The sequence below is a fragment of the Tachypleus tridentatus genome, chromosome 13, assembly GCF_004210375.1.
Source record: "Tachypleus tridentatus isolate NWPU-2018 chromosome 13, ASM421037v1, whole genome shotgun sequence".
In the NCBI taxonomy this organism is placed as follows: Eukaryota; Metazoa; Arthropoda; class Merostomata; order Xiphosura; family Limulidae; genus Tachypleus; species Tachypleus tridentatus.
The window spans coordinates 26,264,095-26,379,110 of record NC_134837.1 but is presented as its reverse complement, the minus strand read 5'-3'; the positions used below and the strand labels follow the sequence as shown (position 1 = coordinate 26,379,110).

Sequence of the window (115,016 nt, the reverse complement as noted above, 5' to 3'; positions counted from 1 at the left end):
AACATAAAAACTAAAAGTTGACGAAGAATAAACTATGCCAGGAGTCCAACTGGTAAAAATTATGGAACACCACCTGAAAATATCCTTAAAATATACAAAAAAAAAACATTTATAAGACCTGTAGTAGACTATGCAACTACTGCATGGATTAAAGTGAGTGAAAAACAACTGCAAACCAAACTACAATCATAACAAAACAAAATACATTAATTACGACAGCATATAGAGTACCCAAAACCATTTTCTCAAAGTTTATGCATAAATACTCTAATATACAAACAATACCAAATAGACTTCTACATAGTCTAATATAATAAAATAATAGTCTAGTATAAAATATTTCGAAGAAAATGGATAAAAAATGAGCCGTTATGCGAGCTAGACAGGTATTGCATATATGATGAAGAGAGTCCTAAACACCTCTCCCCAATTAATTTATACATTGCATCATTAGGTTAAAATTAAGTTTAAAAAAATCAATAAAAATAGAAATAACAAAATAATAATGAATAATATATATATATATACCAGTGCTAAAATAAAGCAGGTTACCTATGATCTAGACTTAGATATATGAAAGTATAATATACGTGGACATTGCCCTGAAAATGGCCTGAGTAATGTTCATCACTCTAACCCTCATGTATTAACTTTAAATATACTAACAAGTCCACTCTAACAATGAAAAGGAAGAGGTCTAGTGTTCCTGACCCTCCCAGGTATACAAAATTTGTATACCCAAACAACTAGAAAGAAAGAGAGAGAGAGATTGTGTATGGTTGTACAGTGTATTATTAAACTGAACCAGATTCCCCTAGCAGTACTGCATAGACATTAATGTTGTAAAATATTATGCAACTTAGCTATTCACATTACACCCTTGTGCAAATTAATTGAAACAAATGGTCATTTTACAATATTTTCAACATGGCGGCCGGTGTAGGCTCGCTGGACCCGCTGATTTTCTTTAACAGTCATTTTTCACACAGACGACGTCATTAGTTGCATGTTTGAAGATCTCCAGATGAGAAACTTCGAGAATCTCACGTCAATCAGCTCGTAAAACATCCCTTGAATATGTTTTGGGGCTTTTTCAGCTACTATGGCGTCGGAGGCTTACATATCGTAGAAGGTATGATGCGAGGACCACAGTACATCGAGATTTTGCAAGGAAGAGTCGTTCCAGAATTGAAAAAGGGATTTCCAGATGGATCTGGCATTTTTCAGCAAGATCTGGCTCCGTGCCACACATCAAAACTTGTGAAAAATTTTATGACCACAATGCGAATAAAGGTGCTGGACTGGCTTGGAAACTCTCCGGACTTAAATCCTATTGAAAATCTTTGGGCTATTTGTAAAGAAAGACTTCGGGGAAAAGACTGTACCACGAAAGATAAGCTAATTGAGGTGTGGTACCACGATCCAAAAATTAAGAAAGATTGCAGTCAACTCGTGGACTCGATACCAAAGCGGATTGATAATCTTCTGAAAAATAAAGGCAGTCAAATCATGTATTAATTTGTGAGTAATTTTTGGATTCTCAAAAATAAAATGCAAAAAAATTGAAAAAATCGTAATTTTCCGTCTTGTTTCAATTAATTTGCACAAGGATATAGATCTAATTTCGAGAGTTAACCCTTCCTTGATCTGGAAAAGTTAGTTCACAAAACATGTTTAGAACAAATTGTGGCTCGATATTTTTGCTGACCTTGAAGTGATTTAATTTTGAAATATTGTAATTATTATTCTTAATTTATTTATTTTAGTGAAATTACTAACATTATTATTTATATTACATTGCTTATTCACGTTTGTATCAAGTTCTGACCAGGCACGAATTTCGTAACTGTTTTTTTGTTTTGTTGAATTCAAATTATTTGAAAGTTTCGTTTTGGGTTTCTAAATTATTTTTAGTTCAACCCTAATTGTAGAAGTGTTCTGTTTAAGTCTTTTGCAATTGTTCAATGCGGCCATTCTTTTTAAAATACACAAATATTAATTTGATGTAGGTGAAGTAAGCCAATTATATGGGATTTGACATAAACAAAACTATTAAATAAATAAATAAGCTTTGTTTGGGTAATTTTTAACAGCTGAATGTGGAGATTTCCTTTGAATCTAATCTCCACTTCCAATAAATAAATAAATAAATAAGTTCCTGATCTTTCTTTACAAACACCCAAATTAAGAAGATCCTCGTTACAGCTTCGTTAGGAGAAAGGAGTTACTATATTTCAGCAAAACTGAAGTAAAAGCATATGTAATTATTCAAATATTTTGAATGCATTTTATGGATTATGACACCCAAATATAAAAAAAATTAACTTGTAATTTAACAGTATTAACATCCACTGATGAATTATTCTTCAAAATGATCATAATAAATGATGTTAAAGTATAAAAAAGATTAGCTATTTATAATATTTCAAATGATGGTAAAAGTGGCATGATATAACTTACAAGTATGGATTATTTTTCAATAATTGAGTAATTTTGAACAGTAACAGACTAGCTATAACAGTAGTTGATATAATCAGACGCCTTAACTAAGAGCCGACTTTTGAAATCATCTTTCAAATAATATATGTATAATAACAAATATTATGCACAAAAATAAGTTTTCTTTTATCATGCGTTTTGCTCTTGTTCACGAAAAGTAGTATAAAGTTCTGATTTTTCAAGCTCTGCTTACAAATCTGATTGAGCTTTCAGTCCCTAAGTTGCTAGGCATAGTCCAAAACTCAAATTACGGGGGGTCCTCTGATCCCTCTCAAGTCTCTTCCTGGTTTGGAATAACAAACTTGAATTGGTAATGCCCACTACTGGCACAGCGTGCCTATTCTACTGATACCCACTACTGGCACAGCGTGCCTATTCTACTGAAGAAGTTCCACTTTAAAATATACACGAAAAACAGGTGTTATTTTTAAAAAATTTAAATGTCTAATTCAGAACACGATGAATTCGTTAGAGATCGTGTAATAATTCACCTATAACTTGCTGTTACTCTCTGTGGTATATAAATATATTGTTTGTTTCCATCTTATTATGTCAGTGTAGTATTATTGTGAAACTATAATTTTTTATTATATGTTGCATGCTTCACATAACACATGGTTAAAGTAATCAATAACTTAATTTAAATCTAGCTGTCTTGGTTTCTTTATCATTATCCAACGACAATACTTGTTCAATCCACAAGTAACAAGACTGTGATGCTGCATACTGTACACGAACAACGACACCGGGATTGTTCACCGTAAACAAAAACAATATTTGGAAGTTAGAGCTTTACCTGTGTTTGAATAATGATGGATAATTACGTGTATAGTGTTTGAAACTGCGACATTGTCTACAAAGTAAGTAATGGTGAGTTTTAACAGTATAAAATAGATTTTTTGTTGATTAAGCAGCCTGGTGGAAGATACAGAGAGCCAATAAAAGCAAAAATCTGTCATTTCATAAAAGCAAGTGCATACACCATGTTTGTGTTGAGGCTGCTGTAATAAAGATAGTTTATTTTGTATTTTACCTTGTATTCAGTTTCGTCATTTCATTTTCATCAGTACAGAGGGCTCCTGAGTGGCACAGCTGTATGTCTGCAGACTCACACCGCTAAGATTCGGGTTTCGATACCCGTGGTGAGCAGAGCACAGAGAAACCATTGTATAGATCTGTGCTTATTTACAAACAAACAAATAAAACAGTATAGAGATTCAGCAATAATTCACACACATTTGAATTAAACTCCCTGTTAAACATATCTGTCACATTGATTTAAAATATTTCGGCTCCACCTGAAGACACTACAGGAAGATTCAATTGAGGAAACCATTACTTATTCGCGAAATAGTGGCACAGTGATATGTCTGCAGACATATACTGCTAGAAACGTGGGTCGATACCCGTAGCAGGCAGAACAGAGATATCTATTTTTCCAGCTTTGTGCTTAATAACAAATGAACAAAAAAAAATTACTCATAAGTTAACCGTATTGTGTCTTACTATTCTTTGCAATATAATTTTTCCTGAATTAAATGTTTCTTTTTCTGAGCTACATAAGAAGTAGAGTATGTAATTAATTGATCTACATCTCTGTGTGTGATTGTTTCTTAAGGCCAAGCAACACTGGGCTATCTAATGTGTTAAGCGAGAGGAATCAAACCACTGATATTAGTAAATCCGTAGACTTACTGCTGTCTGAGCGTAGGACATCTCTTTGTGAATGAGCTACGAAATATGTCTCTAAAGGTTGGTTTCAGTGTGATACACTGCGCGACGTCTTCCGATGTTTATGTTGAATACTTATTGGAAAAGTATAAAGATAGTGGCACCAAAATAAATCTCTGCATTTATACAGAATGTAATGATTGCACAACATTCTCTACCATTCCTTAAATCATTCAGACAGTTGCCAGGTATTCCATTCTTTCATGCTACATTCACCAATTTGTAATTGTTTTATTTCATCTTGCAACATAGCAAACAGCAAACTAGTTAGAAATGAGTACTTTGGTTAATATTTGCCAAACGTTTATGCCATCATATTTTCTATCCATTCAGCAGTGAAAATGCTCACAATCTTTGTGGTTTATCATCATGATATATACTTTATCTTTGACAAAAGCATTTTAGTTCCGATCTAGACACTTTATAAATGAATTAACCCGCACACGTCGACAAAATGTTCATATAAATTTCTATGCCATCAGCATAATTAGCATTGTACAGAGAACTAGTGTTCTTATAATGCTGTATTTCAACATGCAGACATATTCTGTGTCTTTAAAACGTTCACGAGCCATTTGTGTAATGCACGATCTATTTTGGAGTTAAATTCTATATTTTCCTTATAATAAATATTGCAGCTCTCGAAAGTGCCAGTTTTCAAATATAGGAATTTCATTTGTCATTCATTTTCACCACTCGATTCCATCAAGGAACATAGGGCCGCAATCACTTGCGGTTTCATGAACAGGTATTTAAGTGAGTAGGTTGTTAGCCCACTGCACCGAGTTGTCCCTAATTTAGTAGTGTAAGACTAGGTGGGAAGGCAGTTAGTCATCACCACCCACCACCAACTCTTGGGCTACTCTTTTAACAACGAAAAGTGGGATTGACCGTAACATTATAACGCCCCCACGGCTGGGAGGGCGAGCATGTTTGGCGCGACTTGGGCGCGAACCCGCGACCCTCAGATTACGAAGCGCACACCTTAACGCGCTAGGCCATGCCAGACCTAAATACAGGAATAGTGTTTAGTAAATGTTAGAATTTGGCTTGTATATACTATAAAATGTCTAATATCATCTTGCACTTGACTCAGTATTCCTTTTCATTGGCATTAGTATGCAGCATGGATGAAATAGAACATTTCATGTCAGAAAAGACATATTTTCTCTGTTTCAGTTTAAGATCTGCTAGTCGTAAACATTGAAATATCTTAAATGTTTTAGTTTTCAACTACAGCCTGAAAGATGTGACCAAACATGAAAATGATGGATATAAAACAGCATTTCTATTGATAACTACATACTACAATTTCTATCAGCCACTTAAAAGTAATTGACACATTACTCAGGACGATAGCATGATAAAATTTCATAAGACCCAGGCCCGGCATGGCCAAGCGCGTTAAGGCGTGCGACTCGTAATGTGAGGGTCGCGGGTTCGCATCCGCGTCGCGCCAAACATGCTCGCCCTCCCAGCCGTGGGGGCGTTATAATGTGACGGTCAATCCCACTATTCGTTGGTAAAAGAGTATCCCAAGAGTTGGCGGTGGGTGGTGATGGCTAGCTGCCTTCCCTCTAGTCTTACACTGCTAAATTAGGGACAGCTAGCACAGATAGCCCTCGAGTAGCTTTGTGCGAAATTCCAAAACAAACAAACATGAGACCCATCAAGTGCTAAGGGAAGTTTTAGTTCTGCTTTTAACATCTAATGAGCTAAGCTGATGAGAAACTTCCACTGCATTCATCTGTATGTATGTTGCTTTTTTTGCCCACTTGAAATCCACACAGAACCTTGGCATGCCCTTTACTTCTTTTAACAATAAAAACAACTAGAGATTTTCTAAAGGTTGAATACTTTTACCACTTGTTAACAAATTTGCCTCAGTGCTGGCTAAATTCTTAGTGGTCCAAAAGAGATTGTGTGATGGAAGTTTTATGAGGCACACATCTCTAAATTCTATATGTCACTGAATGATATTGTTCTCCTCAACTAAATACCTGATACGCCAAATATATCAACATGTTTTATTTATAACCTTATTACTTTTTTATCTTTGGTTTATATCCAGATTAAATGTAAAATATTCAATTTTTTCCCAACGTCAGATGTACTGACAAACCATTATATATTTCATGTTAACACAATGTAACCTAAGTTTCATTATCCATACAACTAGTTTCAGTTAATATCATTATTGCATCATAGCACCAACCATTATGTCTAGTAGTACTGTGATTTTTACATATGGAGCTGATTTTCACGCTAGTATTAGATAAATCTACTTTATCTACTTTATGATAAGGATTCATGCGGAATAATCACAAAATAAATTCGAGTGTAGGGAAATAAATGAATTATAACATGCAAATAAATAGGCTTGGTATTTAGTGTAAATGTGTGTATTTTCTTATAGCAAAGCCACCGAGGGGTACCGAACCCCTGATTTTAGCGTTGCAAATCTGAAGACTTACCGATGACCCAGCGGAAGACTTTAGTGTAAAATGAAATACAATATTAATTTACATGCAAAAATAAGATGAAAAACAGCGTGTTTGCTTGCATAGCTGTTGGAATGTTGCTTTAAACCAGGCTTGTAAATAGATCAACTGCTTTCTTCTTACAAAATGTTTTTCTTTTGGTTTATTTACTTTAGACATTAAGCAAAATTGGTGTAAATGTATTCTTCGTATTAGTAAGAAATGTTGAATTTAGTTAATGAGAAGTGCTACCTACGTGACTGGTTTCTCGTACAAATTAGTGAATATTGTAACTTCTATATATCATCCATTTCCCAGTGAAATACATTGCTGTCGTTCATCTATACGAAACTGTAGCAATATCTTGGCAGGTAAGGTAAGTACTATAGCTAGAGAACAACAAACGAACAAACGTAACTAGAACTGTTACCACAGTAACGAACCATATCTATAATTTTTCATTTCTCTTGAAGAGTTAACAATTTGGATAGGTGTACAGGCCACGTGAGGGCAACAGTATTCCCAGACAAAAACAAAATCGGAGGAAATTGTTTCCTCAGATTAAGGCAAAATAAGAAAATAGTCATTTCAGTTTTCAGAGGACAAAACATTTGCACACTTACGTAACAGCAAAATGGAAAAATTAAACTTAATAATATAACTGGTAGAAATATTTGATCTTGAACTTATAATTTATTCCTTTTTCAAAACTGTTAAGTTTTATATTTTGCACAGAAATTATGTTTTAAGCCTGTCATTATCATTAGGTAACTAATTAATTAGTAAAATTCATAAAATCAGTCTAGTGATAATTAGCAATATGGATATTGATGATTAGTATGAATATCGCCCATGAGTCTTTAAAATATCACCCTGCACGAATTCACTATCAGCATACTAACAGCTGCATTTTCAACTTTCAGGTATCGGGATTCACGGTTTTTCACAAATTTCGTCGTTTTCTGATCCTAAAAAAGTCGCGTAAACGACGCTAACGCCAATATGTCATGTGCAAAGAGTGCAAGAGGAAACTGACACAGACTATGAAGACAATCAATGAGAAAAAATTCACAAATACAAGAAAGTCAGATTCAATGCAACGATTGATGCAAATCAATCACAACTCATGATGAAGAGAAACTCACTTGAAATAAAAATATATCTCAGAACGGGTATTAACAGTTTTACTAATAAGGCAGAGAACAGCGTTTTGACCTTCCTAGGTCATCTTCAAATTAATCTTAATCTTTGTTAACTTGAAGACGAGCTTGGCTCCTTTAATGGGAGTGATAAGCGTTAAAATCTGGAAGCAACCGCATCGTTGTCCAACGGAAGAAATGGTTCAATGAGAAAAGATGATTCATCCAGAAACAGGGTTAAAGGATATCACCGATGCTGATAGAAGTTTGAGTGATTCAGACTTTCTTTGAAAGATACTGCCCACGAATCACAGCTTGTTGTGTCTGAGACTGACATCGACTTTGTATTATATCAGTCTCAACCACAGATCAGATCGTCTCCGATATTTTTCATGTGTTGGATGACATTGTAAATTATTCGTTTATTGTAATGTCCGGTGCTGCTTCGAGTTCTAATGATGATTACGAAAGTCTTGAACTTTTCTAAGCTGAATCACAGGAATCAAGAGAAGAATTTGTTTCCAGCCAGTCGTTGACCACCTCCTCGAAAATACAGAAGTAACCAGTTCTAAAGGAGTATAATCCAAAGAAGTTCAAGAGAGAAAAGTCTTATAGAAATTTCAATTCTCAGTGGTATAAAGTATTCCACTGGATTAGCTTTGTCGTAGGGAAATATCATTGTGTGTACGTTCCCTGCAAGAAATTAATGAAGGATAGCTCATTCACGGGCAAAAAGGTTGTAGACTTAAAAAGCATTCAAGAAGTGTTAGTCATAAGAAGGCAATGGTAAAGTTGATCAGTTTGTAGATCAATGCAAAACGTTAAAATTCTGTGTTGCATCAGTTGAGTGCAACTCATAAACAGCAGGTTCTCTGCAATCGTAAGTATTCATGCATAATCATTTAGTGTCTGATCTTTACTGTGCAATAAAAGCATTGCAATAAAGAGACAGAAAAAGGCAAAGAAATGTACGATATGAATGGAAGAAATGTCCTGAAATATTGCACTTTGGGTGCAAAAGGTTCCTGTAACTCAAGAAGAAATCACAAAGTCAACTTGAGGTAAATGCTCAATGGACATCTCAATCTACTCAGAACGAGAAATTAGAATTTTATCAAATCGTACTGTGCAACAGATCATCCACAATGTGCTAAAGAGCAAAGTGTTCAGAATAACCATGGATGAAATCTCAAAGTTCAGCCAAATAGAATAAGTGACACTCTGCCTGAGAGTTTGAATAGTTTGAAGGGTGAAGCTAAAGAGACATTCCTCGAATTATTCTCGACGGCATCAATCGAGAGTGAAGCATAATATGGACTTGTCAAAACGGTTATCAATGGATTTAGCCTGCTGTTGGAAAACAATGTTGGCGAGTGTTTGATGGTCTGTCTGACATGAGTAGCATTCGTAAAGGAGTAGCAAGGAATATATGTGCATTGTTGCAGTAATGTTCTCAATCTCGCGCTGCAGGATACTATGAGTGAGATAAAGCCATTTATAAACGTGCTCGGAAATATCCAAAACCTTTATAATTTCTTGGAAGCGAATTCAAAACACCACAATTCTTACTCTAAAATCCTTGAGTGCAACGAGATAGTCATGCCAATCAGAGGTAATGAAAGCCGTCACTGAACAGATGTTAAAAATTAGACAGGCCTGCGAATTGAAACTTCATCAAAGTATTTTTGGTTTTAATAACGGATTTTCCATTTAAAAGAACAGCATTTTCCCCTTCAGTCGGGAGTATCACATGAATAAAAATGTAACCAATTTTAATGGAAATTGTTCACTTATGTGAACAGCGTTTTGTGAAAAATCTTTAACTGATGAAAAAGAATAAATATCATATTCGAATTCATCATACAGGAATTACAGTAGAACGTCTAAAACTTTTAATACAATAAAGCCATTACATGCCTGTGTATTTAACAATATCACCTTCGAAAGTAAAAACCCAAACACGAATTCAAAATCACAAAGAACATTCACAAATGCAGTGCTGTCAGCATACGTCTTAAGGTTGTTATTACCTGTTAATATGAGGATAGCTTTAATAACACAGGCCTGCGATGGTTTTATTGTTTTGAAATATTTTTTTCCAAGAGAATTTTGGCCCGTACGCCTATCATAATGCAAGTGCAATTTCTTTTTTGTTTCTTTTGACACAAGAAACAGTGCATCCCTGGCACCACTATTACAACAGAATGAGCTGAAAATGAAACCAGTGACTAGATTTGAAGAACACTGTGAAGTATCGTTTCTACTGTCTTTGTCTATATGCACATGTGTAGTCCAATGTTTTTGTACCTCGGCCAGCATTTTACAATTTCACTACAGTGTTGTAGTTCACCTTGTAAACAACAATGCATGTTACACCATTCACACACCTGAGTCTTATCATACCTCTTTGCTTTATCAGCATTATTATTGTTGAAAACAATTTATGTTCTGGATGTTATTTGATTGATTTAATCCTTTTCGTTGGTATACTTATGAAATTTCTGTGGTTGCTGTTTTATATGACATACTGTGTGAGGCATCAATTTATTATTTGTAATAAAACTGCCTAAGAAAATAAATATAATGATGTGTCCCAATTTTAATTTCTCGATAACTTTAGACAGGTCGATCTGTGAAAACTACGTTATTTTACTTATTGAGGTAGTGATACCACATTGCTAATTTTGTTCGGTAATTTGAACGAAAATATTGCCTGGACAACAAATCTCACAATAGTAAACGTAGAAGCAATCTCTTCATAAAGCCGTTAGGCAAAGAAGGATATTTAACGAAGGTAGCATATGTAGTTAAAAACACAGTTGTGGAAGGTTAAGAAGCCGTTGTAGTTTATATGGAAGTTATTGACACATAATTTTAGCTTTACTCACACCAAATAATTTAAGATGAATGTCGTATCTACAATAAAACTCTACATCAGTAAAATGATTGAAGAAAGTGGTCCTGGAATGAAAGTTCTTTTGATGGACAAAGAAACGGTATGTTGACTTCATTGTAAGATGACCGTAGTGACGTTCAACTTGAAAGATCACGTCATAAGTGAATCATAATATAGTAAAATGCTATTACTAGTGTTAATATAGTAATTAACGTAATAGTACTGTACAAAAACATAGTTTGTACTTTGTAATTGTGTAATTGCTACTACTGCTACCACTAAAAATCATAGTGTATTACGTTATTAGTAGTATTAGCAATAAATAGTTCTTTAATTTTTAAATCTATATTAATTTTTTAATTTATGCAGCAATGATACTTAAATGTTAATAGTAGGGCTAATAACAAGTGTTTCTCTAAAGACAGTAAGTAATCCAATCTTGTGCAGTTATAGTGTAATAATTTTATTTATAGTTACTAAGTTATACAGACTTGGCCAACTAGTAGTATTAGTGGTAGTAATAAAAGTTCTGTATGCCTTACTGTTCTGAGTAAACTGTAGTGTAAATCACAATATTCCTCTCAGATTAATAAAACCACTTACAGTTTATGCAATGGCTAGACACACCTGGCAGCCAGGAACAATCTCTTAAATACTAAACATTTAGCAGTCTAAAAATTTGAATATTGGTGAGCTATGATAACCTGTTGCATAACATGAGTAATAGTAAACTATGAGGTTGATGTGTCTTTAAACTCACTGAAAAGATCTGAATAAAACTTTTGCACTAGAAGAATAAATATTGATCATAATTCTTGTTTGGTGTTGTTTTGCATGTATATTTGCAACAAGCTGCTGAGAAGAATCCTTGAAATATTAGATGTTCAGCTGTATGTAATTTCATGATCGTGAATATTCATAAAATTCAAATATGATGTATTATTTAACATATATAATTTATGATAATAAAATTATTTTAGATTTTTCATTTATATTAATACCATTCTTGTCTTTGTTCTTGTTGTATGTAGCTCACTACTCTTCAAATTTTGTATTTGAAAGACTGTTTCTAACTGATGGGTATTTAATCATAGCATAAAATTTACCCATCCATTTCAAGCTTAGAAGATACCCAAAGATTTTCAACAAAATATTTCTGAATCAGATCTTTTGTATTTCCCCAAATTATACCCTATGTATTCTTTCTGTATAATAATTATTAGACCTGTATTATTCTATTCTCAAATAAAGTTATCTCAAACTAGTATTTAAGTGTAAAAATGTGCTAGAGTGATTTTTTTTATAATTTTGTGTGCAGAAGGGATATGATACAAGCAACCTTTTGAAAGTATGTGGGTATTTTTTGAAATATAAGAAAAACTCAATTCAGTTTCACTTTTCAGTGTAAAAGTTTTAATATGTTATTTCAAAATCTGCATTCCTTTCAAAGCAACCAATGGTAAAAATGACTTGTAGTGTTGAAATATAACTAGAATTTAGCTTCTTGAGGTTTGTTTCTTAATATTCAAACCCTTTCTTGTTGATATTGGTGTTTTTTTTAGTATTTTTTATATTTGGACTCTTTCATATAGGTTTAAGTCTTTGGCTGAAGTATATATGTAAATATGGAATTTTAAGAATGTTATAGTGGAATACACAATTTACAATAAAATGCCTTGTGTAGAGTAGTACTTTAGATAATAAAGACCACAATTTGCTTCTTTAATACAAAGGTGCAAAATCTAACTAACTGATAGTTAGTTGCCACATATAAGTGTGGTTTTGTGGTACATTTGGCATGTTAAATGCTAAACTGGCCCAGCATGGCCAGGTGGTTAAGGACATCAACTTGTTATTTGAGGTTCGTAGGTTTGAATCCCTGTTACACCAAACATGCTTGCCCTTTCAGACTTGGGGGTGTTATAATGTGACAGTCAAGCCCACAACTCGTTGATAAATAGTAGCCAAAGAGTTAGCAGTAGATGGTGATGATTAGCTGACTTCCCTCTAGTCTTACACTGCTAAATTAGGGACGACTAAGCGCAGATAGCCCTCATGTAGCTTTGTGCAAAATTCAGAAACAAACTAAATGCTCAACAGGATAATCAACTTCCAAATTATTTAAAACTTTTAATTCATCATTATCACTTATAGAAATAACATATCATGAACTTTATCTATGCTACCCCATTTGTTTTGTATTTTTAATAGAGATGTAATAAAGTTTGGGTGGAAATTTATAGTTTCCTTCTTTAGCTTATTAGAAACAAGCCAAAATTAATACAACTTTTGTCATATAATGATGTTCGTGGTGCTAGTACTGTTGTACAGCATTGTTGTTATTTTAAATATTAGGAGTTCAAATTATAAAGCTCTAGCAACTGTTCTGAGAAACAGGCATTATTATTTTATTTTTTCAAATATTTTAAATATAATTAGAACTTAAACTATTATTTTACTAACTTTAAAACTATTTGCCATTGTTCAAAGTATAATGTTCTTTAACAATGTTGTATGATGCCAATTTTGAATAAAGTGTTTGATAATCTTTGTGGTATCAAACCTTGTATTCCAATAAAGTTTAGAGTCATTAGAGGAAAGGCATCTCAACTGAAAATGTTGTGATTATTAAAACATATATTTATTGTTAACAGTTTGTTTGTGGTTTAACATTTTTGTGTTTATGATGTCACAGCTTTCTTTAGCTAATTTTACACCTGTGAAAATGTAACAAATAACATGCCTCTGTACTTGTTGTGGTGTGTTTGTTGTTCATTGTTGTCCATTGTTTCAACACCTGTTTTGAATAACAAAAAATGGCAATACTATGATGTTGAAAAAAACTAACTTAAATTATTATATTTTAAAAATTCAAAATCATCTTAATGACTAACACTGAAAACGGAAAGTTTGTTTCATTATCAAGAAACCTGAGATACCATTTTGAGCTATGGAAGATTGTAATGGGTTCATGTATGTAGTTATTGTTTAGAAGATTACTTAGTGATATGTTTCAGTGCACACATATTTGCATACTGTACTGAAGGTATAAAAAATGTTTTCCACTGTTTGCAGTTTTCATTTTGTGTTTCAGACAAGCATTGTGAGCATGGTTTTTGCCCAATCAGAAATTCTTCAGAAGGAGGTATACCTGTTTGAGAGAATGGACATGAATAGTAGGGAACCAATGAAGCATCTCAAGTGTATAACTTTTGTACGTCCAACGAAAGAAAATGTTGAGCTTTTGACACAAGAGCTAAAGAATCCACGATATGGCCAGTATTTCATATGTGAGTATTTAATATTAAGTACATGATATTATTTGGAATAAAAAAGGTAATTCTGATCATATTTTGTTTCTTGAAGGTATAATTTATAGATACAGTGACATGAATATGAGGTATACTTTGTGCTGTGAATGAGTGATGGATTCTGAGCCACACGTGTAGTTTTTCTTTTTATTAATACAGGTACCTTTTGTATATAAAATCTAAAACACTGTTTCTATCTTTTTAACTTATAATGAACTCGTAGTGTGACTTTAGTCTGAAAATTAGATTTGTATGACTAATGAATTACTACAAATTGATTTGATGTTGGACAACTTTGGTTACTGTTTGAGAAAATATACCTTTTCGTGGATATTGGAAGATTAATTAAAATAATTAATTTTGAGTCATGGTACCGTATACTATGAATATAAAGTACTATTTGAGTTTTTGACTGGCACAGAAATGATATTATTGATTAGTTCACTTACTATACATCCATCTGAATTACCAAAAAATTTACATTTATCAAAAAAAAATATGATAAACAAATGAGGAGAGTCATACTGAAATAATTATCACATTAGAATAAGTAATTGTCATATTTATATTTAGAATAATATCATTTTACCCTATAATACATATGTAAATTACTCTGATTCATAACTGACAAGAATTACTTATTGGTAATATGTTTTGACCTACAACTCACACTGTGTGGTACTGTAAAAGTAAACATAATTTGGCAAACACCATGTTCAATAATATATTAAGTGTACTTTAGGACTTTGTTATGTGTATATTTTTTCTATATTCACCTATTAGGAATGAATCTGTGTGCTAACTGAAGATGAATTCATATGTAAATGTTTCTCATTATGGTGAAAAATACATTCTGTCAACTTTTGTCTTATTTTTCATTCTTCTTTACTACTTATATATTTCATAAGGAATTTCTGATAGTTTTATTCATTACTTTGTAACAGTTTGATTGTATTCTTATGAGAAAATATTAAATAATTTGTAATCACATGCTTTACGTTTAGTTTGTGTATCTGTTGTTCAGGAAAAATATATTAAGAGGAACAATTTTAAATATAAATACTGATGTTGAGTGAATGATTTATCAGTAACACTTAATAAGCCTCAAGAAAGGGTTAGCTATGATCTAGCCTCAAAAAAGTTACTTGCTACAGTAACACTTGTCACAGTTTGCCATGCAAACGTGCTAAAAGTAACATGTACTTAAGAATTGCATGAGCTTAATGAAAACACCCAAACATTAATAGTGTGTGTGTGTGTGTGTGTATATATGTATGTCACTCCAAATTCTACGAGATGTGCGTAGAAATATGTATTGACAAAAATGTATTTTTTTAATTCAGATTTTAGTAATGTGATCAGCAAAGCAGACATAAAAACGTTAGCAGAATCTGATGAACAGGAGGTTGTAAGAGAGGTTCAAGTAAGTATTAAAGGATTTCTATGAATATTCTAGAATTTGCTCAAATATTATGTCTTAAAGACAGAGGTTGGCCTTGATTGTAGAGGTTTGGACTTCAGAACTGGCAGTCTGAGTTTGAATTTGAGATTTTTTGCAACACCACAAAATATTTCCTGTATGTAGGTTGTAGATGAATTATCAGAATGAGTAAATCTCTTACTTAGGAATGTGGGTGGTAGGGTACTGCTGACTGGCTGCCTTCTCTCTGGTTGATAGACTAAAATCATTAATGGTGGCAGATATATTTTGTACCTTTGTCATAAATATATATAAAATGAAAATCATAATAGTATTTTTTTATGTACTTGAGGAAATATCTTAATTTGTATTTTTGGTTCTGTGATATATACTCTTCAAAAAAAGAAATGCAAAAGGCAAAATATGAGACAAATTGTTAACAAGTTTATTCCGGGTAGTTCTGTATGACATGTGTGAAACTTTGCACATTCACTACTGAACATCCAAAGTCTGCAAAGGTGAAGTCCACGTTCACTAGTTGAAGTTTAACGTCACTCAACGTCAATAATGAGTATGCCCCCCGTGAGCATCAATAACTGATTGGCATCTCCTGCCCATGGAAGCGATGAGATGACGAATCACATCCTGTGGAATGGCTGTCCACTCAGCCTGCAAAGCTGCTGCAAGCTGAGGTAGAGTCTGCGGTTGAGGTTGTCTCCGTAGCAGACGTCGGTCCAACTCGTCCCAAAGATGTTTGATGGGGTTTAAATCTGGTGATCTGGAGGGCCAGGGATGAACGTTGATGTTGTGGTGTCTCAAGACGACAGTGGTGAGTCAGGCTGTGTGAGGACGGGCGTTGTCATGTTGAAAAACGTCATTGACGTTCACCATGATGGGTTGCACATGGGGCCTAAGAATCTCGTAGACGGTTGTGTACGGTCTGATCGGAAATCCTACGCAGCCCTGGTATGGTTGAGGCAGTAGACATCGATGTGGTGGTCCTATCCCGAAGGTGACGTAACCGGATGTTACGATCTTGTGCGGGCGTGGTCACACGAGGTCTGCCAGATCGTGGATGGTCACGAGTTGATCCATGTTGTTGGTGACGATTCCATAGCCTTGTGATGGTGCTTGGGTGGACATTCACAGCTCTGGCAACATCTGATCGAGATTCGCCTGCTTTAAAGCTACCAATGGCGTTGTTGCGTTGTGCTTCAGTCAGTCTTGGCGTAACTGTATTGCGTGTCGGTGGCTTAACACTGACCTATAGAAACCAAGAACCCATCACTTTTATAGGAATTTTGCACATGTTGCACTTGCAGAACATGCAGATCTCTCAAACAAATTTATTGGACATGAATGCATTTTGGCGAAAAATCCGATGTTTTCTTCCGTTTTCAAAGTGCACAACTTTTATTGTCATTTTGGTGTAACAATCAGTGCCTAACACGTGTAACATCACATACTCTGAGCTTGTAACGTTATTACATGTATTTCTCTTTAAAATAACAAAAATATCCCTTTTGTGTTTCTTTTTTTGAAGAGTATATTTACATCTAATTTATGTAAACAGATTCAAATAGTAAGTTTGAAAACACCTTTACCTTCTTTCACACTTAAGCTTTATCCTGGTGAATGTTTCTTTTCTTTGCCTTTCAGAGCATTGATATAAACCATATCTCACTTGTTCCAACCTTTTTACTCCACAATATTGCCCATAGAAAGTTAAACCTTGTGACTCTACCAATGTCAATATGCCCTCTATACCAAATCCCTATACAAGTTCCCCATTATTATTTTATATGAATGTGACAACAATGGTTTTACGTGCTTGCTGCAGGTTTCTCTTAAATGTTGTATAACTTTTGTTATACCTATGCTTTGGACAATTTTTTTGATCCACATGATTGATTTGTGAGTTTATTGTGTATTTTCTTTTACTTCAATACAATAAATTATGAGATACTTTAGATACAAGTTCTCCCATAAACATCTTTGATACAAAGTCTCCTAGTTTTCCTGCTCTGACACCTTTAGAGTCTAGCATCAGGGAGTTCCTCTTTTTTGTAGAGGACATCCAATCCTTTATATGCAGAGAGGTGGAGACTTACATGAAGTCTGATGTTTTTTCTCCTGTAGGCTCAGAGGCTGACCTTGCAAGGGATTTGGGTTGACTGGTGAGAACTTGGACCCTATCATTTTGGCTTCTTCATTTGCTCAGACAGCTAATCACAAGCCTTAGATTGATATTCCACCACCTGCAACTATTTTGCAACTATTTGTGATGTCTTGAGATTTTTCATATGACTTATGAATCTTTTCTTTCTTTGTAAGGTAAAAGTCATTTGACAGGTTTTCTAGCCTTTCCACCCTTGCCAGACATTGCTGTACGTGCTCAAAGATTTGCAGATCAATTAAGAGAGTCTACTACCATGCTTTGTCTGCCTCATTTTTGGATCAATATGCCTTGTCCTTCCATTGCTAGGGAGGCCCATAGTTAGATTCTCAGAGGCTGAATCATCTTCTTCCTCTTTGGTGATTTTTCATTTTAACCTCACTCAATTTTCAATATTTGACTGTCCCTTACAACAGTTTTGCATTTTCTATCTTCTTTGAAACTGTTGTGTGAGGCTTTTACAGTTCTTGTGCTCATTTATTAGATAATATTAGTCACATATTGACTTTTACTGTTTTTTGTCAGATTATCAGCTTCTGCTTTCTTCTCGGTTGGTTTGTTGCTGGAATATTTTGAATAGAAATGCCTTTTTTGAGAACGTGCAACTTCATTCTTTGGCCCTTAGAAGTCTTGGAGAAGCTCCTTTTCATAAACATTTCATTTTTGCAAGTATTCCAGGTTCTGTAGAATCTCTGGTGGATGTGACCCATTTCCACTTCTTTTTTTAAGACACTGGCCTCCCACCTTTCTAAGTCTAAACTTGATGATTTACTGCATCTCCCATTCAGGTTTTCAGATCTCTTTTGTCAACTCCACATTCTGTCGGAACAGAAGGGAGATTCTGCCGCATTCTACACTTGTGTGGAGCACCAATACTGGCATAAGTAGCGATGCTACAGTCAGTCTTGTGGGGGTTTAATTCAGATGGTTGAGATCTGTATGGGAAATCTTCAACTCTGATTGGTAGGTCATACAGGTTTTTAGTAGAGGGTTCATCCTTCATTTCATGGCTATGGAACAAGTCATTTTTCTAATACCATCACCTGCTTCTTGAAATCAACCATTCTTTTATGTCAGGGCCATGTGTATTTCCTGCAGTTGTCCATAGAGGATCATTGAAACATTTGCAGAGATGTGCTGGATTGTCCAATTATTCTATTGGATTTCAATGTACTTGAGCTTGCCTGGTGATTGTAGAGGGACAATGAAAATTAGGTTCCCTCTCCTGCCCTAATGTCCCGAGATGCATCTTTTATTATGGCTGCTTCTTTCCGAGGGCATGGAGCTTTTATAGACGATATGGAATTCAAAGGCCTCTGAACAGTAGAGAAATTTTCTTGCCACATTAGTCTTTTAGAGCTTCTAGCAGTTTGATGAACTGTGTCTTGAGCTCTCAAATTGTTACAGGAAGGTGTTAATACCTTCACATGGACAATTCCATGGTGGGCTTCTACATTTCCAAGCAAGGGAGCACTCACTTTAAGTCTCTTTATTTTCAGACATCATATCTTCTCTTTTAGGGCCATAATCATAGATTGTTCTCCTCGATTGTCTCATTCCAGGTTGTGAATTTAAGTGTTTAATCAGTTCTTTCCACGGAATAGATGCTTCTTCCACAAGTTTTTCATTGGATCTGCTCTTGTCTCAGGATGCTTCAGTTTGTTGTATTTTTCACTCAGTGGATTGCCAGTAAGAGAGACATTAGAACAGAAAGATCTTGATGGTTGTGTAGCTGTTAAATAAACAACTATTCAATAGAGATATCTAAATCAATAGGATGAAAAAAGCTTCAGTAGAATATTCTCTATGAACAACAATTAGTTGCAGTTTGATAAGTGAAAAACAATATTATGTTCAATGCACGGCATTCCTAGAGCATTATCTTAATTACAATATGAGAGTGGCTTCATCTGAGATAGTGGTGTTGGAAGTATACACAAAATTAACTATTTTTCAATGTGGTCAGTATAAAATATATAAATTTCTCCACACTTTTGTACACATTAAATGTATGTAATGTAACTATTAATGCAGAGTATTACAGTCACAAAATTTGGAAGATTTTTAATAAATATTACAAGTGTTTGTTATGCAAAAATAATATTTTTACCAAAGATTTGTTTGTGAATATATCAGGTCTATTTCATTATTAGTTTGAGTGTGAAGCAATTCTCTTGTTATGATTAAAACCTGTACTTTTTCCCAAATATCTCAAATATCATTTGTGTAATTTTTACAACCTCCTAAATACAATTCAATTTTTTTTCAGTAAAACTATATATTTTATTTGTTATTTTCTCTGCCCTAATTATATATGAGGTTGATCAATGTGGCAGACCTCGTAACTGCTATAAAGAATTAGGAAGTACAATGATTACATATTATGACATGAAAACACAAGTGTTTAGTTTAAATAGTTTAAATCTTGTAACAGTATAAATTTATGTATATAGTTTTTGTTATTAACCTTTTTAGCTGTGTCCAGCTAGCATTACAGAAGCTTTAATGATCCAGCACACTTGTGTTACAGTATTCATGAATATAAAACTGTCCTTTAGCAATAGGTTGCTAAGCTTTGAAACATTTCATGTGTGGATGATATGAAACAAATTATTCATTTTAAGTTTTATATATATACATTTGAAGTAACCAAAAAATCATAAATTACTGTATTGATACTATAGAATTCTACTATAATTTATTAAGCTTAGTAACTAAGCTGTATTTGGGTCTGAAAAAACAATGCAACTTTGAGTAGACTAAAGACTCAGCCTTCCTCCTCCTTGCTACAAAAGAGTGAGTTGATGTCAGAATATTACAAAATGGCTGAAAAAGCTGCTACAGGAACTTTCAATATATTATTCATATGTCATAGAAAATAAGTGTATGTAAGGGAATGTTTCTAAAAATGAAGAGAGGTGAGTAGGACTACTGATTCAGTACATGAGTGATATTTCAACAAATAGAAAAGATAGGAGGTTTTTATTCTATATTCTAGCTTGCTATTATTAGTAATTTGAGTTTCTAATTCATAAGAAAGTATATACTTTGTGTTTGGACAAATGTGTAATTAGAATCTGTGCTACATTCAATATACTGTGCAACTTACAAAATTGATATTTAGGTGTGTTCCTTTAATATATATTTTTAAATTAAAATGGGATTATAATCTGTGATTTAATACCAAACTTATTGATATGGGCTCGTAAAGTAGTAGTTGAAAAAAATTTTGAATATGAGTCAACAAGCAAGAAGACATGGCCTTTGACCCATGTTGATAAATTTAATATCACGTGGTTGCTGACGAGGCCTGTTAGGCAAGGATTTATTTTCCAGTAAGACAGTTATCCTAAGCATGCAGCCAATGCAATGAAATAACACCTGGAAGTTGAAAAAAAGGCAGATGTAACATTCACGGCTATTGTTTTTGATATGTAAGTTATACAGAAACAGAGAAGATCAAATGGCAACCAAGCAACTTAGTTGTATGGTGAGGAATACAAAAGGAAGTTTGGAATACAGTATTAAACTTGTGGTATCATAATTTAAAAAACATATACTGTTATGTGTATAGTACATTGTGTCATCTTTATGTGTTTTTAGATGTCCGTGCGTGTTTATACATATATGATTAAATGTAAATTCATGAGAAAAAATTGCAGCCAGAATAAAAACATCCAACACCAGAGCACAAATCATAAAGTGAGAAATTGTGTAATTTGCCCCTGGTTTTTAGAAATACTGGTGGAAGTAAGACACAAATTATATTGGGGGCACACCCAGTGAGGTGAGTTTAAACTCAACTTTGCCAGTCTCATATAATTAAGAAAAGAAAAAATTTAAGCAGATGTGAGTACTCTAGCCTTTCTCTGGCTTTCACTGTCTGCTCAAAAGAAAAAAAAAGTTAAAAATAAAATAAAATAAAAAACAGGAAGAAATAATAGAATACTTATATCATTGGAGGGGAGACAGTAAAAAAAAAAGGCAGTTTTGCTGTCTTCCCCATGTATGTAATGTATTGTATTATTTCTTCCTGTGAAAGGTGGTAAAGATGTAGGATGTTGTGGGATAGAGCAACTACATCTGTACTTTTTTTAATTCTCTTAATGATGTGAGGCCAGCAAAGTTGAGGTTAAACTGGATATGTGATGTACCCAGAACACAACTTAGATATTGCATCTGCCAATGCTTATAAAAATCAGAGCTCATTACATAATGATCATCTGATGATTTGTGCCCTGGTGTTGGATGTTTATGTTATGGCTGTGAGGTTTTTCTAGCTTTCTCTTTTATGAATTTACTTTTAATTGTATTTCATCTAATGTTTGGATATATTACATAAGATTTTCACTATCTTTCCTTATTATGTATTCTTGTCTTTAATATTTAACTTTTCTAAATATATATATATAGTTATTTATTCATCACTTTTTGTGGAGTTTGTTAAACTTGAAATTATCAACTCTCACATTGTTTTATGTGATGTATGTATGTTATTAAAAGAGAATAGTAGTTATATGACATTTCTGCTGCTTCAAATTTTGGCAACAAAAATACAATGTCAGTAGGTAGGCAACCTACCTTGTTGAAAGATGGCAGGAAAAGCACTAACAATGAATGAACATGTGCAAATGGTAAATTTATTTAATATATAATTATCAGAGCTTAAAACAACTGGGTATTTCTAGTATGGAAATCACTACTTTAAGGCATATACTTTTTCATGCAGTATTTGAAATGCATTTTTATTCCCCAAATGGTTGTGGTAGTGTAAGTTTTTGAAAAGTGCCTTGTTATCTCCTGTGTGCAGATTTTGAACCCAGGATGCTTGCAATTCAAGTGAATACCTCACTGACTGAATTAAAAAACTAATCAGTTAGCAGTTGCAAAAAAGGCACTTTTGACAACTTACATTACAACATATGTTGAGTATTGTCTGTTTGTTTTGAAATTTGCACAAAGCTTCACAAGGGCTATCTGTGCTAGCTGTCCCTAATTTAGCAGTGTTGGACAAGAGGGAAGGCAGCTAGTCATCATCACCCACTGCCAACCCTTGAGCTACTCTTTTTACCAACGAGTAGATTGACAGATTGACTGTCGCATTGTAATGCCCCACAGCTGAAAGGGCGAACATGTTTGGTGCGACAGGGATTCAAACCCACGACTCTCAAATTATGAGTCAAATGCCTAAACCCATCTGGGCATGCTGGACCTTGTGTTTAGTAAAAAAAAAATAAAAATGTGGTGAATAATTATTAACTAATTTCTGTTTCTTCATAAATTAACTTTTGAATCAGTTGAAAGCATCAAGATTCTAACAATATGACTTTAAAACTTTCAGGAATTTTATGCAGATTATATTGCTGTTAGTCCTCATTTATTCTCTGTAAACTGTATTGGCTGCTATCAGGTAAGTATGGCTCTATTTCCTTACTTTTGTTTGAATATCATAATTTTGACCTTTAATGGCAGCTATAATTGTATGTAAAAACAAACAAAATAAGAAAAACAAGTTTATCTGCTCAAAATAAGAGAAATTCAAATAAAATATAGTATTTTAGTAAGATGTCAATATGTAAATGTACTTAACGTTTTTTTTATTAGTTTACGTTTAATGATTCAGGTTGTTCAAATTGTTAGTGATTCTGTTACTCAGAATTTAGTGTTTTTCATCAGTATGTTAAATGTGAATTATCTTTGGTTGTTATGTGTTTATTACAATTTCATAAAAACTGTTATATAATGTCTTTAAAAATGAATGTTCCAAAGATTTTGTAAAAATAAAATTGAATTTTGTCATTGTTTCCAGAAAGGAAGTATGAATATATTTGTTATTAAGAAGTTTGGAAACTTGTATTTTTTTAGAAGAATTATATAATTTTTTTCACTTTGATTGAAAATATTATTTCACACTATTTTAAAAGTTCATTGGTCTCATATTTCACTTAAGAGTAACAGCATTGTGATATATGTTTATTACACTTTGTAATTTATTTAAAAAAATTTTTTGTATTGGGTTGTCCAGTGATAAATGTCAGAATTCTCATGATGACATTTAGAAGCTGAATATTGAGTAACTTATTGTTTAGTCCAATGTTTGTCACTTACAAGATTTCTCAATTGTTTGCTGCTTCAAATCTACTCAGAGTAAGTTTCACAATTCCCAAGGCAGCATGGACGAAGGACTGTCGTCTGATTTTCCTCTATGACTTCAAACTTGGACAGAAAGCTACCAAAACTACACAGAACATCAACCAGGCATTCAGCCATGGATCTGTTACTTAATGTACAGTTCAGCATTGGTTCCAAAGGTTTTGACATGGAGATGAAAGTTTTGAAGACCACGAAGGTTGTGGAAGGAAACAATCCTTAGTTGAAGGCATATTAAGGGAAACAGTTGAGAAAGACAGTACAAGACAGTACATGAGCCTGCAGAAAAGCTAGGCATGAGCAAATGAAGCATTGCTAACCACTTGAGTGTGATTGGAGAGATGAGAAAGTTGGATAATTGGGTTCTGCTTGAGGTGACTGAAGATCAATGAAATTAGCATTATGAGACTGGTCAAGGAAGTTGCTCTAAAAATTGGATGAATTGAGAATCGAGGCTCTGTCTCATTCAACTTGTTCCCCAGACCTTTCCCCTATAGATTTTCATTTTTTCAAGCACTTTGACAACCTTTTGAACAATAAATGCTTTCAAAACCAGGCAGCTGCAGAAGAAGCTTTCAGGAAATTCATTGACTGTGAAAACTATGATTTCTACAGCAGGGGCATAAACATCATCATTACATGTTGGCAAAAGTGTGTTGAAGCAAATGTTGCTTACTTTGATTAAAGCATGTTTTACAACATTGGTTTATAGTTTTCCAAACTTTGCAGTTCAAAAATGACATTTATTTCTGGACAACCTAATATTTCAGTTCCTTTGTGCATTGCAATTTTTTATTCTATTTATTGTCTTTTTCCAAAGAACTTTTTGTATTTCTAGTGAGATATATCAATGTAGGTTTGATGCTGTAGGTTAATAGCAAATGATAGTTTTGTAATTTTTGCAGAGGTCTTATTTGTAATGAACACTAATTTATCCCCTGTACTTAAGTTATGTATGTTTTAATCAGTATTCAGAACTGTTTCATTTTGGTATTTACACAGTGATTTCATAACCTAATTGCAAAGCTATATCTTATAAATTTCAAAATAATTCATTCCTTGTTTTAATTGAAATGTTTTCTTGTGTTCTGTAAGTTATTAACCTGGTAACATGGCAGTTGAATATATCTCGTTTTTTTTTCCTCTGGTTTTTAGTTACTGAGGTTGTTTTGGAATATTTTCAGTTGCTAGCTGCCATTATTGTGGAACATTTTATTTACACTTTTACTTATGTATAAGCTATTGTGTAAAATTGGCTTCACCTTTTCCATATATTTTCTTCACATGCTAATTTGGAGTTTCCCAAGATTTTACCAGATGAAACATGCTTTGTCGGCCTTTGTTTTCTCTTTTCTTCTCTTCCCAAAATGGACGTTTCCTCCTGCTTTCTTTAAGTTGTATTTTTTTCAATAAAAGGAATCTAGCTTTCTCTCCATTGTAAGGACAGTTGTTTCTATTTTGCTGATGAAAATGTTAAAGTAGTTTTGTTACATACAAAATCATTTTGTTAGTGTTAGTAATATGTATACAAACCATTTGAACTGTCAGCAGGTTATTTTTAATTACAATGTGTAAGACTCAGTTTGTTTTAAAGAAAGCAACACAGGCAATAAGACTAATCCATAAAGTAACAAATTTGTGTTATCTCAACCCTTGAAACACCTTGAAAATGTTTTTCAATACAATTGTTTGATCAGTTGAAAATGGCTAAGAACAGTGAACCTTTACTCTCAGCTTAAGAAGATTTTTAAAAGCATGTTTAATCACTTTTTACTAGTTAAAACAGAATTTTTTAAAAGAGTGTTAGTTGCTCATTGAAAAGTATTTTGGTGTTGCTGTGTAAGCTGCTAGCCATTCCATATTGGTTTTCAATACATTGGCATGTAGATTGAAAGTGTATGAATGCAACCAACTTTCATCCCTATTCATTTTTAAACATCTTAGTTCACACTTGTTATAGTCTAAGTTTCTCACACATATTAACCTTAAAGAATTTTGGAATGTGTGCCATTCCTGTTTTTTATTATTTTCTACCAGTTTTTTTTTTATTGAGAATCAATCTTAATCTGATAGTTGACATTAAACCCAAAGATGGAATTTATCAATGTATTAATTATTTAAAACATCTGAATTATAGAAGTAAATAAAACACTTTCATGTACTGTTCAACTGAAACAATAATTATTTACAAGGCTGTGGGTTAACCCTGTGGTAGAACTCTAAATTTTAGATCTGGAACATTTAAGTTGTTGGTACATTATTAGAGTGACAGTCAATCCCTTAACATTGATAATGGGTGGGAGAATGCTGTTGACTGCTGCCTTCTTTCTCATTGGATGCTCAAAATTAGGGATAGCAGCAGAAGGCATTAGTAACTTTGAATAGTTAAAAATACATGTTATTTGAATGTCTTCAAATAAATAAAACTCAAAGTCTTAGGCAATGAAATAAAAGAATATTCAAGGTAGCAGGTTATGTGTAAAGTTAAATTTATGTACTCAGAGTAACATCATTAAATAGAATAACACTAATAATCCAAAATGTATATTCCAAATAACTATTGCAGTGAATAAAGATAAGTTGGAGGAAAAAAACACTGCTTTCAAGCATATCTGTATGTGTGTGTGTGATTGATGGATATGCATAATAGTAAATTTTACTCAACAATAAATATTATTTTGGAATTTGTATTTAAAAATAAAAGGTATTTTGAAAGGAAAATTTTGTTTACTTTGTACAAAAAGTTTTGGGGTTTATTGTTCATTTCACTTTTTTATTGTGTTGATATAAATGTGTGTACATATATTGTAGAATATTTATAATCTCTTTTAACAAATACTGCTACTTCCAATATTATTTAGTGTAAATAATGCTAATATTTTAGGGTTATGAATATTATAACTGTGTGAACTATGCATAAATTTATATATTCTAATTTATTTGTATTTTGGCAGCCTTTGGGATCATGTACATATTTTCTTAATAAATTTTATTTTCTTTAGTTTTGTTTTTTTGCAAACTAAAACTATAATTTTTAAATTTGGTTTATTTGCATTTAGATAACAGTTACAGAAGCTGCTAAGTTTGATTGTTTTTTTGTATCTTTACTCCATGATAGGTTTTTATTTGTATGAGCACAGGAAGATTTTAAGTATCTTGTGTATTTGTAACTTGATGGCCCTTGGAAGTAGATAAACATGCACTTTTTTCCTTATCTTTGTGGTTTATAATATCAGTAAGGTTCATTCAATGTAATGATGATGTTTAAGTTTCATAGTTTATAAACATTTTAATGTATCATTGTTTTAATGACCCATAATGAACATTTTTTCAATATTATTTGTTTTGCACAACTTTGATTTTTGTTTCTCAGAGGGTTTCTGTGTAATGCCATCATAATTTTCAAATACTTCATTGTTTCATGTATCTTTGTTACTTTATAAGTTTTTGTTTCTTTTATTTCCTGATTCATTTTTTATCCCTTGTTGCAGGGGTTGGGCTGGAACCCAGTTCATCTTCAAAGAAGTACTCAAGCTGTAATCTCTGTGCTACTGTCATTAAAGAAGAACCCAGTAATTCGATACCAAGGATCATCAGAGTTGTCTAGGAGGTTAGCTGAAAACGTGAGAGTAAGTTTGAGTTGTTGTGTTTGTTATTGAAGGTAACCGTAATTTAATTTCTATTTACGAGCAAGTTTCACTTGAGTACTTGTTTTTTTTTCTAATATATTTTTGTTGTGCCTCAACATGTTAACAGATGAAAGGTTGATTCCTGACCTTTTCTGCCTTATAAGTGTGAGTGGGAACGTACATGAGAGATATGTTTGTGTGTGCACGTTTGTACCTCCATTTCTTTTCATATATATATATATTTGTGTGTGTATGTCTGTAGAACTGTGCTTGTTAGGTAAACATGAAATAATAATTTCTTTCTAAGAGACTCAAATCTTCTTACTTAATTTAGAAACTTTTCCTCTGTTTTGTTGGTACGTTAACAAAGTTGAGTAATTCAGCTAATAGAAAATTTTATAAAATCAGTTAATTGTTTTTTTTTCATTTTTCAATAATTTAAAAAATGAAAAGTCAAAAATAATTTGAAAAATTTGCTTTTTATTATGATAGATTTATTTATTTTCATGAGTGAGCATTACAACAAGAATTATTTTATAATAAAAAATCATGGAATTGCAATGTTGTGTGTCCCACATTTTTTAAAATTTGAACCAGAACTAAATTGTTGCCTGGGTGATAAGGATAAGAAAAGATTCTCTGAACTGTTATTTACATATTGAACTTAATACATTAAAGGCTGTGGTTTAAAATCCTCAAAACTGCTGAAGCAGTAGAAATTAATAGGCTTAAACTTGTGATAAAAATAACATAAATTGCAGAAGTTTCTTTTTTTCCTACATTTGTTTTTGCCAATTTAAGATTCAAAATCAGAGGTGCATCCAAACAATATGTCAGATCTGTCTTCCTCAAGTCACTAGCCAAGAGTTTTTATTCATTACCAGAAGTTATAAGTTGAGGTATTTTAGGCCTAGTAGTTTCTAATGCTTTACTAGCTTTATGACTTTTAAAATTTAATAATTTTTTGTAATTCATAAGATGTAACACAAAAGTTTAGTCTACTTTGGTTATAATAATAAAAATTGATTTTTCATATGACATTTGAAAGAAGTACTGTTTACTCATCTAGTGACAGGATAATTAAAGAAATGAAGGGTTATTGTTAATATAGAAATCTATTAAATCTCAAAGAGCTAAAAAAAAAGATATTTTCCAACAAAAACAGTAAAACGAATTGTGAAATATAATAGGCCTAATTATACAGTAAATGTCGATGTTTTAGTTTCAATTTTAAATGGGTACTGGTAATGTTTTTAGAAAACAGTGGAAAATACAGCTTAGTTAAAAACCTTTTAATGTTTTAGCGATATGCATGTTTTAAACTGTAACCATAAATAAACCTTCATTTGGAAGTCATTTCTGAAAACATCTTTCAAACTGCTTGCAGTTACACTACTTTAGTGCCTGGATAAAACTGGCATTGTTTCCAAAAGTTTATAAAAATAGATTTTATTGACTTGTAAGACTCAACTTGCAGAATGTATGATGCCTTTCAATAATATGTTGACTTTTACAGTATGTCTGGATTATGAAAGTGATTGTAACATATTTTTTAAATGCAGCATTCAAACATTTTAATTTTCATATACAAGATGCAATAGATGAAAAGGGTTATTTTCTTTTTGTAGCAATCCATCACTAAAGAGGTATCTCTTTTTGATTTCCGAAGAACAGACGTTCCACCGTTGTTGCTAATCATTGATAGGAGAGGGGATGCAGTCACCCCACTCTTGAATCAAGTGAGTAATTACCAGATAAATGAAACCATAAATTGACTTTAGCTAGACAAATATCGCTTAAGGAAGTTTCTTTGGCTTAAAACAGTATGTAGAATTCTTATTTAAGATGTAAAATGTTCTTTCAAATGTATTGAAAACAAAAATATGTATGTTAGAAATTAATTAAATGGAAAGATATTTTATGAAAAGTTTTTTATTTAATAAAGTAATTGTATGGTTAAAACAAATGTTCAGATTTTTAACTAAGTAATCTGATAGTTAGTATGAAATACTTCAAATGAAAAAAAAAGCCAATAATTGAAAAAAGGAGTCCCAGGCTAGAACGTAAACCTGAAACATGTTAACAAGGCCAATGTTCTACTCCAGACCTACTCAAGAGTACAAACATGTTACAAGTAGAAAGACCAAATTATATAAAATCTGTCAGAGACTTGTATATTTACTAAAATGCATGGGGAAATCATGAAGTAGTAATATTGTTATATCATAATAATTAATGTTAGATATTAAGGTAAAAAAGACTCATGGATTGGAATTTGAACATAAGACTTCTGGCTAATACTAGTGTTCTGTCAGAAGTATAGTATTGACTTAAATAACTTCATACCATGAGTATGATCGCTACAGATGTACTACGTACTGATAGGTGCAAAGACTGATAGGTGCAAAGTGTGTTGTAGACTTTTTATTTACCAGCTTACTTAAATATTTAATTTTAAGTAATTTAAAGTACAATGAATTGGAGAAATCTCTTTTTGAAGTAAACCAGTGGTTATACATTCAATGTGGTTTCAAAATGGTTTTTTATTATATGTTTTTCAAATAAAAAAATTACATGTAATCAGACTGACTATAAGAGTTGACTGATTTGTGGGAAACCTTATTAATATTCCCCACGTGGATAGCTGTAAGTGTCCAGATTAATACAGTCAGAGTTATGATTCCCCTCGATGGGCAGAGCAGGTAGCTCAGTGAAACAGTATTTGTAGGTCCATGTAATAACAGACAGGGTTAGTCTTACACGTTTTTTTTTTTTACGTGTTTGACTCGGTGTGCAACATTAAAAACTTTGGAACAAGTGAAAACAAAGGTAAAGAAACTTAGGTTTGATTTTAGATTAGCAATTATTTGATTAAAAAAATTCTTTATATCTGATTTTGCTTAACCTTTCTTACGATATTAGCTATAAAATTTACTATTGCAAAGAAATCAGCACATGGTTATATTATTACTTCAAGTATTTTTTTAAATAATCAAAAATGGTATTGATAATATCAAGACATGCAAGTCTTATCTTATTACAGCAATGACTACTAAAAGATATAACTTGTTAGATCTTCATTAAGTATGATTACCTATAGTGTGCTTTGTTTTCATTATTTTCTATACCATTTTTAAAAACAGGTTAGCTAGCAATGAGCATCTCATTATGCACATTTATTTATGCAAAATTTAAATGGAGGTTGATGTTATAATCTCTGACCTATGAGAATGTGCCTGAGAAATCTAAGTTTAAAACCCTGGAGTGTTTTAGAAAGGTATATTGGAGTCACAGTTTGTTATAAAAGTACATAACTAATTTACGCTTGTATAAGAATAATGGACAGTTGAAAGTTTTATTTTGAAATTGTGGTATTTTTTAAAATTATTTTCTTTGATAAAAAAATTTCACAAAATTACTATACAGTGTATGATTGGCTCAGTATAACTTTTATATTTGTAGAAGTCATTATTTTGACAGTTAAGAGGATTAAATCAGATTCATTTCTAGTTTTCATTGGTTTTACTATATAGAAGACATCCTGTTTATGAAGCCTGAAAATATAGTAATTTGATAGATATCAAAATAGACATAATCTTTACCATTTTTTATTATAAAATATCAATACCTCTTTTAATTATTTTCAGAGGAAATATTCATTATGTTACTTTCATTTAATGAAATTATTATGGTTTTGAAATTTATTCTCCAACATAATTTGAGACATGAAAGATGAAGTGATCTCTGTATAATGCACCAGGTTTATTTATTTACATTAAAAACTCATCTTTTTATAATTGGCGAGAACCTAAATTTTGGCTTGTGTTCTAAAGACAGCTGGAATAAGTATTAAAATTTTTAATTAAAATAACGTACATAACAGTTTTTCTACCTTCTTAGGCCGTCATCAGATTAACAAAGTTAGTAACTGACTGTTGCTTGCGCATCTTGGGGACGAAAGTATGAATGGGTATAAGACTGTAGAGGGTGTTGCAGTTGGAAGTTAAGTTATTAATATAGGTATAAAGAAACATTTTTCTCTATTTTAATTAAAGTTTTAATACCCATACCAACCATCTTTACAATACATTTTTACTTCAGGTGGGTTTCTTGTCATCATGACAGTTTGGCTTGTTTTCCTTTTGATCAGCAGAAAGCAATGAAAATTTGGACTTCAAATTGAGTCTCTTGATTACTTTGACTTCTTACTGGTTTAGAAATGTTATGTTGATATTAAAATTGATTGTACTTATTAAGCCCAAAATTAAAATGGCTAGACGTATTCTGTTTGCGTAATATTGTGCTGTTTTGTGATCATATAATTTTATTTTCCTCTTATGTGTAGTGATCATAAATAACTACACTGTTACAAGAAATTAGATTCATAATGACAAAAATGTTTACTACTTTTTAACTAATTGTAACAGAGAAAAGAAAGATGTTATGAAATATTTGTGCCAATAACCTACAAAATATGGAACAACTAGATTGATTATAGAACCCTTAGTTGCTAAGAAATATCTTCTAAGTAAATGGATATACAATGTGGTTGAATGTGAATGAAATAAATGAATCAGATATATTTTCTTTTGTACACAAAACAACTTAATTAAATGGGTGTGAGGTTTTATATTGAAGTTTATTAGATAGTCTTATTGTCTATTCTTTCAAATATAACTTCTTTATTTCTCAAATTTTAATTCATATTAATTACTAGAAATCATATGCATCAGAGTTTTGTACACATAAACTAGTCTCTATTGATTTGATGAAAAACATAGGTGCGTGTGAACCAAATAACCTTACTTTAGAAAGAATGCCAGGGTAAATATATTTGATTGTATGAGATCATTATCGTTCCCCCTTATTCCAGTGGACATACCAAGCTATGGTACATGAACTGCTAGGAATCAACAATAACAGGGTGAATCTAGGTGATGTTCCAGGGATCAGCAAAGATCTACAGGAAATTGTGATGTCAGCAGAGCACGATGAATTTTATGCTAATGTAAGTAAACTTGTACACTTAGATTCCTTCAGCTTAGCATAGGAAGATTCATTTTTCAGGTTAGAAAGTTATTTTGTTGAATAAATGCCAAATATTGTATTAAGGTTAAACAAGTCTTTGTAGTCAACTTTCTAGCTAAATCTGTATATTATTCAGTATAAAATAAATTTCTGTCAGTACTACCATTTTTATTCATTGGTGGGTCAATGGTAGTCTTAGATCTACAATACTGGAATCTGGGGTTTTGTTTCCCCACATTAGACAGATCTCTGATATCCCATAGTTCAATACTGTGCTAAAATAAGGACAGTTTTTTTTTTCCTAGACAATTTTATTTTATGGTGCTACAAAAATTATTTGGATGTATATTCTTTCAAAAAGGTTTTTTTCTGAAGCAGATATTTAATGTAGTTGATTTTAATTACGCTCCTGTTTTTGTATGCTATGTCAATATGTATAGCGAAAAAATGTAGCCAATAATTCACACTTTAATAGTATTTAAGTTTGAAATTCTTAACATTTAAAAGGTTATATTAAAACAAAATCCCAAATTTCACCTTATAGGAGGATTGTGACATTTTCTCTCTGGGTATCCCCTCTTCTATAATTTATTTAATATAAATTACTTATTGTAGTATTGTCATCCAATAGAAAATCAGGACCATCTTACCATGACAACCTCTCACATCTTCTCTTTTAGAAATTGACAATAATTCACTCTGGCATTCAGCACTATATTATTTATAACCAATAGAATGTCAGGGTTCTAATCTATCAAATGATGTATTATGTTATGTTCTGTAAAGGGAATTGCCAATTTCTCTTTCAGTTCTAGCTTGATTCCCAGAGTAAACTCTTGAACTAGCTTGTAGATGAATTTTTAATGGCTCTTGTTACATAGTTAGAAAGCCAGAAAAATTGTGATAGTTATGAGTAAATGCCTCTTTTTTGCACATTATTATTTTTTTGTTCTGTGGTGGATTATTTAATAAACTAAAAAAATTATACATTGTAGTGCTATTATTAATATAAGAAAGTAGAGTTAAATGTCATTAACAATCAGTACGAAAACAATGGTCTAGGTAAATATTTAAGTTCTTGTTTATCAAGTGTATTTGTTATTTGTTATATTAATAGCAACTAAGGTGTAAAAACAGGAAACTCTTTAGGTAAGTTTAGATTAGGTAAAATAAATAATAATTTAAGAAAAATATTTTCATGAAAAGTGCTTGAAAGCAGTTGAGAGCAACTCATGTTAAATGCAATTCAGTAACTTATTGTTAGCTGCACATTTTTCAAGTGATTTACAACTTGTAATGACATGTGTAGTAGATAAAGGACAGTATAACTAACATTTAAGTGTAAATAGATGTGTACTGTTACGAGTTTGAAACTATTTATGATAAACAAATTTAATTTCTTGTTACAGTTTGATTTTGTTCTAAGAATTAAAAATGGTTAATCTGACTTATTTAGGTTATTTTGGTGGTTGTGAAGTCAGTCAAGTTGACCAAAACCTTGTGCAAAGTTAGGAAAGATAAAATAACAGATAAAATGTTAAGTTTTGCTGAAAAAGTTTGATATTTATTTAAGAGGTTTTAGTGGTTACTCAAATGAAATTATTTTGCACTCAGACTAGTAAAAAAAAAAAAAGCTGTAGATATATTCGTGAACAAATCTTTAGTATAAATCCTTCATTAAAAAATCTGATTTTTTTGTTTACAAAAGTCTTGTAATGTTTACTAAATGTCTGACAAATTTTGTGATGATGTACTTATTGTATTAAAAGTTATAGTATAGAAGCTACAAAACATTCAGTATGGTTTCATGGTTGGTCAGTTTGACCGAGTCTGTTAAAATAAATAAAATATTTATTTTAATGCAGAAGTATGGACACTTTCAAATGATTCTTGTTTAGCTTTGTGTTTGGCTCATATGGATTTAGTTTAGTTTAGTTCACAACATAAAATTTATATCATCAAATATACCTTTCAAAAAAAGAAATGCAAAAGGCAAAATATGAGACAAATTGTTAACAAGTTTATTCTGGGTAGTTCTGTATGACATGTGTGAAACTTTGCACATTCACTGCTGAACATCCAAAGTCTGCAAAGGCGAAGTCCATGCTCACTAGGTGAAGTTTAACGTCACTCAACGTCAATAATGAGTATGCCCCCCGTGTGCATCAATAACTGATTGGCATCTCCTGCCAATGGAAGCAATGAGATGATGAATCACATCTTGTGGAATGGCTGTCCACTCAGCCTGCAAAGCTGCTGCAAGCTGAGGTAGAGTCTGCGGTTGAGGTTGTTGCCGTTGCAGACGTCGGTCCAACTCGTCCCAAAGATGTTCAATGGGGTTTAAATCTGGTGATCTGGAGGGCCAGGGAAGAACGTTGATGTTGTGGTGTCTCAAGAAGACAGTGGTGAGTCGGGCTGTGTGAGGATGGGCGTTGTCATGTTGAAAAACGTTGTTGACGTTCACCATGATGGGTTGCACATGGGGCCTAAGAATCTCGTTGACGGTTGCGTATGGTCTGATCAGAAATCCTACGCAGCCCTGGTATGGTTGAGGCAGTAGACGTCGCAGTGGTGGTCCTATCCCGAAGGTGACGTAACCGGATGTTGTGATCTTGTGCGGGCGTGGTCACATGAGGTCTGCCAGATCGTGGATGGTCACGAGTTGATCCATGTTGTTGGTGACGATTCCATAGCCTTGTGATGGTGCTTGGGTGGACATTCACAGCTTTGGCAACATCTGATCGAGATTTGCTTGCTTTCAAGCGACCAATGGCGTTGTTGCGTTGTGCTTCATTCAGTCTTGGCGTAACTGTATTGCGTGTCGGTGGCTTAACACTGAGCTATGGAAACCAAGAACCCATCACTTTTATAGGGATTTTGCACATGTTGCACTTGCAGAACATGCAGATCTCTCAAACAAATTTATTGGACACGCGTGCATTTTGGCGAAAAATCTAATGTTTTCCTCCGTTTTCAAAGTGCACAACTTTTATTGTCATTTTGGTCTGACAATCAGTGCCTTAAACGTGCAACATCACATACACTGAGTTTGTAACGTTATTACATATATTTCTCTTTAAAGTAATAAAAATATCCCTTTTGCGTTTCTTGTTTTGAAGAGTATAGTTGTGAAATATATAAATGGTACTCAACTAATACTGTGTCTTTCATATTCCACTTGGTCTTATGAGCTCTGGTATTGAGAAAAAGTCCTTTGCTTTCATTCATAAATTCTTTGAATTACCAATAGGGTTTTGCCCAGTTGATGTTGTGGTTGCTTTATCACCTATGGGAATAGGACTAGCTTGCTGATTGGCCATCATAGTAAAGTTAAATCAAGTTAAAAAATAATAAATAATTGTAATAAAGTTAACAAATAATTTCACTTCATTGGTCTATTTCATACCATAATAACTGTTGTTTATGTAATTGATGACAGACTAGCACTATGTCTGTCATATTCCAGCTAGCTGAATGAGCTCTGATACTGAATAAAAGGCTTTGTTTACATTTGTCTCCAAGTGGAATAGTACTAAGTTTAAATACTTAAAATGTTAAACTCCACAGTTTGAATCCTTGTAGTTGACATAGTCATATAGCCTAACTTTAAACAACAAAAACAGACAGTTGGTACTGGAATGGCAAGGTTTGTTTTGTTTGCATTTTCTTTGCTTTTTTCATAATTGTTTTAGAACTCGACATAATTATAGCATAGATAGTTTTCATGTGTGAAGATTGAAATGATGATAGCAAACCACAGTAACTAATTTTACTGGGGGAAAGAAAAGTAAAAGATAGATCAATTTCTTAAATCAGTTATTGCTATGGCATTTATAATCCCTTCCAAATACTGATAAGCACTACAGCATATAAATTTATATACTAATCAGAAACATCAGGCAGATCATTGAAAAATAACAACCTCCTCTGTTGCAGGCAGCTCATGATTTCATCACTCACAATTAACTTTGTGAAATTCAGAACTTTGAAAGGTACCTTATATATCTTAGGCCAATGAAATATATTTTTAGGGCCACTATTTACTTAACTTAGTGTAAACACTAGTTTAACACTCTTAACAAGGGCTTGAACAATTTGACCAACTACTTGACCTTTTTATACAGGGTGTTCAGAAAGTCACTGTGCAGTTTTGTAATCATATGTTATTATATTTCAGATTTTGATCCCAGTATGGTTTTAACAACTGAAGAACGTGTATGGCTCGTCGAACACGTATTCCAACAGGGGTCACTTTCAACATTGTTTATAATTGTCATTCATATTTCCCTCCTGTATTCTATATTGAAACATGTCTGTTAATAAATATATAAGTGCACAGTGACTTTCCAAACACCCTGTACTTGTATTCAGTCTTTATAGATTTATGACTTCTAATTTTCAATATAATTTATATATCTTCACAAAATTTGATGGTCTTTCATTTAACATTATATGTCTTTCACATACAAATATTCTTATTTTTAGTGAAGTATTTTTAATAAACTCAAATAAAGATTTTTCTCTTAATGTATTGAGTAATTGCTTTGAATAGTCAATGTACAGAGTAATTTTCATGTTAAGATTAAAAATACTTTTCCTCATCTCAGAAATTTCAAACTTCTTTTATGTGATTCCTAAAACCTCCTAAATATATTTTAAAACTTTTTTTCACTAAAATTATATATTGTATCTGTTATTTTCTCTAGTGATCAAAGTTAACGTGTGTCATGTTTAGGAGTGAGAGTTGTTCTTGATTTCCCCAGTCTGTTGAATGTACCCTCCTGCTCATTTCTCAGCAGGCCATCACACCTGTTGTACATCCTTTACCAGGTTTTTATCACAGACTCTTTGTTGTTTCCAAGAAAACTGAGGACTGGAGGCCTGTCATCAAGATGTTCTGTCTCAGTCACTTCATTCAAATGTCCCATTTTACCCTGGAGTTGTTTCTCACTCTACAGAGGGTATTTTCTCTAGATTCATGGATGACCAAGATGGATGTCACCAATGCTTATCCCCACATTTGTATATCACTATGGTCTCATTTATATTGTCAGTTTGTCCATCATGAGGTGATTTATAAATTTTTCCCCTTACCCTTTAGGCTTGCTTCTGTCCCTTACATTTTCTTTTGGGTGGTCAGAGTTTTTACTCACCATCTTTGTGCTCTGAGGTTGCAATTTCACCATTATATGAATGAATGGCTTCTTTTGGCCCATTATGAACTGGAGTCAGCCAGCCATATTTTTCAGTTCCTTCTTGTAGCTGCTTGGGAGGGTTGGTTAATCAATTTGGAGAAGTTTTTTCCTCTATCTTGTCTAATATCCTGTCCACTTGAGCGTCATTTTCTACACTAATTTCAGTCAGGCCCAGCCTTTTCCTTTACAGCTTTGTTCCATGGAACCATCATCTTGCCATGCTCTTTCCAATCTCTTTTGGGGATATGGTCTTCAATTATGTCACTGATCCCCATCTTCACTATCAATGGAACCTTGTTTGGGATCCTTTTTAGCTGCTATTACCCTTCCTTCTCCCCTAATGGACAATCTGCAGTGGTGGTTGGGTAAGGTCCGTACTTGCTTCTTCTTTCTTATCTGGACTTGCATATTTTCATGGGTGCATCCCTTTGGGGCTGGGGTGCATGGGTTAATCCCCAGAAGGCTTTGGGTTATTAATCTGTAGATGAGAAGTTTTTGCTTATCACTTTCCACAAGTTTTTAGTGGTCTGTTTGGCTTTGAATTGTTTTCTTCCTCTTTCTGCCATTGTTTGGTGTTGATTCATTTGAACAAATCTACAATGGTTGTACATATCAATCACCAAGGAAGAACTTGGTCAAGATCTTTCTGTTTTTGAATGTTGCAGCTACCTTATTGAGCTCGCATGCACCACATTCATCTCATTGCAAGTTATGTTCCAGGTGCTTTAAATCTCAGAGCACATCATCTTTCCTGCTCTCACCAAATATAACTTATGGAGAGGTCTTTAGATCCTCTCGCTTTCCAGTGGCTTTGCAGTTGGTAGATGCATATGTTACATCCCGCATAACAAGTCACCCCTCTTTTCATGCACAGTACCTTATCCTCAGGTTCTGGCTGTTAATACCTTCAGCCAGGATTTATCCCACATATTCCTTTATGTTTACCCTCCTATCCAATTACTTCATTGGGTGATCTCGTATATATACCAATTTTTGTCGATTCTTTCTGATTGCTCCTTGTTAGCATTCTCAATCATGGTTTCCACAATTACAGCAACTGAAGCTTTTTCCTCCAATACCTCTTCCTTTGTCTCCCTCCCTTCTTTCTCATTCTTGGTTACTAGTTGTACATCCAACCATTCATATCTTTGGTCTTCATGCCTGGCTTTTATTCAGTCCTTGGCAAAGAGATCAAGATTCTCCCTTTGAGTAACATTCTTTATAGCTTATTTCGTGTGTCTTTCTTCAATGGCGGTACATCAGCATAAATGGAAAGTGATCTCCAGTTGGTCTGCAAGTCAGGGATTCCCTGCTGACTGACCTGTTATGGCTCTAGTGGTGGAGTGTCTTGCATGGCTTTTCGACCCTTTATCCCTTGGCAGGTTTCCTGAATTTTGATCTTTCCCTTACTACCCTTACCAATTGAGCTCAATTTTAGATTCAAATGGCTTATTCCTCATTGTCTTCTTTCTCCTGGAAATTATTCCAGGTGTCTTCTCATCAGATATGATACCTCAGCATTTCCCTCATTTTCATTGGTCTTTGAAGGAAATCTTACAGTCAAGCATGTGGAGTACATCTAATATGTTTGTTTCCCATTATTTACAGCATGTTGTGGTTTCTTCTTTATCAAGTTTTCGTCTTCCACCTGTGGTCATTCTTTGGGCTTTACTGTGCCTTTGCCTGGGCAAGTTTATATTCTTTTCTTTTCCTTTCAGGAATGCTTGCTTCATTTATCCATTATATAGATCTAACTCTGCAGCAAGTGGTGTATGACTAGGTATTCATCAACCTGAAATCCACATTGTAAAGCCATGCTGACTCTCACTTTATATTCTATAGCTTTGCAATTCTAACTGTTGATATGGGTACTCCACAATATTACTTGTAGGTGAATAACCTTATGAGGTAATTACTTCACAGAGTTACTCATTCTAGACCATACCAACCATGAACTACATGGGTAAATCAGAAGGGGATAGTTTCTGTACCTGTCATACCTTGTATTGAATAAATCATTGTAATCTGTTTTTTAAAATAGAGTTTTGTGATCACCCATTGCCATGCCTTTGGTGATGATGATCTTTCATACTTCCATTGCATTCTCACCCTGCTTTCTTCTAGTGGAGTATGAGATTCTTTACCACTTTCCAGTTCCAAGCCACTGGGATGGTGACCTTGGAGGCACCGTACTGAATAGGTTCCATACAGAGATGGTTATAACCATCAATATGCAATATACACTCACGAAGGAGTGAGGTATCAAATTTAAGTTCACTCTTTTGATTGGGAGATCTCATTCTACCCCCACATGGATGTTGGTACCCTGTGGCTGAGTTTTGGATTTAGAGTAAAACTATGTTTACTCTTGTCTGTATTCCTACCTCATTCATACTTCTTCCATGTTGTGTGTCATAGTGGAGGTAAAGGGGATTGTTCCAGCTCTGTCCTTTTTGCTATCTCTTGATGCATCTTATTCCAAGAACATTATTACTTTTTGGTTAGTTCTGATAAGTTTCATTGTTGGGGGGGGGGTTATATTAAACAGGCATCCATTTGATATTAAATGTTGGGTCCCTGAATCAATAGATCAAAGTTAACGTGTGTCATGCTCAGGAGTCAAAGTTGTTCTTGATTCCCTCCAGTCTCTTGAACATGAAGTGCAAATGGCATAAATAGTATATGTGGATGTCAGTTCCCAGCAGCATGGTTTTTGGATGTAGTTGACTTTCTGAATATAGTTCATTGTGCTCTTACCACTTTACACTTAGGGGCACATCCAAACTACCCATTTTTATACTTGGTGGGATTAAGTTATTTATATGGTAAGGATCACCATCCTGCTATATTTCTCTCCAATTTGGATGTGTTTCTTTCTTTTTCTACAGCTACCTAGTACTCTTTTCACAGATGAATGAAGAGTATACCTCTTTCAGAAATGGTGTGGTTCCCCTCATGAGACCTTTGGATTTGACTCTCATTTCTAAAGGTATCCTTCAGATGCTTTCAAGACACTTAATCAGTGTGGGTTTCTACCTAATCTTGTGAGCAGAGGAAGTACTGTACAGAAGTTATAATTTTCCTATACTGTTTGTTTGTTTGTTTTTTGAATTTCGCACAAAGCTACTCGAGGGCTATCTGTGCTAGTCGTCTCTAATTTAGCAGTGTAAGACTAGAGAGAAGACAGCTAGTCATCACCACCCACTGCCAACTCTTGGGCTACTCTTTTACCAACGAATAGTGGGATTGATCATCACATTAAAATGCCACCATGGCTAAAGGGCGAGCATGTTTGGCGCGACAGGGATGCAAACCCGCGACCCTCAGATTACAAGTTGCACACCTTAACACGCTTGGCCATGCTGGGCCTCCTATACTGACAATGTATTTATGATAATTCCCTCTTTTCATCCTTTCTCCACACTTTTCTCTGATGCTTATGTCTTCTGCAAATCCTTGAAATGATAATTTTGTAAAGGCATATAGAGAGAGTCATGTGTCATGTGAGTATGTCATGTTCCTATTGGTGAAGAAGTGATTTGTGATGATTTATGTGAGAGATGTTGGAATAATTTGATTGCAGTAATGGGAACAGGAGGCTTATGGCATGCATAAAGAAAAATTTGCATTTAGAGGGCAACATTGAACTATAAAAGCTAATCTTGTGAGTGAAGGGAAGTACCAATTGGAAATAAATTTTCAGGATAAGAAAATTATATCTTTTGTGTAGAAACATAAATAAAAATAAACTTGATATTTAACATTTGCAGAACATGTATTTGAATTTTGGTGAAATTGGATCTAACATTAAGGAACTAATGGAGGACTTCCAGAAAAAAACAAAGAGTCAGCAGAAAGTGGAATCTATTGCAGATATGAAAGTAAGTAACCAAGTTAATGTATTTTAAAGTCCGTTGAAGATAACATTTTTTTTAAATTTATTTTTCTATAAAGTTTGGTTTTTCATCATCTTATCCTGATGTCACCAGTGTTCATCCTTCAGGTATTGAACACATGCTTGTTTATCAAATTCCAAGATGTGAGTAAAAAAAATGTAATTTTGATTATTTTAATTACTTTTCAATAATTTTTCAGAAAAATATTTAATTGTAAACCACATCACACAAACAAGGTAAGATTTCTCAAAAGTCAGTACTTATGTAGTGTAGCCTGGTACTATAATAAAAACAGAAAAATCCAGGTTATAATGTACTGTGTGTATAAATATACATTATAAATTTCAAGTAACCTCTCAAATGATGAAGTTGATTAAACACTTACATCTAATATGTAATAAATAGAGCTTTAGTCCCAAAATGTGTGACTGTCAAATCATACTATTGAATCACATAAGAGTACCCACAAGTTGGAAAAAGGTGCTGTTTGCTAGCTGTCTTACTTTCAGACTATCAGTTCAAAGTATGGGATGGCTACATGCAAGTGACCCTTTGTGTAACTTTGTTCAAAAATTTATTAGATTAATTTGAGTTAATAGATAATATTGCCAAAGGCATCTGCATCTATCCTGAAGATACTGTAATATATTGTGTTAAGATGAATAATAAGTACTAAAGGGCAGAAAAAGAAAATATAGCATTGCAAATTATGTATATGTGAATAGAAAGAGACCTGGAATTATGAATATAACCAACAAAAGATTTTTCAAGATATTCTACAGAAAATTAACAGGTGGTTAAGGCACTCAACTCATAATCCGAGGGTCATGGGTTCGAACCCCTTTCTCACCAAACGTGCTTGTCCTTTCAGCTGTGGTGTATTATAATGTGACAGTCAATCCCACTATTGGTTGGTAAAAGAGTAGCCCAAGAGTTAGCAGTGGGTGAGGTTGACTAGCTGTCTTCCCACCAGTCTTACACTGCTAAATTAGAGATGGCACAAATAATCCTCGTGGTAGCTTTGAGCAAAATTCAAAACAAACTAAACAGAAAATTAAAATGTATTTTTATGAAAGAATTAATAATCTTCCTTTTATAATTTATTTTACTAATTATGGTAATCATTACTAGGTGTATGTCATAAAAAAAGATATCTCATAATATGACAAAGATTTATCTCTGACCTAGCATTTGGTCTTTCAAACTGGAGTCAGTTGTGTAGTGATGTTTGCTATTAATATTCTTCAGTGTGATCAGTTTATATTTAGTAAATATAATTTCTTTTCAATAAATTATAAGTTATTTCATTTGGTTATGTTCCTTGAGTATGATAAACTTTATATTCAGTAAATAACGATTTAAGTCACTGGAGTATTTTGTAAAAGTCTACCTTAATAGATAAATTGAACTAAGTCTCTATGATGTCTTGTCATAGAAGAAATTTTCCATAGCTTTCAAACAAATTAAGGAAAGATAAGAACATGTAAAGAAGCTATTAAAAATTCCCATATTAGTGGTTTGTTCCTAAGTTTGCTAAACGTGTAATTGGATTATATTTTTCTTCTCATTTAATCACAACTGTAAAACCACAAATTACTTCTCACATCATTCTGTTCACTCTGTATTGATGTAAACAGTTTGTAACGTCTCTGTCTAACTTAATTCACACTTTTCCTGTATCTATTTTACATGCTAGCATTGTTAGTAAGTGTATAGATCACATTCTATTAAATTGTAAAAGGATGGGAAAAAAAACAACTAGTAACAAAACCTGTGAAAGAGAAGAAAACTCGCATAACAAACAGCATGGATAATTATGTTTTCAGGGGCTGATAATTTTCTAATAAATAGGTACCTATACATTGGATAAGCCAATAAACAAAACAAAATAACCCAACAAAATTTGTGTTGTTTACAGAGAAACGTTTTGAAGCTATAAAGAAATGAAAGCTTGAACTTTTAATTTTGTTTGAAAATCATCCTAAGTAAATGTTACAAAATGAGAAATAATGATGCTAAAGAATTTTGAATTTATTTTTTTCTAATACAATTTAAATTATTACTTTTACCTTAATTTTAAAATTTGATTATGTACTTGGTACCTAAAGGTTGCCCTGTGGTTCCAGACAGAGTTAAAATAGAGTATAATTTTTACAGGTAAAACTATTCAAAACTTACTTGTGCAAGAAATATTGTTAGAGCTATTCCAACATGATTGGTTTCTATCTTAAAAACATGTTAATATGTAATTAGTATGAGTAATTTTAATCCAAAATTCTAAATGTGGCAGGAGGCTCATGGGTAAAATGTAAATGTATATGTGCACTTTTAAGTATGTTTCGTGTACAACATATTTCATTATCAGTAGATTTAGTTATTTTATGTTCTTCTTTATATAATGTAAATATAAGTTATAAGTGAAATTAATTAGTGTAATTTCTGACAATAAGAAATATCTTCCAGTTAATGATAGTGGTGTTTGCTATTGTTACGGTAAAGTCTACCCTTTTTATCACATAACAATTAAGATGTTAAAAATGCTTTTGGCTACTTTTGTGACATTTAAGCATAACCAACATTATATTGTTAAAATATCTGTTTCAGTAAAAGGTACTCCATGTTCTACAGAGGTGTAATATAATCAAAAATCAGTTTAAATATACAAATTGGTATTAGCATTAACTACGAAAAACAGTGTCACTAAGTTAACATATTTGGAAATATCAAAAATGGTTGTTTTTGTCCCTTGAATAAAGGTGTAAAAAGGAAATCATTTCCATACTAACTCTTGTTAAGAAGTGAATTAACCAACATTAAAATTTCAGGCATTTGTTGAGAACTACCCTCAGTTTAAGAAGATGTCTGGGGCAGTAGCAAAACACGTCACTTTGGTGGGGGAGCTGTCTCGACTTGTTGCTAGCCACAACCTATTAGAAGTATCGGAGACAGAGCAGGAACTTTCTTGTCAGTCAGACCATTCTGAAAACCTGAAGGTAGCTATAATTTTAACATCTTATTTTTTTTTATTATTTAAAAGGAGTTAGATTGAGATAATGTTCAAGGTTTATGTTGGCCATTTTTATGTTTATAATATAAAAATATCATTGTGTTGTAAAAATGAACTTTATTATGTTTTGAATAAAATAAAATGTTTAGAAACAAACATTGGAAATTTATTATAGAAATGGATTGATATGTAAATATTTTTTATCCTGATATATACAGAGATGCCAACCATTACGATTTGAGCGTAATCATTACGATTTTGGTGTATACATTACGACTATATGCTCATACAGACAAATATTATGACTTGTTGGAACTCTCAAATTATTATATATTACATAGGCCTATACAATAAAGTGATAAATTGTTCCCCCTGGGCTTGAGAGGGGTGAAAAGAAAAGTTCTAGTGAGGTACAAATAAATTTTGATAATAAATAAAAGACATAGTCCAAATGGCTACTTGCGATAATCATGTTTGTGCTTGAAATAATAAAAAAATATTTGTATCTCCTACGTCTACCAATAGTTTTAGTGCAGTGATTCTCCATACTGGGTACGTGGGGGAATCCATAGTTACATCATCAGTGCTTGTTAGCTAATTAGCGCTCCCATAGATGGGTATTTCTTGTTTTCTAAGTGGCATAGAAACACCAATGCAATCATTCACAAGATGGAAAAAAGAGGCTTTGTTCACCAAATTGTCTTGTTTCTGGCAAATTTAAAAGGACTAAAACTGTGAATCAAAAATTTAGGAAAGAGTATAGTGAAAATATCTGGTCATTGCATCAAAAGTCAGTGATAGTCATGTGTTTTGTACAGTTTGTCACATTGATTTTTCTTTGGCACATGGCGGGATAAACGATTGTTTCAGACATACAAAATTGGCATCTCACCAACTAAAAGCTAAGGCGAAGACAAAATCGATGCAGATAATGACATTTATGAGTAACAATTCAGAATATGAAAAAGAATTTTTTAAAATTTATTTATTAAATACACAAAACACAGTTATAAATGAGCAATCTATAGCAGTAATAAATACTGATCGTTATAATAATAATAATAATATAATAATAATAAACAGCTTAGAGACATTGGTCAGGCCTAGTAGCTCTGTCTCCAATCATTATGTTTAGTCATTTGAAATAGTTGGCATCTCTGTTGTATGTGTGTGTTTATATATATAAATCCTTAATTTAAGCTATTTGAAATACTTCCAGTGAAAGTTAATATTGAACATTTTAGGTGAAACAAAATGTGTATACTTACATGTGATTCAGTATGTTTGCAATTACAATTTTGTTTTACATGGAAAGCATAACATTGTAAACAAAAATTATGTATGTGATTCAAAAGTTAATTTTAACATCTACACATCTGAACATTCTACAAACTGAGATAAAGGATTCACACATTTATAATTCTTAGTAAAGGACTTTGTAACAGCTAACTCAAACTGTACCTTATTATATTATCAGATAAAGGATTCACACATTAATTGTTCTTAGTGAAGGACTTTGTAACAGCTAACTCAAACTGTACTTTATTATATTATCAGATAAAGGATTCACACATTAATAATTCTTAGTAAAGGACTTTGCAACAGCTAACTGAAACTGTACTTTATTATATTATTACAAACAAGTTTTTCATTTGGTAATTTCAATATTGACATTTCTCTGTGTTGGAATTGAACTTGGAATTAAGCAAGTGTTCTACCAACTGAATTGAAGGACTACTCTCTTTGTACTTGCTATAAAGACGCTTTTTAACAACTCAAACTACCACAGTATCTGTATAAATACTGCTTTTTGTTACATACAACTTATACCAATCTCCTTCTTCTAGCGCATGGCATGGTCCATGGATAAATTTACTATAATTTCTACTATTTTGTATGAATAATAAATATATTGTGGGCTAAAGATGGGTGCTATATAATTCTTGTAATTTGTTTTATGGCAGAGGATTCGTAGGTTGATTGGTAATGAGAAGGTGCGTGACATTGATGCAACAAGATTGGTTATGCTTTATGCTCTTCATTACGAACGTCATAGCAACAATGACATCACAGGGTTAGTTGATGCTCTGAAGAAACGAGGAGTTTCAGAAAAACTAACTAAGGTTAGTGAGAGTCTTTCAACTTTATTACCTGATATCTCCATTTATTAAATAATCAAACCTTTTAGTAACTGTTTTGTTTATAGATACATTAACAGATGTAATTTAATTTCTTATTGTGTTACCATTTTTATGTGTTTTATTATGTTATTGGATTGAATTATGATAGAATACTGTAGACAAAAGTGACAGAAAGTGCTAATATAATTACTAGAATACAGTAGACAAATTTATCTTTATAATGGTGTAAAATTCTTAGTATAAAATGTAGGGTTTAACTGACCAAAAATATTCACAAACATTAGGTTCTCCAATCTTGTTTTTTATTAAACATTACCAAGGGAAAAGGAATATTGACAACATTTGTAATATACAGTTGCTTGTAGCTTCCAGTAAGAAGAGTTATTGGAATTTTTATACTTCATTAATTTTTTTTTATCTTTCTGTGACATTTAATAACTCTATGCAAACTTGTGTACTTTCCATTGGTGCTTGGGTGATCTTTACATATTAATTTGGATGTTTTCCAATAGATAGTTCTCAAAATATTTTATCAAAGTATGTTTGCTGTTTTATCATAGTATGTGAGTCATGGTCTCATAGCATATAAAGCTTTCTTTTTCATGTCTTAAGATATCCATCATGATGTAAATTGTTGTCTTTGTGTTTAGAATATAACATTGTATCTTTATCATGATGCTTATCTTGTATGTTGTGTAATTATTTCTTCAACATGTGTAGTCTCTATGGCAGTATTTTATTTTATTTTTCTTAGCACGTGACATTATGTTTTGAATTTCAGATGATGTAGTTCTGTCATCATTATAATACTAACAACTTGTGCTTTCTTTTTATACACTCTTTATTCCAATATTATACAATGTTATTTATTTAAGGTTTATTACCGAAGAAAGAAATATTTTTAATCGTATATTTGGTCCTATTTGTGATGTATTTCGTGTATTTGTGATGCTTAAGCTGATACAGTGGACAAGGGCAAACTTCAGGTGGTACTCAGTAATGGGATATATTTTATCTCTTTTTTTGTCCAAATTGTGTCTTCCATTGTATTGTCATAAAGCAGGCGTGTCGCAACTCATAGAATCTGAACAGCCATTAAATATCCTTCAAATGGACCAATAAATAAGCTAACAATATTAGTTTATTGGCAACAAGTTCATGAGGAGAAATCGTTTGGCAGCTTTACTGTCAATCATTATTAAATCAATGAAGTTATACAATGTGGTTATGTGTTTTCTATGAGTGGCCAATAACGATACATATATCGAAATAGAATGCTATATTGCTAATGTTCTTTAATAAAGGATGATGTGTTGATTCACTTGTTTAGTGTTCATTACTTCATGAAGGATTTCCTGATGATTCACACATGTCTGTAGTGTACATTACTTCATGAAGGATTTCTTGATGATTCTCACATGTCTGTAGTGTACATTACTTCATGAAGGATTTCTTGATGATTTTCACATGTCTGTAGTGTACATTACTTCATGAAGGATTTCTTGATGATTCACACATGTCTGTAGTGTACATTACTTCATGAAGGATTTCTTGATGATTCTCACATGTCTGTAGTGTACATTACTTCATGAAGGATTTCCTGATGATTCACACATGTCTGTAGTGTACATTACTTCATGAAGGATTTCTTGATGATTCACACATGTCTGTAGTGTACATTACTTCATGAAGGATTTCATGAAACATATACAATTTTTACTTTTAGTTTATTCATGTGAGATTTAATTTGGAAAGTTTTAGAATTTAGTTTTTCACATTCTAGCTGCTAAAGATTTTTATTTTTATTGTTTTTTTTAACAATTCATGGAAAGTTTCTTTAAGAAATTGATTTTATTTAATACATTTGTATCACACTTCACAAGCAGTTATTTCAGCATTAGCTGGCATTAAAGAAGCTATAATCTGAATTCATCTGAATAAAAGTCTTGGATAAGTCCTAAAAGAACTATTGAAAAGTTGTGGAGTATGTTTGTGCCTGTACTGTTTGATAATGTTTAACCATTTTGATAGCAGAAGTCAAATTCAAATTACTGTTGTTTTGTTTATTTCATGTTACTTTTAGAAATAGGCAATAAAAACAGTGATAGGGAATACCATTAAATGTAGGCATCAAACTTCTAATTTTAAAAATATATAATATTTTTTTAGCTAACAATTCCTTCATGATACTGATAGGTCCTCTGTCTTAAATCCATCAACTGGAATGTTTCACGTATCATATAAATATTAGGAGAATAATTTTATCAACTTTTCTATTTCATTAAATTGTTTATTTTATATAATAAAAGGAATTATAATCTAGATTAATTCTATACACACAAAATATACAAGTGATATATGTACAAAATTATGAAAGTTATGTAGTGTCTAGTTCATCTCGCAACATTCATTTCCATTGTGTTAACAAAATTAAAAGAATCTTTGTAAAGTAACCACTGTATGAACTGGCAGTAAGCTTTGAAACATTATCAACTTGTGAACAACATTAAATTAGAGAAAGAATATTTATAATGTAATGTATGCAGAGAAACTAATGTACACGAACAAAGAAACAAACATTTTACCTATGTTTTAGAATGATGTACTGTAGAAAAATTGGTTACATGAAATACATTTTTTATGATATAAAACCAAAAGTTATTTTTAATTTGAATGGTATAGTGGTACTAATGATATATACCTCTATCTACACAACTTGAAGAAAGCTAACATTCAGGATTTTCAGAATGTATTTTCACCTTTCACATCTTTAGGGATTGTAAAAGAAACAAAAATTGAGAGAAAAAGAAATTATTTGAATGTAATTCTCTTGGCTTTTATGAGAACAAGAAATTTTCTGCCATGGTATTAAACAAGCCAAACATTAGTAATAAACAAAAAAAAACTTATTGTTTGTTTTTATTTGTATTCAAGTCATAAGGTTGATGTGTGAACAGACAAGAGGTTGAAATAATTCTATACCCAAAAAACAGCAAGGTGGAATAGGAAATGGAAATTGTATTTAGTATTGTGGGCTTTATATATGTTTTTTTCCACTATTTGAAATAAAATTTCTTATCAGACCAAAATATAACTATATCACTTACATGAACAGTATTTTTGTTTTTCTGGCAGTGTAAGAAAATGAATCAATCAAATGGTTTGAAGCTATAATGTAAATGATGATGAGAAACTGCTGGAAACAAATATTTATTAATGTACCTTTCTCACTTATGTTATTTACTTATTATCAAGGAATAGAATATTAATTATTGTCTCTTAATTTGTTTTTTATTATTATTTAAATAATTTTTAAAGTCTGGAGTACTTACTTCTGTAGTAACAATTGCATCTTTAGATACTTTTTTTATATGTATTTTTTGTGCTTCATTTTTGAGTAAGGATCAGATAAGTGAAAAGAAGTATTACTTGTGGACCTATCTTAATAAAATAATGTATGTCTCTTCCTTGTTCAAAGTGTTCTGACTTATAATAATACAAAGCACAAACAGGCTCAAATTTTAAAGGCAATCCAGCATCTTACAGTATTATTAATTGTCTATCAGAAGTCATCTGCTGATGATTGAATCTGTGTAACATTGTTTGTTGCTTGAGAAACTACATAGATAAATAATGCTGGATTATTGAACATATGGAGTTGATGTTTTATTTCTGAAAGTGTACTACTACTACTGGGAGATCCAGTTTTATGTCTTTTTATTATTGGGTGTTTAGATAGATAAATAATACTGAATTCTTAAATATATAGGGTTGATTTTTTTATCTCTAAAACTATAATACTACTTCTGGGAGTTCCAGTTTTGTCTTTTTTTATTATCAGGTGTTTACATAGATAAATAATACTGGATTCACGAACATATGGAGTTTATTTCTTATCTCTGAAGGTATAATACTACTACTGGGAGATCCAGTTTCATGTCTTTTTATTATTGAGTGTCACAGAAAGCTTATATATATAGCAAATATATAAATGTTATATATATAATATAACATGAATTGCACTTTTGTAGTTGGAAAAAGTGGCTTTTTCCTTACCTCTTATATACACAATGTAGGAAAAGAATTTTAGTTACTTACGTTTTTGTATGACAGGATAAATTTTCATCATTTACAGATGGTGTATTCTGCACTCGAATTTGGAGGAAGCAAATCTCGCAGCTATGACCTTTTTGATGCTGAAAATGTTCGCTCAATCACTCGGAAAGTTATCAAAGGTCTAAAGGTAAAGTACTGTTAAATAACACCTGATGTATTTTGTAAGTTATTACTTTTAATTTTTTGTACAAATTGGACTTATTTAGATCTGTTTATAATGATTCAGATAAAAAGAGTTTGTTGTTTTCAATGTACCACATAAGTTTGTGTTGAATAAACTGACATGTCTGAAATATTTCTATGTCAAATAATAGATATCAGAACTTGCTAATTATACTTTCTTTAATGATAAACGTTTCAGAAGTAATCTTAAAAAAAAAAAAAAAGTCATCACAGTTGCTGGCTTCTGGAAACAGTGCAGTACATATGTAAATGAACATTCATTATTGCTTACATAACTGTATTAATACACTAAAATCACTCCCCAGTGACTCAGCAGTAAGTCTATGGACTTATGATTCTAAAAATTATATTTTGGTATCCATGTTGGACACAGCATAAACAACCCATTACATAGTTTTTTTTTTACTTAGTAACAAACAAACTAATCTGGCTAAGGCAAACACTTTTAGAATACAGTCAAGTTTTGAATATAAATTAATTGTAAATACGAGGTCTGTTCAAAACATACATGGACTGTTTGAATTGTGCGGCTCCAATTGGTTCCAGGGGAATCCGCTTGGTGTCGCTAGGTTCGCACAGATCAGCTGATTACGACGCCATTTCCCGATTGCAGATATCTTCATTTGTGTATTAGCTATGCGGTTTTAAGTGAAGTGCGATTTTTTTGTTTGGCGGATTTCAGAATGAATGACCTGAAGGAGCAACGACTTGCTGTGAAATTTTGTGTTAAACTTGGAAAATCTGCAACTGAAACTTTTGCTATGCTTAACACAGCTTATGGTGATGTTGCTATGAAGCGTACGGCATGTTTCAAGTGGCATGAACGTTTTAAGGATATCAGTTGGATCTTGTTACGAGATTTTGACCGAAAAATTGAAGATGCACCGCGTTGCTGCGAAATTTGTGCCTCAGAACTCGTGAGTTTTTGGCCAAACACTCGATCACTGTTCTTCCCCACTCCCCTACTCACCTGATCTTGCTCCTTGCGATTTTTTCTTGTTCCCCAAACTCAAAAGACTTGAAAGGAAGAAGATTTGAGACGATTCCCGAGATTAAGGCAAATGCGACGAAGGAGCTGGAGGACATTACAAAAGAAGCGTACCAGGACTGTTTCAACAAGTGGAAACACCATTGGGATAAGTGTGTGCGTTGGGGAGGAGAGTACTTTGAAGGGGTCCCAGACCTGTAACTTCTAAATAAAGTACATTTTGTTTTATGACGTCAGTCCGCGTATTTTTTGAACAGCCCTCGTAGAAACAGAATGAACAACACTTATTGATAAGGAGAGAACAATGTTTCGACCTTCCTGTTCTCTCCTTATCAATAAAAGTGTTAATATTCATAGCAGTTGTTCTGAGATACATTTTTATTTCAAGTGGGTTTCTTGTCAACAAGAATGAGCAACAGAGACACAAATTATGAATGATACCAAATGACTGCAAAATAACTGATATCCCTTGTTTGCTCTAAGTTACAGTATTAAATTCTACACACCTAGGTGGGGGCAGTCTACTTATGAGGGCAAAACATCATCAAGTTAAATAGGTTATAGAAACTGAAGGTATAATTATTTTTATTAGATACTTTAGTGTTGACAGTTATTCTTTAAAAATAGTTCTATTTGTTTAATTTTGTACAAAAATCACATTTTAATTTTGAGTTGACTTCAGCAACAGACACATTTTAAGGTTCTAATAGTGAAGAAACAAGTGCTTTCTGTTTGTTTATGCTTTAAAATTTGTTTATGTTTGTTCCCATACACAGCTCTACTTAGCTTAAACTATGTTAAGTCTAAACTATGTGCCTAAATTGGTAAACAACATATTTAGCATTATGTTACACAGCTGCAAATTTTGTTTCTCTTCTTGATATAAAGATAAAAAAAAATATTTGCTAATATTGCAAACATTAACAATATATTTTATTTACTGTAGGTTTAAAATAAAGAATTATTAACAGAAATATATAAGAGAGAACACTTTTATGATGCTGAAAATTTACTGTGGAGAATTGAATAAATATATCTTTAACATTATTTGATTTGTCTAATAAGTTTGCAAGTGTAAAAGTGAATGCTTGAACAAACAAAATCGATTTTGAAAACCACAGTGCATATGGAAGAAATATGAAATAGTGCTTATAATAAATTATGAAGGTATCATGGTATATTTATGCAAGTTAATTTTGATATGGCTTCAGAGAGATTATTGTTGTTTTAGGTTTTAGTAATACTTAGTACGTTTGAATATATAAGCCTACATGACTGTTGTAAATTTGTTTTTGTTATTGCTTGTTGGAAAGTTGAACAATGTAGAATATATTTTTGTTTGACTTATCTCTTTTCTATTTGTGTTCTATGTACAGACAGCTTATATTACTTTCAGTTTTATCATTACTTTCATTGTAGGTTTTGAATTTTCCAAATTTATATATAAAGAATAACAATTCCAGTTTTAAATTGTATTTAAGGGAGTGGAAAACATCTATACCCAACATACTCCCTTACTGAGAGAAACAATGGAGGACTTACTTCGTGGAAAGTTAAAAGAGGCAGCATATCCTTACTTGGGTACAGTGCAGATGCGTGAAAGGTAAAATGTCTAGATTAATTATTTAACGTGAGACATGAATAATTTTTAAGAGACCTTGTTTTACTGAAATCATCGTCATTTACAAGAAATTACAAAATTACCATTTTCTGAATAAATAATATAAACTAACATTTTTAAAATTAGTAAAACTATAACAGATAGATTGGGTTTATTTGCCAGTGTCATAGTTTACTGTTGGCAATTTGCTAGAAAAAATGGCACACAGTGATTTATAAGAGAAAGTATCAATAGTGTATTATATGTCCTTTCCAGCAGAGGATGTGAGAAATTGGTATTTGAAGTTCTTGTATGAAACTCTCTGTCATTGATACATGAGTGAAATTGGGCTAAAATGAAAGAAGTATCGAGATTCAAAGCTCTTAACCCTATTGCAATTGGTCATAGGTCATGTCATTGTATTTGTTGACTTGAATTCAAGATTTTTTGAATTATTATCATAACTTTATGTCAATAAGTTTGGTATCAAATTGTAGATTATAATTCAAATTTTAATATTATACATTAACTAATTTCTTAATTTAAGAATAACTATGAAAATAACACATCTAAATATCTATTTTTGTGAGTTGTGGTATACTGAATGCAGCAGTGTTTAAAATTAGATATTTGTAATGTCAAAATACTAATACATATACATGTACATAGTTTTGTATGAATTAGGGACTCAAATTACCAGTATAGACAAACTAGAATATAAAATGAGAACCTTGTATATTTTCATTTTGCTGATGTACTGATTCAAACACAGTGGCTCCCTTTGAGAAATGAATCCTGTATACACTTACTTCAATATATGACATGTAAATAACTAATTGACAGCTTAGAATATCTACCTAATGATTTTCTCAGTTATTTAAGTATGTTAGAGGCCTCCTTGTTTTTCAAACCAAGATTTTGAGGAAGTAAATTGTGTCTTTAGTCTGCTCAAAAGCTCATATTGTTTTTAGACCTGAGTACAAATACAACTTTGTAACTAAACTTATTAAATTATAGTGAAATTCTATGGTGTTGACATAGTAATTTAGGATTTTGTTTGGTTATTCAACTGTATACATAAATCCTAAAAGAAAAAAGATTGTTTCATACCTTCCATGTACAAATTTTTAAAAGGCTTAGCTACCAACTTCAGAAATTGTAGCTATAAGAGATAATTTTTTTGCTTTAATGTTTTTAGAGAAGTAACTTTAATAACTTGTTTCTAAATAGTAATAACCTATATATATAATAATGTATGATAATTGAAATGTGACTCTGTATTACAAAATGTTACTGGGCTACTAAAACAGCCAAGGAAGCATCAGTTTATAAAGGCTAAAGGTCAGTTTTATATTATTCGATATGGTAACATGAGTGCATGTACAATGTGTCAATGCAAGTTATGTAGCATTAACCAGGCATTACTGGAAGGTCAATATAATAAAAATAATAAATGTATACATACGTATAATGTTATTAGATTATGTTATTTATTCTAAACTATTTGTTTTTGAGTAGTCAGTTATAGCTGTTCTAAAATGAAAAAAAACATAATTTATGTATATTTCATAATTTTTTTTATGGTGGTTAAGAGATCAGTAAAATTAACAGATCCTACACAGAGTAGAGAAAATTACAGATAAAATATGAAATCTAACTGAAAACAAATGTTTGAAATGTGTTTAGGAGGTTTTAGAGATAATAATATTTGAGACTTTTGGGATGAAGAATATTTTTTTTTATCATAACATGAATACGTTTCGCACTTGATCTATTAAAGGAACAAGCTCAGTAGTGGTCATCACTGTGGTTTTAGGCTTATGTGAGACAAATGGAATTCCAAAAGGCAGAGACAGTTTCACACAAACTGTCTCAACTCTTCGACATAAATTGAGCAAACTTTGTGCATATAATTTGTCCCTAAATTTTATTTACAAATATGTATAATGTTTTCTGCAGTGTTTTGCTCTTGTTTCTTTACAATTTACCACAAGTATAATAGAACGTGTTTGGTTATTTACACAACCTCTTATTGCCATAGCAACAAATAAATAATATAGGAAAGAAAAAATATTGCTAAAGTGCACGCACAAACAAATACAGACACTACACGTCATGGTGACCATTTAGATACTAGCAATCTATTTCTCATGGGATATAAAATTATTGATAAGACTCTCATGTCATGATTGATCTAGAGAAATCTATAGGCAGTGGTTGTCAGTATTTTAAACACAACAAAGGGTGACCCAATTTCAGTGGAGTGGTTCACTTATGTACTTATATATGTTAATATTGTGTTAAGGAATTTTGAATCTGTAGCACATTGTGGAAGAACACTTACAGTTTCACACTAATTAATAAGAAATTTTGAAGACAAGCATCAGAATTTGAATGGAAAAATTTATTTTCAGTGTAATGTATGTATGTTTCAAAATAAATAAGTAAATACTTACACAAAATATATTTATACACACAGTCATGACTGAAAGTACATGACTAATTAGTAAATACTTACACAAAATATATTTATACACACAGTCATGACTGAAAGTACATGACTAATTAGTAAATACTTACACAAAATATATTTATACACACAGTCATGACTGAAAGTACATGACTAATTAGTAAATACTTACACAAAATATATTTATACACACAGTCATGACTGAAAGTACATGACTAATTAGTAAATACTTACACAAAATATATTTATACACACAGTCATGACTGAAAGTACATGACTAATTAGTAAATACTTACACAAAATATATTTATACACACAGTCATGACTGAAAGTACATGACTAATTAGTAAATACTTACACAAAATATATTTATACACACAGTCATGACTGAAAGTACATGACTAATTAGTAAATACTTACACAAAATATATTTATACACACAGTCATGACTGAAAGTACATGACTAATTAGTAAATACTTACACAAAATATATTTATACACACAGTCATGACTGAAAGTACATGACTAATTAGTAAATACTTACACAAAATATATTTATACACACAGTCATGACTGAAAGTACATGACTAATTAGTAAATACTTACACAAAATATATTTATACACACAGTCATGACTGAAAGTACATGACTAATTAGTAAATACTTACACAAAATATATTTATACACACAGTCATGACTGAAAGTACATGACTAAATATATTTACCTATATGTAGAAAAAACATTCAGTATTTACGTATTCCTTAACTTGAAACAATGAAGCAAAACATGTTAACCTTTGGATCAAAACAGTTTGTAAAATCTATGAAAATTGTATAAAAGAAACATGAATATGTTGGTGCTTGAAATTATTTAATTTAGGCAGCAGTTAAATAAAATGTTACAGAGACAAGAAGATTTGATTTTTTTTCTCTTTTGCCATTTTATTTTCTTATGCTTTTTATTCAGTGTTAGTGATTCGTAAATTATAGTATTTTAGGGATGAAAACATTTTTCTTTTATCAGAATTTGTATTGAATATTCTGAACAAAAGACTGGTTTGAACTTTTAATACATTTCTTTAACAAACATTTGTTTCTGTACGATATCTAATTGTATATATTAATGAAAAGTGTTAGAAAAATATATGGCTAAAGGTACCTACATGTGTTACTAAATTATTTTTGGTGGTGTTTATTTAGTATACATATATATTCACATATAAAAAAACATGGTAATATAGGTGCTAGTATATGTATATACATATGGCTAAAGATTGAAACGTATTATTAAGAAAAAAGGCATATTTGTAGTTGTATGGTGATATACTCAGTGTTCTTTTTAGTATTTAAATTTCAAATATTTCAAACTTTGGCAATAAAATATGTTTTATGATTATAATTTAAATGTTTTTATTTTCTGTTTTTGTAAATGGTATAACAAATGTTTTGTGCAAAATATGTAAATATTCTCTGTTAATGTACAACTTAGGCCGTAGTGAACTCCAGTAAAGTAGTAATGATGCTAACACTGTTGTGTTACATGTAGTGTCTTTCATTACATGTGCACTGATGATGGTGATGGATACTTTGAACACAGGCCTGGCATGGCCATATAGTGAGTGCACTGGACTCACAATCTGAGGGTCTCAGGATCAAATCCCTGTTGCACCAAAAAAGTTCACTCTTTTAGCCATGGGGACATTATAATGTGACATCAGTCCCTCTTTTTGTTAGTAAAATAGTAACCCAAGAGTTGACACTGAGTGGCAATGAGTAGCTGCCTTCTCTCTGGTCTATCACTGCTAAATTAGGGACAGCTAGCCCTCATGTAACTTGTTGTGAAATTTAAAAACCAAACTTTGAACATGCATAACGTAGACTGATTCAGTTCTTATGTTGATAGTACTTCACATAATTGGTAAACAGATCTTTATAACAAAAGCAGAACATAAAGCCATCACATTACATATAAAGAAACTGAAACCATGACATGTTGTGATAATGATATATATTAATGCAAGCATTAAAAAAAAAACTTTTTTCCATCTCATTAGTTATCTCAAACTTTTTACAAGCTTTCAAAATCCTAATAATAGTAGGATCTATACTTTAAGTAACCATTTAATTCCTAATGTAATATCATACAAGCTTTATATTTCACCTAATTATTTTGGTTTTAAAACATTTTTGATATCTTGACAAAGTAACAAAATTGTTTTAGGCCTATTGTACATTATGAGACATCATGATTGATTGCATTGTTATTTGTTGTTGTTTTTTGTTTTCCTCCTTTTATCACATAATTTAAAATCAAGTTTACGTGTTGCTTAATATGTAGTAGGCCTAGTAGACTAGTCTAGGCATTTTACACCTTAATTCAATTAACTCTGTTATTTCAGCCAATGTTTTGCTACTGCACATTCATAAAGGTTATTAGTATAACTATTTCTTACACAATACTGGTTGAAATAAAAAGTGTTTTATTGTTATCTAGAGAATAAACGTTTTTGTTTTTTTTAACTTTATTGCCAAAACATTTAAATCAGTGTAGAATACATTACAACTTCTGAAAAACAACAAAATTAACTTTGGTGTTCTAACAAGATAAAATGATTTGTCCAGTGTAAAAGTACAAATATCTACATATCTTGTATATGTTTCAAACTTTGGTGTCTGTTTGGTCATTCGTCTTCCGTCTGTTTGAACAGTTGTGCACATGAGCAAAGCTCAACATTCAATTTTGAAATGATGGGAAGGCAGTCGTGAATAATGTTGGTGCCAGATTTTATTTTCCAAGCAGAATACTATATACTAAAGTGTTAAGAATTAATTACATCATCATTTAGATTTCAAAGTGTGATTTAACTTAAAGAATAAAAATGTACATTCACTGTATGTTTTTGTTGAGTGGCTCTTAGCATAACTGAAATGCTCAACGGTTACTTTTTACACTAGTTGGTGTCAATAGGTCAGAGCTTTGGCTCAAAGTAAAACCAAGAATGCAACACAATTACTCTTTTTAAAGTCCATGAACTACTTAAAATTGATGGATTATTTTAAACTTTTCCCTTCACTAGGGTTGGGTACTTTTTCTTGTTACATTGTAAACCAAGGAATAGTGTGGTTTTAATGATAAATAGCCAAGTTTATAGTAAAGTTAGTTTAGGTGTATATTAAAAGTAATTCATAGACATAAGACACTCTTCTTTAGTGTATAAGAAAGCCTCTTTTTAGTACATTTTACTTAATGTTGAGAATAAAATTATGCCAATCTTATGGAGGAGAAAGCTGAGCCTATTATATACCATTATGAAACAGGTGTATTGTCATTGTATAAAAAATAATTTGATTTTTAATAATTTACTAGTATTTTCATATTGCATTGTAAGTTCAATATCTTTGAGTAAACTAGTTGTTTAAATATTTATTTAGTGTTCATTGCAAAGAAATGCAAACTTTCTCTTTCTTAGAAGTTCATTAATAAAAAACTTGTGATTAACTATTAGGTTAAGAATGTAGATCAATGATTTTCACATTTTTAGTGCATTGTGCTTACAGCTGAATTACTCTTTCCAATACTCCTGAGCACTTTCAAGATGTTAAGAAATATGTGAATATATGTTTTGATGAAATTTTAAGAAGAAAAACAAATCAGTATTTTTTTTAGCTAAGATGTCACTTGAAAAAACTTAAAAGATTTCCCATTCTGATATATCTTCAATGTTTTTCAGACCTCAAGATGTCATTGTATTCATGGTTGGTGGCACAACATATGAGGAGTCCAATGTAATTCAAGAACTTAATAGAACAACACCTGGAGTTCGTATTGTGCTTGGAGGAACTACAATTCACAACTTTAAAAGGTATATTTACTTGGGTTATAATTAAATACACAAGAGTAATTAATGTTTTCAATTTTAATCTGTGTTATCATGGAACTTAAGTAATTGATAATATTTATAAGTAGGCACTTTTTTGGCTACACTTTTGTCATATTTAAGAATTACTTTTAAAAAAACAGAACATTGTGCTACAATATATTTTTTTTACTCTGTTAGAATTATCTTCGTAATAATAAAGCTTTTCAAAGGGCAAAAAATTGTTGTTTGATTAGATGGAAGCACATACTATTACTTCAATTTTAAAAGAGTATAGACACATACTATAGACTCAAGGATAAACTAAACTAGATAAAAGCATATGCTATTGAAATGAAATTTCAGTACATGTTCAGTGACTAAATAAGAACCAAATATTCCTTGGACCCTAGATTTCAGATGAATAAATTGAGATATTCCAAGTTTCCCTCCTATTTTAAGCTATTGTAGAAGTATTTTATCTTTCCTCCATTTAGATTTGTTCTATGTAAAAATTTATTTATCTAAATATGCTATACTTGTGTGTTAACATGGCATGCACACATACAGTTAAGAGTTTATTTGTAACTGTTGCAAATGGTTTTGGATTTTGTAGCTGTACTGTATATCATAGAATTGAATCATCTATCTTACGGTAATCTATTCTAGTTCATCCTCATAAAAACTTAATAATACTCTGAAGGCAAATGTTGTGATACTTCAGTGTATCATTGGTAGTTTGAAGAGATGAACTTTATCATGTGGCACTGGAAACTTACTGTAGCTCCACAACATGTTGTATTTTATAATGGGTTGAAATCCACTTTTAAAGTTTCTCCTGCAATTAAAACTGTTTAATTATTATTATTAATTATCTTATGTTAACTGTAAGTTTTATTTTTCTTCCCATGACTGTTAATTGTTGCTACCCAGTTTCTAATGATTAGATAAAAGTGTCTGTTTCATATTTTACATTTATTATCAACAAGGAAATAATAGAAGATACTGTATCATCTGTAACATTAATGTTCTGCTAAAAATATACTTATGAAAATGTTAAAAATAAAAATATTGTAAATAATTATTAAACAGTATTTTATCTGTTTAATAAATATATTTAGTAACACTTTTGTAGTCTTTAATATTACAAAATAAGCAGTATACTGATGTCAGTCCATAAGATGGTTATCTTATTGGTGGTTAGGTTACTTCCTTTTATGCTTTTGGAAGTAAACAATTTAAGCATACTGAATATGAAGATTAATATCACCATTTTACTACAAAAAACAAAAATGTGAATATATCAAAACAGTCACTCAATATTAAACCTTCAGCCTTGCATGTAACATTGGCAGCAAGTCCAGATGCATTTGTTATTTATCTTAGGTTATCATTCTAGAATTATTAGTTAGCCCTGGATATAAGGGTAAAAGTTTTTATTTTAAAGACCTTAGTAAACAGAACCAGTAATTTTGATTTAGTTGTAGTAAAGTTGTGGCAATGAATATCAGTCATTGTCATTGTTAGTAACCTATGTAATCATCAAAATTTAATTATTAATTACTAATGATTTTTCTTACGAGATACTATTTAATAATTTGTTTTGTCTGATATCTTGGCTGCTGCTTTAGTGAGGGTCTGTCTTTGTAATGTTAGTGGTTGGTGTGATATCTCTGATCTACCCCATTAAGTCTTACATCAATCAATTTTGTTTGAGTGCCTTTGAGGAGAATATCTATGTTAGGCTGAGAATGTAATGAGTTAGGTAGATGTACAAGGCTTAACTTTTTCCATTCTGTGTTTTGTATCCCATTATTTTCATCTATTCTCTTCTGCTTTAGCACAATGAGCTGTTGCAGATAGATTGGCAATGCATAGTTATGTTTGTCCATTATGTTTCTGAATTTTAACCTTTGTTAAGCTCTTTGTGTCTCCATTCCAGTGGAATTTGCATTCACATAATGTGTTGTAGTGTTTTTGAAGTCCATTCGGTACTTAGCCAATTTAGTGTAAAATTGCAGTTACATTGTGTCTTGGCTTATGAATACAGTTCTGATCTTATGATGTTTACATATACTCTTTATCGTTTAAGAGACCTTTGAAATAAATGAACATGGCCATGTGGCTGTAGTTGTCTTCCTGGTTATTCTTGATGTTTGTTTCCTTTGTCAAGCTAGATATTAGTGATGTGATTTTCTTCCCCCTTTTCATCTTCTGGGTACTCATGAGTTTATCTTTTATAATAAAGAATAATTATATGTTTACAGTACTTGATTAATAGTGTAAAAAGGTGGTGGTTGTGATAACTAATTACTTTCTTCATTGCTCATGACTGTAACATGAACACATGTTTGTTTATTGTATGTCAACAAATGTTAAGTTTATCTTCAACCATAAAAAATTATTTGTTTATAATACTGATTTGGCAGTTTATCACTTTGGCTTAAAGCTGGCTTACACACAAACGTTAATAAAAAGTTTGCTCATACTGCTCAGTCTGTTCTAGTTTACATTGGTTTGTTTACCCCTAATGAAGTGCTTAAAGAGATGTTTAAAAGCTGCACAATGATCAACAAATAATAGATGTAAGGTGATCAATGTAGAACAAAATTAGTGCTTCTTTTAGCTTCCAAATTGAAAAAAATTGATTCCACTTGTTATCTTGGCATTAAATATATTTTAAGAAGTCTCTCGAGAGATGTGCAGTTAAGTGTAGAGTTGCTTTGAATAAATTTATCAAACTAAGCTAATTATAATTACATAAACATTTTTCAAACTTCATAACAAAAAGTAGCTGAATTATATCTTTTATATTTGGCCATCAACCAAAATTATTTTGTGTGAGATATTGGTAGGCGTACACTGTGCATTATCTGTTACCCCAACACTGTCTTGGTTAATAATAATAATTTATTTTATAATGTTTGATGTAAATAAATTGTAGTAGAACTTAGTTGTTCACATTTAATGAATATAAAATTTAAAGCAGTATGAATATTTGACATGAAACAAATTTTCTGTAAATGTAACAAAATTCTTGAATAGTAACTAGTGCAGAGGGTCCTGTTATAACTGTGTGAAGATTTGAAACAAATTTAAGTCTTTTTTCCAAACCTTTATTGAATAAAACTTGAGATGTTAAATGCACTCTGCTGAAATACAGTTCACTTTGGTTAAATAGGGGTTTTAAGATAAAGAAAACACCACATTCAAAATTATTCTATGATAAACTTGTAACACACGATTTTCTAGTGTTCTTAACATATAATTTGAGTATGTTTTTTTTCTATTTTCACTGTTTTTTTAATATAATGTCTAATGTAGACTGGTCAAATATAACCACATTTTTGTGCTTGTCTTATTTATATATGTTGTTAAATATTTCAGGATAAAATCATTTATTTGATATATCCAATTTCAATCAAAATGTCATGCAAGAAGTTTAATTTGTTTCTTTTCAGTTTCTTGGAGGAAATGAAGTCTGCTACAGTAGGAATGATTATGAAGCCTGGTAGTTCAAAACGAGTAATTCGATAGAAATGTAGTTTAGTCTGCAAAACTTTTTCTTTAATAAGGTGGTTATCGTGGAAGATGAACTCACTCTGTACATGTTTTATTATGTTACCATGTATCTGTAATTTTCAATATTCCAATTACTGTGCTAATGTGGATGAAAGCTGTTCAAATTGCATGCAGAAACCAAAACATGACCAATAAAAATTTGCAGAAATATTTAGGAACATGTTTTAAAGGACATTGGCATTTTGTATATTTAAAGTATATTTGCCATTGTATTAATTTATGTAGGACAGTTGTTCATTCAAGTACTATTTAAGGTAGCATATTTATTATTCGTGTGCTAGCAAAATGACATTAATATATAAAGAAAAAAGCTGAAAGAACAATTTTCCTGTTAGTATTGTTTAAAATAAGAATTTGAGTATTCTCTTCCATTTTAAAGAAATTGCTATTTTTTATTGTTTTTTTTTGTGGAAACAAATTTTGTAAATACATCAGTTAATTGTTTATGCTCACATGAAATAAATAAACAATAGTTCCAGATTTAACAGTTTATATATTCGTTTCCTTTAGCTTCAGGTATTGCTGTTGACCTCACACAATTCCCAATGTTCATTCACTGAAATGGCTTATTGATTTTGTAGGTCATCATTGTAACTCTCTGCCATTCTATCAAAAAAAATGATGAGTTATCGTTCCATTCTGTTAGATTTCAAAGTTCCTGCATATCTGCAAACAAATATGATTCCAAGTTTCATCTCTGACCATTGGCACACCAAACCATGAAATGTATTCATTTAAAAGCTTTCTTACTAGTTTCTGCTTACTGAGGCACTTATGATCAATGTTGCTCTATGGCAAAGGACCAAACAAATTCATAGCGACATCCTCAAGTATCCACTGAACTCCGTACTGCTGCTGTTGCACAAGTTTCCTGTGGACTTTTTCATTCACAGCATAGGAAAGTTGGCATAAATCATAACACTTTTGGTATCCACTCTAGTAGAAGCTCTCTTATACGTTCCAATGCTTATTTCAAATACAATTTCCTAACAGTATGAGAGTGCTTTTAATTAGTGACTATGGAATTACGAATTTCATTACATAAAACACGTGGAAATAAAATTTGCCACAACCCATTTCTTGCAGTGCAAGTTGTATTTTCTTTACTGACTTGTAACTCTTACTACACTGTGTAACACAAATTTTGTTCCTGGATTGTATGCATTATTATATAATTGCTTATGTTGTAAAAGTACAGAAAATGGCCATTATTCCCTTCAAACTTTGCTTTTGCGACCTGGATAATGAAATTTAGAAATTGACCTATTTTCAATGTAAAAATGAGCAAATTTGCACATTTTCATTTACATAAGGTCTGAATAGAACAACATATGAATCAAGATATACATTTATTTATACTAAAGCTACACAAAAATGTTTAGAAGTGAGTAATTTTTTGAGACTTGCAATTGTAACGTAAATCACTTTCACGTATCAGCCCCCAGATATAGTCTTGGCATTTGACTTTGTTAGACCAAGATCTCTGATCAAGTCATTGTGGTCTCTGGTTGGGGTAGTATGGGTTTCTCTCACCAGCTGCACCTCTGATGAAATTATAATCTGAATCTTCAACATCTACCTTCTCTTCTAATCTGCTGCATTCTTCTGAGGATGGCTGCTTTCTATTTGGCAGAGTGGATACAGGGAGCTCAGGACAGTGTGTCACTGGGGTGATGGATGATGGAAGGTCCGGATACATGATAGCAGATGCATTCTTGCCAGCCCAACGTTCGGAAGGGTCCACCATGCAGAAGTAGCAATTGCTTGAGTGGTCAGTGGATTCATGCCAAATTCTTGGACTAGCAAACTTCATGGCTCTCTTTTCCCCTCTGTACCATCCTGCAAAAGAACAAAATAAAATTATTATGAAGAATAAATTTATTTCATCCACAACTAATTTGTAAGAGGTTCATGCAAAATATTTTATATGTAATATATTGGAAATAAAAAAAATAATTAAATTTTAAAAGGTCTAAAATTTATATACTATAAAATCCTACTATTCAAGCATGCAAAAATTGTCCGTCCTACCTTCTAGGTTTTTTGCAGGGCTCACAGGTAAAATGAGGTGCCCAGGGTTTGTCTTGATCCCCGATAGGCATGCCGAAATATGCGTTGTAGGATTCACACATTTTAGAAGATGCTGTCACAGAGTACTTTTTCGCTCTTATCTTGATAAATTGGCCACACACATAGGAGAATGCTTGATGCCATCTCTTACATTAGGCAGCAAGAACTAAACTGAAGTGGTGAGCCCCTGTATATATATCTCTAATGGAAAGTTCTAGAAAATTCTAAAAGGTTCTTGAAAATCTCGTAAGTTACACAACATTATAGAAAATTCTTTTAAGTTCGAGAAAATTCTCTATCAGCTACACAGCACTAAATCTACCTAGAATGTTCTGGAAAATGGGCAAATTTGAAAATTTTATTACCCAGGTCACAAAAGCAAAGTTTGAAGAGAAAAATATGTCTTTTTCCATTTACTTTAGGCATAAGCAATTGAGAAATAACACTGTCTAGCCAGGAAGAAAAAAAAGTAAAAATTTTCTTACATAGTGCTATCAAACTTCAGATAAAATATCCAAACTAAACTAAGTCTTTGGCAGTGTGCAGGCATTCTTTATTCATCCTCTGGTAGTCAACATACAACTTTTTGCAGGGTTTAAATAGATCATGAAAATTGTGGAAAGTCATGGAAGTTTGTACACAAATTTTTCAGTACTTGAAATTCTGGAAAATCAAAACTGGACAAAGTCCTTTAAAATATAACCCAATCTTTTCCATGTCTCCCATTTTTAATGGCAAGCTGTACCATTGTGTTTATCCTAATTTGACAAATAATATGTGTAAAACGTAACTTTTAAAATGGGAAATACTTTGACTTGGCAACTTGAATTATGCCCTCCATTTGCAAACAAAAGGTTTTTTTTCCTTTTTTAATGGAACGGTACAACTGTTTTGATTTTACCTTTAAACAATATACAAAAAATTAAGACTATTACAGGGTGTCCAAAAATTTTGGAAACTTAAAATATTACAATGGGAAAGCTGTTTGACATAAGAGACATGGTTGTTGCATGTGCAAAAATGATTGTTTTTAATTTTTTTACAATCCTCCTACTTGTTATCAGACAGGTAATAGCACTGCCTGTATGGGATGGCTCATTGTTTTATCAAAATAGTATTTTAAATATCTATTCAGAAGTTTACAAACAATACTATACAGTGTTTCCTTTTATAACAATATCTGTGTAATGGCTGAGTCACAAGTTCTGTAAATAGCAAATACCATAGCAAAAAGTTTCAATTTCTTATTCTTTGTTTTAATTACACAATAACTCAAAAACCAAAACTGTGTCCCTTTGTAAAGCTTATATACAAGATTATGCAGGAATTACTAGTCAATAATATTACAGTTTGAACCTCACCGCACTTATAACTTAGTCGTAAATACAACATATCTATGTCTATTGAAATACTATTAAAAACAAGTAAAGAGAAACTACAAAAATGGAAGTAAACTTAGGGATGGCTCTTATTAGTACTTCAAAAACAATGCAAACAAGATAGTAGGACTGACATTTGCATTATGTAGAGATGATACAAATGCCATCACCACTATCTTATTACATTGTTGTTTGAAGGATTGATAATAGCCATCCCTGTACTTACTTCCCCCATTGAAAAGTCTATTTGTTTATACGTTATTTCAGTAGGAGTGTACATCCTTCAAACTGCAGCCTTAATGTTTGCAATGCAAGTAATGAAACATTTGTCGGTAAATGGATTGGGCAGAGGCCTGATTATCTGATCTCCACATCCTCCATATTTTATCTGTGGAGTTTTATAAAAGATACACTGCATCACTATGCCTAAGAAGACTTCAAAAAGAAAGGTTATTTGTGCAAAACGCTTAATACGGACTGGACATATCTCATGCCATAAAAAACAAACAAACTTTTAGTTTACTGGAGATTGTAATATTTTAAAAAACTGACAAAGCTTAGTTTAAGTTTTTAATATAATAAGTATCTTTCAGTAGACCATACACCTAGTTGTTTTTAATCAGAACAAGTTTATTTGGTGTATTCTGCACACAGATACTTGAGGGCTATCTTAGCTAATCAACACTATCTACCACTACTTGAATAGTAGGACTGACATCAAATAATTAGCTTCTCATGATTGAAAAAACAAAAAATGTTCTGTAATGGGATCTGAACTTCCATTCTACAGATTGAAAGTCAAATGCTCTAAGCACTAGGTCATGGATATAAGGAAGAACAATTTTATGTTACAAATGTGCACATACCAAGTCTTTGGGCATTTAGTAACATATTTTTGATAGGCTAGAACCTATTTAACTTTATGAAGAGAGCAACAAAAATTCCAGATGATCAGAATTTTTAATATATAATTTAACAGAACAAAACCTACTTAATATTTATTGACAGAGAAAAAAAATATTTTCAATATTTCATAAAAATGCTTCCGAGTTAAATGAGGTAGTAAATTTCTTTATAAACTAGAAAAAAAAATCATACTTTGAACATGAGATTGTTTTGTTTGTTCAGAATTTCCCACAAAGCTACTTGAGAGCTATCTGCGCTGGCCGTCCCTAATTTAGCAGTGTAAGACTTGAGGGAAAGCAGCTAGTCATCACCACCAACTCTTGGGCTACTCTCTTACTAACAAATAGTAGGATTGACCGTAACATTATAACACCCTTATGGCCAAAAGCACGAGCATGTTTGGTGCAACAGGGATTCAAACCCGCGAGCCTCAGATTACAAGTCGAACGCCTTAACCCACCTGGCTTCAACACGAGAAACAAATTTAATGGTGATCTAATGTGTCTTTTAATGAATCACCAAAAATTAACTTCTGATAAGATAAGGAATTTTCTTTTAGCTAGAACCTAATTATATTTATTGACACAAGAAACCAAGTCTGCATGTAGTCAAATTTTGAATAAACATGAAGCTTAAGGTGATAAAATTGTTTATGACAATGGAAACAAGTCAAATCATTAATGCTCTGTAGCTGACTTAAATTACGTTTGAAGAAGCAAATGAAGTTTAAGTGACCAAACGTTCCATTAAAAGAATCAAGCCTAAATACTTTGTAATTTGAATCAAACAGTAGTTTGTTTTTTAATTTTTATCAATAGCACACAGAGAGGGTGATCAAATACTTCATAAAAACACCAATGTTTTATTCTTTGAATATATAGTGAGGTAATGGATTTTTTAATACCCAAAATCTAATCAATTTTCTATAAATAAGATTGTTTCTTTTATATATAAAATGCCAAAATTTTGTTTAGGCTTTTCATCTTCATCTATGTTCCAACAATATAAATTAAAATATTTGGGACAGAGGTTGGACAAGTAACAAAAACCACTGAGGTTAAACCTGTCAGTTTCTTCAGAAATATTAATAATTCTTTTTATTTTTCTTGTTTTAATTAATTAATTTTTGGGCAGACAAAAAAATTCCATCTACATAAGAAGCAGTAATTTAAAGTCAGTAAAGTATGTTTACATAATAACCAAGACTTCAACATATGGATTTCTGGTTAAATAAATCATTTGTTTTTTACAAATTAAAACACAGTACAATTATATTAAGAAAAAGATTTAAAGGCACAGCAACTGTTATGTGAAAAATGTCAAAGCTCAAACCAGTATAATTGTATTATTAACTTGATGATGGTCCCTTTCTTTATATCGATGAAAATTAAAGTAATAAATTATTAGTCGTCCATAATTACAATAATCTTTCTATAAGACAAATCTTAAACATAAATTACTTCAAGGTTTAACCCATTGAACTTCCAGTGGGATGATGGATTTTTCAATATAGGAACACCTGGTTGTTTTATAAAAATAAATAATAGGACACTATTGACCACACAAATGGCTTTTGAACCCTTAATATGATATATAGTTGTAAAATTAAGTTTCACCAACCTATAAATAAATTAGTTATTGTCAAAAAAGAAAAAAGGGTAGGACAACCTTAACATTGTAAATTGTCCTTTCATTTAATTTTTTTGTGAAAAATTATGCACAATCCAGTTTAATTTCTTCAGTAATGTTTTTTTACACCCATATTCACTTGTAGGGCTAAGTTTATAAACAAATTTTTCAACATACACTCTGCAACTAATGTAGGCCTCACATTAAACAGATCTCAATATGGACTGCAATATATATATATAAACCTAGCTTAACTGGTTTTACTAGATAAATATGTAACTCACCCAGTACCAGAATAGTAGAATATATGTGACAATTCGTATCACAAACACTTATCACCAACTGGTTACTCTATCATATTTACAACAATATACCCTTGTGTCTATAAACACCACCTAAAATTACCACTCTATACACAAGCAAAATTGAGAGCCCTCTCTAACAAATATCTATCTAAATTAAAATATCAAAACTACAACTTACAACAGTATGTTTCAGCTACAATGTTCAAAGCATAGCTTTTTGTTTTATCAAACTTGATTGAAATCTTTTGGTATATTACTTTTACTTGCCACAGTGAATCTAGATTATTCAGGATTTAAAACACTTTTGTGTGAGCTATATTTTCATTGCTTTTAATTTAGCTGTTTAGTAGAGAGCTGCTAATACAATTATAACACCAAATTTAGAAATTCTACAAAAGCAGTCCAGGAATACCTGCAATGTTCACAAGTGTTACTGATCAAAGACTGCAAGATATTTAAAACATTAGATACATTATAAATACAAAAATCAGTGAAGCACTACATTAATGTTTAGTCATTCAGATCAGTGGTAGTTATCTGTATTCAATTAATCAACTAGCCACGAAGTTTTACAATTTCAACTGTACGTTAGTCGTACCATTAGAAGGTAAATTGTTGTTGAAATTTAAAATCCTAATTGTGTACTTAGGCCCAAAGCCAAGTAAATGTGATAGTTTGCTTGTAGCAAATGTCAAGAAAAAAATAAACTAATTTGTTTTTGTCACCTTGACTGGAATTTAGGTATTTTCACCAAATAACTAAAAAACAAACAAACCTGAACAACAGAAATGATATAACACATATCACAATATGCAGCTTTAAATGTTAGTAATTTATTAATAAAAAATTATTCAGCTAAGACAGTTTTATTTTACTAACAGGGTAGATAGCTTTTGAAATGGATTGTCTTTAGATATTCTGGAAGTAGTGAATTTAGTGAAGTTTAAGAGAAGACTTAATGAAATGATGGTAATGGCTGACTTTGAGTTTATAAACAGTTTATCTTAGCAGATGGGACACTCCAGATGGACTATTAGATCCCTTTTCCTTAAATATTGTTATTTACATGGTCCCTAATAACATAAGAGTCATATAACACAATGTGAATTAAAGTACTTCCAATAAATGCACAGAAAATAAGTGATTTTACCTAATTTCTCTGTTAGTTCTTTACACTCAGGATTTTAATTTTAAAGACAGAAATATAATAATTACTGAATACAATGCAACACATGGACCCTAAACACTATAAAAATAAGTCTCTAATTTGAATGTTAAAGATAGAAAACACATGGAAAAAATACTGTACAAAAAGTTTATATATATACATACATAACCTTATGTACCTATGAATTATTATATATATATTAACACAATGTTGTATAATGAGTTTAATTGAGGAATTCTAAAGTTTTCATTCAACTTCTGTTGGTTATAACTGACTTTTACTGTTGGTACAGTACCCTATAGCACATAAGCCTTACTATACCTGTCATCAACAACTTAAAGAACAACAAAGCATCACATGTTTTTATTACCTTGGACTTGAACTTACTTTTGAACATTACTGTACATTACATAGAATTATAAAAAAAATAAAGTTAACAATGTTACAATTACTTTCTACACAAATACTCAACATCAAGTTTCTAAAACTTCAAAATATTAGAGTAATTTAAACACTGTAATAAATTCTTTAGCCAATATGAAATTACTGCAGTTAGAAAAATGATGAAACCTCGTGAATAAAGATAACCCCTGCCCCATAATGTTTTTAACTTCCAAGAAACAAACCTAAAATATAACACAAACAATTCATAACCCTCGTAAATGTAGATCTAGATATCAAGATCCACTATTTCAATTTTTTTAGTGCATTTTAATAATTTTTCCCAGTTTGCTATCATTATAATAAAAGTGTCTGACCTTCCCCTTTGAGCTACATTCACCAAATGTTAATCAATCAGTCCTAGGGAGACCCACAACTTTTTTACCAAATTAAATGACATTAAGTGAAAACTTTCGAGCTGTCCTGTTCACACACACAATAGTAAAAACAATACCCTACTGTGAGGCAGTGGAACCAAGTTCCAAAACATAAGACAGAAATAAGTATCTTAAAAAAAAAAGTCATGTTGTTTGATCACCAAAGAAATCATTATATACTCGATTGTCTTACCAAATCATTGGAGAAAACACCCCCTCTTTTGTTGATTTTAAGTTTTATGAATTGTTTGTATACCATGTACCAAACATTTTTCTAGCACTTTCATGCATGTTTTGGTGAGATATAATTTTTCAAACCACTTGTTCAAGTTTATATCTGCATGTAAATAACAGAGAATGACTGTCTAGTGGGCTATTACATAGTACTTACCACTCTTATCAGAACAAAGACATGAAATAGCTTTTTTAACCTCATGATTCAAATGTGTCTTTATTGATGGAGTGCTACTCAAATTTCCTATTTACGGAGACTGTTCCTCCATTAAAATTATTGTCACTATCATGACAATTACACCACTGAAATCTAAAAGCTACGCTAAGTTAGACTAGAAAAGTATTTAGTGTATGTACAATCACATTTTCTCAATAACTGACTTTACTTGGCTTATAAACTATTTGAACGAAGTAAGCACATAAATTCCATACATAGAATTTTTATGAACAACTGCAGTGAATCAATCTTACTCACATGTATTCAGTTTACAAAGTATTAAATAAAGTTTGATAAGAACATAAATTCAGAAAAAATCTCAAACAGTCACAGTCTTTTGACTGTAACACATTAGTAACACAAACTAGAAAACAGTATTTTGCAACTATAATCAATTTTTAGGATAAATATCTTTGAATGTTTTCGAAGCACTTAACTTCAAAACACAATGTACATCAACCTTAAACTTTGTTTTTACAAAACATTACATGTTGTATCAAGTGAGAACAGAGAAGTTGTGGGGTGGGAAGTCATGAGGATGTCTGTACTTCTTCTCTAACTTGAATATTTACAGATCTATCAAAACTTATATTTTACTTTTCTTTGTATATTCTACACTGATTAGCAACAAATAATTCTTTAAATAAAATATCTAGCTGAGTGTTTCAAGAAAGTTCCACCTTGTATGGTTATGCAGTAGAATTAGAATTCTGACATTTCTTTATTTAGCAATATATCAATGGTTGAGGAACACATTTACTTAAACAAAAGTGGACATCTTTCTTCTACAAATCAGTGCTTAAACTGTAATTAACATTTTCAGTAATATAGTAAAGTAAGCAAGGAGGACTGACCTTAAGTAATGTCCCTTGAACAAATTAGGTACATGTATATATGTATTAATAGCTATGAGTATGAAAATTCACAAACAGTAATTATTGCACTAAAATAATTCAAAGTTAATTATGAAATTAAAATACTATATTTATTCTTTTATTTCATTGCTCTTAAAGTGAATAGCTAAAAATTTACAGATCTATCCAGAACTTATATTTTACTTTTGCTTAGAACATTCTACACTGATGTTCAATGAATCACTCTTTACATACAATGCATAACTGGGTATTGTAATTTTTCTATAGGTTTACAAATCACTTTTTAATTAAAGTTACTCCAACTAGGACATTACAGAAACTGAGTACATAAAAACACATTAAATACAATTTTCATTGTAACTTTGTAGTCATTTAAAAATATATATATATATACCTTAATCATAAAACACATCTTTGATAAGAGAAAATTACCAATTCTTAAATGTCTCTGATTTTTAATCTATTTATTAAATATATTTTATGTTTGAAAAAGAGTTAAACTAACAACGCCACAGAAAATATTTCACTTATAAGTGATTAGGAGCTATTTCTATTACATTATGATTAAGCTAAAATAATGCCTCTAATAAAATAGAGTAAATGCTCTAGAACAATCTAGTGTTTTAATAATCATAAGGTATCTGTGTAACACTGGTAAGAGGAATTTTCTAAACAAAGAAAGATTGAATAGCTATATGTTTATGTACATGCATTTGCATAGACAAAAGTGATGGATGAAGGCTACCAACACATTTATAAAAAATCTAATCCTAAAGATCTAACGATATATCACAACTTGTTACCACAGTAAGTTACCCTTACACCACCCCTAACTGATAGAGTGCACAGTTAATTACATTTATGAACATATATACGTCTTCTTTTTAAAAAGAAACTTAGTATTTCTGGATTTAATAAGCTTATTGCTACTTGGTATTTTTGGTACAAGATAAATGCGTGAAATTGTAAATTAGAATTAAAGACTACTCAAGGTCTAATCAGATACTTGGTAAAATCTGCTATAAAATTACAACAGGAACTAGCCACAGTAGGCCGATCAAAGGAATACTTCTTCCTAGGGATGTACAGTTATTTACAAGAGTAGTGCCATTTGTAACAAATCTACTGGTGCATTTTATCATTGAAATAGTTACACAAATTACAGTTCTCCTGTTGGCACATGTGATGAGTACTTTAATGCATTGAATGCAAACTCATAAATGGTCTATATAATGTAAGTGAAAAACTATTCTCCTGTTGGTATATGCCTTATGTGAAAATTTACAACATATTCAGCATTTGTCCTTTGTACACTTATTGCAAATGGATCAAAAGGATGAAACGTAAAGGCAACTAGCCGTCTTGCTGCTGGTGGAGGGTTGTGTCCTTGTAATCCAGCATGAATTTTGAATTTCAGAAGTCCAGAATCTCGTGCATAAAACCTAAAAATGATATATATTTTGTACAAGTTAATACTGGCATTAAAAATTACTGTATTAAACATGTACTTACTTAAAAATCACTTACAAAACAAACAAATCACCCATTTAGTGGCTATATTTATATATTCGTTCTTACTTTATCTGCTATACAATTTTCACTATCAAATGGAATTCTTACAGAATTTTATATCATGGATACCTAAAGATTTTTTCCTTAAAAGAACTGATAAGTAAAAAACATTTATTGAAATAACACAAGTCACACTAGATAATACTACTGGTTAACATTACTCCATAGCTTAGAAATACTACAACTTTTAAAGTCTCAAAACTGTCGATGCAAAACATGTGATGGCAAAAAGTTGCATTTAAATTGAAAGTGTAACAAATTATATGTACTTATGGTTCTCACAAAACATACAATTTATGGTTTAGGCACTAAAAGTTGGCAAAGCATTGGACAGCATTATGCCTAAAATCTGATACAAACTGCCTAAGCAGAATCTTGTTCAATGCTAAAGTCTACCAGCTTTCACGCTATCTTACCAGCTAGTACTAAAAAAACCCAATGTAAGTTTGATCCATTCTTTATATAAAAACTACAACCAAAATGTCAACTCAATTATAAAGTGTGCAATCCTGCCCCATACTTTATAATGTATGTACTAAATCTTTGAATATAAATGTACAATGTTTTTTGACAGCAACCCCATTATTCTATTAAATTTCTTTTATGTCCATGAAAATACCAGTTATGAACAACTTCCAATCCATGATCTCATCAATTATTATTTGGATTTTCTAACATAAATGCTTTAAGAACTATAGATTGTTCATATTTTTTCTAACAATTTCTTTTACCTGTCAGTGATAAATTTTATTACTAGTATAAGTATTAATTTAAGGTAAAATTTAATATAATAAAGAACAGAATATTTTCAGTGGATAAATATATGTTCTTAGTTCTTCAGTTTTTTAAGATATTATGTATTAATCCTACTTTTATATTTTATCAGAAAGACAACTACAATATTTTTGTATATATAAATGGTAAAATACAATAATTAACTCATCTTAAAGTGCTGTGTAATAATAAAACAAAAATGTTAAATTACAGAAATTTTGACGATGTCTACTACACGTCATGAAGACAAATCGTTTAATATGAAATATTAACATCATATTGTTTCACATTTAATGAAATTCTAAATAATGAACACTGAAATAAACATGTTAATGTAAAATCAGACATCTTTTAAATACAAACATTATGAAATACTTTTGATTAAGGACAAATTTTTTAAGCACCTGGTTATTATGAAAGAACTATTTTCATATCTTATAAATTCACTTCCCTACTAAAATTCTAAACACAAAATATACTTGAAGGTTTATAAGCTAATCTTACAAAGTTCTTCCTGATTTAAACTTAATTACTTAAGTAATATTTATTTTTACATTAACCAAACTTTTTTCCCAACTGGATTATGAATTTTTGAAGGAAGGAAGAACAGTCTTACTTCATTTATTTATAAATATTGTACTATACAGTGGAACCCCTTTAAGCAGCCACCCCTCAGATTCGATCACCCCTTGAATGCAGTCATTCAATCACAGTCCCTTTTTTTTTGTTTACATAATCCCTAATTATATACAGTGGAACTCCTCTAATCAGGCCAGTTTGTCTCAGTCCTGAAGGTGGCTGATTTAGAGGGGCTCCACTGTATGTTACATTTTCTTACTTTATAATAATATTCATGTGCTTATTGAACCCTGCAAGTAAGTTAGATAAGAGGATTCTTCATTCTCGTTTGGAACAAGTTTAAACATTTCAACTTTACTTTTTACTTTTCTTCATCCAAAACTGTTAAGGAGTTCTGTTGTTTTTTTCACAATTCAACTAAAATACTTAAAATGAGATTCTAAGTAAGAACTTTTTCAGTAACTGTAGAACATAACAGGAGAAATATATTCAGTATCACCCATATGCTATATCTCTTCATAAAATATACAGCTTGGAAAAATTCCTTTATCTCTAACTTAAAGAACTCATTACTACAAAGGTTGTTTGGTTGGTTGGCACTGAATGGAATAAAGTAATTAGGCTATATGCACCAAATAACCAGTAAAAAAGTGAACCAGCCTATGTAAAAACAAACAAAAACAACAACTAAAATGTTCCCTTTCTTTCCTGAAAAATGTAAAAAAAAAAAAAAAAAGCAACAAATACACAACAGTCAAAAGTAAACATGGTGAAAACAGTACATGCTAAAAGACTGGATTTTTCTTTTTTGTTCTTTTAAATTCCAGAAAAAGGTAAAACGTAAATAGAACTAAAAAAGTCAAAAGTTAAAACCACAATTAAAATTGACAGTGTCACCATCCAAATAGTAAATTCTGAAGGTGAACATGTTGAAAATGGTACCACCACTCATTGTCATAATGATGGTATGACAGTAAATTGTAGACTTATGAATTGAGTGTCACAGAGACAGCATATTTGTGAATCAGCATCACATAAAAGAAAACAACGGGATACAAAACTATGACCAATGTGCAGCCTTGTCAAGACAACTTCCTCTTTACAATCTTTGCAGAAACTGGATGGCCAGAGAGCAAAGTTAAGTTTGATCTGGAAAAACTTGTTTGAATGTTTTTCACCCCATGCTAACTGCCAACTAATGTAAAGTTGAGTCTTCAACACAGGACCATAATCCATATACAGAACACTACAAAAGTAGAGATTTATAGCCCCTTTTATCTCACTAACTGCAAGCACTTACTACAAAGGTATACATGTATAGCCCCACTCTAACTCACTACAAACAGCCTCCCTCTTTCAGTCTCTTACATACAACTCATAACATTATTGAAAACTAGCAAATCCATAAGCCTATGATCAACAGTTACAGAGCTGCTATAACCTAAATGTAATGCTTGCCCTACTGTCTTAAGCTTTTTCATTGATTAAGTTACAAATGTTAATTAGTATGCCTATTTATTTACATGCTGTAACGTAAATCAATGCCAAATTTGAGGCCCATTTTTGCAGAATTGCCATAAAAGTGTTTTCGAGAAATATTTGGGTTTCCTAATGGGTTGGGTGAAATGTCTTCCCAATATGCAAACCTTGGAACAAAGACATTTTGTGCAGCACCATTTAATGGAAATCTCTGGGCCAATGATCCACATTTAAAGAGCCACTACAATACAAATTTAATATTTGACCTACTATTTTGCACTTTTTTTCAGTTTAATAGCCATTTTACTATAATGCAGATTTGTTTGTTTGTTTGTTTGTTTTTGAATTTCGCACAAAGCTACTCGAGGGCTATCTGCGCTAGCCGTCCCTAATGTAGCAGTGTAACACTAGAGGGAAGGCAGCTAGTCATCACCACCCACTGCCAACTCTTGGGCTACTCTTTTACCAACGAATAGTGGGATTGACCATCACATTATAACGTCCCCATGGCTGAAAGGGCAAGCATGTTTGGCGCGACGGGGATGCGAACCCGCGACCCTCAGATTATGAGTCGCATGCCTTTTCATACTTTAAGAGCTAATTTGCACTAATTATGATGAAGCAACCTACTTTACATCAGATTATGTGTAAAGAATTCACTATGTCCCACAGTGTACATTATTTACTACTACTGTCATAGCAAACTCAAACAAAATTAATCGTATTTGCAAGATTTCAACTGTACCAAAAACATGTAATTTTCTGACTTCAATCTAGCACTTTGTTAGTATCTAGGCATTTGATAAAAGAGCAACAAATATGATTTAATCAATCTTAGTGTTTCTGTTAGCAGAAATAAAACTACAAACACAACTTGCACTTAAATGCAGTTCACAAAGAAAAAAACATAATATCAAAACAAAATAAGGCATATCCAATTATTTGATATAATTTAGAAACCATATGTACATTTGTAAAAAGATTTTACATCATGGAAAGTGCTATATTATATCTAGCACCTGGGGAAGTCTGTGATATTATGCATACAAATATCTACATATTTTTAAAAATTCAAAATCAGTTTCTTTAAATGAAATCAGTATTCAATAATATGTATATCATCACAAGTACAAACAATATTTTTGTATAAACCTAAAAAAACTAAAAAACATACAAGTTTGAAAACGTGTATTCTTTTTCTCTAATTCATCATTTAAACAAAAAAAGGCAAAAATGTTCTTCATATTTTCAGAAAACACATGTAAACATTTTCATACTAAAAATAATTACTAGAAAAACTTTGTTTTTACATTTCAGACAAGTTTTTATTAGAAGTAAAAAGTAAAGTTTCATTCTTGTGAGATTTCACCCTCTTCACACAGGTGATGGTCAAAGTGGTCAAGCCACAACTTTCTACTGGTCATTCAACACTGTATTATGCACTTAATGGTAGAATTATGAACCATTCATTTTACTTTATGTCCCTAATTTAGCACCAGTTTGTGCTAAAGGAATGTAAAGCTGAGTGCAATATACAGGATATTGAAAAACAACTGTAAATATGCATATCAAAGGTTCCACAGGTTATGTAAATACAATACATAACCTAAACATCACATAAACAACACCTTGCACTCCAACTTGTCAGAGAACGAGTCAAACTTCTCTATTTACAAACACATTGAGTACATATTTCATTGTGACTTATCTGAATTTCACGTATAACAGACTAAAAGGAAATAAACCTTAACAAATACAGTCATCAGGTTATCAAATACAAATAAAGTTTTAATACAAAAATCATTTTGGTACAGTTTTAGAAACAAAGCATTTTTTTGTATTTATACTGTTTACAATATAATGAATTTTAAAAAAACATTCACAGATTGTATGCATTACATACCTTCATGTATAGACTACAAACACATAACATTAAAAACTTAGATTAATATATATGCAAAAACGGCTTGTTTGGGTTGAGAAAATATTTTACATAGAAGAGCAAACAAAAAGTACAAGTTTTTTTGTATGACAAATTTGGAATGTTTACTAAAAATGTGTCAAATTTTTTAAAATAAACTTTATAAATCCAGAGTTATAGAATGTATAGTTTCAAAGCCATACAGAGATAATTAACTTGAAATAATTAAAAACAATAAACAGAACTCATAACAGGAGTATTTCAATAACATAGATAGTTGGAATAATTACAATTTGAAATAATCAGTTGTTTATTTTAACTATGTTAATTAACTTAATCATTCATGATTTGATTATTTACATGGCACAAATATTTAATTGAGATGAGAGGTAATTGATTATACTGATAAATGTATCTAACCATCCAGGTCTTATGAAGAATATAAACTAATTTTTAAGTCCAAATGTATTTTGCTAGTTTTCTATTCAGCAACTTCATATTCTACAGAAAGTAAACCCATTACCAACATTTTTAAATAAAAATGTTTCACTTTACCACTTACAAAAACAAAAGTTATATTTTTTGAAAATTTTTACAATGACCACATTTCATTCTTTTTAAAAGGATTCTCAAAAACAAAACTGGGACCATGTATCATAAGCATAGGAAAGACTCCTCATGCTGAAAATTGATACAAGCAAAAACATTTACAAAAATGTGCAACAAAAATTTTAAATTTTGGCATGTTGCAGCAACCAGTGGGTTTATGTCATTTTGTCAAACTAATACAAAAATTTGAGCCTACAAACTGTTTATTGATGTACTTGCATAAGAAACCTTGAAAGTATTTTTAAATAAAAGTTATTCTTCTTCAAACAGTACAAATATCAGAACTTTGTTTTTGTCTTACAGTAGTTTTAAAAAAATATTTAAATTTGTAAATAAAAATAGAAAATTTAATAGGAGAAATATTTGTAACATAAAATACATTCTGAACTCAAACTATATTAGTCATCTCTTCTTCTGACTCTCTCTTTCACAAATTGTTCAATTTATACATCAATGTTTTAAAAGTACATTACATATATATTGTTATTGGCAAGTGAAGTGCAAATATTTAGTGAACTCTTACATAGGTTGGTAGTAAATAATGTCACAGATAGTACATATAAGAAAGATTGAGAAAATCTAGTTAACAGTTACTGGTGTGTTATTAGTAGAACTATCTGGAGGTATTCTATCAAAATCAACATGAGTCCTCTCAATACTTTCTTGATATAAATAACTCAGTGTGAATTGATAGGTGTAAGTATTCTCAAATAAAATAGATAAGGTAGCTAAAATACATCAATAACCAACCCCACAAACATTGCACTGCATCTTATGTGATTACACAACACATTTCACAACTCTGCTACTGCAGTGGTACAGGAATTTTGATGAAAGTTGATTAAATATGTCAGAAATTTTTAATGTGTCTCAGCTTATAGACCTTTCACTTTAACTACCAACTCTATTTTTCCTAACATCACATAGATACACATACTTTATGAATTCATGCACACAAGTTTCTGTAAAGTAACCTAAGTTCTGTACATGTGATACTTCATTTTGAATCAAATATTTCTCACCTAATTGGATGATCTCCACAGCTTTTAGGCCTTTCCATCACTGAAACCCACTTGTCATCATAGCTAAAAAGAGCCAGGTCTAAATAGGGACTGCTGGTGTACGACTGTGAACTGATGGGCAACTGTGCAAGTAACCTCTTTACAGCTTCTGTAGGACCACCATTACGAGCATTAATGATGGTCTGTTTAAATCTGTACTGATTTAAGCGAGAGTAGTTGTTATTAGATGGAGAACAAGTCAGTTGTGCTTGAGAGTGCAGAGCATTACGGAACATGTCACAGAAATTCTCAAACAAGTCTAAGAGTTCTTCTGAAGTATAATCATAAAAAGCAATAACTTCTGTCGATTCCATATTGTATACAACAAAAAATGACGGTTGTGTATTTGGGTACGAAAGTCGTAACGTTACAACTTCTTCACTGGCGTATTTTATCAGTAAATGATTTTCATCAAGTAACTGCATTTTCCACATCCTTAGCTGGCGAAACTGATCAAAATACTGATAAAACTTTCTTAAAGGTCTAGGGGAACCAGTGCTATTGCTTTCTGACAAAGCTTGTTTAAACAAAAACACCAACAACCTATGCTTCAGAGAGTTGATTGAAACTTCTCGGTAAGGCCTATGAATTGAAAATCTGGAATTCCCTTCACTCATGAACAAAGAAGATATCAAGAACTCATCATCTTCATAACAAAATCTTCCAATTGTTCTGACATCAATAAAATTTCCCTCAGGAGTCACCTGAAAAATGTGAATTGTTTGATGCTGAACAGAAAGAACAGCAAGGGTATTTTTATACAAATAAAGACCTTGGTTATGTGACAAAAATATTTTGTCTGTCTTAAACGTTCTTTTGTCGCAAAGCTTTCCTTCAAATAAATCTACTAAGTGTAAAGAATAGTCCTCTAAAGGAGAACGTGGGTTCGGAGACACAGATTCACTATTTCGATATATATCAAAAAATAATGGATAAGGTTCATCAGGAATGTATGCAGCAGAACCTACTATTACAAATCTTCCATCATCAGTGAAAAGGCTACACTCTCTGTTAAGCTGCTCCCCATTTGAAGCAATGCTTACGACATGCTTCAGTTTGAAAAAATGCTCAAATATTTTACTACGAATATAGAGTGTATTTTGATCATTTCCCTCTGCAGTGTGCTCCCCCGGAATATTTTTAAGCAGCTCTTCAGCTGCTGATGGACCACGATATTCATATATTTCAATTGAAGTTTGATCTGAAGAAAAAGCAACAAAATGATAACCACTAGGGGAAAACTTTCTCAGAAAACATGGGGGTTTTTCAACATTTACAACTGTAAAATTAGGAAAGACATTTTGATGAAATGTCCGAGAAACGTGAAACTGAGTCACAGACTGTTTGGCTGGATAAGTTTCTCTCTGGATGAGTCTAGATACTATGTTTTGGGCTGGAATTTTCCTTGAGCATATTCCTTGTTCTTCTATACTTGACTGCCTTGCAGTGCTAAAAGCATGATGTTCTGCCACTCCTACAGAAAATGCAAGGTGACCACTGCTGGATATCTCTGAACTGCGATGCCTTGGCTTGTTTACAAGAACCAACTTCTCTAAACGAGCTTGTCCTGTAGTAGTATAGTTCTTTGTTACTTCTGATTTATGTAGATAGCTTACTTTGGTCAAAGGTTAATTATGATGTCACCTGGGAAATTTCTCTAGCTCAAACATTAGCATAAATGTTAAAAAAATATGTGTACATATGAAAAATATATAAAACCATACTTAAAGAATCTAAAGTCAAATGAATTAAATGCAACTTTCTTTTGAACACAAAAACTGATTTTACACTGACATTAAGCTTAAAGGAAATGTGTATTTAGAAATAATAAAATTATTAATGGTGTAACTAGTTTATACAAAATTTTTGTCTTTAATTCATTATAGAATCTGTTTTTCATTATCTGAAATGTCATAATTAAACTTTACATTATAAAGCAAGAGTAACAATAAATACTTTTAGCTGATATAAACATTCAATAATAAATCAGTGATGTCGAGAAACCCACTTGTTGAGAAATTTATTTGCAAAAACGGCTCGTTTGGGTTGAGAAAATATTTTACATAGAAGAGCGAACGTTTCAACCTTCTTTGGTCATCGTCAGGTTCACAAAAAAAAAAAAAAACCTGACGATGACCGAAGAAGATCGAAACGTTGTTCTCTCTTCTATGTAAAATATTTTCTCAACCCAAACGAGCCATTTTTGCATATAAAATTCAATCTTTGAACTAAACTACCTCTTATTTCATTCACAAGGGTGAACTTGTTTAATTTTAGTATTTAGTACAGTGAAATGGGATCACCTTGACAGACCAACAGCTCCATTGTTGTCCTTCAACTGTATGTACATGTATTATAATTGGAGTTACTGCCAAAAATATTGATAACAGGGAAGGTTCCCTGCCAATGAATCATTGTAAAATGCCTACAAATAGATTTCTGTGGGACTTTTACTTTTAACATATCATATTCACCAAATTCTTTATTGTCTCTAATAGCTTAAAGTTTTATTTAAACAAAACTGTAACGTACAGTATACGTAATTGTTGTAAAAGTAAAAACTTATTGCCTGATTATTTAGTTAGGTCGGTGACATATCTTGCTTTTAGCTCACACTGTTGCAGTTATCACGATGTCAACTTTGACTTTTAGATTAATAGCACATCCTTCTGAAGGTTACGACTGCAGTTAAGCGTGCTGTATACTCTAAATAGTATTAAGTTAGTAATAATTCAAAAATACAATAACACAAACTCTTGCACTAGTTAATTTACAGCAGGCAAGTTCTGATTTTAATAATTATAACGGTTGGCCCTTGATAATAATATCAAATCAACTACTACTAATAGTATTACTTTTAATATAGTGACAGTCGGAGTAATTAGTCGATTTTCTTAGCAAGAGTAAAAACATTATAATTACTAAAATCAAAACTTACCTACTATAACAATTGCTGTTATTATAATTTTAATTAATTAATTCATGTCAGTAAGTTCCTTAAATGAAAAAGTAAATTAGTGTAATTTTAGTATTTTGATTTCAAATTCAACAAATTAGTTAGTATGCTAGCTAATGCTTATACAGCGGTACCACAACTTTTCTGATAAATAAATTATAAGTGAAACAAACAATAAGCGACAAACCTGTCATTTTCTGATTTATTGAAATTTAAAAAGATTGAAAGCGGTCTTACAGTAAGAATGTATTTCTAAAGTCTGGAAATTAACTCTACTACTAAGAACATACGACACCATCTACATTACATAGAATTAACAGAGGCCTAAGGCCTCTGTCTAACTGATCATGGAGTTGCATAATTGACATACAATTATAGGAATATTGTTTTCTTAAATTTTATTAAAATGAATACGTATTTTAGAAAGACAATAATACTTTCTGAAAAATAAATAAATAAAAATGTCATCCTAAGATATATTTTTAATAATATATTAAGTCGATTTTGTGTAAAATAAATAAATTACAAAGTTCATTAAAAATAATTTCACGTTCACACTTCTTTAAATAATAGTGGTGTCATAAAACAGTTTATTACTTTGTAGTCATGCGATACGCAAGTATACCGTGTGTTTTTAATCTTTTTACTTTATGCAGATTTTTCAAATATTAATTTGTTCTAGGTATTTGAAGTTTTTGCATAATACGCTGTCAAGAAAATCGTTAACTTCGCTTCGTCCTAGTTACCTTCATTCTTAGCCATTTCTTGGAGATAATATCTGATCTGTCCATTTCACCCCATGGATATAAAGCTGCATCTTCTGCACGAAAGCTAAGAAGACCTATTGTAGGTTAGATGATATCTCAACGTCAAACATCCTTTATACCCTATGAGCCAGATGTCATTAGGTACCACTCACAGGGGCACATTGACAGTATTATTTTTTTAAAGACTTATTATATCTAGTTGCAGAAAAAGTATAATAGACATCTGGGTTTGGCAGCTTCGCATAAAAATCGTCATCACCTTCTACCTCATGACTTCCCATCCTATATGCCTATGGTGGATGGATAGCAATAATTCATCGCATAAAAGGGGATCATAAAGTATTCAGACAAGTTGCTTCATTAACATTGCAATTAGCTCTGCATAAGGTTGACCAAAGTGCAACTGTTGATATTGTCTTTGATGTTTACAAGGAATAGAGTATACAGAATAAACACCCAAAGATCATCACGAGATTCTGAAGATGGATTTCAATTTAAAGCCATAAGACTGGAACAAAGTATGCGACAATTGATGAAATTTCTGACAAACCCAATAATAAGCCACTTATTTCTCTGTCAATGGATGCAATTACAGTATCAGAAATTTCTTGACACCATGATAGTCATTGTCACTTGTAGAAGAAATTTCTACAGATTGAAAGAAGGCGATGAAGCCCGCAAAGTACCTGGTCTTGAAACAAGTCAAGAAGAAGCTGGTATGCGAATGATACTTCACGTAACCAATGAAGACATTGAAGCTGTGATCATTTTTGCAGTTGACACAGATGTATTGCTACTGGCACTTCACTACTACAAACAAATACAAGTAAAGGTACTCATCAAATCAGGAACGAAAACATGGACAACTTATACTGATACAAAAAAGGTTCACATTGTTAATTATTTTGCATGTAAAAAAAACGGTCTTCACTTAGACTTCTGAAGGCGGACCCAGTAAGCTTTCCAATTGCTTGAATTAAAATGGGTCATGTCTGTCAGGATTATTGTCAAAGTTCAAAACCTTTACTTGCTAGCTTTATTGGTTTGTTTGTTTTTGAATTTCCCGCAAAGCTACACAAGGGCTATCTGCACTAGCCGTCCCTAATTTAGCAATGTAAGAATAGAGAGAAGGCAGCTTCATCAACATCCACCGCGAACTCTTGGGCTACTATTTTACCAACGAATAGTGGGATTGACCGTAGCTTTATAACACCCCTACGGCTGAAAGGGCGAGCATGTTTGGTGCAACGGGGATTCGAACCCGCGACCATCAGATTACGAGTCGAACACCTTAATCATCTGGCCATGCTGGGCCAACTTTATTGGAAGAAGGAAGCTTTATAAAATGGATGTTTTATATTTAAATAAGATAGGGGCTGGTCTATTTGTTACGGCTATTAACAAAGCTGTAAGGAAAGTTTTAAACAAGAACTAAATAGTAGTTAAGGCCAAGATAAAGTAAATGCAAAAATAATAAGAGGCAAAGAAAAGTTTAGCATAAGGAATGAGTATAGAAGGTATAGAAGTAATTATAAGGATAGGCTTAATTATTACTATTGTAATGCCAGAAGTATAGGAAATAAAATAGATGACTTTAAGGCATTGGTACGAATGAAGGATTTTGTTTTGATGGGAATAACTGAAACATGGTTAAACGTAGATTACTCTGATGACAGTTTGTTTACTTTGAATGTCACGCATAGCTACACTGGGACAATCTCTGCTAGCCGTTCCTAATTTAGAAATATAAGACTAGAAGGAAGGCAGCTAGTCATCACCACCTATTGTCAATTCTTGGGCTGCTTTTTTACCAACGAATAATGGGATTGACCATCACATTATACTGCCCTTACGGCTGAAAGGGCATGTTTGGTGAAATGGAAATTCGAACCCGTGACCATCAGATTACAAGTCGAGTGTCATAATCACCTGGTCATGCCAGGCTTATGATAGGAAGAGAGGCTAAAATCTGTCAAACTTTTTTCTTTAAAAAAGAAGAGTTGATGGGGATCTGATTGAGGTATTTAAGTTTAAAGGGAATTGATGGTGTTTATAATCTTGTTTTTACATTCAACAGGGACACAAATATATATTTTGATGGGGTATGAGTTACCTTCAGCTAAGTTTTATTTTTGTAACAGGGTGGTTGGCCTTTGGCATTTTTAAAATTTATTTATTAATAATTTTAGTTTAGTTAGAGATGGAATATCTGAGGTGCACCAATAGGTTCTATGATGTCTTAAAATGGTATGTTTATAATTATAAGTAATAATAGTAAGAGAGAATAATTTAGTTTAGTTGATTTATTTTCATGAGTCATGACAGGGATTAAGACAAACAACCCTGAACTAAACAAAAGTAATAATTTGAAATAAGAATGACCGTATCTTGATTACATGTAGTCGTAATTACAGAAAAACTTTAATTATTGGAAAAACTGTATCCAGTGAATTAATTATTTTCATGACACTATTTGGTTTAATAGTAATTGAAATATTATATTACCTGCTAATAATAAATGTAATTGCTCTTAGTATTCAAAAATAAATCAGGAAAAGAGCCTAAAACCATTTGTTTCTTTACGAAATTAATATAGTAACCATGTTAACTTTTGACAAACGTTCTTTTATCTGCTTTTGACTTTTCACAAATTTCAGGACATAATTCATAGGCTCCATTTTTGCTATCCATAAAATAAGTTTTTTTAAATTTGTATTTTTGTTCGAGGTATTTAAAACGGTGTGGTAATATTTTAAATTTAAAAGCTGGTTAAAAATCTAAGCAAACACAGTTCTAATAATATTATGAATCTCTGCACTGCCCTTCAGTTTCAGATCGTAAATAGCTTGATGTTATGGTTGATTACATGTGCTTCTACAACATTCTTTAGTTCATTAGCTGTTTAAGTCTTTTAAAGTGTTGAGTTTTAGTGAAATTGCCCCTCTGACTTATAAAAACTTTTAAAGGCAGCTTTAACTTTTTCTTTTTTTAAAGAGCCACACCAGATTGAAGAAAACAGCTGTATATTTGGTAAAGGAACCAAGTACAAGTTTAATAACAGAACACTTATCCTAATTTGATATCAGTTTAATTTTTTCCACACCTAATTAGATGTAACCAATATGTATGTGTTTTAGATGAAAATCAATAAAAGAAACTTTGAGCATTTTAAAGGATATACTTTAAACTTAGTTTAATGATATAGTGGTAGGTATCAGATGATGTCTTTGTATTCAGTAAAACTCTAGACAAATATTACTTTTTATTAACATTTCATACAGAATAGCAGTATATTTATAATAAAATTGCAACTTAGTTCAACAAGTTCAATGAATATGGCAGATATTTAATTCAAAATCACTTTAAACCAAATTAGCATAGATATAATAAAATAATGCCCTTTTGTTTTTTTCTAGTAGGAATTCTGACATTTTATATCCTGAAAAATTAACTGAAAACTATTGACAACCTGAATTGAAATGCATTCACTATTACAGGCTAAGGTAGATTTTATACTAAAAAGTTAAATTTAATCGTGAAGTTATTATTTAGGCACAGCAGTGTTCATTGTCAACCTTGTGCACTGTAGGTATACTATTTCTCGATAGATGGCGTGTTGATTACCCTTGCGATATTTTTAAAGTGGTCTGATCTTTCTTTTCTGTAACTGTATTTTTCTTACAGCAACGCCACATCGGGCTATCTGTTGTGTCCACCGAGGGGAATTGAACCCATGATTTTAGCGTTGTAAATCCATAAACTTACCGCCGTCCGAGCAAGGGAATTTCAATAAGTAACTTTATCCAGTGATAATTAATATTGATAGTTTTTAAAATGAATTTTATTTCTTTTTAATAAAGCTTTGTGACCATAGTCTTAAAGAAAAATATTAAATTGAAGTATTTCAAAATTATCAACGTAAACGTCCTGTACTATGGACATACTAAACTTTCGTTTGTGGTATTGTTCTTATGAAAATTATAAGTAGAGTCAAAATTTATTCATAATAAATAAGTCAACTTCGAAAAATATAAAAATTATAGGATAACAGTCATGACCCGTAAGAAAAACGCTACTTTTTGACGGAAAAATTTAGAGTTAAGACGCATACTTCGAATAAACCTTACATCCGAAATTAAACAGCTTAATTACAATATCAAATTGCAATTTTACCATAAATATTTGTTATGTATCTGAACAGATTCCAACCAGTGTGTTTCAGTATTGTACAAACACAGTATAATAACTGTTAACCATCGTTTAGAATTAAGAAATTATTGAAAGTGTATATAGATGTGGTTTACAGTAAATAATTAAAATTTACTCAACACGATTGAGGAAAAAAATTGAAGTAAATATTTTCAAATTGATGTAGTTCTTTTTCGCGTCAGTTCAACAATTTTGACTAATATAATCAGAAATACAAAAATTCCAGAAAATATGAAACGTATAAAAATAATTTATATGAGTAAGAAGGAATTATTGCCGAGAAAATTGAATTTTCTTTCACATTATTAAGAAAGGTTTGATTTTTGTTGTTGTTGTTATTGAGGGAGGGTTCTTACGCAATAAGTGCCAGGCATGGCTAGGTGGTTAGAGCGCTCGACTCGTACTCTGAGGGTTTTGGATTCGAATTCTCGTCGCATCAAACACGCTCGCTCTTTCAACCGTAGGAGCGTTATGCTGTGACGGTTAATCCTACTAGTCGTTACTAAAAGAGTAGCCCAAGAGTTGGCGGTAGGTGGTGATGACTAGTTGTCTTCCCTCTAGTCTTATACTGGTATCAAGTGATCCCATAAGTAATGTCATTTGTAACATTAAGATTTAAAAGGAGAAAAAACGAACTCAAATAACAACTTTTATCAATTATGTATTTTTCATCACTTTCAATCACAGTCTGCTAACGTCTCAAAATATTTTCAATATCCTGCTTATAAAAATCAGGTGGTTTTGAGACAAGAAAAAAGTACAAAGGCTATTTAAAAACTCATCCATGGAAGTAAACTGTTTTTCATTCAGAGGATGTTGCAAGCTTCTGAAAAGATGGTAATCATGATAATCTAAAGGAGCAAGATCAGGAGAATAAGAAGTATGGGGAAGTTACTTCCAGACAAGCTTTTCAATTTTTATGGAAGTGATCCTAGCAGTGTGAGGACATGCATTGTGATAAAGGAAAACAACTCCTTTCCGATTCACCAAAACAGGTCTCTTTTCTATTCTTTAAAGTGCTGTCTTCAGTCAATCCATTTGCTGACAGTATCTCTCAGGAGTATTGTCTGGTTTGGTTGTAACAACTCAAAGTTTATTACACCACCTTTATCCCACTAAACACAAATTAAAACCTTCCTAGGGTACAGGTTCGCTTTTCGCTGTGATGTAGGTGGTTCTCCCGCACTAACCCAATGTCAGCAGCTCTTAAAATTTTGATAGGGTTCTCATTTCTCACCTCCAGTCACTAGGCGGTTCAAAAACGAAGCTTGAAGTTCACGAGAGTGAAGCGATGTGCACATGTCTACTCGTTCTCTCAGATTACCAGCTGACAACTCATGTAATATCTATTTTCCAAACCTTGAAACACTACCAAGTTGTTACAAATGTCAATGGAGAGTAGACGGAGATGAATTGAGTTTCTGAGCTAATTCTTCAACAGTTGCAGCACAATCCTGCTCAAGTGTTGCTAGAAGTAGGCCATTATCAAACTCACCAGTTCAAAACTTATTGAACCATCTTTGACACTTCCTCACACTTAGAATGTCATTGCCGTACACCTCTTGAATGTTTCACGTAGTTTAGGTAGCACTTTTCCATTTTCTCAACTCGTAAAACATTATACCTTATGTGCTCCTGTGACACCTTCATGATAACTGGGGCTCCGAAAATAAATAAACGAAAAACTAGTAAACAAATGAATTGGCTTGCACTTAATGCTACCAAGTCATACCAAATAACTTATATGACTTTGAGAATAACTTCATTTAGCCAAGAAATATGCATCTAAACCTATCCTATCCCCCCCCCCCCAAAAGGCATTACTTATGGGATGGCCTGATAAATTATGAACGGCTAGTGCAAATTGCTGTCGTGTATAGCTTCGTGCGAAATTAAAATTTAGTTATTCAATAGGGCTCCAAAGAGAATTGGCCTAAGCAGATAGTCCGATGTGCCTTTGCTATATGAACACACACTCCAAAGAGAAAAAAATGTTTCTTAAAGGACGAAGGTCGTGGTCGCAAATACACAATGCTACTTTTTTTGTCTGTTTAATCGATGACATATAAAAACAAGATTTGTACGATCATTAACAAGCGCTTTGAACAAATATGTATTAATGAACATTTATTTAATTTCACCAAAACGAGTGTGTGTGTGTACGTTTGTTTATAGCAAAGCCACATCGGGCTATCTGCTGAGTCCATCGGGGAGAATAATCAAAACGAATCCCCAGTAGTACAATGACATCCTGCGGACTTATAACGCAAAAGTCGAATTGCGATATTCTAGGTTGGCAGAGCACAGGTCGCCCATTGTGTAGCTTTGTACTTAACTTCAAACAAACAGACTGCTGGATGGGTGAAATAACTAATTTGTAACAAAGGATAGGAAATTGCTTCTGTTTTTATTTGAAACATAAATATTAAAAGTGCAACAAACAAAACAACCTTATATATGTATGTACCAATACTGACAAGTAAAATACGCTGTTTTAAGAATTATTCTTGCTTTTGTTTTGTATTAAGCACAAAGCTACACATGCCCGGCATGGCCATGCGTGTTAAGGCGTGCGAGTCGAAATCTAAGGGTCGCGGGTTCGCATCTCCGTCGCGCCAAACGTGCTCGCCCTTTCAGCCGTGGAATCGTTATAATGTGACGGTCAATCCCACTATTCGTTGTAAAAGAGTAGCCCAGAAGTTGGCGGTGGGTGGTGATGACTAGCTGCCTTCCCTCTAGTCTTGCACTGCTAAATTAAAGACGGCTAGCGCAGATAGCCCTTGAGTAGCTTTGTGCGAAATTCAAAAAGCAAACAAAAACAAACACAAAGGAAGACTGACTATCTGTTCTCTGCTCACTAAGGGTATTGAAACCAGGTCTGTAGTGATACAAGTACTCAGACATACCATTGTGCCACTGAGGGTGTTCAAGAATTATAACGGTAGTGATTACATGATTCATTCTGATGCTGATATAAAACATTGGTAGTTTTCATAAATTAGATGAGTCCTCGCGACTTTCCTCATGTCATCATATATCGATGTGTCAAATTTGATGCTTATTGATCAAGAAATGTGGAAACATCCAAAGAACAGACGTACATATACGCACATTGACGTTTATTTGTATATATTTAAATCTGGTGTTTAAAGACTTAAAACGTTTCTAAAGTAATTTTAAATAAAATGTTTTTATTTCATGTTGATAATATTATTGCGGAGCAATTGTAACATTATTTATTTTGGACAAGTGATACTATATAGAGACCAATAAGACCCTAACCAGGCAGGTAAACCTAAAATAATTTTTACTTCTCCAACATAATCATTTGTTAGTTTTGATTATAAATATGATCTTCCCTCCGCCCATTATGTAGTTTTATGCTTGAAAACAAACAAAAACAGTTGCATTTCCATAATTTTGGAAACGCTGTAAAATAGGAAACTTTGTACATCGTTTCAAAGGTAATATCTGAGTAAAATAATAAGACAAGTCCTTCCGAATCTTCTGCAATGTATCTTCTTTCTTCTGTAACCTTCCCGAAACTTTGCTCTAGACATTCTTCCTGTTTTGACACTTCAAATCTGTTGGATAAGGCGGCTAGACGGATTTTACGGCTTCCACCTGGAAGGTTACTTAATGTAGTCAAAGCTAGCTCTTTCGAACAGGTAGTAAGATAGATGGTTTGCTGTTCAATTTTCCACCCAGGTTCCCCAGTAGCTCAGCGGTATGTCTGCGGACTTACAACGCTAAAACCGGGTTTCTATACCTGTGGTAGGCATAGCACAGATAGCCCATTGTGTAGCTTTGTGCTTAATTTTAAAATAATAATCTTCCACCCATTCACCCAGAAAATGATTTCAAACTGATCTGGGTGTAACTTACACGGTACTTTCCCATTAGTTTCTCAATGGCCGATTTTGAATTAGTCAAATAAACTCTGGAACATTACCTGGTAGTGTCATGACTGGAGTAGTCCAGGAAGATTCTTAAGTAACAGGAGATAAACGGTTTTAGCTTTATAAGCTCTCTCTTTTGTATTTTGTACTAGATATTTTTATGTAGAAACTCTTGAGCAAATGAACAAAAGTTGTGGTTAGTTTAATAATTCGTTTTCCACACGCTTTATTTTGTCACTGGTGTTTTTAATATATTTGAACGATGTCTTTTTGTTCTTCAGATTATACTTTTTCCATGTCCTTTTATACTTTCCTCAATATTTCATTACAGTCTTTCTGTACTTTGATATAACCTCGCTTACCTTTAAATTTGTTGTTGTAATCCCACGGTATGATTCCACAGCTCTATCGATTCTGTCATCATCAACATTTATTTTATATTTTAAATATTTGAACAGTATGTGTTTTTTTAACTCCTTTCCTAAATTACTTTCACGGACTTTTAATTTTCTGTCCCATTCTTTCAAATTTTAGTATCGTTCGTTGTGTTTATTGGCCTCTTCTACTAGCTCTTTTAATGTACACCCTTTTCTTATTTGCATTGTTTTATCACACATAGGTTTGTTTTTCAATTTGTGCCCTGGCGGTATTCTTGAATGGAAGTTCAAGTTTAGTCAAAGTTATCATTTATTTTAACGAAAATACCGTTTGTGATACCAATGTTAGTTGTTCTTTCGTTCATGGGTTCGTGTAAGTTTTCTGGTGAAAATAATTTAAAGCCAGTCCACACAAATGATAAATTAATTAATTTCTCCCCTCAAGTTTCTACACACTTGAACACCATAGAAACTTTTAGGCCACTTTTATCAGTTACGCCAGTTTAGCTAAATTGTCTGTACTAACGTAAAAAGATCAACTCACTTGTACAATGTAACTCTGATCCAAAAGCGTAAACACACTGACTGATCCACTCTACCAACTAGAAACCAGTTCTCTTATGTTACATTTACTGTTTCGCAAATTGACTAGTCGCTTGTATGTATGATTTAATCCTTGTTCTCGGTATTTCGTAAACCTTTTGTTCAACGCTGTTCCTGAATTTTCTAGAGCTAACTTGCTCTTGATGTGATGCGCCCTCTAGTCAACAGATGCATGACAGAACTAAAAATTTTAGCTTAAAAAACTATATTATTGTAACTGTGTTAAATCATGTTTAAATATACATATTTTTATGATTTTATTAATTCTTACATTTTGGAAAGAAACTATGTGACTTGGGAATTTTTAGAATTAGTTTAGACATCAGTTCAAGAGATTAGTATGGATCAACTTAATTTAAATGTAAGTGCTAGGTTAGAGAAATGTGTGAAATATAAGTTTCAGAATACGAGTTTATTATGTGCTATCTGAGTTAAAACACTTGTTTTTTTCAAATTAGTTTAGAGATCTGTTACTTGTATTCACAAGTATGTTACGAATATTACATTTCTGTCTTTTACTAGTGTTTGAAAATTATGGTTTTTGTTGTATCTGTTTCATTGTTCAACGATGTTGAGATTGAGAAATGTACAAAAAGCAGTACGTTTCACTTGTAATCTGTAAAATATTCTCACGAGTAACGTAATTACTGAACGTTCATAGCTTAATGTTCCATCTTGGCCAACTTTATATTATAAATATATATTTCGTTATACAGAAGTTCCAGTATCAGTTCGGCACGGTCAAGTGGTTAAGGCACCTCGACCAGTAATACGAGGAACGCGAGTTCAAATCCTCGTCACACTAAACATGCTTGTCCTTTCATCCACAGGGGTGTTAGAATGTGACGGTCAATTCTACTATTTGTTGGTAAGGGTAGCCCAAGAGGTGGCGGTGGATGGTGATGACTAGTTGTCTTCTCTCTAGTCTTACACCCCTAAATTAGGAACGGTGAGCGCAGATAACCCTCGAGTAAATTTACGCGAAATTCCAAAGACGTTCAAAGACTATCTTAAATTAATTCTACTCGTCAATTTTGTGTAAGTTTCAAACTAAATGATATTAATATATAGTGAACGTTTAAAGATGAATAACATCATTAATTTGTTTACTTTTTTGTTTTAAAAATGGTTCTACTGAGACATCAGACTATTCTCAATGTTCTTTTTCACTTCCTTGTTAGTATTCAGGACTGTTAATCCGAAATTAAGATACACCTAACTGATACTGAACTAACTCATTTGTTAACACATTGTTTTTGATTAACTAACTCACTATCTGCCATTTGTATCGTGTTTGTTTTTACTTAGTACAGAATATGGATTGTTTTGAATTTCGCGCAAAGCTACTCGAGGGCTACCTGCGCTAGCCGTCCCTAATTTAGCGGTGTAAGACTAGAGAGAAGGTAGCTTGTCATCACCACTCACCGTCAACTCTTGGGCTGCTTTCTTAACAACGAATAGTGGGATTGACCGTTACATTATAACGCCCTTACAGCTGAAAGGACGAGCATATTTGGTGTGACGGGGATTTGAACCAATGACCCTCAAATTACAAGTCGAGTGCCTTAACCACCTGACCATGCCGGCTTAGTACAGGAAATTGTTACTTCACGACGTAACAACTAATTCTTTCTGGCAAACAAAACCCTAAAATTATATGCTTTCGGTGACTTCGTAAATCAAATTAATTCTAAATTAAACTAGCCCTAAATATCTGAGCGCCTAAGTGCAAAATGCAATATTATTTGATTTCTGAGTAAAAGTGTTGACTTATAATATGTAATAATTAAACAGGTGTTTAGCTATTCAGTGAAAATAAATATTTCAAAATAATTTTTGAACGTTTTGCTTATGATTTATAACAAGGATAGAAAATCAATTGCCCCCCACTAGTACAGCAGTAAGTCCACGGATTTACAATTCTAAAATCAGCGGTTCGATTCCCCTCGATGGGCTCAGCAAATAGCCCGATGTGGCTTTGCTATAAGTGAACACACACACACAGAAAATAAATACCATAAAAAGATACATGCAATTTTCGTTAACATTCTAGAAAAACAGTTTGGTAAACCTGGTTTTTCTTAAGCGACAATATATGCAAACATTCTTTTTCAACAACCGTGCGACTTTACGTAAACAGTGTTTGTTTAGAACAACAAGTTCAGGCATGAACAGTTACTTTATTAAGGCGCTTTTCACCCGTCTCCCCTATATGGAAACATAAACGTACAGAGATTTTTATTTTAGGTTCCATTTCCTTCTTAGCGGGCCTGGCACAGCCAGGTGATATGGGCGCTCGATTTGTAATCTAAGAGTAACAGTTCGAACCCCGATCACACTAAACATGCTCGCCCTTTTAGCCGTGGGAGCGTTATAATGTACATTCAACCAAACTATTTGTTGGTAAAAGAGTAGCCGAAGAGTTGGCGGTGAGTGGTGATGACTAACTGCCTACCCTCTAGTCTTACACTGCTAAATTAGAATCAGGTAGCGCAGATAGCTTTCATGTGGCTTTGCGCGAAATTCTAAAAGAAACAAATAAATTTTTTCAGTGGAGTAACAAGCAGTTCAGGGGCTGGGAAAAGAAATGTCTGGGGTCCCTTTTTTTCAGAAGGAAAGGTCAGACCTAGCCCTCAGACATTGCTACATCTTTTTACTGCTAAACCTTTCTAATACCGCACTGGTGCCGAATTAACCAAACACGGGCCTCTGGGCCTAAGGGAAAAGGAGACCCAGAACATCATCATATACTTTTTAATTTACGACCTTTATCGACGACCAAATTCGTAAAAAATCAACTCGTTTATAAAAATCAATATATTAAAACCGATAAAAAAACAATATAACATATGGTAAGCAATTAAGCAATAATAATAATAAATACATCGCATCAGGATTGCACATTCTCTGGTAGAGAGCCTAATTAACTTTTTATCATAAATGATAACCAATATTTAAAAAACGATAAACACATTTAAAGGTAATCAAAATAATTATACTTAGTCACAATATCAAAAATTTAAAAATCTAAATGTTGTTAATTTTTAATGTGTACAGATTGAGTAGTTCAAAATTCTGTTTAAGGAATAAAACTCTAGGAAAACGTTTTTTGGCGAATTTGGTTTAAAATAGACTCTCACACAAGGATGTGAATACAGAACGCAACAAATAGTACGATTATGTTTCACACCAGGTTTTTACTTTCTTCACTACAGATGTATTTCCGTTTTTAAAGGCGTTTGATAACAAAACTCATCGTCCATGAAATAAATGTTCGGAGAAACATCTTTCGTTAACAACCATTACTTTTAATTTGTATTTTAATGAGATAATATGATAGTAAAGGCCATTTAAATCGTATTTGTTTCATTTACTAGAATTTAAGCAACTAAAAGCCGAGAAAATGTTTTACAGACGTTTAGTATCGGGTCAACCAGTAAAAAGATTTTGCCATACCACGTGACTATAAAAATCCTTGGAAGAACAAACACATTCAGCTTTCGTTTACTATTTGCTTGAGTTTCTAAAACAATGAAATCTGCACTATGCTCACGAAAAGGATCGAATCTTAGCATTATGGTATAATAGAATCACATAGGCATTCATAGAGACAACACACAAGAAGATATAACTTTATGTTAAGGTAACTCTATGCAGGTATAATGTCGCGAGGAACAGGTTATGCAAATTTGATGGTGATGATTCAGTCGTATGATTATTTTTGCAACAGCTGAATCACGAAACCAGTGTGTGACTCGTACAAACTGGTGGCTCGTTTTGAAATTTCTTCTAATCTCTTCTGTAACCGGATTAAATCGATTTTTGTATCATGATAATGTTGTTACAATTATCAAGTTGTACAATATAAGAAAAAAGTTGAAACTTCTTTATATATTTTTATGATTAAGATGAAAATCATTTTTAATCAGTGATGTCGAGAAACCCACTTGTTGAAAAATTTATATGCAAAACGGCTCGTTTGGGTTGAGAAAATATTTTACATAGAAGAGCGAACAACGTTTCGACCTTTCTCGGTCATCAGCCAGCTCATTCATCAAAGACTCTTTTAATTTCAAGTCTAATCTAAATCAACTTAATCATAAAACCTTAATGGCCAGTTTCGATGTTATATCCCTCTTTACAGAAGTTCCAACCACTGAAGCCTGCAAGATAGCCTTAGAACTCTATATCCGAGACGCTAACCCAACTATAGACATTTCCAGCAACCAATTAGCAACTCTCATAGAATTCACCACGATAAAGACAAACTTCATGTTCAACAACCAAAACTATATACAAACAAATGGCCTAAGCATGGGCAACCCAGTATCACCAGTTCTAGCCAATATTTTTATGACACAAGTTGAAACACAAGCAATTAACACAGCATTACATCCACCACTATACTGGTACAGATATGTAGATGACACGGTTGCGGGATTCAAATCTACAGAACACATACTTAATTTTTTCAATCACATTAACTCTATACATCCCAACATTAACTTCACATGTGAACAGGAAGAAAGCAATCAAATATCATTTCTTAACCTCAAAATTACAAGAACCGACACACAATTCAAAACAGATATCCACCGAAAAATCACCCATACTGTACTATACATTCCTTGGGACTCAGCACATGAAACAAAACAAAAACTCAACATACTAAGAAACCAAATAAACACAGCCATAAAACTATGCTCACCAGATAAAATTAACGATGAATTAGACAAAAGAAAACAATACTTCATCAACATCAATAAGTTTCCTCCACAAACCGTAGAAAACATTATACGCACACACCTAGACAGAAAGCAAAATCAACCAACTAAAGTAAATATATCTCACGAATCAAAAAATCACGAAACAATATACTGCTGTATACCATATATTCCTGACATCAGCAAACAAATAACCAACATTTGGCAAAAATTAGTAACAAAATATGACATTCCAGTTAATACCAAATTTATTCAAAAACAAGGCACAAAACTGAGGTCTATACTATGTAAAAACTACACTGACAAACACCACACCAACATTATTTACAAAATACAATGTGATAACTGCCACGACTTCTATATTGGAGAAACAAGTAGAAAAATGGAAACCAGATTCAAAGAACATAAAAAGTCACCTCCACACGTTTTCGAACACTGCAAGTCAAAAAACCATAGAAAACACTCAAATACTAAATAAAGAAACAAACATAAACAAACGCAAAATTAAAGAAGCCTTACTTATACAACAACTTAAACCCAAAATAAACCAATATAAAGGAACGCCTTTATACCTATATTAATATAATAAAATAAATAAAATTATATATTGAAACATCTAACATCGCCCTCTACGTTCCGACACTCAGTTGCACAACCCCTTTCAAATATGTGGTCAGCTTCCGGTCAGTTACCTCTTTCTTTGTGAACCTGACGATGACCGAAGAAGGTCGAAACGTTGTTCGCTCTTCTATGTAAAATATTTTCTCAACCCAAACGAGCCGTTTTTGCATATGAAAATCATTTTTTGTCTCGAAAGACGATAGTTAACGACTTATTCGTTTCTTGATAAAGTCACAATTCATAGTCTGTGAGTGTATTAGGAAACAAATAAGATACTGAAGCCTTGGTTATCTTTAGTTATATTTTAGTTTGTGTTTCTTTCAGTAAATATTATTTATTTATTTATTGGAATACAATGTTTGAGGACATTGCAAATCGTGCCCACAGTTAGATTCCAAGAATGATATCGGAAAGTAATAAATATACTTTATATAGAATGTACAGTTAATAACAACTTAGACGATTATCCATTTTGCAGGTAACCAGGTGGTTAAGGCATTCGACTCGCAATCTGAGGGTCGCGGGTTCGAACCCCTGTCACATCAAACATGCTCGCCCTATCAACCGTGAGGGCGTTATAATGTGACGGTCAATCTCACTATTCGTTGGTAAAAGAGTTATTCAAGAGCTGGCGATGGATGGTGATAACTAGCTGCTGTTTCTCTAGTCTTATACTACTAAATTAAGGATAGTTAGCGCAGATAAACCTCGTGTAGCTTTGTGCGAAATTCACATACAAGCAAATAAGCCATTTTACCCTCCTAAGACGTTTGATTTTTTCTGAGACGCATGCCAAAGTTTTTTTTATAAGGAATGTTTTCACTTTAATAATTTGGCAAAATCTTATTAAGGGGGCATCTATATGTCATTGGCTTGTTTTACATAACACGTTACGACTAATAATCCCAGATTACTTGTTCTAATAATCGTATCACTAAACGTTTACCATCGTAATCCGTTTAAAATCCGTCGTTTGTTTGCTTCTTTTACTTGATATGTCTACCGAGAGGAATCCAACCTCTGATTCTAGGCTAAAAAACCCATTAACTGTAATAAGTTATGGTAGTTTATAGATACCTTTTTCGTCTTATTTGTTGGATAAAAATGTAAACATGTCAAAGTTCTGACTTAATTATTATTTATTTATACCACCATGACATTTTTAAGCTACCAGTATTAGAAAATCAAACATGCATATATATTTGTTAAATCTTTGCACAAAAGTTTATATGTTTGTCAAACGCCTTTCATGAAGTTGTTAATGAAGTACCAGTAACTGATACAGATATTTCAATCTTTGTATTTTAATGTCTTTCTAAAAGTTAACTTCTCGTGTTATTCTTTTTCAGAGGAAGATTGTAGTTTTCAACACATGTTCATCAAAAGACTTTTGGTTACACTTGCAGAACAATTTTGTAGGTAATCTTGTTACAAGATGTGGAAAAACGTAAGGAGGTGTCAAGTTCTGCTCTTTTGTTCTGCTGTGATTGGCGATTAGATGTACGTTAATAGACGTATAGACGTGCGTTATCAAGGCATCCTGGTGGATTGGTTTCACCAAGATGACAAGCTTGGGAACATTTTTGCAATATGGTATTGATATAAAGGCCATTTTTTGCGATGGTACTTTACGTTTTTGATTTGTCAAACAAAAAACAGGTAAGGATGATTGTATTTACTTACTTTGGAAGATGAATTTTAAAATTGGTTATATAGACCCGTGATTATAACTGCCTTCTACTTTGAATCAGGAAGTTACTGAACTTTCACAAACCCAGCTCTAGGGTTTATCATCTGATAAGTAGATGTTAATGTGGGCAGTTTTCAGTATTCGCACAAGGTTTAACAAATAACTTGATAACGTGAGGTTTAGGAGCGTTAGGGATTACATTATACCGTGAAGTTGGTTAGTTATATTTGATTTTCTTATCGTATAATTCAGAATAACATTTTGAATTGGGTAATTATAGTTATCGTGCATATCAGTCATTTATTAATTATTCTTCTGTTTGTGGAAAACAGGTCGCCATATTTGCATTAAAATTCCGAACTAAATGTCTTGTAGGTCGAAACCTCAGAATGGTGATACTGCAATTTCTTTAAGTCGTAAAAAGCGTTGTCATAGAGACAAGATCTGTGTTGAAACTTGTGGAATGGAAATTTTGTTTTTCATCTACAATGTGTAATTATACACATGTATTTGTGAATAAATTGAACAGCAAACTTGTCGGTAAATGTGTAATGACAACATTAATTTACGTAAAGATATTGAATGATTTATTTTAAAAGACAATATCTAATTCAAATTTATCTAACAACAGTAACCAAACACTTTGAAGATACTAAGTCATGTTAAATATGTATCCAATGATGATGCTGTTATTTGACTTCCAACTGACGAAGACCTGTATAAATAAATCTAAACGTTAAATTATAGAATGTCATCTTAAACACTCAGCAAATATTTTAAACAAGGAAAGTTAGTAAATTTGTCACCAGATGGTAGTGTCTTCTGTCCCATGCAAAGAGATGCGAACATATTCCAATCTTTGTTGCCATACTGAAAATTGTATGATCGACCACTGTAACTTGGTAGCAATGAGTATAATAGCTTGTTGTACTTGAAACTATAACAAACAAGGGGTTAGTTTAACTGACCTATTCTTCATTTGCCTTGAAAATGTTAGTTCTTTCCTTCATAAAATTAGCTAAAATAACCTTATTATATTATATAATTTGATAAAAAAGAAACCAATCATTGTATTTTGACTACATGTTAGAAAAACTCTTTGTTTGTAAATTCATGGTTTATATTTTTAGAGTCATGCATAACTAATGATAAATTCATGGTTTCTACCTTTAGAGTCACACATAACTAACGATAAATTCATGGTTTCTATCTTTAGAGTTACACATAACTAATGATAAATTCATGGTTTCTATCTTTAGAGTCATACATAACTAATGATAAATTCGTGGTTTATTTCTTTGGAGTCACACATAACTAATGATAAATTTATGGTTTATATCTTTAGAGTCACACATAATTAATGATAAATTCATGGTTTATATCTTTAGAGTTACACATAACTAATGATAAATTCATGGTTTCTATCTTTAGAGTCACACATAACTAATGATAAATTCATGGTTTATTTCTTTAGAGTCACACATAATTAATGATAAATTCATGGTTTCTGTCTTTATAGTTACACATAACTAATGATAAATTCATGGTTTATATCTTTAGAGTTATACATAACTAATGATAAATTCGTGGTTTATTTCTTTGGAGTCACACATAACTAATGATAAATTTATGGTTTATATCTTTAGAGTCACACATAATTAATGATAAATTCATGGTTTATATCTTTAGAGTTACACATAACTAATGATAAATTCATGGTTTCTATCTTTAGAGTCACACATAACTAATGATAAATTCGTGGTTTATTTCTTTAGAGTCACACATAACTAATGATAAATTCATGGTTTCTATCTTTAGAGTCACACATAACTAATGATAAATTCGTGGTTTATTTCTTTAGAGTCACACATAATTAATGATAAATTCATGGTTTCTGTCTTTATAGTTACACATAACTAATGATAAATTCATGGTTTATATCTTTAGAGTCACACATAACTAATGATAAATTCATGGTTTCTATCTTTAGAGTTACACATAACTAACGATAAATTCAGGGTTTCGTAATATACGACTTTTTACTGCTTCATTTTGTTCAATTTCGCGCAAAATCCTTTAAGGACTATTTTCACTAACCGTCCTCAGTTTAAAAGTGATAGACTAGAGGGAAGGCAGTTAGTCAGTACTACCCATCGCCATCTCTTGGGGTGCTCTAACAGAATGGTGAGACTTACCGTTACAATGTAACGGCCCACGAGTTGGGTGATAGAATTCGAACCCGCAATTGGCAGATTGTGAGTTCAACGGTTTAATCACAAGGCCATAGCAGTCCCTATTTTCATTGCGTTAACTATGGTAAGATTTATTATGTAGCAATAGAACCACCTTTCAAGCTTTTTAAATACTTTTTCCACGTGGCTAAACTACAGGCTATCTGCACATTGTCGATTACATGGAATTAAACCTTGGATTTAGCGTTGTATGTAAGCTTACCGCTGATCCACTGAAGGGGGGCTAAATAAGCTTAAATGTACATATAACTGATTTGTTTGTTTGTGTTTTGAATTTCGGGCAAAGATACAGGAGGGCTATCTGCGCTAGCCGTTCTTCATTTAGCGGCTCGGCATGACCAGGTGGTTATGGCGCTCGACTCGTAATCCGAAGGTCGCGGGTTCGAATCCCTGTCACACCAAACATGCTCGCCCTTTCAGCCGTGAGGGCGTTATAATGTGACGGTCAATCCAACTATTTGCTGGTAAAAGAGTAGCCCAAGAGTTGGCGGTGGGTAGTGATGACTAGCTGCCTTCCCTCTACCCTTACACTGCTAAATTAGGAACGGCTAGCGCAGATAGCCCTCGAGTAGCTTTGCGCGAAATTCAACACAAACAAATCCTTATTTATCGGTGTAAAACCGTTTGACAACAATTGTTTTCAAACTCTTTTATCTCTGGTTTGTTTGCTTGAAATTAAGCACAAAGTTGAACTGTTGGCCATCTGTGCTCTGCCATCCTCGAGTATCGAAACCCGGATTCTAGGGATATAAGTCCGCAGACATACCCCTGTACCACTGGGAGGCTAGTGTCTGGTTGACAGCATCATTTTTTTTTAAAGTTCTAAATCTTAAGTCGCCTGTTAAAGACTTATTGAGAATTATGAATGATACTGACTCTTTTTATCCTCCCAATACATCTTTTGATAAGATAATTTTTAGTTATAATACACTAATCCACAAGAGCATTAAATCCAGGAAATTCTTAATAACTGGAATGTTTAGTTTGGTTATTTTTTTCTACGATAACTTTTAATATAGCAAATAAGTAATGATGATTCCAACACGTATATAAAGCTTGTGTTGTCAGGAAATCAGAGTAGGGCAATATTAAAATGTAAGCAGGTGGCGCTACGAGACTTATATGACATGAACCATTTTGGGTAAATTTGTTCCTGAAACATCGGTGCTGAACTGAGTAGTTGTGTATTTCTTTAACCTGTCGCTATTTCATTTGTCTTTACATTATTTTTACCTCTGTCCACTTTTATATGTTTGTCAGCAAAGTTTCTCGAAAAAGGCTGAATGGATTTGGTATCAACGAAGAAGCGATTAGTTTTTGGAGCGTCGGGGTCAAAAGTCAAGATCACGAAAATCTAAAAAATCCCTATCTGTTAATTAAAGGACCGATTATCGCGCTATTTTTGCTCTACAACTCGGGTCCCCCGCTGTTACAGCGGTAAATCTTCGGATTTACAGTGCTAAAATCAGTGATTCGTTTCTCCTCGGTGGATACGGCAGATAACCCAATGTGGCTTTGTTATAACTCGGTGAAAAATGATCGAATTTCTTGACATTTGGTGGACTTATCTGGAATATTATTACTCATTGTTCTACCAAATATGATCCGTGTTCAGTGATAATAGAGAATATACGGACAGACTGTCGTATTTTCTGTAAGCCGAAAGCGATCAGCGCTGCGTAGCGGGAATATACGTTTTTCTGAGTGCCCCTCTAGTCTTCTATATGTATTTATATGAAGTTTAAGTAGCTTTTAATTAGCTCTCTACGAAATTTAACAAAACCGATAGAATTACCGATATAGACAAATAAACAAGTTTTCCTGTCATCCAAACAGTTGATTTGCTGTCGCAGAATCCCAAGGTACAGTGTGTATCCCGAACTATAGATAAGTTGCGCCTGCACACTGTGATAACCGGATTGATACTTATCAGACTATTTGTCCGACTGGCCAGACTAATAGTACAGCCAAATTAATATGGTTTAATAAAATATCTATGAAGTCAAAACATGAAAGCTTTTATAATAGATGTTCCAACATTATTTTTTTTTTAAAGTAAAATAGTTGCAGAAATAGTATTTCTGTTTTGCTCATTGAAGGTTACTTAAGTTTTCCTTTTTTATTTTGGGTTATTATATTATATATTTTTATTTTTGGTTATTATATTAATAGAACAAAGTCTAACATGTTATATACAGTTGTGTTTATATGACATGCAGGAATTTCATGTTTGTTCAACTATTTATATTTTTATAAAGAGTTTTTTAACTTCTCATTTATTCCACATGTGCTCAGTTTTAACATAACACGTGATCAAGAAAGTCGTTAAATATCTTTAGCTCCTGTTACCTTTATTATTTGTCATTTTCTCGAGATACAGCCTTGTCTCCCCATGGTTGTACAGTTTCACTCTCCTTCGGCCTGGAATGGCCAAGCGTGTTAAGGCGTTCGACTCGTAATCCGAGGGTCGCGAGTTCGAATCCCGGTCGCACCAAACATGCTCGCCCTTTCAGCCGTGGGGCGTTATATGTGATTCCACTATTCGTTGGTAAAAGAGTAGCCCAAAAGTTGACGGTGGGTGGTGATGACTAGCTGACTTTCCTCTAGTCTTACACTGCTAAATTAGGAACAGCTAGAGCAGATAGCCCTCGAGTAGCTTTGCGCGAAATTCAAAACAAACAAAGAAACACTCTCCTTCGAGAAACAGACAATAGTGTCCTTCCATGTCAAGCGAGTTGACGTCTCAAGGTTAGAGCTTTCATCATTTTCTAATGAGAATGACCAGTCCCATGGGTAGCACTGTTCACTGTGGATAAGCCTGATATTAGCAAAATGAGTCTGATCAATCTACCTCTCCAGTATAGGCTTCTGTTCATTGTAAAAAGGTAAAATACAAGCGCCGTTGTTTTGAGTTTGGATAAAATCATTTCTTTGTGTCTATTCTATATATTTATCAGCAAAGACGCAGTTAATTTTAATGAAACTCAAAACCACTTTATAAAATATATCTTTCTAAACCTCCTGTTATAGACTGAACCTATCCTATTCACTCATGAGGGAAATCAGTTTGACTTGAAGATATCACATTTGTATATAGCTGGGGTATTCTGGACGATTAGGACTTTTTTCACATGACAACATTATTTTATCGAAATGTAAATGTTCTGAAACAATATTCAATGTAATAAAGCCATGTGTATGAGCATCATCTAATCAAGTTTTAATTATCATTTGTTCCAACAAGCAAAACTAATTAATAAATTTCCTGTAAATCCTCTTAAAGTTCGATGCAATACAAGTAAACAACAAATTTTATAGGACCTAGGTTTTGTACGAATCTTGATGCTTCACTCATTCATTGTCTTTAATCAATAAATTTCTTGATAAAAATAAGATAAACATAAGTTGTTACTATGCTTATGTTGGGTCATAATATTTTTTACTAATTCACAATCCAAAGAAAATGTTGACGAGTTACTAGCACTCAGTTCTAAGGAATTTTGTAAGAAAGCAACACAGTTGTTTTTTTCTTAATAAATGTGTAAAATTTATATATTGAAAAGCATCTGATTAAATCAAGTGAAACCTTTTGAAAGGTTTATGATACGTTGTGGGGGCCCAGCATGACCAGATGGCTAAGGCGTTTGACACGTAATCCGAGGGTCGCGGGTTCGAATCCCCGTCACGCCAAACATGCTCGATCTTTAAGCCGTGGGGGCGTTATAATGTTACCATCAATCCCACTATTCGTTGGTAAAAGAGTAGCCCAAGAGTTGGCGGTGGGTGGTGATGACTAGCTGCCTTCCCTCTAGTTTTACACTGCTAACTTAGGGACGGCTAGCGCAGATAGCCCTCGAGTAGCTTTGCGTGAAATTCAAACCAAACCAAATCATAACAATGTAATTGAACATAAAATTATCATATAAATAATCTCTACACATTTCAACTGGACTGTCTTGTCATCCTCAAGAGAACATCAGTAAACCTGTGAAAAGGTATGTATAATTTATTACATGTGTAGGTGTAATAAAAATAGCAGTTTCACTTTTAAAACAGTTACCGTCTGTGCTCGTGCTATCACACACGCGTTATTGATCATAATTATGTGTTGTGTGTTTATCCTTTCATCATTTTCGAGTTTTAACACATGTAAAACATTTAATCAGCAATCTCACAATTCTAAAGTCCTGGTACTTGTCCTGTATGAAAAAAAAATGACCGGTAATTGTGGTTGCTATCTTTGTATTAAATATCGGTTAGGCGGTTACAGTTAACGCTTTATATTGTTTTTTCTTACTTTCCCTTTACGTAATCAACAATGACAATTGTGTTCATTGTATGGTGTTGTAGTGTCTGAGAATTTTTCTATATCATTTATTTGCTACTTATAGAAATGAACTATCAGAATGCACGTGGCCAAAAGTTCGTGGTAATGCATACATACAGTTTTGGGTAATGACATGCTTTTTAAAACTTGATAAGCGAAGATGCAGGTTCTGTGTGTCTCAGTACACTTGGTAAGGGCGTCATTATGTGACCCATTGCAAGGTTAATATGTATTACAGTCAAAATGTTGATATTATGTACATTGTCAAAGTCATGAATTAAAACTCGAGTCAAAACGCTTTACAGAAGTATAAATTATTTTCTTACAGGAGTAAAATCACTGTAGTCGGTTATTTAAAAAAAATGTAATTTTGCTAATTTTGTGTAAGTGGTTTATCTTTTGATACTCTGAAACTAAAGCGCATGTCCATTTTCACCAGAAATTACTCTCGAATATAAGGTCTGTAGCTAAAAGAAACAACAACAAAAACAAAAATTAACGCATGATTTTGAACGATTTCCGGTCAAGTATTAATGGGAACTAAAAACTAAGGTCACAGCTAAAATAAAAGTGTTAGTTTCAAATTTTGCTTTTTTTTTGCTGTTGGTATATGGAGACTGAAGCTCAGACAAAGATATGTGAAAAAACTATAACAATTATCAGTGGAAAGTGTGATTAAATATACATGATAACGACTTCTCAACTCAAAGGGCAGGGATATTCAGTGACGGGATTCGAAACCATGATCCACAGATTGCGAATAGAATGTTCTTACTACCAGAACTATAAGTTACAAAAATATAGTTTGGTTGTAAGTTAATTTGATCAAACATTTGAACTTAAAAAAATGCAAAAATTAATATAACAAACGGAACAGGATGTTACTGTTGACAAAATAAATAGTAAATTTTAGAAACTCTACTGAGGTTAGGAGATAAGAGGATGAGAATCTTAAGTAAATGTAAGTCAGAGATTGAAACACGGTGATTTGTACTGGTGTGAATATTTAAGTCAAAAAGTGAAATAAGGTGGTTTGTACTGGCGTGAACGTGTAAGTCGAATACTGAAATATGGTGGTTTGTATTAGTGTGAGCAGGTAAGTTAAAGAGTGAAACGACATGGTTTGTACTTGTATGAACATGTAAGTCAAAGAGTGAAACTATTTATACTGGTGTGAATAGTTAAATTAAAGAGTGAAACATGGTGGTCTGTAATGGTGTGGAAATGTAAGGCGAAGAGTGAAACATGGTGGTTTATACTGATGTGAACATGCAAGTCAAAGGGTGAAACATGGTAGCTTGTACTGGAATGAGCAGGTAAGTCAAAGAGTGAAACATGATGGTCTGTACTGGTGTGAACATGTAAGTCAATTAGTGAAGCATGGTGTTTTCTACTTGTTTAAACAGATAAAATAAATAGTGAAACGAGATAGTCTGTACTGGAGTGAATGTGTAAGCAAAAGAGTGAAACATATTGGTCTGCATTGACTGATGAGAGTCTGTACTGATGTGAAAACGTAAGTCAGAGGGTGAAACATGGTAATCTGAAAAATAATGTGATGATTGTTAGTGTTGCGAAGAAGATACAATATTGCATCACTCTAGGTTTGTTGTGCAATGCCCAGTAAACGATGTTTGTTGTGCTGACTTTGAATTTCAGCTGAATAATTATCCAGAACATACTGCCCTGCACGAAAAAAAAAAAAAAAAAAAAACGAGAAGGAAGAATACTGTAATAATATAAAACTGTGACATGACTAGACCGTATTCTTAGAGCAAATCTAAGTGTGGAGCAGCAGTTAATGTTAACTGATCAAAACAACAATGTTGGCTGATTGTAAATTAAAAGGAAATAAGAATCGATACCTTGTACACCAAGTATTACATTTAGTATTAAATCACAATATTTAGGCCCGGCATGGCCAGGTGGTTAAGGCACTCGACTCGTAATCTTACAGTCATTGGTTCGAATCCTCATCACACCAAACATGCTTGCCCTTTCAGCCGTAGGAGCGTTATAATGTTACGGTAAATCCTACTATTCGTTGGTAAAAGAGTAGCCCAAGATTTGACGGTGGGTAGTGATGACTAGCTGCCTTCTCTCTAATCTTACACTGCAAAATTACGAACGGTTAGCGCAGATAGCCCTCGTATAGCTTTGCGCGAAATTCAAAAGAAACACAATATTTAATGTGATCTTGTGTTCACTTTTAAACACTGAACGTGTTATAGTGTAATATATATTTTAAGGTTCACTATAAGTGGGTTGTGTTTTAATGTTTTATTACACAGGTTCTCCAGTTTAACCAAGTACTTTTATCATTCCTAGTGTGTTAAACTTTTCAATATATTATGCTAAACAAATTATTTGTAATTAATACTTAACAATCAAAACTTTAAAACTTGTCATCATAATAAGATAGTCTTTTTGCTTTAATTGTACATTTGCTGACAATTTATATAATTCTAGAAAGGTACTTTTTTTTCTCTTAAAACCTAGTTACGAGTTAAGATATATTTTTTAAGTAGGGAACATTTTTCTAATCACTTCACAAAATAACAATTTTATGAATATCAATTTATAACATTTCTTTGTAATTAAAGTTTATAAAAAATGCCGAAATTCTTTGAGCAATAAATTCATTCGTGATATTAAGAAAGTAAGATAATGGGTTACACTTCAATCACGTTTGTCCCAAACAGTGAAATATTCAAGTTAAAGTTATCAAAGACGGTCGTAAATCGATCTGTAAACTTGTAAATATTAAACTCTAAGTCTGTTAAAGAGATATGGTAAAACTTGGCTGTTGATGTGAGATAAAAACAAACATTTTGTATTATTTCATTTTAAACAGTTGTGTTGATGACATGTCATCCAGTTTGGTATCATTTTTACATAACCTACGGACATAGCATACTTAACACTTCCGGTTTGTAGTGAGTTACGTGTGGGGGTTAATTTAACACTTCCAGTTTGTAGTGAGTTACGTGTGGGGGGTAATTTAACACTTCCAGTTTGTAGTGAGTTACGTGTGGGGGTTAATTTAACACTTCCAGTTTGTAGTGAGTTACGTGTGGTGGTATACTTAACACTTCCAGTTTGTAGTGAGTTACGTGTGGTGGTATACTTAACACTTTCAGTTTGTAGTGAGTTACGTGTGGTGGTATACTTAACACTTCCAGTTTGAGTAGTGAGTTACGTGTGGTGGTATGGTATACTTAACACTTCCAGTTTGTAGTGAGTTATGTGTGGTGGTACTTAACACTTCCAGTTTGTAGTGAGTTACGTGTGGTGTGTGTTACGTGTGGTGGTATACTTAACACTTCCAGTTTGTAGTAGTTACGTGTGGTGGTATACTTAACACTTCCAGTTTGTAGTGAGTTACGTGTGGTGGTATACTTAACACTTCCAGTTTGTAGTGAGTTACGTGTGGTGGTATACTTAACACTTCCAGTTTGTAGTGAGTTATGTGTGGTGTTATACTTAACACTTCCAGTTTGTAGTGAGTTACGTGTGGTGGTATACTTAACACTTCCAGTTTGTAGTGAGTTACGTGTGGTGGTATACTTAACACTTCCAGTTTGTAGTGAGTTACGTGTGGTGGTATACTTAACACTTCCAGTTTGTAGTGAGTTACGTGTGGTGGTATACTTAACACTTCCAGTTTGTAGTGAGTTACTTCCAGTTTGTAGTGAGTTATGTGTGGTGTTATGTGTGGTGGTATAGTTACGTGTGGTGGTATACTTAACACTTCCAGTTTGTAGTGAGTTACGTGTGGTGGTATACTTAACACTTCCAGTTTGTAGTGAGTTATGTGTGGTGGTATACTTAACACTTCCAGTTTGTAGTGAGTTATGTGTGGTGGTAAATTTAACACTTTCAATTTACAATGAGTTTTGTGTGATGTAGCTTTTTGTTGTCCTTGAACTGAAAGTTTATGATAATAAATATTATCAAATCAGCCTCTTTTATATTGTTTAACGCTGGTTCGTAATGTTTTAATGAAGGACGTGAACGACTCATGAACTATGAAGGACGACTGTAATCATCTAAGTGGAATACGTTTTTAATATATATGAACAACAAGTTATTTAATCATTTACCAAGTTCGCATTACAAGGTTGAAGTGGAATTATTAATATAATGATGCATATTCTCATAATTATATATTATTCAGATAGTTTTTGAGTAGGTTTGCACAATTAAAGCACTTTTTTTAGTACGACTATCAAGAACCAAAACCTACAAAAGTCTGAGCAGCTGACCGTACTGCACAAGATGTGATTGATCCTAAGCATGTATGTTAACACGGGACTCGCGAGCTTTGGGAGACAGGATGCATTCGAAAGTTCGATATTAATAAGTCAGAATTACTCTAGTGTTTAAAGTATTCCCACTTATTAAAATAATCAAAATAATAAAACTTACAAAAAGGCTTACCTAGCATATAGGATAATCCTGACAAAAGATAAACCTTTAACAAGTAGAATTGGTAAATTCAAGTTGTGTACGCTCACTTTACTTTGAATATTGAAGAAACAGATCAGGCCTGGCCTGGCATGGCCAAGCGCGTAAGGCGTGCGACTCGTAAGCCGAGGGTCGCGGGTTCGCGCCCGCGTCGCGCTAAACATGCTCGCCCTCCCAGCCGTGGGGTTGTATAATGTTACGGTCAATCCCACTATTCGTTGGTAAAAGAGTAGCCTAAGAGTTGGCGGTGGGTGGTGATGACTAGCTGCCTTCCCTCTAGTCTTACACTGCTAAATTAGGGACGGCTAGCACAGATAGCCCTCGAGTAGCTTTGTGCAAAATTCCGAAAAACAAACAAACAAAACAAACAGATCAGGCCAGTAACTGAATACTCTGTTTATGTCACTGATTATAATGTGTTATCTATCTAGAGGTTTTCTCCCCCCCTTACCTTTTGAAATTTAGTCACAGCGAGAAGTTTATTGATTCACATCGCTAAAATCCTGGGTTGAATTTCCAGTGGTTGGGCGCAAAAGATAACTCAACGTGGCATTCATGTTATTTGATGAAATCACGTTTGTTTATTAATCACAGCACATGTTACTGTGACTACAAACAAAACCGGTAAGGTTAAAGCGACACTTTTTGGTTTAGATATTTTCTTCCGACCTTTTATATTAAGAAACGAAAACAACTACCAAAAGTGAAAAAAACAACAACTTAAGTATAGGTTTCGAAATAATGCAAATACGTTCTGCATGGTTTCGAACGTTTTTCTTCAGTGGGTTAATTTCATCAATCGACCACATGAGATGTTCCAAATGTTGATTGATCAGTTGAACATGTGCTGATGTGTTATCGAAAAACATGCAAGCAATAATTTAATTTAACACGTCTTCTAGAGAGTGAGGGCGCTACAGGAGGCAAAGGGGTATTTGCCCTTCAAATATTTTCTTGGTTCCCTAGTTTTTCCCTCCCCAAATTTAATCCAAATGTAATATGTATAATAATAAACAAGTTCGCACGCGCACTGCCGTGTTTCCCACTTTTTACGATAAAAACGACCAGATATATTGTACAATAATCGGTATTCCATTTAACCCTACTTTGTCGTACTAACTGTACTACTGCAGTAAGTAACTGTTTATTTATTTAAATAGTGCTAAAAGATAGAAACTTATTTTTTTTTTAACAAAATGCAGCTTCCCAAGGTCTGCGAGTATTTTCGGACTTTCAAACTCAAAGTTAGCTGTTTCGCACAAAGTTACTCAAGTGCTATCTGTGCTAGTCGTGCTTAATTTAGCAGTGTAAGACTAGAAGAAAGGCAGCTAATAGTCATCACCACCCACCGCCAACTCTTGGGCTACTATTTTACCGACGAATTGTAGGATGACGGTAACGTTATAACGCCCCACGGCTGAAAGGGCGAGCATGTTTGGTGCGATCGGGATTCGAACCCGCGACCCTCAGATTACGAGTCGAACATCTTAACACATTTGGCCATGCGGAGCCGAAAGAATACTGAAATGCATGGTTTATTCTATTTGAGAGCAAGCGTGATACATTAAGAATATTAAGTAGTTTATATAACTACCAGTATAAAACTTGTTGCCGAACATGATTATGGGAGCGTTGTAATGTTACAGTCAATCCCACTGTTCGTTAGTAAAGAGTAGCTGAAGAGTAGGCGGTGAGTGGCATTGACTAGCTGCCTTCCATTTAATCTATCAGCTCAGAATTAGAAATGGCTAACGCAGATAGCTCTCGAGTAGCTTTGCCCTAAAGCTCGACAGAAAAAAAACAGTTACTGATTTAGAGGATTCTATAAGTTAAAAACAAAACTGGTGTCATTCATGTCTGATCAATATTGTCTTACAGCTAATATTAGAAGATAAGCTGATAAATATTATTAATTTAATGGGTCGTATTTCAGAATGGGTTTATTAAGGTTAATATTATAGTACTAAGTATAATATATTACTTTATATTATATACCAGAATATACTCTTTTGTTTTTTTCTATTTATTGGAATTAACAATGATTATTCAGTAAATTTTGTGATACAAAGTCGTTTTTTTTTTCATTTTCCGTCACAAGAGTGCTCTGGCTCAGGTATATCCCCCTCAGGTGGATCAGTGGCAAGTCTATTGACTTATGTTGCAAAATAATGAATTTCAATATTAGCAGTAAGCACTGTGCGATAGCCCATTGTGTAGTTTTGTGCTTGAGAACATAGAAGCAAAATTTGCTTTTATATATAAAAGTGTACAGATGACAACACGTTCAAACGAATATCATATTTTTATGTGATCAAACATGATAATAAATAATATAATGTATGAAATAGGAATAACTGCTATTTATTATCTAGATAAATATTCAATTTCGATATGTTAAAAACAAAGCTGAGTGAAATTAAGTAGGTAATATATTTTCAACAGTGTTTGATGCGAATGAAACATCCTACAGTTAAACCTTCCAATCACGTGTAGTATATTACTCTGACGTATCTCCTTTGTAAAAGATGAACAATAGTTAAGCATATCTGCACTAAGTCCATCGCATGGACTTAACCCTGAATATTAGCGTTATAGGCTCTCAACTTTGACGCTAAGTCATTGTGAGTTATCATCACGAGTGTACAAACTGAAACTCAATTAGAAATAAATACATGTTTATTTGTTTATCAGAACTAGAATTTAATACACACATATTTTCAGTCATAAGAACACAATGTGATTAGTTATACGTCAAAAGTAATTTAATGAAAAGCAAATTAAGTTAAACGTTATACTAGTATCAATAATGGATATACATGCAAATAATGAAAAGCCTGAACAATAATATATGAGATTATACAGTTTGCTTCGTAAAACTGAATTTTATAAGTAGAGAGTTAATACTTCATTAAATATTTATGTTATAATTTCGTCAATATGTGAGTGGTAAATTCGCCGTGTACGAGTTTGGTAAGTTGGAACATTGAAAACAATACTGAATTCTTGATGGTATTCGATGAGTTTGATTTACCGC

The 115,016-nt window shown here is 32.3% G+C and overlaps 3 protein-coding genes across 5 annotated transcripts; 1 reads left to right on the top strand and 2 right to left on the bottom strand.

The window, feature by feature from the left end:
• The first annotated feature begins 10,411 nt into the window (after positions 1 to 10,411).
• On the top strand, positions 10,412 to 63,979 carry Vps45 (vacuolar protein sorting 45). 2 transcript variants are annotated; one of them, XM_076481754.1, is made up of 14 exons: positions 10,412 to 10,845; positions 13,840 to 14,035; positions 15,400 to 15,479; positions 22,994 to 23,062; positions 27,294 to 27,431; positions 29,060 to 29,170; positions 32,305 to 32,439; positions 41,425 to 41,535; positions 44,376 to 44,543; positions 46,522 to 46,680; positions 50,834 to 50,941; positions 53,467 to 53,588; positions 59,787 to 59,918; positions 63,374 to 63,979. In XM_076481754.1, the coding sequence occupies exons 1-14, from the start codon at positions 10,753 to 10,755 to the stop codon at positions 63,447 to 63,449; spliced, it is 1,698 nt and encodes a 565-aa protein (XP_076337869.1). In that variant the 5' UTR covers positions 10,412 to 10,752; the 3' UTR covers positions 63,450 to 63,979. The 2 variants fall into 2 exon arrangements, with proteins under 2 accessions (XP_076337869.1, XP_076337870.1); XM_076481755.1 differs by lacking the exon at positions 10,412 to 10,845 and adding an exon at positions 10,954 to 11,169.
• Positions 63,866 to 68,625, bottom strand: LOC143240005 (uncharacterized). The gene is made up of 2 exons (XM_076481756.1): positions 65,526 to 68,625; positions 63,866 to 65,333 (listed from the first exon to the last, which is right to left on the bottom strand). Exon 2 carries the CDS (start codon positions 65,305 to 65,307, stop codon positions 64,987 to 64,989), a length of 321 nt encoding a protein of 106 aa, XP_076337871.1. The 5' UTR covers positions 65,308 to 65,333; positions 65,526 to 68,625; the 3' UTR covers positions 63,866 to 64,986.
• Positions 68,626 to 73,183: 4,558 nt separating this feature from the next.
• Positions 73,184 to 84,396, bottom strand: abo (de-etiolated protein 1 abo). Of its 2 annotated transcripts, none has more exons than XM_076481753.1 (3): positions 84,234 to 84,396; positions 81,052 to 82,657; positions 73,184 to 74,537 (listed from the first exon to the last, which is right to left on the bottom strand). In XM_076481753.1, exons 1-3 carry the CDS (start codon positions 84,238 to 84,240, stop codon positions 74,342 to 74,344), a joined length of 1,809 nt encoding a protein of 602 aa, XP_076337868.1. In that variant the 5' UTR covers positions 84,241 to 84,396; the 3' UTR covers positions 73,184 to 74,341. The 2 variants fall into 2 exon arrangements, with proteins under 2 accessions (XP_076337868.1, XP_076337867.1); XM_076481752.1 differs by having other exon boundaries at positions 83,394 to 84,382.
• Between the last annotated feature and the right edge of the window lie 30,620 nt (positions 84,397 to 115,016).

Bases quoted from the DNA above. Each gene is read 5' to 3' on its own strand.
- Vps45 (XM_076481754.1), top strand. From the start codon at position 10,753: ATGAATGTCGTATCTACAATAAAACTCTACATCAGTAAAATGATTGAA. The intron at 50,942-53,466 runs GTAAAGTACTGT...ATTGTATTTAAG, and splicing joins AAGTTATCAAAGGTCTAAAG to GGAGTGGAAAACATCTATAC. The intron at 53,589-59,786 runs GTAAAATGTCTA...AATGTTTTTCAG, and splicing joins ACAGTGCAGATGCGTGAAAG to ACCTCAAGATGTCATTGTAT.
- LOC143240005 (XM_076481756.1), bottom strand. From the start codon at position 65,307: ATGAAGTTTGCTAGTCCAAGAATTTGGCATGAATCCACTGACCACTCA.
- abo (XM_076481752.1), bottom strand. From the start codon at position 83,415: ATGGAGCTGTTGGTCTGTCAAG. The intron at 82,658-83,393 runs GTGATCCCATTT...ATACTACTACAG, and splicing joins GGAGCTGTTGGTCTGTCAAG to GACAAGCTCGTTTAGAGAAG. The intron at 74,538-81,051 runs GTGAGAAATATT...TATCATTTTTAG, and splicing joins TGTGGAGATCATCCAATTAG to GTTTTATGCACGAGATTCTG.